At 36.9% G+C, this 130343-nt stretch overlaps 2 protein-coding genes across 3 annotated transcripts; both read right to left on the minus strand.

Moving 5' to 3' along the window:
- Nucleotides 1-927: 927 nt before the first annotated feature.
- On the minus strand, nucleotides 928-44719 carry LOC129265635 (bromodomain adjacent to zinc finger domain protein 1A-like). Its single transcript, XM_064101333.1, has 4 exons — nucleotides 44476-44719; nucleotides 26812-27252; nucleotides 25993-26156; nucleotides 928-1221 (listed from the first exon to the last, which is right to left on the minus strand). Exons 1-4 carry the CDS (start codon nucleotides 44717-44719, stop codon nucleotides 928-930), a joined length of 1143 nt encoding a protein of 380 aa, XP_063957403.1.
- A 10576-nt stretch (nucleotides 44720-55295) lies between these two features.
- Nucleotides 55296-116427, minus strand: LOC129265634 (bromodomain adjacent to zinc finger domain protein 1A-like). 2 transcript variants are annotated; one of them, XM_064101537.1, is made up of 21 exons: nucleotides 116147-116427; nucleotides 115811-115989; nucleotides 112117-112392; nucleotides 105022-105180; nucleotides 104397-104495; nucleotides 96511-96598; nucleotides 95378-95618; nucleotides 94639-94919; nucleotides 91861-91956; nucleotides 89080-89218; nucleotides 88440-88592; nucleotides 84880-84981; nucleotides 83936-84163; nucleotides 80862-81027; nucleotides 74598-75687; nucleotides 65638-65813; nucleotides 64213-64373; nucleotides 63421-63507; nucleotides 59635-59870; nucleotides 58394-58683; nucleotides 55296-55542 (listed from the first exon to the last, which is right to left on the minus strand). In XM_064101537.1, the coding sequence occupies exons 2-21, from the start codon at nucleotides 115921-115923 to the stop codon at nucleotides 55320-55322; spliced, it is 4404 nt and encodes a 1467-aa protein (XP_063957607.1). In that variant the 5' UTR covers nucleotides 115924-115989; nucleotides 116147-116427; the 3' UTR covers nucleotides 55296-55319. The 2 variants fall into 2 exon arrangements, with proteins under 2 accessions (XP_063957607.1, XP_063957608.1); XM_064101538.1 differs by having other exon boundaries at nucleotides 116142-116424.
- Nucleotides 116428-130343: the final 13916 nt, after the last annotated feature.

Consider the following 130343-nt stretch of genomic DNA (forward strand, 5'->3'; position numbering starts at 1 on the left):
GGTGCACAGAAAGAAGACTGCTTTAGATCCTATTGACTTGGTGCACAGAAAGAAGACTGCTTTAGATCCTATTGACTTGGTGCACAGAAAGAAGACTGCTTTAGATCCTATTGACTTGGTGCACAGAAAGAAGACTGCTTTAGATCCTATTGACTTGGTGCACAGAAAGAAGACTGCTTTAGATCCTATTGACTTGGTGCACCGAAAGAAGACTGCTTTAGATCTTATTGACTTGGTGCACAGAAAGAAGACTGCTTTAGATCCTATTGACTTAGTGCACAAAGCATTGTGGGGCAATGCTGGCCTATGTTTGAATGAGGCGTAAATATGACTTATTCAATGTCTCTTTAATTTTAGTATTATAACAAACTCAATAAATTTAAAAATGTAAATTATTTCTACAAACACAGGGACTCTATATCACACTAATTCAATAAATATATTCCATTTCATTACCTGTAAATCCCTTTTCAATGCATGCTAGTCATCTCATCAAAATTATTTACATCAAAGTGATTTACTTAACAAGTTAGTTTTTATTATAGTAGTTTTTTTGTAATACAATACATTCAATGTAAATTACAGAAAAAATAAAATTGTGAGAAAAGTAAATTTTATTCCATGAAATAGGAAATTATGATTTAGTATGATTATTGTTGATGATTTATTCATCTCTTATCTTAGAAAAAAAAACCTTCAAATCACTTAAAGTGATTGTGATGAAGGACAATATAAAGGAATGACATATCTTAACAAATTCACTTCACATTGTTGGCCAAAATGAAGAATATATCGATGACTCGTGCAAAAGGCAAAGCAAACTACAGGGCATTTATAAAGAATCCAACATACAAACTTTACTCTCACAATTTGATCAACACCAACAGAAAGAAAACATACTGAAAGTGAAATCCAAATTTTGATCAGTTATCGTTGCCGGGAGCGCTTTCTTGAAGTGGGCGTGTCCGTATCAGCAGTGCCACCATCTTCAAGGCTAACCTCAATGTCTAGTTCTTTGATTCGCTTCTCAAGGAAGGCAGATACTTTAAGTCCAGCCTTGTATTCTGGGCTTGATCTACGGTTGTACTGTTGACAGTTGGTAAAAATGAGTCTAGCATCGGCGATGAGCTCAGCTGCATTAGAGTACTGGTAATCATTGACCTTGGTCTGCATTGCTGAAAAGTCCATGGGACGCTTGATGATACGATAGTAATCAGGGGCCTGAGACAGAAACAAAAGTACAGAGTTATTGAAGTCATGTGACCTCACATGTAAGTAGCTCCCCTATATGTCATGCAATCCCATGGTGTGCCATTTCTCTCCTGTATATATTCAATCAGACACATATTCATACAAGCTTTTAGGAAGAAAATCATTCACAATGAATTTTGACCAAGCCCCCATGTTTCATCATTCTGCTTTTATCTAACCCAAATTGTTTGTTAAAATATGTACACAAAGAATACATGAATTTTAAATCCTATGTCTGTGTTGGTTTGAATGTACAAGTATAATAGTGCACCCAGTAGTGACATGTTTCTCTGAGCAACATTTAATATGTAGCAAACGGGCATAGTGGAGTTGTGTAAATATCGGCCTGTTTTCAATTTGAATAATAATAATGGTCTTTATTAGGCATCAAAACATTCTTGGCAGCCAATGGCTGAATTGTAAATATTTGTACAGAGTAAAAAATTCACATACAAATTCAACAGAAGAGTTTAGTGCTGCCACCAAACGGATATCCGAACGGTTTCCGCCCGCGTGGACAGATAACGGTTTTCATTTTTCGGGTTTGGGTATCCATGGACACTGATTCACCACTTTCCTGTCACAAAAACTCATTAAATTTAGTAAGACTCACCAACAAAATTTATAAGTTTTGGTCGCCAATATAATCACCAATATCAATTAATCTTCTTCGGTAATATATTACCGCCGAAAACCATCGTTTTTATATCAGTTTTGAAACATGACCTTATATAAGTTTTGGAGCATGACCGTCCGTAAATAGAGTAAAGTTCCGTTCTGACAACGATGGCGATTTTACTATGGTGTCGCTTAAGATCGTTTTTCTTTCTCGTATTATGTTTTGATGATTTCAAATCCGTAACTCATCGTATATTTTCTTACCTCGACTTTCAATGCGAGTGAAGAATGCAGATAATTTGAAACCATTTAAGCGTCAAATAAATGTTGATCGGGTTACTCGGGTGTGTCATGTTGTTTCTTGTAATCTATTCATCAAATGCAAAATGAATTCTACTTTTTCTCACAGCAACTTTGGTTACCAATGAAGATACTGGTGATTATGATAATGGCGGACTTTGTGATGAATGATAATGAGAGTGAAACTGAAATGAATGACGATGATGATGAGTGATGGCTAGTGAAAATGATTTTAAATGATTATCAAGATTTGTGAAGATGATAGCGATGAATGATGAGAATTATGAAAGAATGATAATTGTCAATTGAAAATCTCTTTCATGAATTAATATTTAATATATAAATTACGAAACACACATTTTCCTTTATTTCAGTTTAAATGGCGTATCCACTATAAATTTTGATATCATCACGTAAACGACAATACTTAAAAGGCGGTATCGTGCCAGAAAGGTTTATGATGTGCGCCCGCCGTTTATGATGTGGTCGGTTGTGAATACGTGTTTTGCAGTAAAACTTACTGGTGATGAATGTAAGTGATTGGTTACTGTTACTGTGATTAAATCTTGTCTTGAATCTTTGTTAGAAATGTGATTATGTTTCAAAAGTTGAAAAATGAGAAGCTTGGCTATAATTTGGGGAATGGGGAGAAACCCGACATGAAACTGAAAATATTCCAAGTACGATCCCATTTGAAGGTGCAGCGAGTGTAATGTGACCAAATATATATCGGACGGTTCACTCCAGACAGGACAGCACATGCGTGAGCTGAATGATGTAGGCCTGTCTGGTTTTAGATTTTTAGTAATAGAGACTTTTAGGAGCAGTGAACGTGAACGACGTAGCAGTCCTCTGATCGTTTGAGTCAACGGCGTCGTCTGCCCTTGTTCACTACAATTGCGAATACTTTAGATTTCTCTCGACTTGTACGTGTACGTAAATCCACGTGAAACAGCGCGATAACCAGCGGGTCATGACACGCTGCCCGTCACGGAAGATCTGGCGTACGATCGCCTGGCGACCCGGTCGGGTGATGCGAAAGTGCAACTTGTGCACACGTACCCTTTCACTTGCTTTGATTCCTTTTTGCTCGAGTTAGGATATATATCGATATAAATTTTGGAGGTCAGAAAGCAATTCCAAATATGATAAACATAATGCATCGTACAACTTACATTAATTTTGTGAAAAGTCACTGTAAACTGTGTTTTAAAAGGGAAAGGTGGGCTTGAATGGTCAAAATGACGTCCCTCACGTACACGTCCACTATGATTTAGGAGAACCGCAAAATAGATGTGGCGAGGTTCTCGATTCTGATAGTGGACGTGTGTGAGGACCTGAGGCATATGGAACGCCAAAAATTGACGTCATCTCGTACCAGTCCACTATGTGGACGTACATTTCTAAAAGTGCTCAATAGTAGACTCGCACTTACACTCGCCTAGGTCAAATTCATTGCATCTTATTTCATTCAATCGGAACTAAAAAATAAACACACAAATGGGGTGTTGCAAGAAACTTGCGATCAATTTCAAGTCTATTTTTGGTCCCTAAATTAATCATATGTCTTGTAGTTAATTGCAAATAAGTGATTGATTGCTAATCTGCTCCTTGAAACAAGAAGTTTAATCTGATTTGCTACAGTTAACATTGATCTATCAGTTGTAAAATTGCAACAGAATATTTGCAATTGATCGCAAATATTTTCTTGCAACACCCCCATACTCTCGCAACCATTAAATGGGATTGTAACTAGGCCCGACTTGTATAACTCAAATAATAGTCATTTACTAATAGCTTACACAGTCATACAATCTACATTTGTAGCCGTAGCCTCACGCTAACTCACATTAGTCAAATCCGATTGCAAAACAGATTCAACCCAAAATATTCAGCTTCTCGTAATTTCGTGGTTTTTAGAAATATTTTAATTAGCACACGCTGACTCTCTCCATCATCGGATAGGTTCAAAACTCAAATATAACTGAAAATCTTAAATATAACTCAAATAAGTGCAAATGGATATTATTTTTTATATTTCAGGGTAAAATTTCGGATACCCGTCTGCCGTCCGGTTTTCAGTGTCGGGTATCCGAATATTGAAATATCCGTTTCAAGTCAGGCTAATACAAAATACAGAATATATATATGTGAAATATGATTAATCAATATACACAAGAAAGGGCGGACTCCATCCAACCTTGCAAAGATCACTAGAAAAAAGGGAAACGTTTGATTGGGACGGTATGAAGTTGACTAAGCAGTTTGAAAAAACATATTAAACTGACGGAAAGAAAGAGAGACAAAGAACAAAAGCGTATCCACGGGCACAGTTGAGTGGGATTGTTGGTAATTGAATGAAATGGGGTTTAAAAAAACAGTATAAAGATACAAAAGGCACTTTGCAAAGCTGAATGGAGCATTAAACAATGACGTAAGCATGAGACTTCGTTCGAAACTTTAAACTAAACTTGAAACGTAATCAAGAAGTCCTCACAGGCTGATCCAAATGGATGGAGAAAAGAGAAACAAGGCTGAAGAATACCTAGTCTGACGGGGTGCTTGAAGTGACCACAAAATTGCTCTATAAGAGTAAACTAGAAGGATTCTTCACTGCAAACAATAAAAATTTATGCCTCTGTGATTACCATATCTAAACTATATTGCATACTTTTTCTGATACTGTGAAAACTATCAAATGAATCTAATCACATTTTCCATTTCAGGTCATTAAAGAAAGTAATTTCAATTATATTCTGCATATTCTCATTCATTGAAAATAAGCCTTTCATGGATTAAACATCATCTGTGAGCTTTAACCTTGGCATGACAAATGAATGAGATCATTTTCATTAATATTGAACTAGCCATTACCCCAAACTAAGGATCATTGTCATTTCTATATGCTTGCATACCAGGGTGCTACATAAGCACTTGCTCGATTGCCCGGGGCAAGTTTTTTTAAGTAAAGACCAAAACTACTTGCCCGAATTGGGCAAGCAAAATTCTCAAAGTAGAATTACCAAAATTAGGGTCGATATGATATATTGACCCTAATTTTGGTCATGGCAGGCAAGATAAAATCACTTTGGAAAAAGAAATGCAATAACACAGTAGATCAGGGGCCTGTTTCATAAAAGACTTGCAACTGTTGTAACTTTGCCATTATGGCATCTACCATGGTAACATGGCTCAGCAGCCAATCATAATCAAGGTTTCCATGGTAGTTGGCATAATGGCAAAGTTACAACAGTTGCAAGTCCTTTATGAAATGGGCCCCTGTTCATGTCAAAAGAGAGAAAAGGGTCAATGGTTTATAAAACCGCAAAACTTTCCTTTGGAGAGGTAAATTTCAATGATTTTTTCGGGCAAGTGAAATAGATTTTTGGGCAAGTAAATTCCAACTATTTAAAAATTTACTTGCCCGACTGGGCAAGTGCTTCTAAAAAGTTATGTAGCACCCTGCATACATAAACCAAGTTTGAAGTAATTCCTTCAAACAGTTCTTGAATTACCAAGAAAATGAGAAGATGCATGACCTTTGATTAATATTCCCCAAACCTAATCAGATCATTATGGCATTTTAGTAATCACTTCACAGATGCTTTCTTTAACACAGAGAATCTTTTGTCAAAAGTCACTTATAACAAAGCAGCCATTGTTGAAAATCGGTGAATCAAAACAACAGTGTCATCCTGAACTCTGGACAAAATACATATTTGCAATTTTTTGTCCAGTCCAATTCTTAAGATGATGTGCTGTCCTGGTCCACCAACTTTCAACAATGACCTCTAATCTGACCATTGCAATTTGGCGGGCAGATACAATAGATTCTGAATAATGCCAAAAGTGTCTGCGAAGTGGATGCTAAAATACACTATTATGATTCCAAACAAGTCCTGAAAATTTGAGAGAACTTTGTTCACAAACAGCAAATATATCAGCATATCATTTTTCAATGACAATATGGACTCTATATTGAGGTGCTGAATAGCCGTTGAGAATTCAAATGTTTTGGACGTTATCACAAAGTTCTGGTTGGCAGTACTCAAATAACTCTCATTACAGACAGGTTTCACAACCTCTGGCCAGATAATTGACATCAACAATCATGGAAATACTTACTGATTTTCTTATTTACGAAATAACTGGATACATCCCTTTAATCTACATGTATGCTATTCATCCACATGAATGGCTACACCGAAGACAATAACTCACCAAATTCCTTGCACAGCATTCATCTCCCCCCCCCCCCGAGCGGCACGTCCAGTCACTCATGCATAGAGACTCCATCATCCTCTTACGAGCACGAACACTGAGACACGTTGCCATGCAAGATGAGGGGCATGTCTTAAGCAAAAAGTATGCAAGGGAACAAGGAGACGAAAAAACAGAGGCCGCTACCTTCAGGGCTGAGGAGGGAAAACTTTTCTCCTCAGATGAAATATCATTCAAGGAAAAGACAGGAAGTGTAGGCGGAGCGCCAAAAGCGACCCTGAAAAGTCATCAAGTGGAAAAACCTTGAAAAAGGAGACAAAACGATCCGATAACTTGTTGTATTATGGGCCTTGTATCATAAGCAGCGTGTTGCACCTGCTGAACTAAACACAACAACAAACCAGCGTGAGAGGGAGTCGCGAGACACGCTGAAAGGTTCGCGAGAAAACACAAGGGTTGAACCGAATCGGGAACCCACATTGTCTTTCAAAGACCCGGACAGGACATCAGACTCTATCCTTAGAAGGCATGGGGTCTGAAGGGGAGTTTGGAAACTCCAGTGAACCAAGCGCGATCGATTGGTTCTAGACAAAAACAAAGGTGTGGGAATTGCTAGACTACACGGAAGTCCCACCGAAATGTCCGAGAGCAAACACAAGCATGAAAAGCTACGCCTCTGGCCACAGTCCATCGGAAACAAAAAGGCAATCTTGATGGAAAGAATACGCTAAGATGCCCTGGCCACCAACTCAAAGGAGGGGTTAGTCAAGCGTCAAGTACAGACTTCATGATTTACTAAAGTCACACAAGCTGGACGTTTAAGAAAAAGAGTCTTGTAAGAAGATTATGATTGGAGATATTTGACCATAAGGGACCGACACATAAAGGTCGCAAAAGCGGAACGATAGCCGCCGATGGTCAATAGTGATTCACCTTTGTCGGACATTCGGAATGTCTGACAAGGGAAAAGTCGCAATTGGAGACTGGAGCCTTGCGCAGCTCAGTAGTAGATCGCTAGACCAATCCGTAAAAACAAGTTGTAGAATAATATAAGTCCAGAATCGGGACTCACCGGCATTCGGCTACAATTATACAAGCCATATCACCAAAAACAAAAAGAATGCGAAACACATCTCAGATGCCCCCCATGCAGGGGAAGGCACCAAGAAGCTGGCCTCTTTCTCATTCGCGTGAGAACAGACCACCTGCGACTTCTGGTTGAGAGCTGTGGCAAGCCGTTCTGTTTCCAGCAGCACCGAAAAAGGGCTTGAAATGACCGAGAATCTCTGGTTGGAGAAACCACTCGAAGGGCAGTCAAAACGTGTCAAGAAAATACGACCGACCTGCTGTCTATGCGGGTTAGCACAGTCCAGCCAATCTGCTTAAGCTGGGAGAGTAGGGGGAAGTTGAGCATGATTCGCATCACAAACACATACATGTGTGGCAGAGCGAGCGGCTGGGATCAGACCCCCGACCCCATCTCCCAGTACTATGACCGCCACCGCCCGAGGGCACATCGTCCGCGGCGGGCGGGAGTGAGGTGTGAAGTGGCGTGACCCGAGCGGTGTGCAGGTCTATGACGCTAGGCTGCGTTGGATGTCCACCGGACAGGGGATCCTTAACAGCAGTGAGTCTACGCCAGAATGATGGCAACGAAGATTCCTCTGTAATGGCTTCATATGTAAGTGACTATCTAATAAGATGGCGATTAGAAATGAAATGTCATGAAGCCGGACAGTCGTAGCCAGACACGGTTCCTCAATAAGCTATGTTCCCGATGGGAACGAGCGAGGTAATGATCGGCCCTACCCTGTCAACATTAGGGTCAGCTGGACTGCTCGCCAAAATAGGTGGGCGAAGAAGTAGAACGAGGTGAGAATAAAATCACAGATCCACCAAGGCTCGGTTACTCCACTAGGCTGCCACGGCAGAGCGAACGGGAAGGCCCGATATCGGCACTGAACGTATGTGTCCCAAAAAATTTTTACATTCTAATCTGAACCTGGATGTGTTTTAAATATAGAATAAGCTGCGTATATGAATAAACATGCGCGCGCATGTTTCAGATTTAGACCTAGAATCTGGGCATTCTAAATATATGTTTCATCACAAAAATTAATAAAGCGAGCATGAAGCGCAAGCTTAAAATATTTGATATTCCAATCTGAAAATGGGTCAATTTAAGCTCTATATTTCAAGCACTTTGTTGGAAAATTGTGAGGTGGATATGGATCGTAAAGAGCTGATATTTTTCATTATTACTTTGAGTTTTGACATAGGACTGAGACATTCTACGGACATTATGTCATCATATGAAAATGATGACTATCTTCCTAACGCGAAATGAAACTTTTCTATATTCCATTCTGAAAAAAGGAAAATTTGATTATTAAATTAATATCTTATTTATTAATCTAATAAGCCTAGTGAGAGCGCAAAATCTGTCAACATTATGGCCTGAAAACTGGACATTTCAAGCACTTTTGTAATTATGAGTAGGATGTATTAGTTAATATATATTTTAATAATTAACGCGAACGCAAATCGCGAGCCGAAATTTTGATAAACTGTTATGATTTAATATTGAGATATACATAGCTCACCAATCAAAATGCGAGCATGCAGTGCTAGCTGATGTTTTGATGATCAGACCTGAATAGAGATATTTTGAGAACTTTATGGAATACACGAAAGTAATAGGTACCTGACAATTTACTTATTTCATTCACTACTCTTCCTTCAATTTTTTTTCCTCCTCTTTTCCCCTCCTTTTTTTCTTCTCTGTTTTTTTCTTCTTTTTTTGCTCCGCCAATAGGGGGGGGGCCCAAGCCCCCCCCCCCCCCCCCCGATCCGCCTATGTAGATGTGAGGGAGTTACCGCTGAAAGAGTCGGAGCCGTGATGAATTGACTGGAGTGAATCCAGAAGATCAGCAGCACCTATATATTAAAAGGAGTTACCCATGCAGGTGAGCGAACCAGAGATTTAGATGAATCACTGACGGCTCCCCAGGGTGCAGGCTGGCGGGTGTCCGTGATTGATTCGCTCTGTGCACGACACCAGATTAAAGCTGACAGAGAGCATGGGGGGAAAAGCCTGCTCTTCTCGAGGGTGTGCTAAAGCAACATAAAAAGTTGCGAAGCCCAGCCATCAACTATCGGGAGCTTGCCGACATGCTGGGACTGAGACCCGTATGTCGGTAGCACCTGCATACTAACGGGGTCACCCCTGCAGGTGAGCTGGTAGGCCACTCTCAAGGAGAGAGATGGCGGGTGTCTGCTTGAAAAAAAGAAAAAAGAATCCCTGGTCTTAGGTGTAGCCATTCATGTCGATGAATAGCATAGATTCACACCTGCCAACCTTTGATAATAAAAAATCAGTATCAAAGCTACGAGGGCGCCGAGCAGGTGTCCGGCCCGCTCCAACGGTAGGGACTCTTTGCATTTTCAGCATGTAAAAGAAGCATTTCCCTGCACTTTTAAAGCAAATTTACCCTCATTACCACATCAGAGGATGACCTACATGTAGAGTCTACCTTCATTTACCAATTAACAATTAAAAAAAGGTCTTTAAAATATCACTTTTGTGACAAAAAAACACCAAGTGTCATTCAGGTGTGATTTGTTTTCATTTGAATCTATTTAGACTTAGGAATAATTTTTCTTGTTCACCAAAAACTTTAATTTTGAGCATATTTTTGTGAGGCCCTCTATTGGTGGAAAGTGAGATTGATGCAGATCTTCATCTCCACAGATTCTCTTTTTAATTAGAAAAAATTAATTTCAAGAATTCAATTGAGTTTTGGGCTAAGGCATATTTTTCATGATGAATTTAGATTTAATTTAGCCCTACTGTATTAAAAACTGACGTGCCAAAAAAAAAAACATGAATCTATTTATCCAGCCCATTTATCAATCATGCATCAAGGGGAAATAAGCCAAACATTGACAATCTTATTCATGTTATTTCACCACACAGGGGTTACTGACTGAGGACAAGGTTATATCATAACCGACATTGGATAAGTGCTTGTTGGTATAAGAAAGCAGATTTTCAACCATGACAAATACGGAGCCGAAACTAACGACTGCATGCGCCCGACCCGCACCCACCACTGCACTCGCGGTGCGCTGGTGAGACGTGGAGGCCGAGGCGCAGCAACTTGGCGGGCGCCGGGAGTTTAGGCAAGCGAAGCAAGTACTAGATTTGGTGTTTGGCTCCGAAGGTTTAACTCGAGATCAGAAGTTGATAATCTCCTTTCTTCCTCAAAAATTTGACATTTATTCGAAAAATATAGTACAGATCAATGTTAAAATTGCGTAGGGATAGATCTAACTTAGAGTAACTGCGTCGGTGCGCGGCCGGGCGGGGGTTAGTGTGCAGCCGTTGATCATCGCATCAGCGCTGCCCAAGCAGACTCGGCAATATACCACTGAAATCACCAACACACTACACATTCACTAACTCACTCCCACACTACAAAATCATCCGGCGACATAGGCAAAACCTCAAATAAAAAGTGATATTTTGTTACCTAAATCACCATATTTCGCGTCAAAAGTATCACCATCGATGATTCTTAAAGATAAATTCCAGTTGTGGGGACGATCTCAAAATGACTTTTTACAGAATTTAATATAATGATCACCAAAGTGTCTGTTTGTATGAATAAAAAATATGTGCCAAAAGATTCTGGAAGAAATTGTGTCATTGCTGAGAAATAAGCAAAATAAGCGCGTATTCTGTCACTTCCGTCGGGTCTTTATTCCAGCAATAATAATACACTGTCCCACGTGTGCCTATCTGTGTTGGCGATCTTCAGTTATAAAATAATCATTCACAAAAACACCATTCATATAATGACATAATACCACGTTCATTGACCATAGATGACATTTGAACAGTGACTTAAGACTTGTCAACTACACCCATGTCCACATTTCATTCACTCTATCCATAAACTTTCAAAGTTATGATGGCAATTGAACAATTACCCCAACATGGCCTAAGTTTATTGACCTTAACTGACCTTTGACCTTGGTTTTGTGACCTGAAACTAACAGGGGATGTTCAGTGATACTTGATTACTCTGATATCCCAAGTTTTATGAAATAGATCCATAAACTTCAGAGTTAGGATGGTAATTCAACAAATACCCCCAACACGGCCAAAGTTCATTGACCTGAAATGACCTTTGACCATGGTCACGTGACCTGAAACTCGTACAGGATGTTCAGTGATACTCGATTACTCTTATGTCCAAGTTTTATGAACTAGATCCATAAACCTTCAGAGTTAGGATGGTAATTTAACAAAGACCCCCAACACGGCCAAAGTTCATTGACCTTAAATGACCTTTGACCATGGTCATGTGACCTGAAACTCAGGAAGGATGTTCACTAATACTTGATTAACCTTATGTCCAAGTTTCATTAACTAGATCCATAAATTTTAAAGTTATGATAGTAATTCAACAAATACCCCCAACTTGACCAAAGTTCATTGACCCTAAATGACCTTTGACCTTGGTCATGTGACCTGAAACTCGAGCAAGATGTTCACTAATACTTGATTAACCTTATGTCCAAGTTTCATGAACTAGGTCCATATACTTTCTAAGTTATGATGTCATTTCAAAAACTTAACCTTTGGTTAAGATTTTGAAAATAATTATCCCAACATAGTCTAAGTTCATTGACCCTAAATGACCTTTGACCTTAGTCATGTGACCTGAAACTCAGGCAGGATGTTCAGTAATACTTGATTAACCTTATGTCCAAGTTTCATGAACTAGGTCCATATACTTTCTAAGTTATGATGTCATTTCAAAAACTTAACCTTAGGTTAAGATTTGATGTTGACGCCGCCGCCGTCGGAAAAGCCGCGCCTATAGTCTCGCTCTGCTATGCAGGCGAGACAAAAATAATAAAAAAACATGAAGAATACGACAACACCTCAAAATGTAGCGCCCTAAGTGCGGCCGTTGCGTGTACGTACGCTCGTTATTTTCACATGCATTTGCAATGGAACTGGGCACTTAGCAGTGTTTGCGCGCCGTTTAAAGTCGCTCTCTGTGTATATAGTGTAGCTAGCGCATTTGCGTAGCCGTGCGCTCCAGTCGTTTATGCGTTAGTCGCATCTTACAGCTGTGCATGCGTTAGTCGCATCATACAGTCGTTTCAATAATTTCAACACTATATTGATTAACCCAAAAATCAGAATTTTGGTTTTAAAATTCGGAATTTGGAATGGAAGTCGAAAAATCGGTATAATTCTGCCAAAATCGGAATGGTTGGCAGGTATGTAGATTAAAGGGATGTATCCCAGTTATTGATAGTAATTGGCAGAGCTGCCAACATTGGGAAGATAGAATCCAGTAGATTTCGCGGAGGTCTGATTTTGTGAGGGAGCGGCAGAACATTGTCCCACGAATGGGAGTTATGGGTAGCAAAACACATTAAGAAACAACATTTGATAGTAACCGACAGCTGTCTAAACCATCAAAACTTTTTGAAAATAGATAAATTATGCACATTAGAGTGATTTCATGAATTGTCATTGACTTAATATATACTTCAGGCAATACAGTAAATTTTTTTCATAATTCATAAAAATGCATTCAACATGAAAATACCTTAATTGTCCAGAGGGGGAAGGGGCTGCAGTAGTGGTAAACATGGTAAATGAGCTTGCCTAGCGCTGGCCCTGCAAAGACTTATAATTATATGTGGCCTGTTTAAAGTCTCTGAGGGATTCCTGTGAAAATTGTCACACAATCCCATTCCGCTTGAAAATTATCTTTATACTTCGAAAAGTATTTTGTCATCTTGGTCTTGGATGACTCCATCTCCATGATCTCCATCGTCACTGACGATGTGATTGTAGTGTGGATGAATCGGGCAGGGCGTGCTTCGCACAGTTCAGCCAGCCAGCGCCAGACCAGGCTATATAGCTCACTCACGAAAGAGAAAGTGTTCGAATCCGATCAACCGAAGTGAAAGTACCGTAGGCGAAAAAATCTCCACTTTGCTTCTGTTCTTCAGGATTGTCAATAAAATTATTCCTGAAAGTCGGGGTGTAATAGTAATCCACTTGTTAATCCCATCGTTGATCCAGTTTCAGCTCGAATAAAGCGCACACAAGCTTACGAAAAATGCCTTGCAGTGCTCGTGGACTTCCCTTCTCGTAGCCTCCTGGCGCAGCGCGGCCGGCCAGAGACCAGGCAGGGCCGCGTCGGGGCGCATGTGCATAGAGTGCCGCTGAAGTGTTTCCATCACACACATTGCAGAACCCGGAAATAAATGGCTTGTTAGACTAAGGGAGCCCATCCATATTGTATTGGCAGCGTGCACCCCGCGAGCACACCCCCGCTGCAGTAATTAGTGAACAGGATGTATCTCCCCGCTAGACGCAGCTAGCGGCGGCGCGCTGCTCAGATTAAAGCAGATTAACAGGAATCATTAATCCTAGATTTTATCCTTGCAGCTTGCACACGGCCAACTTGCAAGCGAATACTCGTACTCAAATGATGTGCTTCTTTCTAAATCCGTTGGTGAAATGTGCGCGACCGATGCGGTGATTTTTCTTGTCCGCCCGACACGAAATGGAGGTATTGAACTATGAAATATTGAGCTTAAAAGAGTCTTAGATTTTTAGCAAAATACTTCTTGTACGTTTCGAGGTGGAAAGATTCATATTGATATGAGTTATATATTATTTCCCTTGCGTAAAAATTATCTATTTCTTCCAACAAAGTACGATCATCACTTGTTCTTAATCCGACCCGACATGAAATAGGGCATAGTATCTTCTAGCAATGTAAAATTATCGCTTGCGTGTTTGTTTGGGTCCGTTCTGGCACGAAATGAACTTATAAAAGAATGAAATATTGAGCTAAAAAGTGTCTTAAAAACTTTTAAAAATATTTCTGGTACGTTTCAATGTGGAAAGATTCGTATTCATGTAATTAAACTTGCGAAATAATTATGTATTTCTTCGAACAATGTACGATAATCGCTTGTTCTTGAATTCGACCAGACATTTAATAAAACAAAATGCATGGAATGTTAAAAGATAACACGGGTCGTAGATTATTCTAAATATACTTTTAAATAGTTTTAAGGCGGAAAGAATCTAATTACCTTTCGTAATAATCTATGGTATTTTCCAACAATGTACGATTATCGCCTGTGTGTTTTTTTTTTCCACTCTGGCACGAAATAAAGGTATAAAATAATGAAATGTTGAACTAAAAGTGTCTTAAATGATTTTGAAAATATTTCTGGTACGTTTCAAGGTGGAAAGATTCGTATTCATAAAGTTAAACTTGCAAAATAATCACGTATTTCTTTGAACAATGTACGATAATCGCTTGTTCTTGAATTCCACCAGACATTTAATAAAACAAAATATATGGAATATTGATAGATAACACGGGTCCTAGATTATTCGAAATATACTTTTAAATAGTTTTAAGGCGGAAAGAATCTAATTACCTTTCGTAGTAATCTACGGTATTTTCCAACAATGTACGATTATCGTTTGTGTGTTTGTTTCCGCTCTGGCACGAAATGAAGGTATAACACAATGAAATACATGTATTGAGCTAAAAGTGTCTTAAATGGTATAAAAAAAATTCTGGTACATTTCTAGGTGGAAAGATTCGTATTCATATGATTAAACTTGCGAAATAATTACGTTTTTTTTTTAACGATGTACGATAATCGCTTGCTCTTGAATTCGACCAGACATTTAATAAAACAAAATATATGGAATATTGACAGATAACACGGGTCCTAGATTATTCGAAAATAGTTTTAAGGCGGAAATAAAATAACTATTCTATTCTTCGAACAATGTACGATGATAACTCGTTCTTGAATCCGACCCGACATGAAATGAAGCAAAATATTTGGAATGTTAATAGATAAAACGGGTCGTAGATTTCTAAATAGTTACGAGGCGGAAAGCATCTGACTGCCTTTCGCAATAATCTATGGTATTTTTCAACAATGTACGATTATATCTTGTGTGTTTATTTCTGCTCCAACACGAAATGAAGGTATAAATGTGCGAAATATTGAGCCAAAAACTGTCTTATAAATGATCTAGAAAATACTTCTAGTACGTTTCAAGGTGGAAGGATACATATATATCTAATTAACCCTGCTTAAAAATTAAATATTTCTTCCACCAATGTACGATAATCGCTTGTTCCTGTTTTAGAATGATATAATTCACCTTGCCATTAATTTGATGGTTCAAATTACAAAATTTGTTATTTTATGCCATAATATTTTATGCAAAAGTATTCGAATAATTTCATTTCATTTTTACATAATCATTGGATTATTTGGTCACAGCAGGTGAGTATAATAGTGCTTCTTCGCAATTCATTATGACTGTTTTCATACTCGTACATGTATACACAATTAATCAATTTAATGAAAAACGCTCAAGCGCAATGAAAAGAGCAGGATCTTTCGCAGAATATTTATGTCCGCTACGCCCATGACCCTTCAATGATAATTAATCAATATAATCTACGTCGGATACTTTCTTTGAAAAGAACTCGCCGCGCATTATATGGTGAAAGCAAATGGACGCTTTGATCTTTAATAACTTAAACAGCACCTTTGTTAGGTATTTCTTAATCAGTTAATCTTAAAAGGGGATAAGAAGGAACATCCTGTGGAGTCTCTACTTTTTGCCCTCTTATAATATTTTAATGCTATTAAAAGTCATCCAACACTAAAATCTTTTGAAAAATTGGTCAACGATTTCATGTAAACGGGGGGGGGGGGGGGGGGGGGGGCGGCGAAACTTATTAGACCTATAAAATCCTGGGCACGTTGAAATCAACAAAGTATGTATAGCTCTATGGTATAATTATGTACATATATATTTTTTAGGGCGGTAATGTCAATAGGCATCCAAACAGAATACCTCGTTAGAAGGCGGGATTATTAGAACTTTGATTCTAACTTACCTTTTGTATCGGCGTGGGGATACAAAATCTATGCAAATTGTTAACATAATTAAATTTCCCCCCCCCCCCCCCCACTCTTATGCACCAGTTTATCATGCCTTTCTTTGTAACCTGTTTGACCCACCTCTCACTAATTCTCTTGCTATTCATCCCATTATCACTGTTTTGTTCCAGATCCTGTTTGATGTTGCCTGCCTCATTATCTTAATCCCTCTTGGCTTGAGGTCTTTTACTGGCCTTACTTACACTGACTTCCCTTTGTGTCTGCCTACTCCTTTTCTTTCATCCCCTTCACTAACCTGATTGGTCTTCTCTACTCACTAATGCCCCTTTTGTCTCCTTGTTTCTAGCGTTGCTGTAGCTTGTTTGTGGTCTATATTATGGTTGTTCCACTTTATATGTTTGTCATTTTGCCTCCGACGAAGATTCTGCTAGGATCGAAAGCTTAGGCCCCTTTTTGACTTTCTAATAATTAAAAGAAAGATAAACTTAAAAATCGGGGGGGGGGGGGGTATAAAACCAAGTCAATACTAATGTGGGCACTTATGGGTGTAACTCCTAGATTTACCCGGGACCACAATGCCTTGTCGCCTTTTCAGCTACTTTAAGATATATGCCTCATTATATTGCTATATAACTAAGATCAAATTTCATTTGGCCTTTGTAAATGGCGCAAGCACGAGAACACGACACGAACTGCGCTTGAATTTTTTATAAGGCAGATCTTTAACAATTTAGATAGTTTTGACAAGTAGAGAACGTTCGTAAATAATCAAATGAAATAAAGCTTCCATTTGTTGGGGGAGCCAGGGAGAGGGTGGGGGTGAGCAGGGAGGTACATGTATGGCAATTTTGTGTCCCCTACGCTTAACTGACTTTTGGAAGGACGTGTTCCCCCCCCCCCCCCCCCCGCCTACCACCACATGTTTGATGTCCAACTACCCAAAACATATAATGTCGGCTTGGTCGCTATTTATAAAATCCCGTTCTTTAAATCTTCATGATCTATTTTTCACATTTGTTTTTTTTTAACATCCTTTAATTCATTGCATTTGCTTTCTTTTCTCCGTTTTCACACTTTATTTTGCTCTCGCGATTTTTCAAATTACATTGACAAATTATAATTACCCGAAACACTTTTGAAATATAATGTTCGTCTGTCTATTGCGTGCTCATTGTTCATAGTTTCATCTTGGGGTTTATTTTTGCACCACTTGGAATAACGTCAACATGGTCAGGCTTCCTGCTTTCACTCCTGTTCAAAGAAATCTTGTAATAGTTATTTTTGCCAAGAAATGCACAAAGATCGTCCAGACAAAAAAAAAACCGAGATGCCAACGTTAGTGTTTTCATTGAAGCTCGGGCTCAATGAATTCGATCATGAGGACTAATCACTCCTTTGTGAAATGACGAAGTGCCAGTTGCTCGAACTTGTCACAATAGCTCTAATTCTATAGGGAATTAAATCTATTGTTCCTTCGCATTTTATCGTTGAGAGGATAAAAGCATTGCAGCTCTAACTTTGTTGAAAAATTAGACACAGGAGAGAAGTGACGCTTTTTGGACGAAATTGTTAGAAAAAGACGAGATGTAAAATAATCATCAACAACTGCGTATGCATCAATTAACTAGAAATGGCACGAACATGGCAATGATTCTGCATGGAGTGGAAATAGAACATATCGTCCCTTTTTCAGTCCACGTTCATTTACCGCCATGTGATGTGCATCTAGAGCAATATAAAATTCTGAACGCAAATTGTATGAATATATGCGGATCATTATTTATGTACATTACTATATTTTTAAAATCCCCTTGCCCGGCATCCGGGGTAGGAGGATGGGCGGCAGCAGGGTAATTTTGATTAGGGGGAGGAGTAACTTTTTTTAATACTTAATTTCATATCGGGTCGGATCAAGAACAAGCAATAGTTGCATCTTGTTAGAAGATGTAGATATTATAGCGTAGGGAGAATTAGATTCTTTCCGTTCCAAAACTCTTCTGAAGTATATTTTTAATAATTTAAGATCGTTATGAACTCGATATTTGTCAATCTTATACCGCCATTTTATGTCGGGTCGGATCTCTTTCCGATTCGAAACCTTTTAAAGTTGAATTAAGAAGGGGGTGAGTTTCCATAAATATAGGTTCTACATACAATATATAGTATATATAAGTTGTTCAAACACATAGCATGTCACAATAATCCTCTGCCTTCTCGATATTTTGCTTTGAAAGTCTATGAAATTAGCCACCTGTCAGAGCCCGAGAGACGAGTGTACAGAAAAGTCACTCGGAGTGTGACGTCACCGGGGGGAATTTAGTATAAGAGGTGCCTGAATGTCATACAGAAATGCTATGCAGAGAGAGAAAGATATTTTACAATTTTTTTTCAAAGCAACTCAAATCAAACAAATAGGACTGATATGTACAAATCTTTACTTTCCCTGTATAAAAAACAGTATGAATAACCACCATGAACTCTTCAATCATGATGTAAGATAGCAAACAGTGAGTTATTGAATGATATTTTCACTATTTCTCATTTATTTTATCACGATGTTCAATCAAGTGAGTAGCTGGAAAGTAATTCCGGCGGCTAGCTCAGCGCGCGCTGAACGCATAATACTAGTACACACAATACCCAGGCATTGAGTGTACTGTTATGGTCTGGTATGTCGACTTAGTTCATGGCCGTGCAGCGATCCCCTGGCGTTTTTTCTTCTTTTCTTTTGTCTTTGACTCCACTTTTATATCCTCTGGATCATTTCCACTCATAGCTCATTCCACAGAACAATCTTGAACCAAACGTATAGTATTCTCTCTCGGCCTTCTGAGTTGTTTTCTATATTTAATTACGCTAGGGGTCACCGTCACACATACAAACGCAATTCGGAAGTGAGTTGAAGACAGAAAGATATATAGTAATTAGTATACATCTCTATGGTTGAAGACAACAAGAACGGTACGGTAGCTCGACAGCTAGCTGCGCCGGAGCGGGCGGCCGGTCGGCACGTAAAGCAATTCCGCAACCAACTGTGTTTTTTTGCAAGAGCCGCGTCACACGCGGATAAATATGTCATAATAACACGTCTGCTACGGTATCGACTGGTGAGAAGATCTCGATCAAATTTCATATTATTCACCTTGAAATTATTCCTTTAGGGTCTATGGTATCATTCTGAGGGAATTCACATATTTGGAATAATAGTACGGCCACAAATATTTTAATCATTTCCTCTTTGCAAGTTCTATGGCTCGCAGATACAACTTCAACTGCAGTTATTCCATATGAAGGAGTACGTGCATAGTACACAAAACGGCACTGCCTTGATTACTACACCGGGACCGAATACCCCCCGGTGACATCACACTCAAAGAACACCCGTCTCGGTAGGCATTGCAGGAGCGAACTCAGGGAAAATGGGTAGGGATAAATCGTTCAAATTCACTATTTTGAAAAAAGAAAATGGGGGTCGAATCACCTATTAGTGTTTGGGGGGTTGTAAGGTTGCTATTAATGTAAATATCTCAATATTTGGAATCGTCTTCTTAATTCAACTTTAAGTATCATCTAGATCGAAACTCTGTATAGGTATATCTACGATTTTCTTGAAGTCGACCATCATTTTATAACGGGTCGGATCAAGAACAACAATCGTATATTGTTGGAAGATATAGATATTCATAGCACAACAAAAATCAATTATTTCCACATCGAAAGTCTTAAAATATATTTTTATAGACAGAGGATATCTTTTAACTCGATATTCCATACTGAAATACTTTCATCTCATGTCGGATTGGATCACGAATAAGAAATTTTGCGACTTTTATTCCATAAAAAATGTTTTTTCGACTTTGTCGGGAAATTAGTCATTTAATTTTTTCTGACAGAACATGGGTTCGTCCATATAGGGAAATATCAGTTATTTAAATCGTTTACACTCAAATTAAGTTTCAAATCATGCGCGATCGATCGTGAATTAATTTGAGATGTTTGTAACTCCATTTCATTTGCCTTTCCAATATTGTCAAGGAAAGTGTCATTTATGTTCTCAGAGAACATGAATTCAGTCCTAAAGATATATGAAATTTATCTTAAATTGTTTGCACCTCAAAACAATCGATAATACATCAATCGGAAATGATGGCGAAAATCAAAGAACGACAGAGATATTCCATGCATCCAACAATCTAATGGTATCGGTTCGCGAAATACGCAGTAGCACCCATTCATCATGTTCATAATAAAATATAGAGGGTGAAGAGTTTCCTCATTTGAATAACCACATGCGGCACTAAAAAAAAAGGATCGTCACATCTATCAGTTCCCATTATTTGTATAAAGGCCCTATATAGTCTATTTATTCACAAAATGTTGCTAAACTTAAAAAATAGACCTAAAATGATTCTGGGTTTATCAAATACTGCAGTATGAAAGTTACAATGAGTATCATACAGTTTCACTTTTTTTTCATAAGTAAGATGTTTTGTATGGGGATGTCATCTGTGGATCCCAAGCATTTTCTTTTTCTTCATTCAATGTTTTTTTATAAGAAAAAAATATATCGACAACTAAACCGCATATCCGGTTTTTCATTATTGTTCCTGCTCGAAATGATACAGAGCGATCAAAAGACGGCGTTTGTCTAGCTTTGAAAGTTAATGATAATGGGCGATAATGTGCATTCGACCCTTAACGCCCCCGCAATCCCTCCCCCACTCTGCGTGTGGTCTTTAGTGTCACTAGGGAATTGTTAGCGCACACAGCAAAAACTGTGGTGTTAACCGGTGTACATAGGACCACACCAGATATTTTACACCGGTGTTAAATTTGTGGTGTTAGTTTTACACCTATAGGCAGTAGAGGCGCACGGCCAATATTGGAGACTGTCTCCAATGTGAGAGATTATCTCCAATATCAGAGACTTTTGTAAAGAATTTGGGTATCCAATTTCAGAGACAGTCTCCAGTTTTGGAGACCTATTTCCTTTGTTTACATTTGCTGCAAAAGGATTACCTTGGCGGCAAATAAAAAAGTGATAAGGAGATTCATCATGAAAAATTACCCCTTTTCACCGTCTACTTTAAAAATTCACCGTCTACTTTTGTTTTGATAAGGATTTTTGTTGTCAATCACACACAAAACAAATGGGCTTCTGACCTCAGTGAGACAAAATTTTGGGTGGAAAAAATCATGCTTTTGTTGGTGTTGTTTCTTTTGTCCTTTTGCAAAGCAAGTCTCCAATGTGGGAGATTGTCTCCCCTATTGGAGAAAGTCTCCCATATTGGCCGTGCGCCTCTACTGATAGGTGTTATTACAACACCTATGGTTGTTACATTTACACTCTTTGGTGTTATGTTCAATCTCTAGGGTGTTACTTTAACACCTCAGGGTGTGGTCCTCTATTAACACCAATTGGTGTCAGTTTTAACACCACAGTTTTTACAGTGCACTATGAGAAACTGGTGGATGAAAGGCTGATATCGGATTTAATCCCGTGCCTAGAAAGACAGTATTGAACATCCTTGATACTTAAGGTGACAGGTGCCCTAATTTTTTTTTTTTTTAATGATTTTATTTTTTTGGTCTCCTTTGCTAGTTTCATGTGTGTACTTCATCATGCAACTTTTTTTATCTCAATATTCTACCTCTTTTTTTAATAAGAGGGGGGTTAAAACATATTTTCATAAAATTCTCAAACCGGAAGTAGTATTTTACACACCGGAAGTGATTAAATCTGTCCCCAAAACCTTTGATACTGCCTTAAAAAAAAATCAGAAAATCCCCAGATTTTTTTTGGCTGAAGCCCCAGATATTCCATGTAGCAAAGTGGACTACCACCCTCTGTTGGCCAAATAGGGAGAGCTACTGTATTGCACAATATGGCAGCGACTACAAGTTACATACACTATGTGACAGACATGGCGCGTTACAAATGTCCGTTATTATTAGTATTATAGCCCTTTCTTTATCGTGATATTATACAAAATTGAGGTTTTTTTAATGAAAAATGTAATAACTCGAGTTCTAATCATTGGATTTGCATAAAATTTTGTAGAATTGTGTATCTTGAAGAGTACAACAAAATAATGATAGTTTTTGTGCATGGTACCCCCACAGGTGGAGTTGTGTATAAAAGTCCTTTCTGAATTTCTCATTATCTGACTGCTTGTTTAATCCATAATTTTTACAATTCTACTCTGAATATTTCTTAAAGCCATCATAAATTCATCACAAAGAAGTCAGAGAATGAAATTAATCCATCAAAACTTAAATTACACTCAATGTTGTGAAGTTATAACCATAGAAAGTTCATATAGAGAAAAATCATGATTTTTAAAGTCATGACTTTGAATGACCATATTTTGCTTATGCATAAAGCTAATATGCCACAGTGCAAATTTTTGTGTAGATCAGCTCATAAGCTTTCCAAAAATATATAGTTTGTTGGGGTACAGGTACTTAGTAAGAATCCTATGCTTGATTATATACCCGTAGTCGTTTCCGCACGGTAATAGGGCACCTGTCACCTTAAAAGCACTGATTTTTATACCGAGACTCAAACCTCGGATACATTTGATCTACGGCAGCCGTAAAGCGAATCAAAACAGCCGTTTAATTATTACTTTTTAAATACACACCACCTATTTGCAGCTGGTTCAAAAATGTTAAACGGCTGTTTTCGACTCGCCGTACAGCCGCCGTAGAGCAAATGTGACCGAGGTATAAATAGTAGTGCTGATTAGTGGCGTACCTAGATTTTTCAAAGGGGGGGGGGGTGCAAATTCGTCCGCCCAAAAATTTGACAAGCAAAAAAAGGTCTTGAACCACAAGTAAATGACATTTCGCGCCAGAAAAAAAAAAAAGAAAAAAAAAAAAGGTCTTCACATTAGGAGAAGGGTCACTTATGGCTCGTCAGGGATCACTTTTGGCTCGTCAGGGGGGGGGGGGCAGGGATACGTCACTTGCATGTATTGTGACTCGTCAGGGGGGAAGTCTGCCCCCCCCCCCCCTTATTAGGTACGCTAATGGTGCTGATCGTTGACTTTGGCCGGCTTATTAGGTCCGGTAAGGGTCGAATATAAAAATTTAAACGTCTCAGATTAATTGAAAATCGTTCGGGACAGAAATTATTTCAAAATTGTTTTGATTTGGAAATTATATTGAAATAATTTAATTACCTTCTAGAATAAACTCTCTCCTAACCCCCCCCTAACCCTATAGTACAATTCACGTATCTTTTCAATTAAGTCAGAAATCTAAATCCTATATTGGATAATGGTCTCAACGTCTCAGATCAGCTCATGATCGATCAGAACATATTTTAAAATTGTTTTGAGGTGGAAATTATATAGAATTTATTTCAGATACCATAAACTCTTTCTCCTGAAATAAATATTATTCGCTTATCTTTCCAATAAAATCAGAAAGGGAAATACGTTGAAATAAAAGTACTCAACATCTTAGATTATAATGCACGATCGTTCGAGACGTATTTTTGAAATTGTTTTGAAGTGGAAATGATATATCATGAAATCAATTAAAACCTTCCAATGTAAACTCTTATTCTCCTGAAAGAAATACAATTCGCGTATTTTTCCAATAAATTAAGTCCCACAGAAGCAGATTGCGTTCCCAATAATTTTCAAGAATCAAGAGTGCCTACAATATCAAAAATTCAGCAAAAGTTGCCAAAAAAAAATAAATATACCCAAACAAATTATATGATGTCAGAAACAAAATCAAAATGTCAAGAACATCAAAATAAAGAAACAGCAAAACAAAAATAACATAAAAGGAAGTATATCAAATCAACATAAAAAGTAAGGCAGCATGATGTCAAACAAAATAAAAAGAAGTAGACATTTTGTTGATTTGCGATTTAGCGTGTTGAATGATTTGGCGTCATTATAATTCTCCAAAATTTAGTCTGCCGTTGCTATCAATGTTCGCACTAATTTAGTTACATTCGGGCATCATATTCATATTGTCTCATTTTATCTGGCCTCTAAAAAATATTAATCTTCCCATGGCAAAGATGAATTGGCCTACCACTCTAGTTATACGCTCTTGGCGGACATTATCCGGCGAGTTGGATGATATAGGCCTATTCATACCAAGATGTCTCAAACTATGGCCTTAATAGAGGTAAAAACTATGCATGGGCACCATTCGTGCAAATGCTCGATCATTAATATTCTTTTTAAACGAACGGTTGGTCTTGCGCTTCTTGATTTTCATGCTCAAGAATTAATTTTTGTTGTCAGTGCTAAGAAGCAATGTTGACGTTCGGATAAAACGGGATAAAATAGGCGTGTATGCAGTATCCATCTGTATCCGGCCCCAAAATCATACGTTAAAAAAAGTCAATAATTCAACTTATTTTTCAAGTGTGAATCTTCCGTGTCAATCTCAATTCGCAAGCTGCAACATTTTCGAAATCGGCAGTATTTCTATCGATGGTGAGAATTTTCAGTTCAGTTCGTTGACAACGGAAACTATCGAGAACCATCGACTTGTCGAGATCGAGAATTCTTGTCATATTCACATCGTGCGCACGTGGATGTTGATCTGTACTCGGTCGCCATGCAACACGATGTGGCCGAGCATATACTAGCTAGCTGTAGTCGTTTCTAATATAGAGCGTGCTTGCATGCATGCTTTGCTACGGACATAAAAGAGGAACGCCTTTCATTATCATGCTTTAAATAATAATAAATTGAAGTCAAACAGCACGACAAGTAGAACTAGCTAGTACAGGCACCACGACGTATATGTTTACTCTTCATTCTGGGTCTTCACTCCAGAGCGAGCCGCGGAATTGAAGGCTAGCCATGGCCGGCGCGGGGTGAGATTGCCTTTGCGAATTTTGATAGAAATGGGGAGCAGCGGCAGCGCTTGAGATATCTATGGCGCAGCTAGCGGCAGCGAGCTGCCGCTAGATACAGCGAGCTGGGGATTAAATCTATAATCAAATGGATTATAAAGTATGGCAGCGAGCGGCAGCAGGCATAGGGGGAGCTGCGAGAGCGGATGTGAGTTCTATTGTGCTTTAATTATCGCAGCTAGCTGCCGCTATTATCCCGTCTTAGAGTGTGCAGGCATACGCTCGCGGGGTGCATGCTGCCAATACAATATGGATGTTCTCCCTAATTCACCAGTTGTTCAGTAAAATTATCTTCATTTACATTGGAAATCAATGTACGATTATACAAAACTGGTAAAAGTTACTGGGTAAAATGAAAATGTGATAAGGAAGTTCCACGTGGGTGTTAGGGAGTTGAACATGCTAGACTCGTAAAACAGTCGTTTGTATGATTTTACAATATAACAGCTAAAAATCCTGATTATCCGGGAGATTTTGGCATGGGATCGGGAGAACTGGAGATTGGATTGCAATCCAGTATTCTCCCGCAGGATCCGGGAGACCTGGAAGCTCTGAATATGGCCTGATTGAATGTGTAAATCCTAGAACTACATAAAACTAGATCCAGCCTAGAGACAGTCAGCCTCAGGTTACTATGGTGTGCACATTCCATACCATTGTTGGATTGCTAATTAAAAGTAACCTTGATCTGCGGAAACCCAAATAAAAATATTTTTACTTACTGCTTTCTTGCTGACAGCATTAAGGAATGGACGTGCATCTGGATGCTTGATGAGTTCCTTTAATAATGCTTCACACTTGTTGATCTGTGTTAGATCCCCTCGACCACGTCCACTGGATGATCTGCGATTCTTAGCTGATGGCCCTGATGAATCAGAAGCTGAATCTGAAAGGATTTATTTTTTATTATTGCATAGACTAGATATTTTAGCCAAAAAAATAGCACTTTTATCATGTACAGTCCACCCACCTTTTGTTATTATCTAATAGAAAGACCACCGTACATTGATAAAAAAACATTCTGAGAGATGAGATGATACCATTCGTAGTAGTTTAATTGGCATCCACATTTCTCAAATAATTTTAGAAAAATGAATGTCCGAGTGCTGTTGCCTCATTGACTTTAGTACAAGAGTGCAAATAGATAAATTTTTCAGGTTTCATTTACTGCTAAAATAATTAAAACAAACCAAAAGTATAAGAAATTTATATCAAAGGAAGCATATCATCTCATCTCTCAAGATAAAGTAATAAATTGTTATCATTGAAGCATTGCCATATGTAATTCAGTAGATTTTATGATAGCCAGATTAGGAATTATTTAGTTTTTTTAATATGTCTTGTATAAATACTTCCTGTATACACTCTATGTGTGCTAGGAGGACAATGAAATCATGGTAAGATTGAATGAGAAAGTCAAATGTCTTGCTTGGAAAAATTGAAAAATCCTGAATTACATCACAATAATATTCCTTCTATGAGTCCTAAGGGGAGCCATCCTAGGACCACAAAATAATGAAAGACATGATCATCACACTAACCATCTGCATTCATGCTTCCATTAAGGGCTACTTTGAAAAGAGCCTTTCCAGAATTCCTTTTCTTCTGGACTTCCTCCTGCGATGACTCTGAGTCTGTAGAATCCATTCTAATACTTCGTTTCTGACCCCTCCTCTCCAAGGATGACCCCCGACCTCCCTTCTCTTGAAACTTTGACCTTCCTCTGGTTTCCAGGGATGATAAAGACTGTTGCCCTTTCTTATCTTGAGCGCTCTGCTGACCTTTCTTTCCACTAGCACCCAAGACAGGTTCAGAATCTTTCTTGGAGGCTTTGGTTGACTGGCTTGGTTCTGGTGTATTCTGTCTGGATTGACGTCCCCTACTCTGAGACCGGCTCCTAGAACCAGTCTTCTCTTCAGCCTTGGGTTGACTTTTAGGATTCTCCTTCTTGGCAGGTTTAGAGGCAAACTTCTTAGCTGGTCCTAGACAGGGGAGCAAGTATAATATCAAAACGGATTTATCATAAATATTTTGTAAAACACAAAACAATTAATATGACACTGCCTTCCAACACATTCCAAAAGTCCCTTTCCTCTTGCCTGCACAAAACATAATAAAATAGTCTTGTTAAAATATTGCAAAATATGGTGAAAGGTAGTGAAAAATGGGGGGGGGGATAAAATCATCAATATTCAGCATTCATGTTCTATCCAAAATCCTTTGTCAACAATGTTCGTTTTTATGTTGTTGTTTTCTTAATATCACCTTTATTCAAAACAAAACAAAGTTACAAACAATGAAAATAAGTCCAATTACTCTTTTTTAGGACGAAGCACAGGACTAATAAAAGAATTACAGATACACAATATATAACATATCACAATCAAATTTACATTGATGAAACGATTATACATTGGTGATTGCAGAAAAGAAAATTGAAATAGATCAAGCACACACCCTTACAACAGAAATGGAGAGAAGATAGAGGGGAGAAAGAAAGAGTGAACTTGATGAAGAGAGATAGGAGGAAAAAAAAGTGTGACGAGTGAAAAAAAAGAGAAAAACGGGAAAAAAAGGAGAAGACGAGGGAGAAGACAAAGAAGGGGGAGGAGAAAGAAGAAAAAGAGGAATAAGAAGTAAGGGAGTGCAATACAAAGTTTTGTGAATGAGATATTGCATTATTATCTAAAAGAGTCGTATCTGTCCATTGCGGCTCTGCCCTAGCATTGAAGATGACATATGACCCTACAAGAGCTAGTTTGCTTATCGTATGAATGGTGTCCTTACATACTCTACTATTTACAAAACGGAAAATCTTCTTAATCTGTTGTTTGTTTTCTTTAGTAATACACCTCGACTTCAAAACAAATCAACTGTGTTTCACAACTGGCTGCCCTAATGTCCTCATTAAGTTGTGCATATCGTTCTAGTTTCCTCACTCTAGCTTTTGGAATACTGGGCTAAAATGGTACTGTGAGCTCAGCCATTACTACTTTGGGTATATCGCTGAAAAAAAGTACCAATTCCGGCTTTTCAGTTGTCGGCATAATGTTGGGGGAATCGTTCCCCCCACCCACTCTAAAACCGGGAAGATCTGCAAATATTGTCACAGGAATCATGTTTGTTTCTATTTTTTCAATTCATTTGCAATATAATAATAATAATAATAATTATAACATTTGTAGGGCGCTTAATACAGGTGTTTCTAAGCGCTCAGTTTTCTGCCTATCAACTAAATTACCGGGGAAAAAAAAAAAAAAAAAAAAAAAAAAAGAATATATATATATAACGCAATATGCTGTTGTGTCTATAGGTAATATTTATACAAAAAGATCCCTCTCTCCTTCACCCTACATGAAAGAAAATGAGGGAAATCCCAATAATCTTAACCCTAATCTCCCAGGATATTTCGATTCATATCAATCCCGGGAGGATTACATTTTAGCCTTTCATAAAGTAATTTTGTAGTAACTGACTAAATCAGCTCCTAACATAGCATTCAGTGTAAATGTTGTTTATAGCATTCCTATCAGTTGTACTTAAGAAAAATTCCAGTATAAAAAACAATTTGTTTATGTATTTCTTTGTTTTTTTATTTCATTTTTTTGTTGTTTTTTTTTGGACAAAATTTGGCATCATTGTTTTGTTCTTAAATAGTATCAAATTAAGTGACTTGAAAATAATAGCAAAAATAATCACTCATGAATTTTAGCTGATTCTGATAGTCATGGATTAGGTTTATACCTGGGTCAAAGAGATTCGCTGAGACTTGGCCATCATTACTCGATAGGTCTTTGCAGCCTGCCATGTGCGTACAGTACCAATGGGGCACGTACACGTATGAGCACAGAACCGGAACAAAATGTAGGCCTAGGCATATCGTTGTAGGTCCTGATTAACAAGTTAATGATATTTTCAATATGATCTGGTGTTCAAGTTGACCTATTTCAAGACAGGTAACTAGGCCTAGTGTCTTATGCATCCAAGACACAATGCATCAAAAGAAAACATAATAGCAATTTTTTTCAAGTAGATTCTTAATTACTGTGATGCTGATAATTTATTTCTTCATTTTTGATAATAGTTATAATTTATTTTCCATATAAACATGGATATCGTATCGTCGATGATGTAACCATCATCACAATAACTCTTAGTCATAAAATGATTTTTTTTATTTACATTATTTGAAAATGATTTGCGCATTGGTCCAGTTAATTTATGAATGTATAAGTTTATGTAAATTTAGATTTCCAATAGCAGCAACCATTCGATCGGCTGTTGAGTGATTATTATCCTAATTTATATTTATATTTATTTTGTTAATAACTGTGCCTGTGTCGATTGAATATTAATTTTATGGCAGAGTTCCAAACACTAGAGCCAGCCTCTGTATGTATATGAACAGATAAACACGCCTTTTGCAGATTCAGTTTTGTTTGTCAATTTAATACTGAATTTTATGTCAGTTTATTAAGGGGCAGCGGAATGATTTTGAAAGTGGAGGGCATACAATCATATCGTTTTGATGTAGGCCTATTTTTTATTTTCACTTAGGGGAGGAGCCCGGTCGCACCCAATGCACTTTATTTTGATTGTGTTAAAGTGAATTTGCTTAATTGGGTGTGTATGTCATTTCACCCCACCCCCTAAAAAACAAATAAAAAAAGAACATTCTGACTTAAAAAGAAGGGAAAACAAAAGTAAACTAGAACTGAACTTGTCACTGAGACAAATTAGGTGATACGCCATCAGCGCCATACAGACGCAGATACAATGGATGATTATATATGCAGTTGACTTTTAAACTTGGACTGGTAGGTTGCTCCCAAATATGATTATTATTGAGTAGACCAATTCCAACACTATACTTTTTCAAGGTCATCAACGTCAAATTGATATTCGAAAGTGTGAAAAATAACCCTAATTAGATTAGTGAAGATGACGTCGTACGATCTTGGTTTTATTACAAGAAATGATTGTTTAGTCATGATCTATCCGCATACAAAATGTAGACGAATTTGGACCAGTAGTTGCACTCTTCATACAAAAAACGATATCTGAACTTTGACCCTCATTTTCATGGCAAAAATGGCCTCATATAATATTGAGGTTATTTCGACATATAATTGTGGGATCACGTTTTGGACGCCTACAAAATTCGGGCTCATTCAGACTAATGGTTTGTGATATAGAAAACAATGCGATACTAGTATTTGAATTTTGATACTCATTTCCATACCCAAGGCCTTATATGAACTTGATGAAATTCAGACCTTCATTTTTGAGGAGCGCGATCCCGCCAGCGCTCCTACCGCGATCCTAAAAAAATAAGGAGAACGAAAAATCACGCTCTTTAAAAAAAAAAAAAATAGCCTTCACAAAAAGTTGCTGAAATTTCACATTTTACATCTTTATATTCACGAAATAGGCATCTGTTTTCCATAATTCCTTGAAATTATTTTGGTTTACTTGGAAACTACCGAAAAAATGAAGAATATTCACCTCTTTCCCGAATCTGATTTGATTTTAAACTTGGTATACATGTATATTGTAGTCCCATATGTAGATTTTCATGGCAACACCATGGAAGTCTACATGAGGGACTACAATATTTACCGAGTGTAAATTCAAATAAGAGTCGGGAAAGAGGTGAATATTCTTCATTTTTCTGATAGTTTTCAACTAAATCAAAATAATTTCAAGGAATTATGGAAAATAGATGGCCATATCATGGATTTAAAGATGTAAAATTTGAAATTTTAGCAATTTTTTTGTACAGTATTTTTTTTTTTTTTTTTAAGCAGGAGCGCGATATTTTGTAAACGTATTGACCCAGGTCTACTTTCACCACAGATTAAGTAATAGCTACACAGCTATTGCATATACGATGTTAAGAAAAATCTACAATTTATCATACATGTATTGTATCGAATTGATTTGAGCTCCTCAAGGAGAGCGATTCTGAGGAGCTCAATTGAGCTCCTCAAAAAAAAAGGAGAGCGATTTATTGAGCTCCACAAAATTATAAACGTGAAGGACTGGAAATTATCAGATATGATTGTCTGGGTATGTTCTATATCCTTGCAAATTTTGGGCTCATTTGGATTTATGGTTTCTAAGACACAAAACAAAGGGAGATCTGAAATTTGACCATCATTTGCATACCCAAGATGGCCTTAGTATAGTACTTTAATTCATTAGCCATGTCAAGTCTGGATATGAGACTACTACAGAAGGAAGAGTTTGTCCTTTGAATGTCACACGTCAACTTTGAATTCGATTGGGGATGGTTTGTACTTTTTGAAAAAACTTTAGTTGATTTTTTAAGATAATAAACATAATTTATAAGAGACTCAGCGAAATAACAACCAATTGACGATATTTTAAACTATAATATACATTAAATATTAGCCAGACCCCCCACCACCAGGAATCGAACCCGGGGCCTCAGGGTTGGCAGGCAGATAGCTTGACCACTATACTACAAAATATCCCCATAGACTTAACACGTGAAGCTCAAAATCTGTCATGGTTCATTCACAATGCTGACTTTCAATTGAAAATTTCGGCACAATCCCGACATCTAATGAAAAAATAGAGACAACATTACCGAAAGTGCATAGTCTCAGCTACAATATATTCAAATTTGGAAAAATTAGGAGCAAGGATTATCGAGATACAGCTCAAAGAACATTGTCATATAGATTCATGTTTTGAGAAAAGTTCACCTTCCATAGACTTAACACGCAAATAGTGAAAATTTTGACACTTGGCCTTTAATCGAAAATATGACCATGAAAACGTCCTCTAAACGAAATTTGACATGAGGTATTTCAAAAGAGAATTGACTGAGCTATAACATATCAAAATTTGGGAGAGAATCGACCAACAATAAGCGAGATAACCGCAAATGAATTTGAAATTTGTGACGTCAAAATTTAAAAATACATTTTTTTTAATTAGAAGATGATATGACGTCACAATGTCCGATCAGCCCAAATGATGCATGAATTCATATCTACAACTCATAGGCTTTTCAGAATATGTAATAAAATTTGGGGGTATCCAGGCATTCTGAGGAGCTATGGTGGATTTAAGATAGGCATGATTTTGTGTATTATTCGCCATAGACGCGCGCACGGATTTCACACTTTGACGCGCACCTGTGACATAATGGAAAGTCACTTTGAGTTGCAAATTTTTGCAACTTGTTAAGAAAAGTATCAGGATTCCAAAAATGTAAGAAAAAAGAGGTTTCTGCGTTCCGTACGCGTGAGGACGCGTACGCACAGAAATTTTCAAAATGCTCAAAATTGTCTGAAATGTACTCTCGTTTGATCAAAGTTGAATATTGAGCATTTTTTAATTTAGAAGCGTGCGACGCACACGCGGTCATGAATGCAACTCGGCGGTAGATATTAACCTGAAGTTAATGCCTACCAAAAGAATTTTGAAAATGACGTTTAGTTAGGAAGATATGGTCAATTACATGACTCAAGGTGAAAAACACAAAATGGCGCCTACGTGACGTCATGCATTACTGATTATCATGAAAAGCTTGACACCGATTCTTCTGATGAATGTCATTGATCATGGAAATTTTCATGTTAATTGAATGATGAAAACTTAAAGAAAGTGCGTGAACAAAATCAGGAAGAAAGAAAGAAGAATAAAGAATAAATAATAATAAAAAAGATTCTGACAATCACAAGAGGTGATACACTGATGGCGTATCACCTTACAAGTTGGAACAATAAAAAGTCATTCTAGACAATTCATTTTTGGTGCCAAATAGGCCTAGAGATTTTGGGAATTTATTATGTTTCGATGAGATAAATTTAATAGTATGCCTACTCTGAAAACCCGAAACTTTATTATATAACACAAATTTTAACATTGATGGTATGACGGGAGGCTCACCAAGAACAAGTGTAGGATGCCCTCAATACTACTTGCTAAATAGAGCATATAATCAAAGATCAAAATAATGAATGATTTATACAAATTATAATAAATATTTCATACAAATTAAAGGAAGTTTACATATAGTATATAGAAATTTCCAAATTATATCCCAACACAATAAATATTATTTTAAAGTAAATGGGTCTTGAGAACAATTGTGGAAAAGGACGATGCATTTAAAGGAAATCATGAGAAGAGAGGCAGCTAACTTGTTGTCTTTTGAATTATTAAAGGGATGGTCCGGGCTGAACGTATCTATAGCTTAATGAATAGAGTAGGATTCACTGAGCAAAATGCCGAAAAATAACAAAGTTATTGAATTTTAAAGTTTAGCAATATTTTGTGAAAACAGTCATCATGAATATTCATTAGGAGGGCTGATGATGTCACATCCCCACATGCTCTTTTGTATTTTATTATATGAAATATATGAAATTAGGTTTATTCAAATTTTTTCCTCCAAGAAATAGAAAAATTTGATTGACAACTGATTTAGTGCATTAGATATTTATTGCTGCAACTTATTTCATTATAAGGGAGACATATTATTCACTCAAGTATGAACAGGGCTCGAAATTAGCGGTTGCCCGGGTGCCATTGGTAACCAAAACTACCGGCATGGTTGCCCGGATGGCAACCAAGAAAATTCCAGATATTTCTTTTCTCAAAGAAAATAAAATTCTCCGGATTTTGCGGCAAGCAAGAATGCTTTTCCACTCCAAAGTTTACAACTTCGGGAACAGGAAAAACATCTTTCAAGATTGCATTGTTGCAAAGTGTCAGCTCCGAAAGATCGCCCAAACCTATTAAAACACATGTTCTTGATCAAGCCATGCGCTATGCGATCCAATAGAGCCAAAACATTGCCTGCCAATGAGGTCTCAGATTGTCTGCCTGTCTGTCAAAGTTTAGCTAAGTCCTCGGTGAGAACCATAGAGCTTAAAATTTTGACATGATTAAATGAGGTGTTGCAAGTTTATGTAGAAATAATAAAGCACTTCTGTTATAAATGGTAAGTGAATGCACAAAATGTAGAGGGCGCAACAGTTTGTTCGTCAATATACACATTATTATCAGATCAAGAATGTGGAAAGGGGTCTCAGGACTAACCTTTACACTTGCGCGGTTGTTACATCTTCATTTTTTTAAAAGACAGAAAAATTGACATTTTTTCAATTTTTCTTTGATAATTACTGCTACTTCATGAACATGTGTTATCTTACTCATTAATATGCATGAGCATGATTGCCTATTCATATCAGATTCATGAATATTGATGAGCAACTTAAAATATGGCATTTTCTAAAGATTGAGGATATTTTTGAATGCCAAGTTGTAATAAGAACTTGAATCATGTGTAGGGGAGACCGGGGTTAGTTGAAACATTGTAATTTTTTTTAACATCTTTAAATAAATTTCTGCAATACTGCCCTCAATTTATTGTCATTATCAACAGCCATCCACCATATTACAGACAACACATGTGCAACAAGCCTGGTGAAGTTAGAAAGGAATTTTTTTTTGGACCTTCTGAGTAATTTTTTTCTCTTTCAGAAATGTTTTATTATCTCAGAGAAGTTTATAGATCAGGTTGGCCAGTTTGGGGGTATAATAGACACTTGTACCAAGCTACAAAATGAGGTTATTTATATGCCATGGTGAAGTCCCTTTTTTGTGCTGTAAGCTTATAAACGTCAATGGGCCTCCGGGGTTAGTTGGAACAAAATTGAAGGGGCTAGTTGGAACATGTTCCAACTTACCCCAAACATAATTATGAATAAAAACATTGGATAAGAGAAAAAATATATAAAGTATTTCACATTCTTCTGAACATGTATTGTATACCATGCTTGTTTTGTTTATCAGTTAGGTCTGAGTGTGCATTTAAGGTCTATTACATAGGCCCCTATTGCAATATTAACCTTTATCAAACTGGGGGGGGTCAATATGAGCCCCCCCTCAAGAAATGTTGTCACTACGCCGTTGTGCGAAATTTTTTGACTACACTGCTCAATGGCTTTTTACTTTCAGTCTTGCGCATCATTTGAGACCAAATTTGCAATGCCTGCACGGTTTCGAAATTACACAACATTTTGTACGTGCATGTCGGACCCAAAATTGCTCAAAAACGTGATTCCATGTACAAGGTCAATGCAAATTGTGTTCTTCAACCAAAAGTCATAAATATATGATTATTTTTTACTTTGTTGGTTCAAATAGATTTATTTTATGCTATTTATGATCGCAAAAGAGTCCCAACAAAGTTCATCGGAAAAAACAAAGGTTCGAAAAAACAAAGAAATACAAATAAAAAAACAAAAAATACATAAGAAATTATATTTTTTTCAATTTTTTGTGGATATTTGTGAAAATTGTGAAAATTTATACTCTCACCAAAAATTAGCATTCTACTAGCTTAATAAATTAGGCAAAAACATACCAAAAAAAAAAAAGCTTATTGCATAATTAATTAATGAAAAAAATATAAACAATTAATTTTTGTCTCGTAATTTTGATGCAGAAGTACATGAAATTGCTGATAGTACACTTAATTGCATGTAAAATCAAACGAACCCAAATATGCGTAATTCTACTACACAGTCTGCTTCCGTGACTGGCTGTATAATAGAAAACATAAAGTTCAACAAATCCACACTTTAAATATTTTGAACTTGAAAAAAATAAAGCAAATGAGCTACAACCATGTAATATTAGTTTTAAGTAGTTTTAGTATAATTCTTAATTGAACAGTATGCAGTGTTCCAACTTACCCCATACCATGTTCCAACTTACCCTGTATTGGGGTAAGTTGGAACGTTTGCGATGGTCTTGTTCAAGGTGGATTTTTTCAGTAACCATAATAGAGTTTAAAATTTTATGGGGTACATTTGAAGCCCTTAGATATATGCTTCAAGCTGATATATTGATTGTTTCTCGAATAAAATCTATTTGGATTTAACAGCCATTTTTGTCAAAAATGTTCCAACTAGCCCCGGTCTCCCCTACATATCGGAGTGACAATGATCTGATTATATTTGCGCATCATGAGGTCAAAGAGGTCAAAGGTCATAGAGGTCATATTGCTCTATATGGAAATATAGCAATAAGTAAAAAACCGTTTGAATGATATACTTCAAACTTGGTTCCTACATTCATATTGGATGGACAATGATCCGAGTAGACATTGGGGTTACATGGTCAAAGGTCAAAGGTCATAGCGGTCATTACTGTATGTATGGACATAAATTTCATTCTCTTGACAACTGTAGATCCGTTTGGGGAATCCGTTTAGGTCATAAACATGTATGCATGTCGGCTGACAATGATGTGATAAGAAATTGAGAAGTTGTCCTTGACAAGTGGAAATGTGTCAGAGCTTGCTAGAGACTTGACAGACATAGCATCAATTATTTACAAACTTGATTCTAACCAAGATTTGGAGTCAAGAAAATTATATGTATTCGAATTTCATACATGTATACTTTTTAAACAATGTCTGCTTATTGACAACCTAAAAATTGTCAGAGGCTTGACATAGCACCAAGTAGTGTGCAAACTGGATTATACATACATTGCAAATAGACCTCCTTCAGCTATAACATATACATTTGTACATGTGCTCACATATATTCAAATTTTATACTTCCTAAATAATGGCTACTCTTGACATCTGAATGCTTGTCAGAGATGTGACTGACATAGCAACAATTAGTGTATGCAAACTGGATTCTATGGTTTGTATTATATACCAAATTACATATCTATTCAAATTTCATAATACTCTTTAAATTCTTCGTAAAAAAAAGCTGTGCAAGCCAACATACATAGTACCTGTATTCCAATTTTCCCAGTTCATTTACTTCTTTATATCTTTTTATTAATTGTTTTTAACAACCTGAAAATTTGCCGCAGGCTTTCCAGAGTAGGGACAGTGATTTTCCGCGATCGCGGAAAACGGACGGAATTCACGGAATCGGCCTTTTGAAACGGAAAGTGGCTTTTCAAACGGAAAATCACAGAAAATTTGTTTTTTCTCAAAATGCACAAAATATCCACAGAAATTAATCCCAAATCCTCAACAAAATACGAATATCAACTGAAAAAAACACGATCTCACTCACTTTGCAACAACAATAATGACAATCAACACATCGTAACTACACTCGAGCCCCTCCATCACTCGATCTTATCTAAATTAGTTCACACTGACGTCCGCATATAAGGCAGAATACGGCCGTGTGTTGCTGCCCTCTGCGTTCGGTCATAATACAATGATCACGGTGATTGAACAAATCCAAAATGGCGGATAGGCGGAAGTCGTCGACTGCTCAAAACGATGTCCTAAAAGTCCCCAAATCAGCATAAAATCCCATGTAACCATAAAATAATGCTAATAATATAAAAGGTGAGGATGTATTAATGTTAATTATGTTTCTCTAAATAGTTTTTGAGCTCGAATCTCTTTGATTAAAATGGATTTTAAAGCGATGTTAGTACATTGGTAGATGCAAATTTTGACCAGCGCTAGCATTTTGACATCGCTATTCATTGCGTATTGTTTTTTCTATGTAAACGGAATTGTCACTTTTTCATACAAAATGTACACAAAGTCTATGGGGAAACGGAATTTCTGTTTTCAGACATGCTGAAACGGAATTTGAGATTTTCTGAAACGGAAAAGGCAATTTTTAGAAACGGAAAATTACTGTCCCTACCAGAGCAACACATTTAGTCTATGGTGCAGACGCCAAGTCCAAGTTTTCATTTACTGATTGGTTACCAAATTACATAATGTTATCATATTATGATAAATACTTTTCATAGGTTGACTATATTAAACACAGGAGTAAAATAGCTTAAAATACCTTCCTCACTAGTAGTTATTTGTCTGAAGGAAAACACAATTTGCTTCGCTCCCTCGCTCATGGATTCTGTGAAAATTTGAATGCTCCCTTTGGCATGAGCTTATCTAAATCAAGGAGTGGCTAGTTAAAAACAAAGGGTTTCTCAAGGTTTAGTATGATTTTCTGAATTTCAGTTATTACATTTAATAATAATATAGGACTATATGTAGGTCTTGTGAAACCTGCAACATTTTGAAGGGGTTTGCTATCGATGGTTCACACATTCTGTGTACAATCATCAGTTATTACCTGAACTTCATTATGGCAACCTAAAATGCCATTTGGCAACCTAAAAATTGGTATAGGTTGCCCAGCTGGCAACCAAAGAAAAAAGTTAAGTGAGAGCCCTGATGAAATAATGAAAAAATTATGATTTTATGTAATAACATAAGAAAACGGAAAGTGGGGATGTGACATCATCAGCCCACCTAATGAATATTCATGATGACTGTTCTCACAAAATATTGCTAAACTTTAAACTTCAATAACTTTATTATTTGTTATCCGATTTTGATAAAATTTTCGGCATTTTGCTCAGTAAATTCTACTCTATGTATTAAGATATAAAAATTTTCAGCCTGGACCATCCCTTTAATTGTCAACCTTCAATTAACATTGTATGTTTTTAATGTGAAATCATCAATATGTTGTTTCTGCATTGTAGGCCTTATTGTTTTGTATATATTTTGTAAATCATTTTGTATGTACACAGGTAAGCCCGAGTCAAATCAATTTTAAAATCGGTGTTCGATCGATGTCATCGAACGCCGGTGCAGATTTTGCAAAATCGGTGCATCGAAAATAAATAAAAATATGTCGGCCGGCCGATTCTTTCACACAATCAATCATCAAAATAAACAGTAATGTCCAACTTGACTTCTACTTACTTGATTTATATTGCCCCCAAAATGAAACCGATTGTGTAATTATGATGCCTATATTCACCATTAATTTGAAGTCTATTTCGATCATAGTTCGAGTCTTACTTGTCTGCTCGTGCCGAGATAATTCATGCACGATGAATTCATGAATGGAAGTCGCCATCAATCGTGCATGCGCAGTACTGTGCTTTAATCAAACCAGAAAATGGCCGGAAAATTGACGCGGTCAACGTCAATAAATCTTCAATAAATCTTACATAAGTTGCTTTCATGAACAATATTAATATAATTACCATAGAACATGATTTAATTGTAATATTTAACAATAATTTGCATATGATAATCATTAATACAAATTTAGAGCTTGATGTGAAACGTTTGTATTTCGTTTCAATTTTCAATGGCGGACATCTCATGATGATCGACTTGAGTGAGTGCACTTATCTAAAAAAATTATTATCACGTCAGGATTGATTCTCGAACATTGTCAACATGCAGAAACTCTTTTCAAGATCGTAATATCACCATTTAATAACATTTTACATGACAAAACAGAGAAAATTGCGTTTGATATTTTTTCCCATCAATTTGAAGCTAGTTTGTGCCCAACTTTGGGCTTTGATTTCATGAATGGAAAATATATTCATACGTCATCGAACGGGCATTTTGCTTCTTTTATCAGAGCTCGGAGGAGACATCCAGAGATGGAATAAAAATAAAAATAATGCCAGTATAATACTATTAATTCTTCCATATATATGAACATAACATACTTTGCTGACATCGTCAGTATTTTTAGTATGGCCATAAAATCTTATTGAATCGTAATTATTTACATCCAATAATAATTTATATAAATTTAGAGCGCGATCCGAAACATTCGATTTATTTCGATCGCATGCTCTTGAGTCTTGTGTCTAAAATAAACAAGTGGAACGCCTCTGGCAATCTTGCCTGCATTACGCGATTTAATATAGCAGCAGTGCTAACTTTGAAAACTACTATTAAATAATCATTCACAAAAACACCATTCATATAATGACATAATACCACGTTCATTGACCATAAATGACATTTGACGGTGACTTAAGACTTGTCAACTACACCCATGTCCACATTTCATTCACTCTATCCATAAACTTTCAAAGTTATGATGGCAATTCAACAATTACCCCAACATGGCCTAAGTTTATTGACCTTAACTGACCTTTGACCTTGGTTTTTTGACCTGAAACTCACAGGGGATGTTCAGTGATACTTGATTACTCTTATATCCCAAGTTGTATGAACTAGATCCATAAACTTTCAGAGTTAGGATGGTAATTCAACAAATACCCCTAACATGGCCAAAGTTCATTAACCTTTAATGACCTTTGACCATGGTCATGTGACCTGAAACTTGTACAGGATGCTCAGTGATACTTGATTACTCTTATATCCAAGTTTTATGAACTAGATCCATAAACTTTCAGAGTTAGGATGGTAATTCAACAAATACCCCCAACTTGGCCAAAGTTCATTGACCCTAAATGACCTTTGACCTTGGTCATGTGACCTGAAACTCAGGCAGGATGTTCACTAATACTTGATTAACCTTATGTCCAAGTTTCATGAACTAGGTCCATATACTTTCTAAGTTATGATGTCATTTCTAAAACTTAACCTTCGGTTAAGATTTTGAAAATAATTCTCCCAACATGGTCAAAGTTCATTGACCCTAAATGACCTTTGACCTTGGTCATGTGACCTGAAACTCAGGCAGGATGTTCAGTAATACTTGATTAACCTTACGTCCAAGTTTCATGAACTAGGTCCATAGACTTTCTAAGTTACGATGTCATTTCAAATACTTAACCTTAGGTTAAGATTTGATGTTGACGCCGCCGGCGCCGTCGGAAAAGCGGCGCCTATAGTCTCGCTCTGCTATGCAGGCGAGACAAAAATGAATAAAAAAAAGAAATAGACAAGTCATAAGCGATGTTCTGTCTCACTCACTTGTGAAAGTAACCAGAAATATCGTGATTTGCGAGTGCACGCAACAGAATTGTATCAAAAGTTAATTGTTAAATAACTGGGATAGAATAACATTTTTCATAAGTCTTGCTCCTTTAATTTTGACCTCAAAATGACCTTTGATCTTAACATGTGACCTCTGAACACAATAACATGCAGGCCTCCTAAGTAAATCTACAACCCGAGTTTGCGTGAAAAATGAATTACGGTTGTGGATTTATGTGTCATAAGAGTCTTGCACAAAAATTAAACATTGACCTTTGACCTTACCATGTGACCTCCAACTGCAGCATTACATGCAGGTCCCCAAGTACATCTACCATCTAAGTTTGGTTGAAAAGTTACTAACGATTGCGGGGTTATATGTCATGTTTGTGACAGACGGAGGGACAACAGACGACATCTGGATCCCTTAGTCTCGCCTTCACCGCTGGTGGGCGAGACAATGAATGAATGAATGAATGAAAAAATAAAACAACAAAATAACAAAAAAAAATAAAAAATAACCGTTGTTTCACAAGTTCCGCCTGTGAATGATTTATGCATGCCTTCCGAGCTCTAGTTTTATTGGATTCCTTTCTCACTTTTCACACCATAATTAGGAGCTGTTTGGTGTGATTGGCTATTATTCATAAAATAAATGTATTATTCATGTGTATCCCAATAAATAAACCTATATAGGCCTATAAACAGACATGTGTTAATGCAAAAGATTCAGGAGAATTTAATCCGGAGAAGTCATGTAAAAATGCCATATTAACAGCAGTAATATCCATGTAATCACATTGTTTATTGAGATACAAATTGTCATTCATATTATCAATTGTAATGATGTTGGATTATTTTCTTCACGATAAAGGCTGGAGACGGCATCTCTTTTTGACAGCGTAACATCGTATGAGCAAAGCGAACATCCGGTTACTTTTGAAAATCTAGACCTATCCAGCAATGGCCGACCATGCTCCGTGCAATCAGACGATAAGTACGCGTGCCTACTGCGAGTATGCACTCTAGCAAATTAGTAAATATATCTCTATGACCTGGGTTAACTTAGACCACACTTTTATGAAGTGCAAGTTGTAAACATATTCCCTTATCCTGCTGCAAAAATTCATCAAAAAATTAAATTAGTGAAATGGGAAGAATATAAAAATACAGAAGTATAATGAATTTTAATGAATTAATTGGTATATTATAATTGCCATGAATATGAAAGATTTATTCAGCCAGCATTTCATAAAAGTGTGGTTTAAAATTCAAGTTTAGACTAGGGTTAAACCGAGGTTTCATGATCAAAATACCACTCATTTTGTTTTTTACTTCATACATGAAATCACGTTTTTGAGCAATTTGAGGTCTCATATACTCTTACACGATATTACATAATTTCGTAAGTTGCGCGATACTTGAAATTAGTGCTGTAGCCGAACCGCCGAACCGAACGGTAGTTCGCCGAACATGGCACTTCCGAACCGAACAGAACCGAACCGAACACTAAGACTTGGTTCGGAAGTTCGGCAAAAAAAAAAAAAACGGCTTTCAGCTAATAAACTTATAAGTTTACACCCTTTCTAATCATTATATTTGCGCATTCTCTATTTAATCTTCTTTGCAATTGTATGTTGGAAGTATGCGCTCATTTTGCGGTTACTAGATTTTGTTTTCATTTTCATGTGGTTTTTACGGCCCTGATTAAGAAAGGAGATCCGATGAATGATGTTGCGCGAGCTTGCGCTATAATCATTTTACTGGCTTTCATCATCTCTCGCTCTGTGGCCGAATCGCCGAAGCATGGTAAAGAAAACCAAAACTGTATGAGTGTTAATTGGTTAAATCTAATTATCTAAAATATTGTTGTTTTTAGGTGGCGAACAAGATTCTTGTTTGAAAATCTTCAAAGTATTTTGAATGAACGAGCTCAATAAACTGAAAGTGAAAGATGAAGTACCATTAATATTACGAATTACGATACGATGTGATTAAGATCGTAACTCGTGTATTGTTGCGGCGGAGAATAAAGATCTGATTGAGGTGATTGACATTATTATTGAGGTGTCGGCTCGCTACTGTCTAGTTTTCATGATTTTAGGGAGAAGTAAAGAGTTTTGAAAACGAGAGATCCAGTGAAAGTGGGAAATAAAGTGAGTGACTGTTAAGGAGAGACGCAAAACAAATAATATAGAAATGAGAAGTTATCTTTTTTATTATTAACAATCAGATGAAAATAAAAATCAAACACTCATGAATGATTACGGTATAGCATATAGCAAGATCCCCTTCCCCTCGTTGACAAGTTGAATGAAGATAAAGCCATGCGGAAACATTCATCTCTTGGGGGAAAATGACCCCCAATCTTTACTTTTTTTCCCTTTCTTATCAACTTCTCAAATTAACCATAAACAATTCGATGATCACTCTACTCCCCCTGTCCCATTACAGTCGTAAAACTTTGCATCCCACTTGGTCTGTATGTTCATGGTCGAATGAAATCTGACCAATGAAATCATAGAAATCTCGGGAATTGCTCTTCAATCAGTGAGCTGAGTTTCGCGAGCAGACAAAGCACGTGGCTGTATGTACCGATGCGACATGCGATTGGTGGTTTAGTTCACCCATCGAGCCAATTAGCGAAAGGCGCATTACATAAGCACGCTTTCTTCGACACGCCCCTGGCCCTACTATGCCTACAGTTCAGTGCACTGGCGCTGGCCGCCTCGTATGTGATGCAATTGCCAATCACGTTTGGCCGGACTGTATATATAAATATTCATGAGCTCAGAGTCCCGCTACAAGGGGACTGCACATTCTGGCCTAGCCTAGCTAGCTGGTACGAGTACGAGCGTAGTTAATTTGGCAAGTGTGGTCCAGGTATGGACGACTAGGAAGAGTCGCCATTTTAGAACTGTGAGTTACCCAATAAATCTGTCATCAGATAATCAAATTCGAGATAACAGTTGATTCGTTGAGCGCTATAACTTTCATAGTTTCATGTCAACAAGATAGAGATAAAATGGTTTGATGTGACAGAGGTACACGCGAGCACATGCAGTCAATCAAGTACAAATTGTCTACCGGTACGCTACGTATACCTGAATGAACTATAGCTTTATATCAGTCTATCATTACCGAACCCCGAACCGAACCAATGTTCGGCAAATTTCTGCCGAACCTTGCCGAACCGAACCGAACCCGAACATGGCGCCTGACTTGCAGCACTACTTGAAAGTAAATCAGCAAGCGGTGCAGTCAAAAAATTTTGCGCAACAGATCTAGAAAAATGTCAAGGGGGTCATAATGCACCCCATCCCAGAAGCATTAGGGTCGATGGAAATGAATAAGAGGAAAATAATCTGCATTGTGTGTTATACATGAAATCGCATACATTGGTTGACCACCATCTATACCTAAAATTAAAAAAAAATACGATAGAAAAGCCCACCTTTGATGCCTGTTGGTACTCTAATGGCAGCTGACTTGGATCCTTTCTTGCAGCTCTCACATTCCCAATGTCCCTTTGGCACCTTGCGTACAACTGGTTTACAACACTCCATATGAAAGGCCTTAGGACAATTATCACAACATATCAGTTCACCTCCATGACCACATCGGGAGCAGACATCATCATGCTCTATCGCATCATCATCTTCGCTTTCCATTTCTTCCTCCGATTCAGCACTGCACATATTTGAATTCAAAATGCAGATTTAATGAACACCTTAACACATGTTATGAATATATATATTTCAATACGGGATTAGTTTATCGAGTGGATTACATTTTCATATAATTTGATTTATTGATAAATATGTTTTGAAAGAACTTCCATTACAATGAAGACCTAAGGGGGGGGGAGGGAGGGAGGGAGGGAGGGAGGGAGGGAGGGAGGGAGGGAGGGAGGGAGGGAGGGAGGGAGGGAGGGAGGGAGGGAGGGAGGGAGGGAGGGAGGGAGGGAGGGAGGGAGGGAGGGAGGGAGGGAGGGAGGGAGGGAGGGAGGGAGGGAGGGAGGGAGGGAGGGAGGGAGGGAGGGAGGGAGGGAGGGAGGGAGGGAGGGAGGGAGGGAGGGAGGGAGGGGGGGTATGGGTGGATGTATGATGTATGGATGGTGGGTGAATGGATGTGGATCGGTGAGTGGGTGGATGGATGGGTGGGTGGATGGTTGGGTGGGTTGGTGGTTGGATGGGTTTGTGGTTGGATGGATGGGTGAATGGGTGGGTGTGTGGGTGGGTTGGTGGTTGGATGGATGGATAGGTGGGTGGATGGATGGATAGGTGGGTGGATAGATGGATGGATGGGCGGGTAGGTGGGTGGATGTCTGGGTGGTTGGTTGGGTGGGTGGATGGATGGTTGGATGGGTGGATGGATGGATAGGTGGGTGGATAGATGGATGGAAGAGTGTTTAAATGCAATTTGCCACGAATATAAAAAGGAAAGATACATTCTCAAATATATTTTGTAAAGCTATGCTAATCAAGCATGAAGTGTTTACTGAAGCCTACAAATAAAGTTCCTTAAATATTACACTTTAACCAGTTCAATTGACATGCATGTCAATATATCACTGGTTAATCCTATGCCTGAGGATGTAGGATACTACATCTCTCATGCACATCACAAGAAAGGATGCATGTCAAATCGTGCATGTATATCTTTAATCAAAGAATTATTACTAATTAATCACAGACATGCAGTTTTATTGAGTTTTGAGACAATTTGATTAGTAATATGACCATTTCATGCACACCAACGAACGTTAAATACAGGGGCATCAAGTTGAGAACAGCATGGAAGTACTATTAGAGACTGAAAAAAGAATTGTTTTCTTTGTTTTGATTGTCACTTTCTGCAATTGACATAATGCTACATAACCTAATTTAAAAAAAAAATCAAATTTATGTGTTTTTTTTTGGGGGGGGTGGGGAGGAGTGGCATGCAATTTCACAATCTCTTTAAACAATGATAACATAAAAAGCTAATAATGCAAAATTACGATTTAAAAAGGACAATCATATTTTATAAGAAAATCACTCTTAAAATTACATTTGTATGTTCTAACTTCTACTACTGATATGAACAAAAAAATCATATATTATTAAAAGATCAACCCAAAAACATGAAAATATGTGACCAACCACCCAAAAACAAAAAATACGTCACCAACAAGAGGTGTTGTGGCTCAGTGGATATAGTCTTCGAACCACAAGGTCCAGGGTTCAAATCCCACCACAGCACTAGCGTCTTTTGGCAAGGCATTTATCTACATTTGCCACTCTCGACCCAGTAGGAAGGAATTCCTTGAATGCTCGATGCATCCGATCAGGGTAGCCGTGATAAAGCTGGGGTAATAGTATGAAGTGCTTAGAAACATTTGTATTAAGCGCTATACAGTGCGTATCAAAAAAAAGTTTACACTTTGAAAAAGCCCTGGGAATTAAAAAATATACAACATGTGGGTAATTTTTTCACATATAATCTTGGGTTTGGGTCTCATCTATCTAATGAAAGTAAAAGTTTTGACAGAATGTTACACTTGAGTGGGCACTGTCCATTTTTGTAAAGCTCGCAGAAATCTGTTTGCGCAGAAATGCTCGTTTTCACGCTGTGTCAAGGGGAAAGGGCGAAATTAAACTTACCCTGCAAAACATTTTTCATACATTTCCCTTGCACTTTTAGTCGATTGAAATAAAACGAATACATTCCAGCATTTTGTAACAATTTTGCCACCCAAATTGAAATTTCAACACTTAGTAAGCACAACCTTTACCCTTTTGTGTGCCAGCTGGATCTGAGGACATAACTGAATCTGAACAAAAGTTTATATCAGACATCTCCAGCATTTTTCGCTAAGTTTGTGTCATTAAAGTGGGTTTACATTTCATTTTTAATTTGATACTTGTTTCCTCCACACTTTTCCCAAGCTTGACAATGATTAATAAAATGAAAATGAAGCCTAAGCCATTTCATGTAAATCACAGCTCAGTGTAAAGCAAATACCGTCAAGATGGCCTTGGTGTGTGGGGGAGTGGGGTGGGGCGCAAAGTGTTTTGGGCAAGGAAACAAGTTAAAAAAGGTAAAAGATATCATCAAATCAATTTTACTAGCTAAATTCCACGTGTTCTTCATGATTAAGGTCTACTTTTATTCGCATAAGTTCTGCGCAAATCATTTTCACTAACTTTTCAAAAGTAAGTGGTGCTCACTCAAGCGGAAATATTTTTCAACAGTTATATCGTCATTTACTAAAATGGATCTGCACCAATGTTAAAATGTGGAAAAATCTTCAGGATATTACAAATATATAATTTTACAGAATTTTTTTTTTTGATACGCACTGTATAAATGCACTATACAGTGCGTATAAAAAAAACGGGACAGTTTTGAAGTCTATAAAAAATTTGTTTCAAATTATGATATCTATATTTTGATGTTAGTAGATGCTCTGAAATCTTATGTTTGAAATGAAATTTAAAAAAATAAATTTTGTTCATGATTGAGAGAACACGGGACGTTTTTGTCGGGGGTTCAAAAAGAGGCTTGCGCCAGAATATGAGTAATATGATGATCAGACTTCTTGCTTATCAGCAGACTTCCTCTTAACCTTTTCATTATCTGTACCATAATTTTCGAATTATGCTGTCAAACTTAATTTACAAATTTATTTATTTACTTTAATTATTTTTTTTTCAAATAAACCTCTGTTACCTTTGAATTTTCCCTCATAAGTAAGAAAAGAAGACTTTTTGTCAACTCGAGCAAGAAGATTTGCATTATTAATTGGGAAAACTTGTAATCATTCAAATCCTTTTATTACTAGTATCTGAAACAAATTATGTTATGGTACCTTTAAAAGACATGAATCCATTTTTCAAGGGGTGATTGATTCCTTGTCCAAGTTTAATTATATGCTTGACAGGACAAAAAGGAAGGGGTTCATGTCTTTCAATGGCAATGGTGTATTGAGTCAATTTTGAAGGAGCTAGATATGGCAGATCGGGAAAAATGTATTAAAAAGTTGTGAGCGAGCGAAGCAAGCACGCAAAAACCCCCACTTTTTTAATACAATATAACATTTTGTGATAGATTTCAACATAATATTCAGAAAATAATATCATATGTTACTTTCTATCTTTCCTTTTATTTACTTTCCACTTTTTTTCTTGATCATGATTTTTTTTTATTGAGGGGGGGGGCATCCCCTAGCCCCTGCCCATTGTTCGAAAGGCACCATAACCTTTGTAGCACACAATGAAAGGATTTGAAAAAAAAATACAAGCTCTCCCATACTTCGGTTGAAAAAAGTTGTTTTTGTTTAAAAAAGGAATATTCAAAGCTAAAAGAGAAGATATTAAAAAGAAACAACAACAAAACAATTTAAGCAAATAAATAGATTTGAAAATGAATTTTGACCGCATAATTTGAAGATTGTTGCAAAGATAATGAAAAGGTTAAGAGGAAGTCTGCTGATTAACAAGAAGTCCGACCATCATATTTATCATTTTATGCCATTTTGGCGCAAGCCTCGTTTTTAACCCCAGAAAAAAACATTCCGTGTTCGCTCAAGCATGAACGAAACTATTTTTTTAATGGCATTTGAAAGATAAGACTTAAGGTGACAGGTGCCCTAAAAAAAATTTTTTTTAATGATTTTAATTTTTTTGTCTCCTTTGCTAGTTTCATGTGTGTACTTCATCATGCAACTTGTTTTATCTCAATATTCTACCTCTTTTTTTAAATAAGAGGGGGGTTAAAACATATTTTTTCATAAAATTCTCAAACCGGAAGTAGTATTTTACACACCGGAAGTGATTAAATCTGTCCCCAAAACCTTTGATACTGCCTTTAAAAAAATCAGAAAATCCCCAGATTTTTTTGGCTGAAGCCCCAGATATTCCATGTAGCAAAGTGGACTACCACCCTCTGTTGGCCAAATAGGGAGAGCTACTGTATTGCACAATATGGCAGCGACTTCAAGTTACATACACTATGTGACAGACATGGCGCGTTACAAATGTCCGTTATTATTAGTATTATAGCCCTTTCTTTATCGTGATATTATACAAAATTTCAGTTTTTTAAATGAAAAATGTAATAACTTGAGTTCTAATCATTGGATTTGCATGAAATTTTGTAGAATTGTGTATCTTGAAGAGTACAACAAAATAATGATAGTTTTTGTGCATGGTACCCCCACAGGTGGAGTTGTGTATAAAAGTCCTTTCTGAATTTCTCATTATCTGACTGCTTGTTTAATCCATAATTTTTACAATTCTACTATGAATATTTCTTAAAGCCATCATAAATTCATCACAAAGAAGTCAGAGAATTAAATTAATCCATCAAAACTTAAATTACACTCTATGCTGTGAAGTTATAACCATAGAAAGTTCATATAGAGAAAAATCATGATTTTTAAAGTCATGACTTTGAATGACCATATTTTGCTTATGCCTAAAGCTAATATGCCACAGTGCAAATTTTTGTGTAGATCAGCTCATAAGCTTTCCAAAAATATATAGTTTGTTGGGGTACAGGTACTAAGTAAGAATCCTATGCTTGATTATATACCCGTAGTCGTTTCCGCACGGTAATAGGGCACCTGTCACCTTAAGAGCAACTGTTAACACCAAAATATAGACATCATAATTTGAAACAAAAATTTTATAGACTTTTCAAATCTGTCCCGTTTTTTTTGTACGCACTGTACATGTATAAATTGATCAACAATTACCCTCACAAGTACTTGATCGAATGCAGAAGAAATTCAGAACAAATGAGAAAACAATTTTTGAAGTTCTTGAAGTTCGGGGATCACTCAAGCATGGCATGTGAACACTGCACGATCTCAATGAACTATCAAGTGTGCAAAAAAACAGTGTCAAAGGAACTCTTGTTTTTCTTTCACCTATTACAACTTCTAACAGAAGAGGAATTACTATTTCAGATAAGCTGGGGGGATTGTATTTTGAAGATATTTTGATATTTACAGAGAACCTTTCCCAGCAGCTTATATGTTAGTTTGGAGGTGGCTGGTCACATATTAAGAAGCTTTGAAATCATTTAATTCTTCAAGTTGCAGTCATGTCATACAGATTTGTATTGATCCACTTTGAATATATGTGATTATGCAGATTAAACAATTTTTCAAACTCAGTATTAAAGCAGGCTATAACGGAACAAGTGCTGGACAAATAGTTTAATATCAAGAGATCTTTAAGAATAATTGTTCTGAGCCATATTAAGTGCATGTAGCAACTTCATTTTTATGTTAAAATATAAAAACCATAAAGTTAGGACGAGAACATGTTAATGAATCAGAATGAACAACTAATCATCAAGGTTATGACATACAATCATTATACATTGATTCAAAGATTAAAGGTCAGTTTCCACAACACACTTTGTCTAAGAAGAAACAAATTATCTACAAGTGGAATGCCTCTGGCATTACTCTGCATTACGCTATTCAATATAGCAGCAGTGCTGACTTTGAAAATAGCTAATTGAATAATTATTCACAAAAGAAAACATTAATATGATAATAAAATACTATGTCTATTGTCTCAATATGAACTTTGACCTTGATCATGTGACTTGTGCAAAATCAATCATTCATGCTTGATTATCCTTATAATGTTTATTTCATGAATTAGATTGATAAACTTTCAAAGTTATGATGCCAATTCAACAAAGCCAAAGTTCATTGACCTTACATGACCTTTGATCTCGGTCATGTGACCTAAATGCGGACGGATATTCAGGGATACATGATTGCTCATATGTCCAAGTTTCATGAACTAGATCCATAAACTTTTCAAGGTATGATGACAAATTCAATACCAAAGTTCATTGACCTTAAATGACATTTGACCTGGTTCATGAGACCTAAGACTTGTGCAAGATGAGCAATGATACTGTCCACATTTCATTAACTATATCCATAAACTTTCAAAGTTATGATGGCAATTCAAAAATTACCTACAACATGGCCAAAGTTCATTGACCTGACTTAAATGGCCTTCGACCTTGGTCATGTGACCTGAAACTCGTACATAAGGTTGCAATATTCCCAGGAATTTTTCCTGGAATTTTTCCTGGTGGAAACTTTTCGTGGGAAAAAACGGGAATTTATTGGAAATTTTGAGAATTTTCTGCAATTTTCTGAAATTTTCAAGAAATGTTGGGAATTTTCAAAAAGAAGCAAGTTTCTTATATTTTTATACAAGAATTGAAAGGAGTACCCTGACAGATATTGCTTGATTGTGCTTTGTCAGCAAATTTCAAGCCAAATATTATGCTAAGACAGTGAAAGCAAGGCAGAATTTCATGTAAAAGTTTATTTACTGTATCAGTGGCTGAATGCGATGGCAGTACATGTACACTGCACATGCTTTTAAAAGGGATATACATTGTTCATGGAATGCCTATTGGATATTCGGATCTTTTTGCAGATGATGAGAATCACTATTAATAATAATAATAACATTATTGTTGTTATCAGCATTACTATTATTATTTTATTATCATTATTTTATTTCTCATTTAATTCTGTATAGCAGAAGTGAGAACTTGGTGCTATTACAGATTGCTGGTTCAAGCTTCAGGCATGAGAATGACTTTCTTGAAAAATATCTGAAAGGAAATTAAACCTATTGACGGGGTTCCAGGGTTTTAGCATTTAAAGGGGGTATAGGAAGCCATTCTGGAGTACCAATTTGATAGAAAAAGGAACCCTTTGTGGAGTACCAATTTGACAGAAAAAGGAAATAAAATTTTTATAAACTATACAATGCAATTTGTACTTTATGAACGCTGTTTGTGTATAGACCTATACACCACACCTATAGTAAAGTAAACCATATGCTGCTGACATTGAGAGACAATTATGGAACACAAGCATGTACAATGCAGTAGACTATTCTGGAAGCTACAGACGTATTTACCCAATCATCTGTTCTTAGCTCCCTGGTTCTAGTTCAGCTTCACCGGGATTGTACAGCTTACGAAATCAATCCCCGGCAAAATGTTGATCAGAAGTGCCTTCCAAAATTATATGGTCACACCACGACCAGTTCCATCTATTTTTGACGGATTTATCTATCTCTTTCAGGTCCGCTTCTCCCCCATCGCGATCAACAAACTTCGGTGTGGATGCCGCCATTTTGATACTAGAGACTGAATTAAAGCCACCGCACGATTTTCGCTCGCATCGTTCATGTCAGTGGTGTGACCGAAGTAGTGCACGGTGCAGTCTCGCGCTCTGTGCGTGTTGCTGCTTGAGCTAGCGTAGCTAGCAACGGATCGATCAGTGCATCCCCCGCCGGCGCGGCCCGGTAAGGATTGAGCCTCGCGGTGACTCGCTACCCCCAGACCCTACCCCCCAAATATTATATCGAACTCGGCGACCACAGATTTTGATGGAAAAAAATTGGAATTCCGATAAAAATCGGACAATTCTCATGCCTGAAGCTTAAAGTGTATTTAAGTTTAATTAACCCTGTTAGAAATAAATATTTTGTTCATCATTTTCAAAATACTAGATCAAATGAAAGAAAACTAATATGAGATTGTCATTTAATATCACAAAAGATATGAAATTAAAAACAAGTTTCTCAATCTCAATCAAGGTCAAAGGTCATTTGAGGTCAACAAACTGAGTGTTTGTTTTTTTTATCCCTGGGTGAAAAATTATTCATCTTGATTGTTTTCAAATTCAGCTATTGTAATGTTATTTCTTTTCCCCCCCCCTTTTTTTGGGGGGTGGAGGGGGCATCTCTCCAATATGACCAAAGTTCATTGACCATAAATTACCTTTGACCTTGGTAATGTGTCCTGAAACTCGCACAAGATGTTCAGTGATACTTGATATGTCCAAGTTTTATGAGCTTGATCCATAAACATTAAAAGTTACAATGGAAATTCAACAAACACCCCCAACATGCCCAAAGTTCATTGACCCTAAATGACCTTTGACCTTGGTCATGTGACCTAAAATTTTCCCAGGATGTTCAGTGATGCTTGATTACCCTTATGTTTATTTCATGAATTAGATCCATAAACTTTCAAAGTTATGATGCCAATTCAACAAATACCTCCAGCAGAGCCAAAGTTCATTGACCTTACATGACCTTTGATCTCAGTCATGTGACTTGAATGCGGACAGATATTCAGGGATACATGATTGCTCTTATGTGTAAGCTTTATTAACTGGGTCCATATACTTTCTTTTATGATGACATTTCAAAAATTTAACCTTAGGTTAAGATTTCAATGATTCACCCAACAAGGTCTAAGATCATTGACTATAAATGACCTTTGACCTTGGTCATGTGACCTAAAAAAAGGCAGGATGCTCAGTAATACTTGATTACCCTTATGTCCAAGTTTCATCCACTAAGTCAACATAACTTTCTAAGTTATGTTATTATTTTTAACCTTAGGTTAAGATTTGATGTTGACGCCGCCGCCGTCAAAAAAGCGGTGCTTACAATCTCGCCTCTGCTATGCAGGCAAACCAAAAATCAATAAACAATGCCACCTTTTTCTTAATCTGTTCTATACCACAATGCAACTAAGTGCACTTTACATGAGCACACGTGTCTTGCAAAGAATAAGAATATTGAAAAACAGATGGAATGCTTCTGGCAGTCTCGCCTGCAGTACAGGATTCGATATAGCAGCAGTGGTGAAAACAAGAAGCCATTTTTTAACATTCACATATCTCTTGCAAATTGTTAGCATTACTGTAAAAGACACTTTATGCAAGAACACAAAACATACATGACACAGTTAGGGTCCTCAACATAAATAGCTTTGCTTTACAGACATTGAAAAAGAATAGAATCAGAAGAGGAATTGACCTAAACTAAAAATATTCATTAGCTCTCTCACACATGCCACTGATACGATATAACAGGACCCTGAGAAACAAACATACACTCAAAACAAATGGAAAGATTACCAAAATTCATGCCCCTCTTGTCTTGTTGAGAATAAGATGGTGTTTTGAAAAGCACTCACATCTGTCAGATATGACATTCCTAGCACTTAGCTATCATTTTTCTGGATATTGCATTCCTAATGAGATGGTACTTCTCTTATCCAAGACATATTCTCATTACCTTGAAGCATTGGATTGATATTTTTTCAATGTAACTTGCATTTCCCTATAGACACCCCCTCCTCTCTCAAAAGTGTCACGACTCCTTTCTGAACCCCATCCTTATCCCCCCCCCCCCCCCCATGGTGGGAGCCAGGTCGGGCTGGAACTCAGAGCCTGGCGAGTTGGAGTGATCTTCTCCAGGCCAAGCAGGTCCCGGTTCAGAGCCAAAAAAGCAAAGATTGGATGCTGTAAATGTCGTAGAATTTTTTTTCAACAGCTAGATAATGTGAACCTTTTACCTTCATGTATTAGATTCATTCCCAAATTTCTAACTTGATCAATCTTGAACCTGGATTTCAGCCACATTGAGCATCTGAATAGCTGTATTTTGGCTTTGATCTTGCCGTCGTTTGAATTCTTAGAGTTCGCTAAATGAACATAGAATGCAGCAAAATGTTCGTCGAGTTTGCATTTGCCGTATGTAACTGCTATCAACTTCAGCCCATATCAAAACAAGTATAGCAGCAAACAGCGGAATGAGACTCTTCAGTATGAGAATTTGAACAATGATTTCAAGATCATAGCCAAAATGAAGCTGTTACTGATGCTTGATATGGTTACAATTCAGATTAAGAATCAATGCTTTAGAAAAAATTTGGAAAAAACTTGAGATGAAATTAGTTTGCTAATATTGTAGGGTGCGAAAGGGCATAAGCATGCACAAGGGTTCTTTCAATTATTATTCATCCCCCTTTTTTACAAGGTTTTCTTCTTCTTTTCTTTTCTTTATTGCGCCATGAGCTTCATTTTATGATTGATACAGGCGCATTACAAATGTTCACATTATTATTATCACTCTCGGCGCTGCTCCATCTGCAGTGTTGTGATGTGGCTCTAAGTTCCAGTACCCAGAAATTAATTTTGCTAAATCTTCTAGTCCAGAATCAAGATGGGTATTCCTTCCAGGCCCCAACGTTACCCTCCCCCCACAAAAAAAAGTTGAATAATTGATACAGGTTTCACAAGACATGATTACATTCCAAATAACACATGTAAAGGGATTAAAAGAGGAGTTGCTCTTTAATTTGAGGAAACAGGATGGATGGATGGGCGGGAAAAGACACATGCCAGGCTTTTAGTTTTGGGATGCACTTGGACAAAAGTTCTGAAAGGACATAAGATGGGATTTACCAATTGGTAGCTCTATCCTGGACACATAGTGGACAGTACCACTGATCTTGGTTAAGTTTTATTAAGGGAGGATCAAGACATTCGCAGTGGTAGACTATGGGGCAGTCATGGCAGAGAATGAGCTGGCCGGCATGTCCGCACGACCTACACAGCTCATTGTGGTCAAGGTTGATACCATGGAGTCGCCTACGGGCCACACGGTTCATGGCCTCCAGTTTCCTTTTACACACAATGAGGAAAAATTACATGGCAAAGCAAGAAAGATTCAGACCACACTACCATCAATATTTCAAATGTAATTTGCTTATTACACCTGAGAAAGAGTTAAATGACTATTCTATTACTAAAAAAATGGAAAGCAACTTTAATTTAAAAAAAAAAAAGAGCTCTGTATATCTATAAGAATTGAAGTAGCTGGCTCCATCTAACCCTAATAGACCCGGGTTATTTTTACCCAAATCCCCCCCCCCCCCCAAGATCTCAGCCGCCGATCACACGAGCACCAAGAAAACTTGTGCAGTGGTAGAGTACAATGTAATCTTCAATGATGTATGGTTAATCTGAAATAAGATTTTTGTATAGCAATCGATCATGCTAATGTAGGCATAAAATAAAGAATTTATTCTATTTAATGAAATACGGCCCTAAAACTGCTAATTTTCTATTCAGACACTTTGCAGGATGCTGATCAAAAGTACTAAATAACAAGTGGAACGCCTCTGGCAGTTTCGCCTGCATTACGCAATTCAATATAGCAGCAGTGCTGACTTTGAAAAACAGCTAATGAATAATTATTCACAGAAGAAAACACTAATATGATAATAAAATATTATGTCCATTGACCCAAACTGACCTTTGACCATGATCGTGTGACCTAAGACATGTGCAAAACGATCATTCATACTTGATTACCCTTATGTTGTTGTTCCTAAGTTATAATGCCAATTCAACACATACTCCCAACACGGCCAGAGTTCATTGACCATTAAATTACCTTTGATCTTGGCCATGTTCCTGAAACACACACAGGGTATTTGGGGATACATTGCTGCTCTTATATCCAAGTTTCATGAACTAAATCCATAGACTTTTAAAGTTATGATGACAATCTCACAAATACCCCTAACATTTCCAAAGTTTGCTGACCCTAAATGACCTTTGACCTTGATCATGTGACCTGAATCTAGCACAGGATGTTCAAGGATACTTGATTGCTCTTATGTCCAAGTTTCATGTACTAGATCCATAAACTTTAAAAGTTATGACAATTCCTCAAATAACCCCAACATGGCCAAAGTTTGTTGAAAATAAAAGACCTTTGACCTTAATCATGTGACGTGAAACTCGCGCATGATATTCAGGAATACACGGTTGTTCTTATGTCCAAGTTTCATGAACTAGATCCATAAACTTTAAAAGTTATGACAATTCCTCAAATAACCCCAACATGGCCAAAGTTTGTTGACCCTAAAAGACCTTTGACCTTAATCATGTGACATGAAACTCAGGCAGGATATTCAGTGATACACTATTATGTCGATGTTTTATGAACTAGGTCCATATACTTTTGAAGTTATGACACCATTTCAAAAACTTAACCTTCGTTAAGATTTCGATATTGATTCCCCCAACATGGTCTAAGTTCATTGACCCTAAATGACCTTTGACCTTGGTCATGTGACCTGAAACTCAGGCAGGATGTTCAGTAATACTTTATTACCCTTAAGTCCAAGTTTCATGAACTAGGTCCACATACTTTCTAGTTATGATGACATTTAAAAAACTTAACCAAGGTTAAGATTTCAATGTTGACGACGCCGCCGTCGCAGTAGGAAAAATGGCGCCTATAGTCTCGCTCTGCTATGCAGGCCAGACAAAAATTTAGTATCGCAATTTTTTAATGAATTTATTGGGGTTTTCTTATTCTTATACATTTCTTTGTTTATCGGCTTTCTGTTTTTTGTTTCTTCAACAAACATTGTCAGAGACACTATTTCCGCCCTAAATGATGTGAAAACAATTTTTAGTCAGTAAAGTCAAAGTAATAATACATTTAAGTAGATTTGGCTACATAGAGACTTTGCATCAGATTTGTACATGAAATCACATTTCTGAAATAAGATGAATTTGGTCTCAAATGTCATGAATTTGGTCTCAAAAGTTGTGTTGAGACGTGAAACGACGTGGCACCAGCTTTTTGCCTTACAGATTTATCACAAAAAATATTGAGGGGGCAGATTCCACCCCCCCAGTCTTTTAGGGTTAGAAGAATAGTAAAAATTATACATGCATAAGCAAAGAAGCAAGATCATCCTTCCCTTAATAACAATGGATAGATTAGCATTCACATTTTTTTTTCTAGAATTGCCTTATGAACCCAGCCAGAAGCAATTAAAACAAAACGTAAAATTAAAGAGATAATTTTTCTTTAATCATGATTCCTCACACACATATAGTCTGTAATAGACAAATAGTCTATTACTGTCTTTTACAGTCTATGAACACCAAAATCATTAAATAGGCAAAATATATTACTTTTGTTCCATGTCCAGCAAGAAAATGAACTATTTTGAGTAACCATATTACTTGTTTCTTTGAAATGTGATAGATCTATATGAAAACTAAAAATGAAATTGAAACTCTCCTGGAGCTTATTATCTTTTACCAAAACAAAATGATGGACAAAATACTTGTACACTGCAATAACTGAGTTGATGAGAGAGAATAGAATTAGAAGTATTATAGGAACATCACACAACTCTCAAAAATCAGTAGATTAACACATACATGTATGATAGGAAAAAAAAACATATACAAGTGTCAAAAAGATAAAAGCAATACTATATATAATGGACTCTTTAAGAACATTTCATGTTTGTGATATATTTGAAATCTTACAAATATAAAATCTTAAAATGCCTTTTTGCCCTTGTTTATGGCATTACAAATTAAATCCTATTTATGCATTCAATTCTTGTGCAGCTTTTAATCTCTTAATGTTTACTCATTCGTCTGCCAGAATATTTTGTGTGAATAATAAGTTGATTAAATAAAGTTTGAGATACGTTACCTGTCATTATCTTCATCATCATCTTCCTCCTCTTCCTCTTCCTCTTCCTCTTCTTCTTCTTCTTCAACATCGACTTCCATTTCTTCATCTTCTTCTTCCTCCTCCTCTTCCTCCTCATCTTCACTTTCCTTTTCTTCCTCTGAGCTTTCTTCACTCTCTTCTTCCTCCTCCTCCTCCTCACTGGATGATTCTTCTACGACTTGTTTCTTCTTTGCTCTCTGTTTGTGAGGGCTTCTCTTGATTTGCTTGGGGGCACAGTCTTTGCAGAACCAATCACCCTGTGGCACTTTCTAAAACAACAAAGAACATTGGCATCTTTAATTATAACACTCAGTTGAGTGAAGTTAATCCACTCAAGTCTGCAGATAGTGATTAACAATGAAAATAAAAGCTTTTATGAAAGTTTACAATGCACTAAACTGCAGTACGTTAGCAACATGGACAAAACCAGACTTGGCAAAAAATAAATTGGGACAGAATTTACTAACAGACAATGGGATGATGTTAAATATTATCAGCATTCCATTGATGAGTGGATACCATGCATGACCATGGAGTTTCGAAAAGCACCTAAACAAGTATTTTCCATGTTCTGAAAATGCACCCCTTAACAAGTATTGGAGTATGAAACCCTACCCTTAACAAGTATTAGAAACAAAATGGTACCATTGATAAGCATTCCGTACCTTTGACCCCCTAAACAAGTATAGTAATAGTTCATAATAGCCCCAGCATTAGTAGCAATCTTTTTTTTTCTAGTATGTGTATGCACATTTGAATTAAAATTACATCAGAGAAGCAAACAAACAAACAATTAATAAGTTTGCAATTAACATTTTATTTGACTTGATTCCATGAAGATGGGATGAAATATCAAGTTAATCACTTCCAGAAATTTCATGATGATCTTTCATGAATACTTGTATGTAAAAAATCAAATACATTCATAATTAACATCACTTCATGATAGTCAGATCAGACATAGATAGTCTGATCAGACATATCTTTTTAAACTTTAAAACAATCTATTCTCCTAGATCTGTGCATGTACAAAAAATTAATGTATAGAAAATAAAGTTATTTATTAGGTTAACTGTTGAGCAGACTTGTACTTGCACATAAGGACTAATGAACCTTGAGATCTAAATGGACGGTCAGTGATTGGTATTATACATCGATGTATGTAGAAAGAATGAGTGAACAAAATTGCTTGAGACAAAGAGCAATTAGCAAGGGCTTACCTTGAGGGGAGGTTTGAGGCAGAACATGTGATGACCTCTATTACAGCTATCACATAGCAACATAGCTTCAGGGTTACCACCACGACGGCACATCCTGCAACGAGCCTTCAGGATTGACTTGTTCCATGTGACTGAACGTTCAAGGGTGGAGAGATGAAGGAAGATCTGAGACAGGCTGGTGCAGGCCATCAAAGATTCTTCCCAACACTCACGGCATGTCTTCTTGGGTTTCTTCTCTATAAGACAGATAGTTGTAAAATAATTATGTAATACTCCCTAGGATATGGATAATGTATACATTGCTTGCAGGCAAGCCAGATTAGGGCAAAAATGCCTGGAAGGCCCCCCCCCCCCCCTTTTGACTGTTCATACAATATGTATGCTATGTGAAAAGCTTTCAAAGCGATGCTTGTGACCTTTTTCATTAGTCTCATGCACCTTTTGAGACCAAAATTTGTGATGCCCAGGTACGCTTGTCTGGAAGATACAAATAATGTTGATGCTTTCCACAACAGAAATACCAATACAGTTAAGTCACAAATTGTTGTTTAAAATGTCTGTTATAAAATTTTGATTTGATATGATTTGACTTGATTTGATTTATATGTAAGTCACTCGTAGCTCATTTCATTCTCAGATGCAGTACTTCAAATAACAGAAGTTTTGTATCTGCATACATTTATATATAAAAAGAACTCTGTAAAACAATGACTTAATTAGCAATTTATATCCGCTGTATCAAAAACATACTACATGTATTTCCCCTCCCCCCTTTTTTTGTAATGCACATAAAGCTTTGCTTCATTTTTTTATCCTTTGAGTGAAAAGCAATCAAACTCGTATTGTTTGTACCTTGTCTTATGTATCAAAAATATTTCTAGAACATGGGAATGAAATAATCTCTTGTTTAATTTTTTTTAAGTCACAATAACTGTACACCCTAAATTATATATGTTATAATATTGCTCTCCAAATAGCAATAGGTCAAAAACATATGTAAAAGTAAAAAATAAAAGATTAAAAGAAATTGAAAAAAAAAAAAAAACTCTGAACTAATATAGGCCTGAATTCACAAGGCTTGTTCAGACTTTCTGTATAACTGTGCCTCATTCAGCCGGTACACTGAGAAAGGTTTGATAATACACGTGTACATGTACATGCCAGCTCTTGGCAAAGGACACTAAATCATACATTTAGTGCCCTTTGCCAAAAGTGAGCCTTTATATTGTACATTTCTCGGTGTATATGTTGAAGTGTCAGTCCTTGGCTTGAAAATCAAAAATGTGTCTCTTTGGAGAATGTGAGTTACTGAGTCATGGTTCCAAGATGGTTCCTAAACTTGGATTGAACCAGTCCGTAGGACCTAAATACCCACTCTACACCAGAGCATGCAGACACAGCAGAAAACAGCTATCTTAACCCTAAAATGGCCGGGGGGGGGTTGAATCAACCCCCCCCTCAACATTTTCTGCGATCATTCCGCCACGCGAAATTTTTTGACCGCGCCACTCGCAGAGTTTATACTTTTAAGTCTCGCGCATCTTTTGAGACCAAATTTACGACGCCCAGGTACGCGGTTCCGAAATTACGCAACATTTTGTAAGTGCATGTCAGACCAAAAATTGCTCCAAAACGTGATTTTGTGTACAAAGTCAATGCAAATTGAGTTTTCTCATCTTATTCATAAAGATATCATTATTTCTACTTTAAACAGCTGAAAGCAATTGATTTTAGCATAATTATGCTTCAAAAAGATTGTGCAATAAATCTGGTGAAAAAAACAACGAAAAAAAAAAGGTTGAAAAACAAAGAAATACATAAGAAATTCATAAAAGAATAAAATACATAAGAAATTGATTTCCAAACCAAAGTTTTTTTCAATTGCCATTGTTAAGAATGCTACAAAGAATATTTTTACCAAAAATTAGCATTCTAGGAGCTTTATTTAGTGAATTAGAGCAAAAAGTATGATTTATGCATAAATTAGCATAATTAATTCATATAAAATAAAATCTCATTATTTTGGAAAATTTTACCATACAGCCTTGTAGATTACATCGCACACTACCAGCGTGCAAATTTTTGCGGCGCTCGCGCGATCGGCGGCCGAGATCTCAGGGGGGGGTTGAATCAACCCCCCCCCCCCCCCCCCCCCCCCCCCCCCCCCCGGCCACAGAACAGCCAAAAAAGCCCGGCCTAGATAGGGTTAAACCTAAAAGAGCCGGATTATTTGGACCCATCTCACAGCTGGGGAGGGGCGGATTCCACCTCGGCCTTTGATCGCGTTATGCCGTGAAAATTTGAACAGTGGAAGTGTGCGATATAATCTACAAGGCTGTACGGTTAATTTTTTTTAAATAAGATTTTTCGTTTAATGAAATAATTATGCTAATTTATTCATGAAATAAAACATTTGCTCTAATCATCTATCATACTGCCTCAAAACTGCTAATTTTTTATTCACTCTATGTAGGATCCTGATCAAATGTACCTCAAAAAAAATTTGGTATCGTAATTTTTTTCTTATGTATTTTATTGTTTTTTTTATTTCTTATGTATTTCTTTGTTTTTTTACTTTTTGTTTATATTGTTTTTTCGATGGAAGTTGTTTCAATCTTAATTCTGATCATAAGACAAAATTAATCAAGTTTAATCAGTAAAAGTAGAAATAATGATACATTTATGAATTTTGGCTAAATACACAATTTGCATTGGATCTGTACATAAATTCACGTTTTTGAGCAGTTTTGGGTATGACATGCACTTACATAATGTTGCATAATTTTGTAACCGTGTACCCGGGCATCGCAATTTGGTCTCAAAAGTTGCGTGAGATTTGAAAGCTATTATAAGTCAGCAAGCGGGGCGGTTGAAAATTTCGCGCAGCGGATTTATTGTGAAAAATGTAGAGGGGGGGCGGATTCCACCCCCCCACACCCCCCCCCCCCCCCGGGCCTTTTAGGGTTAATTAATAATAGTTAATTATATTTTGACTGGATTTAATTATGGAATAAATAGTTAAGAATACTTTTAGAAGTGAAATGTATGATTTTAGAATAGATGACATTTTAAGGGTTATATTTTTAGTGTTTTCACTTTGTTTTTAAGTAACAAAAATGGTTTTAAAAAATAAAAATTAAAAAACTGATATAATTTTTTAATGTGATTTAAATCAAATAAATGAGACTTTGTATTTAAAAAAAAAAAAAAATTGGCAACCCTGTCACGAACAGAAAGAAGTACATATTCTAGACATTCACACCAAACCAATTTGTGAACTACTTGCTAAATTGGATCAATCAATACATTAGAGTTGTGGCTACATGTTTATAATTTGTTGTGGGGTTTATAGTTTAAGTTTTAATAGGAAAAGAAGAGCAGTATCTGTATAAAAGCTGAGGGTACTTGCAAGGACAACAGATGGAACAGAAGCCTTGGGAATCATGAGTCATCAAAGTATGGATTCATCAAAGAGCGATACTCGTCAGTTCATTATCATCAAAAACAATTTATTGGATTTGTAATCCCACTCCATTTTTTAAAGTAGTTGTGAGTCATTATGAAATGGGCCAAAAGGCTGTAGAAGCCATGATTAGAGCCAAAATATTCTTCAGTTTATAAATCATATAGGCCATACTGATTAAAAATCATTCCTTTCCAGTATAGGTTCTACAAACAGCAAGTGAATGCTGGCATTTATAATGGAACCTCATTCAATGTCAGCTTGCCTTTCAGTCCAAAGGCATGCAATTTCCCTGTATAAGAGATTTCAACCTTATATCTAACCTTCTTTATCATCTTCTTCCTCCTTCTCTTTCTCTTCATCTTGCTTTTTCCTTGTTCTTGTCATTGGTTTGTTTTCTTCTGGATTTCCTGGGGGAAAAAAATACATATTATCAAAGTAAGCTATTTTTGTGTTGTGAGGTACCACTGCCACTTAGCCAAACTGTACTAACAAAGCTACATCCCTTTTGGAATAAAATCTTAAGATCCTAGCACATAACACAAAAGTTTATGACTAACTTTAGATAATTTACACCCCTCTGCCAACATTATATCTAAAGAACAAAAGACTTTAACCACACATCGATAAATATAAGTAAAATAGATGCATCATGGATACTTTATTTTTGCCAAGAAGAGTTGGACTCAGACATCAAATGATTACACATACTCCATCTCTTGCATTCATCCTTACAAGAGTTTTCTGTATTAAGGGTAGAAAGGGGAATTACTAATGTATGGACTAGAGTTCAGGAAGTGCTTTATTACAAGATAAATGATCAAAAGATTTTGTTAAAAGGTTTACTTAAATACGGTATATGCTGCTTAGTGTTAAGGAGCATGCTAACGGCCTACATCATGCCGAGAAATCAGGGCATATTCTTCTAAATAATTTTGTTTGATTTACACATCTATGGAGAGCTGGCAGGGAACCATTATTCACCATCAAACAAACTTATGATAAACAAACCAGGGGGCTCTTATTGATTACAAAGGAAAGTGTGCATGTTATTACAACATCATTGGTTTTCCTTCATGATTCAGACCAATTGATTCAGACATATCAATGCTTACCAAGAGGTGCTTTGAGGTATTTATCATCGGCACCTTGAGATACCTGAAGCAGAGCACACGCTAGATCTCTAACTACATTATCGGCAAGATCAGGTGTATTACATCGTGTAGACGCAGGTGAACCTGTAGAACCGCTATCACCTTTCTTCAAAGCAGACAGCCTACAAAGGAGTAAAAAACATAATAATCTGTTCATAAACTTACAACAGCCGAGACTGACATTGGGATTTTCAAGCACCAATCACATGCAAGTTCCAAACAAGGCAGTGATATTGTGTCACACTCACTTGTGAAAATAACTAGAAATTTCACGATCTCCTTTGCTATACAACAGAGTTATATCCAAACCTCATTTCTAAATATCTGGTATAGAATGTAATTAAAAATAAATTTTCAGAAGGGCTATTTCATGAAATGCTACTCCCTTCAAACTTCCCCTGCACCCACTCCACCCCTTTTTTTTTTGTGGGTGCAGTGTAAGCTAAAGGTTTGAGAAGATGTAGTGTCATGAGCTTATTATTTAGAATTAAAAATTAAGAGAACAGTTTAAAAAAAAATGGAAGTGAGTAAAATAGAAAAGGAAAATTCAACATTTTGAAAATGACTACAACATGAATTCAAATGACCTTTGACCATGAGACATGAACTCCAACCGCACCATAACATGCAGGTCCCCTTGGTACATACAACCCAAGTTTAGTTGGAAAGTGAGTGATGGTTGCGAAGTCTTGCAGGTAAACTTTAACGTTTGACCTGAAATGACCTTTGAGTTGACCTTACCATGCGACCCACAAAGGCATCATTACATGAATGTACCCCAACTGCATGTATCACCCAAGATTGGTTGCCATTGAAACAGAGTTATGTGTCATAAGAGAGTCATGCAAGTAAGCTTTGACACATGACCTCAAATGACCTTTGACCTTACCATGTGACCTCAACTGCTCCATAACATACAGCCCCCCTAAGTACATCTACAACCCAAGGTTGGTTGAAAAGTGACTTACATGTTGCAAAGTTAGATCTGTCATAATATTTGTGACGAACAGACGAAAGACGACAGATGAAAGTAGTACACTTGGATCCTATAGTCTCGCCTACAGATTTCATGAATTAATTGCATTTAATTTAGGATATACTTTGAAAAAGGACTGACTATGAATGTGCACTTTTGTTAAAGTGCAAATAATTCATGTTTATAGCACTAAGGTTTGAGACCAAAGCTTATTGAAATTAATTTGAGTAAACTTCAAGGCCATATTTTTAAGTTTGGTGGTCCACAAAAACTATTGCAATTCAATACCTTATGACAATGTATACATTCACTATTCAAACTTTCTTAAAGTATGTGCTAAATTCTACACATGTAATATAGGAAACCTGCATGGTTTCAGAAGCACTTTGATGAATTCAGGTTTAACTCACCTATCCTTTGACTTTGGTTTCTCCTCTGGGAGAGGTAGATCAGACAAAGACATGTTTAGGAAGTCACCATCATCTAACATAGAACGTGCCCAGACAGGTCCCCAAGAAATCTCTTTACACTGACGATCGTACGATCCCTGCTCAATCGCTGCTACCCAAGCTGAACGGTCAGTCACCTTAAAACAACACATCATAAAGAAAAGGAAGGGTTTGGAAGCACCTGGAAACATTTATCATAATGAAAATCTATCCAACTATTCACATTACTGTGCAAAAACATGCTCATAGTATAAAAGTGCCTATAAAAATATCTAATCCACATTTAGGATTATATTCATATCATTGAAGATTATTATTCAAATTTTTCAAAATATAAAAACAAATCTTCAACTTTTCATCAAAACCTTACTAGTACCTCTGACATCACAGAAGACTCAACTACAATGGACATTGAAGTAAAAATTCAATTTTCCTAAATTTTGGAGTCGGGTTGAGATGAAACTTTGAGTTTGAGTGATTCCTTAGCTGAGACTCAGCATTCACAGTAAGCCTACAAGAGTGGGCAATTACAAATATTCCATATTTTGCGTGCTCTGATTTTTCAGTTTACCAGGTTTCTCTCTTCCAGATTATCCCACTGACGTTGTGTGTAAATTCCCCAGTGGGCAATATTCAAAAATCCAGTTGGAACCAGTTTGTGATACAACAAATAATGTGCATCACAGCTCTATGCAGCAAATGATGCATGCATTTTTAGTATATCAAACCGAAGCACAATATCTGTGAGTGTTAAGTGTATGGGCGCACCATACATGATGCAAGCCTGCCCGATAAGTCGGTTACAGTTTATATCAAAATTACTTAGCCAGGATTACTCCATCATGTTCATGAACAACATGAAATCATAAGTAATGGCAAGTAAACAGGCATGTACATGTAAATTGTTCCAAATAATAGCCTCAATTTACACATCATACAGCTGGAGGTAATAACAGTATTGATTGGCTCCTCTTTCATAGTCAAAAACCAAATACATTGTCCTTAAAAACTAGCACATCAATGATGTGGAGCTCATCCGGCATCTCGCAACGAAATTTAACACAATTTAATTTCAGCCCAGTTGACACTGTAGTGAATTACATTGGTGACATTAATTGAGAATATAGAATTGAAATTGATGAAGAAATGACATAGAAGCATTTTTTGTGATCTATGAATAAATTTCATATAAATTAAGCATAAATAATTTTCTAGTCAAAATTTCTAAACTCTGTGTAGAACCTTGGTGAACCTCATTAAGCTCTCAGATGAAACAAAAATAATCAACAAATAAATAAGTATTTTTTGTGAGTTTTGAAAATGGGTCATTCCATCTGGATTCAGCCAGTGGTTGCACCCGACCCTCTCAGTTTTTGTCGTAAATTGGTAAACATAAAATTCCCCATGGCCAAGCACAAAACAAAAAAATTAGTCCAATCGGTCCGTCGGTTCTCGTGCTACGGCCCGCCCTTTTCTCCTTGTTTTGACAAAAATGGGCGTGACCTTCAACTTTCAATGGCCATTGTGTCGTAACGTGTTGACCAATTTTCACGAAACTGGTACCATTCAAAAGGAAATTCAGAGAGAAATCCAAAACATGCATCAAATAATGTATTGGAGCGATTTATAAGGTCCATGACCTTTGGACCTTTGACCTTTACTTTGACCTTGAGTTTGACCCCCGGACAAATAATTGTTTAACTTGATTTTCGTGTATGTTAATTATTAGTATGATATTGACAAAATATGTTTAAACCAATGATGATATTTTATTTCTTCACCTTTTAAAACTCTTCCAAAGATACCAATTATCTGATCTGAAATTTCACTCTAGTCCCACATACTGATATTCATGTTAGTAAAGTGTTTACCAGTCCCATGATATATGATTTCATCAAATCTTAAGTTACAGTATGCAAACAGATGAAAAGAAATTAAGCTTATCAGTTGATAAATGAAACATTAAACATTTATGTTTATGAATACATGTAGGTACCTGTTAAGGCATTTTGATATTGCACATTATATAATAACTCAAAAACTGCTGGGAACTGCATTATCCTGCTTTCTAGTCAGCTGTACTCCCCCAAAGTGAAAACACCCTCGAGATCCTTGAAGCATCAGCATTGGATACATTCTTTATAATGATGATGCTAGAGATGGATGATCAATTGGACAGATAATATTGTATCTGCTTCCCAGCAGGTATCCTTTTAACTGCGTCCCCATTGAAAAAAAGACAGTATCTACATTTTGCACAAGTTGAGATATAAAGCATTTTGTGTTTTTCCAAAGCTGCTAAAAACTATTTTATTTCTTAGTATTCTTTATCATAAAATTGTTGAGTATATGCCTATTTTAGGCTCCCAAAACAAATATATATATATATATATTTTTTTATAGATATTGAAGAAATGTACAGTAGATAGGCCTACTCAGGGAAAGTCAAAGCGAATGCTTGGTTTCTCCTTGGAAAAACGCAGTACGTATCTACAGATGGACCAGAATTCCATTCAGTTTTATTATCACTTGCTTCATTACCATGAAATAATGTGTCATTGTGTATTTTAAGGGGAAAATAATACCTTACATACACAGAGGGAGCCCTGATAAAAATGAGTCAGACACTGCGTTTTTCCATTGGGGTGCAGTGTAAAGATGGATAAATGTACCTGTTGGATAGTTAGAAACAATATTATCTCTCCAATCGATCACCCATCTCTAACATCATCATAATCAAGAATGTATGATGCTTCAAGGATCTGAAGGATGTATTCACTTTGGGGGAGTACAGCTTACTAGAAAGCAGGATATTGCAGTTCCCAGCAGTTTTCTAATGAGATATTATATGTTGCCCAACATCAAAATGCCTTAACAGATACCTATTCATGAGCATAAATGTTTAATATTTCATTTGTTAACTGATAAGCTTAATTTCTTTTCATCTGTTTGCATACTGTAACTTAAGATTGGAAGAAATCATGTATCATGGGACTGGTAAACACTTTACTAACATGAATATCAGTATGTGGGACTAGAGTGAAATTTCAGATCAGATAATTTGTATCTTTGGAAGAGTTTTAAAAGGTGAAGAAATAAAATATCATCATTGGTTTTAACATATTTTGTCAATATCATACTAATAATTAATATACACGAAAATCAAGTCAAAAAATTATTTTTTCGGGGGTCAAACTCAAGGTCCAAAGGTCATGGACCTTATAAATCGCCCCAATACATTATTTGATGCATGTTTTGGATTCCTCTCTGAATTTCCTTTTGAATGGTACCATTTTCGTGAAAATTGGTCAACACATTACAACGCAATGGCCATTGAAAGTTGAAGGTCATGCCCATTTTTGTCAAAACAAGGAGAAAAGGGCGGGCCGTAGCGTGAGAACCGACGGACAGATTGTATTAATTTTTTTGTTTTGTGCTTGGGCCATGGGGAATTTTACATGTACCAAATTACAACGAATTCTGAGAGGGTTGGGTGCAAAATTGAATTGGCATGGAATGACCCAAATATATGAATAAATTAGCATATTTAATGAGTTTCAAAATTCTGTGTTGTAATTTTGTATCTCCACCTCGAGCTATCATATAGAGCAACAAAATTGAAATTGATCAATAAATGAAGAAGAAAAAAAGTTTTTTGTGATTTATGAATAAACTGTGCATAAATTAGCATAAATAATTTTCTAGACAAAATTTCAAAATTTTTTGTACAAGTTTGGTGAACCTCATGCAGCTCTACCAGATGGAAGAAAACAAATAAAGAAGAGGCATTTTCTGTGATTTATTAATAAATTTTGCATAAATTAGCATAAATAATTTTCTACTGAAAATTTCAAGATTCTGTGTAAAAGTTTGTTGAACCTCATGAAGTTCTACCAGATGGAAGAAAAGAAAAACCAAAATCGGTCAACAATTAAAGAAGAAGCATTTTATGTGAATTTTTAAAAAGACGCATAAATTGGCATATTTAATAAGTTTCAAAATTCTGTGTAGAATTTTTGAATCATCCGCCTAATTAGAGTGCACCATCACACAATATGCAGTGCTTGTCCTGCTACTTATATCCATATTTATATTTATTCATGATTATATTTTTTGTACAATCTTATTCATATTTTTTGTTCAAGTGTATCTCGTTATGTTTATTCCAGCCTGCCCTCTTCCCTCTATCTGAGTTTCGACGTCCTTTTTTAGTTACGGAAAAGCAACTCTTAATGCTGCCAATTGCTTACCCTCAAATTACTTTACTTCCCACGCGCCATGATATCTTAGTGATAACATCCCCATCTATTGCGAATGGACTTCCTTTTACTTCAATCCATTTTGTCATGGATATCTTTCAATTTACAACTATTAAATCTGACAAATTTTTCTTAAACATCCATGTGTAGTACCTCAACTAATGTACCGCATACGCATACTAATCAGTCCTTTAGTCAGTCGCTCGACAACAGCTCTCTTAACTTCGAAACACCTGAACTTCTTTTTGATTTTGATGCAGATGACACTCCTTTCGACTCCTTTTCATCAAACCATGTAACAGAGAACAATTTTTTCTCAACTCTGGAATCTGTTTCCGGCAATGATATTCTCCTTTTACATTTTAACATCAGAAGTCTCCACAAAAACTTTGATCGTTTGGATTTTTTCACAAAGCAGCTTAAGTTCAATCGTTCTATCTTGGGAATTAGTGAAACATGGCTAAAAGATGCGCCATCCTCTTATTTTTCTATGAATGGTTTTAACTTTGTTTCTTCTAGTCGCATTGGAAAAAGAGGTGGTGGAGTGGGAATTTATGTCCCGGTTGATTTTAACTTTGAAGTCATCGGAGAGTTGACACAAATATCAGATGTATTAGAAACCATCTTCATCGAAATTAAATTTAAAAATAAGGGTAATATGATAGTCGGTGTAGTATATAGACCTCCACACTCTAATCCTAGAGAATTCATTGAATCTATACACCATATATTATCATCCTGTTCTCTTACTAACAAATCCTGTGCAATTATGGGAGATTTTAATCTAAATCTCCTTCAGTATCATGATAACTCAGACTGTCAAGACTTCCTTGACTTGCTGCTTGCTTATTCATTTGTCCCAACTATTACTAAACCTACTAGAATGACCGAATCCTCAGCCACCCTAATTGATAATATTTTTGTTAATAAAACGAATAATGTAAAATCGGGGATTATAGTCAGTGACATTTCGGACCACTTCCCTGTTTATAATTTAACATCATATCCTATCTCATCCTGTCAGTCTGCATCAACAAATAATATTAAGACTCGCAACTTTTCGGAGGATAACGTTAACAATTTTATTAGGGCACTTGCTGTTGCTGATTGGAACTCTGTATATGCTACAGACAATGCTGATACGTCTTTTGATAATTTTATGGATATCTTCATGCAAAACCTCAATTCTTCTATTCCATTCCGTAGAAGCCGTGTTTCTAACTACAAAAAAACTCCTAAGCTTCCTTGGATTACCAAATCGCTACTTATATCTATAAACAAAAAAAATAACCTCTTTTATAAATACAAAACTACTCCAAACAACACAACCAAATCCAAGTATACTAGATACCGTAATATTCTAACAACTTCATTGCGACTAGCTAAAAAGAACTATTACTCCTCACAATTCGATGCTCACAAAGGCGACTTAAAAAAGACGTGGCAAGTTATAAATGATGTCTTGAAAACAAAAGTAGTCTCAACTCCTATCTCGAGAATTCTAGTCAACGAAAACGAAGTACAGGATTCTCTTGCAATTGCTGAGGAATTCAACAACTACTTCGTCAATATCGGTCCAAATTTGGCGCGAAATGTTTCTGAACCTAATTGTAATTTCAAACAGTTTTTGAAAACGCCAAACCCTCAATCGCTGTTTCTAGATCCAATTTTAGAGCATGAAGTATTAGACATAGTGAACAATCTGACAGTAAACAAAAGTGCTGGGTTTGATAGTATATCCAACTCTTTGCTAAAAAAAACAATTACAGAAATTTTATCCCCCCTAACATTTATTTTTAATTTATCATTATCTAATGGAACTGTGCCGAAAAAAATGAAAACTGCAAAAGTTATACCAATTTTTAAGAAGGGCAGTAAAGAAGATCTCGGTAATTATCGTCCTATATCACTTTTAACAGCACTCTCCAAGATTTTGGAAAAATTGATTTATTCACGCACAGCGAAGTTTCTTGCAAAGTATAAAATCTTATCTGATACCCAATTTGGTTTTCGACAAAAATACTCTACAACTCATGCCCTTCTTCTATTTTTGGATAAAGTTAGCCGTGCAATTGACAAATCATTTCATACCGTTGGAATTTTCCTGGACTTCTCCAAGGCCTTTGATACCATCAACCATGATATATTATTATACAAACTGAGCAATTATGGTATACGAGGAAAGGCCTTGGAGTGGTTCAGGAGTTACCTAACGGACCGCAACCAATTTGTAAGTATTAATGGTCAGGATTCCTACCCCAGACAAATATCCTGTGGCGTTCCACAGGGGTCGCTGCTGGGTCCTTTGCTCTTTATTCTTTATATAAACGACTTCCAATTTAGTTCCGAAATCATGTCATTCATCCTCTTTGCGGATGATTCCAACATATTCTACTCCCATCACAACCCCCAAACTCTCCTCGATACCGTCAATGAAGAGTTAAAAATGGTTCAAAGTTGGATAAATGCCAATAAATTATCTCTAAATGTTAATAAAACTCATTACATGCTCTTCAGCAATTCGCTCTCAACCCTTCCTGGTAACTTATTTATACATGATACTCCTCTAGACCTAGTCGAGTCAACAAAATTCCTTGGCATACATATAGATTCTAATTTATCGTGGAAGACTCATGTGAACTACTTATGTAAATTATTGTCTCGAAACTCAGGAGTTTTAAATAAACTTAAACATGAATTTCCCCACCACATTCTACTATCACTATACTTCACCCTCATATCATCCTACCTCAACTATGGTATTTTAGCCTGGGGCAACGGGGCAAGATTCCTGCTTGATAGGATTTTATTACTCCAGAAACGTGCAATTAGAAATATTAACAATGTTGGTTACCTATCTCATACATATCCATTATTTTTAAAAGATAAACTCCTTCGTATTTTTGATCTTTATACCTATAACTTAGGAATCTTTATGTATCAGTTAAATGCCAATGATATTCCTTCTGTTATTACCTCTCTCTTTTTTAAAAATAGCAGTGTCCATGGATATCCTACTCGACAAAGTAATCTTTTTCATCTTCCTCGTGTAAGAACGTCATTTGCTAAAAGGAATATCACTTTTACAGGTCCAAAATATTGGAATGCCCTCCATAGTGAACTATTACATTCACCCTCAATATATGTCTTCAGACGTAAGCTGAAACACCATCTTCTCAAGGACTACACTTAGTACGAACACAGTTGTGTATCGTTTTATTAGTTATAGCCTCATTCCATTCGCTCTAATGGCTTATATTGAATTATTTTTTTCTTTTCTCTCATTGCTCTTTATTATTGTTGCGCGTGGGTTGTCTTAATCTTTGGAAGCTGTCCCTTCCCTTTCCGCTCATTGCTTCCTGATGCCATAGATTTTTTTTTTTTCCACCCTTAGCAATAATTACTTCCATTCCCCTACAGGCTCCAATTCAATTTGTTGCTTTTTACACTTGTTTCTTCCTACTCATCATTTATGTATTTGTGTATCCCTCGTTTTCGTTTACTTTTTCGTTTTCCCTTTTATTTATTCCTCTATTTTTCTTGTCGTATTGATATTTTCACAGGACTCTCACTGCATATTCTTTGGAGCCTTTAAACAACAAGCTTTGCTTTTACCTTTGGTTCCCCATATCCACACCTCTCATTTTCTTTCTTGTCATTATATTACAACCGTTTACAAGAATACATTATAGTACTTCTTTTCCCTTATATATTAAGTATAATTTCTTATTTAACGATATTTATTTATGCTTACCTATGATAATTTGTATTGTATAATATTGTCTGTATTGTATAATATTGTTTATACTGAGTTGTTGATTTTGTTGAAAATGTGAGATGTTGTTGATATGAAATAAATAAACCTTGAACCCTTGAAACCTTGAACCCTAATGCTATCATGTAAAGCAAACAGAATTGAAATCAGACTTGAAATGACGAAGAAGAAGCATTTTGAAATTCAGTCAACAAATAAAGAGGCATTTTCTGTGATTTATGAATTTTGCATAAATTAGCATAAATAATTTTCTACTCCAAATTTAAAAATTCTGTGTAGAAGTTTGGTGAACCTCATGAAGCTCTATCAGATGGAAGAAAAATATCAAAATCGGTCGACAAATAAAGAAGAAGCATATTATGTGAATTTTTAAAAATATGCATAAATTAATTTTGCATAAATTAGCATAAAGATTGTTCTAGTCAAAATTTCAAAATTCTGTGTAGAAGTTTGGTGAACCTCATAAAGCTATACGAGTAGAAGCAAAAAAGTCAAAATCGGTCAATAAATAAAGAAGAAGTTCAAGCATTTTTTGTGAATTTTGAAAAATGCGCATAAATTAGCATATTTAATTGAGTTTCAAAATTCTGTGTAGAAGTTTTGAATCTCCCACCTAGTGCTATCATATAAAGCAAACAGAATTAAAATCGGACTTGAAATGGCGAAGAATAAGCATTTTGAAATTGTGGACAGACGACAGACGACGGACACCACGCCATGGCATAAGCTCATCTGGCCCTTCGGGCTGGATGAGCTGAAAAACACATTGCCCTTGTCTAAACACTCTGGCCAGTATGAATCTGCTGTGGGTAATATATTTGCTGTACAATGAGATGAAACCTTTAACCTTTATCTTAGATACTCTGAACAAGAAAATAAAATCATACCTTGACAAAGCCTAAAGCACCCTGCCATAAACGATCTTCAATATCCAGAATCTGTTCCCTGAGCATAAGTTCAAGTTTCTCATCACCATCAGCACTATTTGATAAAAGACCTTTCTTGCCACTAGTCATCTTCACCTCCACTTGCTTCTTTACTGCTGGTTGGGAATCCACATCTGTTTCATCTGATGGATGTTTAGTGAGGAAGTCTGTTGGGACTGCATTCAGGGAGCCAATTATTGAAGCCTTCTCCTGTTGGAGACTGTCTCTGAGAGCTGCTTCCCTGAGACCTCGTGTGTTCAGAGCTTCTAAGAGCGAATCAATCTGACTCGCTTCATTGTAGAAAGCCCAATGGCACTTTGAAACAGGGTGACCAGTGGGCGCTTCAACACTGAGCATTTCTACATTATTGACCTCCATAGGGGTCTCTTTCTCACCAGCTGTCAGGTCCTTAGGAGTTTCTGAAGGCACATCTCCATTTGTAACTGCTCCATTGGCTATCACATTACTGTCCACATTTTCTTTGTTACTGCTATTAGAGGTATTGTGCTCAGTTGTTGACTGGATATCTTCGCGAGCACCAAAATGTTCAACTTTGGTTGTTTGCTTTGCATACATGTCCTCCTCCATCCTCTTCAGAATATCTTCATCAATGTTTCGATCACACTCCACAAATAATCCTGGCAATGAATTGAACTTCCAGTACCTACGGAAAAATCTGTCCTCCCCGATTGGATTCACATTGTACTTCATAATGGCTTCACTAATCTCCCTTGTCAATTGCGCTTCCTGCTTTAAGAACTCTGCTTTCTTTTCAGCACTATCCTCTGCAATCTCTTTCCTCTTCTTCTCAATCTCTGCAAGGGACATCCCTGGTGTAGGAAGGTCCGATGTCTCTATTGAATCACCAGGGGAATTCTCTTTTGCCCTTGATTGAGGTCTACTTCCTGGTTGTTCTGGAGTGCTAACATGAAGAGTACTTGAACCCTGAGCTTCTCCATTCTCTATAACACCTTCCTGTGATAGCTTAGCAAGCCTATCCTTCTCAACCTGTACTTTCTCATTCAACCTTTCCTCCATCCTCAATCTCCATCTGTTAAAAAAGCAGAAAATAAGATAAGGAAATGAAGTGCCTTTAACAGTTGCATAGCATTATGTCAACTGTCGGAGTACTACATTTGAGGCTTAAAAAAACGATTCAGCCCCCCCCCCCAATGCCAGCGGGGTCGGCCGTATCGTTTAACAACACGGTCGTGTGTTGCTGCCCTCTACGTTTGAAGATGTAACAGCACGATCTCCCAGTCTTGAAATTCAAAATGGCGGATAGACCGAAATCATTGACTGCTCAAAACGATGTCCAAAAAAACCCCAAATTATCGATAAAATTTCATTCAACCGTAAAATAATGCTAATAGTGTGAAAGGTGAGGATGTAGTCATGTTAAATGTGTTTGTCAAAATATTTTGTATACCCGCATAGATCCAATTAGAGCGGATTCTTCTGCGTTGTTGGTACAGTAGCAGATACAAATTTTGACCAGTGCAAGTGTTGTGATATTGCTACTGAATGGGTAAACGGAATTGTCAGTTTTTTATGTACACAAAGTCTATGGGGAAACAGAATTTCCGTTTTCTGACATGCTGAAACAAAATTTAAGATTTTCTGAAACGGAAAAGGCAATTTTTTTAAACGGAAAATTACTGTCCCTAGAGTTGTGTGTCATAAGAGTCTTGCATGTAAACTTTAAAGTTGACCTGAAAATGACCTTTGACCTTACAATGTGACCTGCGACTAAAACATAACATGCAGGTCTCCTACGTACATCTACAACCCAAGTTTGGGTGAAAAGTAACTTACGGTTGCGGAGTTATGTGTCATATGACAGTCTTGCACGTAAACTTTAACGTAGACCTGAAAATGACCTTTGACCTTACCATGTGACCTCTGACTGCAGCGTAACATGCAGGTCCCCTAAGTACATCAACAACCCAAGTTTGGATGAAAAGTGACTTTCAATTGCGGAGTTGTCTGTCATAAGAGAGTCTTGCCTTTAAACTTTAACGTTGACCTGAAAATGACCTTTGAACTTACCATGTGACCTTCGACTGCATCATAACATGCAGGTCCCCTAAGTACATCTACCCTCCAAGTTTGATTGAAAAGTAATTTATGGTTGCAGAGTTATGTGTCATAAGAGAGACTTGCATGTAACCTTTAACGTTGACCTGAAAATGACATTTGACCTTAACATGTGACATCTGACTGCAGCATAATATGCAGGTGCCCTAAGTACATCTACCATCCAAGTTTGGTTGAAAAGTTACTTGCGGTTACCTCTGGTGGGCGAGACAAAAACAAGTTTGCTCTAATTGAATAAATAAAGCCCCTAAATGCTCATTTTTGGTTCACAGACTCTTTGAAGGTCAAGTCCACTCCAGGAAAATGTTGATTTGATTAAATAGAGAAAAATCAAACTAGAATAACGCTGAAAATTTCATCAAAATCGGATATAAAATAAAAAAGTTATGGCATTTTAAAGTTTCCCTTATTTTTCACAAAACAGTGATATTCACAACTCAGTGACATGCAAATGAGTCAATCGATGATGTCCATCACTCACTATTTCTTTTGTTTTATATTGTTTAAATTATACAATATTTCATTTTTTACAAATTTGACAATAAGAACCAACTTGACTGAACCATATAGTATTAAACAATGCTAATTCCACCTCTACAGGGAGGAATTAATTGTCATTTCACGTGATAATGAGGAGAAAATTAGAATATTTCATTTAATAAAATACAAAAGAAATAGTGAGTAGATGACGTCATCAGTCTCCCATTTGCATACCAACCAGTATGTGCATATAGCTGTTTTGTGAAATTAAGCAAAACTTTAAAATGCCATAACTTTCTTATTTTACATGCGATTTTGATGAAATTTTCAGTGTTATGCTTGTTGGATTTTTCTCTTTTTACTCAAATCAACTTTTTGTTTGGTTGGACTTGTCCTTTAAAAAATCTGATCAATTTAAATTTTCAAAAATTTCACATTTATTTTCTTATGTATTTTATTGTTTACTAAATTTCTTGTGCATTTTTTTGTTTTTTACTTTCTATTTTTTATTGTTTTTTCAAGGACTTTATTTTGACCATAAACAAGATGAAATTGATTGTAATCAATAAAAGGAAAAATAATTAGACATATATGAATTGTGGCTAAAAACAATATTGCATTGGATTTGCACACAAATTCACGTTTATGAGCAATTTTGGGTCTGCATGCACGAAATGGTAGCAATTCTGGTCTTAAAAGTTGCGCGAAACTTGAAAGTAAAATGTCAGCAAGCGAAGTGGTCAAAAAAAATTGCGGATTTATTGCAAAAACTGTCAAGGGGGGCTGAATCAGCCCCCTCCCCTGTCTTATAAGGGTTAAATTCACAAAATAAAAATAACAATAACTTACAACCAACAAGGTGATATCCATAAAGAGATTGTAGAACAAATTTTCATCTTTCCACAATCAATTTTGTTTTTACCTTGTGAGATTTCACCTATTCGTTCAGCAGGCTTCTTCAGACTAGCGCTGACTCGCCGTAGATGGGGTAGTATCAGCAGTGTGGCAGTCCATGAGAATGGGAATATACAGAAAAGAAATTGTTGCAGCATCGTTACCATCTTGTGTTCAGCCTACGTTATAAACAGGAGGTAATTCTGGTCAGCCTACGAGTGAAGAATCCGATACGCACCAAATGCGTAGAAGAAATCATAGAGAAAGCAAGGAAAACCCTTCTTTGGATCTGTGTTATCAACAACCAAATCAAGGAGTTGTCCAGCTATTGTAGGAAAATTCAAGAGGATCTTTCCACTTGATATCTGAAGAGATTTATAGGAAAACAGTTCATTTGTCGACCGCTCACAAGAATATGAATTTATTCGCTCCAAAGAGAGACAGAAGTCTAAACTTCAGCGTTTGATTGATCGACATCATCGTCAAAATAAGGAGGATATTGATCTGACTGGATCACAACTCAAGAAATGGGTCATCAATGTGTCTTAACACAAACTCTTCAGCAGCAACATCTATACTTGCCAAGGGCTTGAATTTCGCGGCTGTCCCTAAGATCCCTGTCGAGGAGTTTATTGTTGCAACAGAGCGGGAGAGTAAGGGAGTTAATAATCAACAAGCCAGCCTCTTACGGAATGTTGTAGGCATTCTGAAAAATTACAAACCCCCTCAGTCGAACATTAACGAGAGGCAAGCTTTGAAGGATTTGACCAACAACAAGGACATCATTATACTACCTGCCGATAAGCGGAGAGCCACTGTACTTTTGGGCACGGAGGACTACAAATCGAAGGTTAGTGCATTACTCAGTGATAAAAAAACATGAAAAACTTTCATCGGACGCAACTTCCAAGTACAAAAGGATATTGGTGTCTATTCTGAAATTGTTGCTGGACGAGGAGAAGATTTCAGAGGCAATATGAATATCTCCATCCCACGGAGGAAAATATTCCCTGCTTGTATTGCACTCCCAAGACGCATAAGGAAGGATATCCTCTTCGTCCTGTTGTGGATTGCATTGGATCAATTTGCTATAACACCTCCAGAGCTCTTGTGGACATTTAAGCCCCGTTAGTGAGTAAGTCAGACCATCATGACCAAAATTATAAGGAGTTTGCAGAGGAAATCACTAATGTGACTTTGGATAAGGACAAACTATTTGTCTCTTCGATGAGTTTGTTCACTAACACTCTTATCGATCAGTCTTTGAATACTTAGGAGACAGTCTTTCTAATGACAACACACTGAAAGGACGGACTAAGTTGTCTGTTGACAATATTGTTGAGCTCTTAGGATTTGTCCTCACTACTACATTCTTCAAATTCGATGGAGGCATATATCGTCAGTTTGAAGCAGCTATGGGCAGTCCAGTCTCTCCTATTGTGGCCAACCTATTTATGGAGAACTTGGAAAACAACATTCTTTCTACTGCACCTTCTGCCATCAAACCTAGATTTTGAAGACGATATGTTGATGACGTTCTGGCCATTGTGAAAGAAGGGTGTGTGGATCAAGTCAAGGACCAACAGGAAGCATCAGATTCACACATGAATTGGAGGAGAGAACTCGATCCCTTTTCTGGACACCAGAATAACGATAAGAGAAGATGGAAGTGTGAATGAAGTTTTTGGTGTTCAGGAAGAAAGCACATACCAGCCAATATCTGCACTTCACTTCCCATCAACCCCTCCATCAGAAACTTGGCGTCTACCGCACTCTTCTTGACAGGGCAAATAGCTTCATCTCAGAACCAGATGATGTTAAGACTGAAGAAGACTTCATCAAAAATAGTCTGAAGAAATGTGCCTATCCAGACTCGTCTTTTCAGAAGACAGAACGGATGAAGCCAGTTGCCGGGACACAAAATAAGCCAGATCGTAGTGGAAATGCCAGGAAGAAAACGACGGTCACTATTCTTTATATTAAGGGTACATCTGAAACCATACAAAGGACCTTCCACAGGTGAAATATATCCACCACTATGCGTCCTCTCGCTAAACTCAGGACATTCTTAATCTATCCAAAGGACAAAGATCAGCTGAGGACTCAACAGGGGTAGTGTACCAAATTCCTTGCCAAGATTGCAACGACGTGTATATCAGAGAAACTTCAAGGAAGTTTGGAGTAAGGAAGTCTGAAATCAAACAAGCAGAGACTCTGAGCAAAACCCACTTCACAAGATCAAGGAAGAAGGAGGCCGAGTCAACCGTTTCAAAGTCAGCTTTCAGTGACCACGTAGCCGAAAGGGACCACACTATAAACTGGAATAAGAGCTAATTCCTAGCTAGAGATGACAATAAATAAACAAGATGGATCAGGGAGGCCATTCACACCAGGCACATTCCATAAACCGAGACGCTGGACAATATAAACTTTCTTCTACGTATATTCCCATTCTCATGGACTGCCGCGCTGCCGAAACTACCCCATCTATGGCGAGTCAGCGCTAGTCTGAAGAAGTCTGCAGAATGACTATGCGAAAGCTCACAAGGTAAAAACAAAATTGATTGTGGAAAGATGAAAATGTGTTCTAACCAACATGGTGAGTTTGATAATTCTAATCTAAATAATGTAAGGAAACAATTTGACATCGATCTCCAAATTGCACTGATCTATTAAAATGGATCATGAATATTTTTAATACTACCGTTTAGGACACTATATTGACAATTAGGTGAGATAAAACTATCTACTCACTTTGCAGTGACTTCTTCCTTTTCCCGACGTTGTTCTTGCCGATGAAGATCTCGAAGTTCCCTGCGAGTCGTATTCCACGTATCATAGCTGTCCTCAATGACTTCACGCATAGTCACATACGTCAGTAGCTGATTGGTCAGAGCTGTTAGAACCTTCAATTTACCTTCTGCATCAGGAGAAGACACGTATGGAATTCATAATTATTTAATCTATGTCAGACAGAATTTTCAGATTTCTCAATGTTATCCCAACTTAAAAATGAAATCATTAAAACTGTATGATATTTGTGATGGAAGTTATATTTTTAGGAAAGATTTTTTTTCATTTGTTTCCACTTAATCAAATTTATATTTCTACAGTCTGACCTCTCCTTTTCTGACAAGTTGGGACCAGCACCAATTCGGATAAAGGATTTATCCGGATCTGGGAGACCCTAATAGAAGCAGCTGCGCCTCCCCAATGGTAGCAACACATAATCTACTGTAGTGCGTGTACGCATACAGTATTCACTGCAGTATCAGCGTAAATTATAGCCGTTTTTTTTTACGGAAATGAAATCGATTGGTAGCCAAAACTCTTGGATGATTTACCTGCTGAAATGATTGAGGAGTACATCGCGTATACAGAGATGCCAACCTAAATGGATGGTTGTCAGGAACAAATGGGAGTTTCTCAGGAACATCCCGCGAAGTAGCATCGTTTATACGCTCAACCACCCAATCGCCATTGACATTGTGCATGCATGAACCGCGGCTTGCACTCCGCACTTCGCTGTGTATTCAGCAGCAGCGGGCGGAGGCGCTTGCAATAGAAATCTCAGTAGAGAAACTCCCGTTGGTTTACCGTTGGCCACACACGCTGCATGCACGATACATGTATACACAATACACGCATATACATGCACAATACACAATACACGCATATATACACATGCACAGCAAAGCAATACACAATACACATGTATTGTAGTTTTTTTTTCCGTAACCTTTTTATTGTTGCCGTAACACCGTAATTGGAGGAATAAAATCGGAACAAATACGGCGAATCCGTAACGGTTGGCATCTCTGCGCATACCTCGAAAGAAAGAGAATGACCCGATGAAACTAAGTTTGAAAATTAGATCAACGCGGCGGGCATCGCAGCTTCACAAAGTCAGCCACTGTTAGACTGTAGGCTCAAACATAATAGATGGAAATATTTCCCCACGTACTAGATTGAAAAAAAAATCCCAGCAAGTGTGCGTCCGGATAATACAGAGATCCGCATAAGGGGAGGCCGGACACGAGAGTTCAGACTGTACTTCAAAATTTGAAGAAAGGATCAAGGCTACATTTGATGTGCTCTTAAAAAAGAATCCTCATTTAACTTTTTAACATTTTCTGATACAGTTGCTTAATCAAATTAGGTCAAGTAGTAACAGCATTCTTTTTTTACATCACGGTGAGTATGATGTATGTCAATTATGCAATTAACATTTGCTTTGCACGAATGTGTAGGCGAGATGGGTGCTGTTGTCCACAGATGTTGTTTGTTCAACATGAACAGACGTGTCGTTGAAGCGGGCAAACTTATTTTGGTTCCAGAGATCATTTTGGTTAGCCCTGCTGAACTGTCTAGGAGATAAGGACTTCAACCCATTGAAGGGTATACATGATGCATGCATGAGGACTAGAGTGGCCTGTAGCAGTGACTGGTAGTGAGTGTATAAGCCTAGACCAGTGTGGCTGTTTACTAGTAGCAGTGACTGGTAGTGAGTGTATAAGCCTAGACCAGAGTGGCTGTTTACTAGTAGCAGTGACTGGTTGTGTGTGTATAAACCTAGACCAGAGTGGCTGTTAAACCAGTAGCAGTGACTGGTAGTGTGTGTATAAACCTAGACCAGAGTGGCTGTTTACTAGTAGCAGTGACTGGTAGTGTGTGTATAAGCCTAGACCAGAGTGGCTGTTAACTAGTAGCAGTGACTGGTAGTGTGTGTATAAGCCTAGACCAGAGTGGCTGTTTACTAGTAGCAGTGATGTATAAGCCTAGACCAGAGTGGCTGTTTACCAGTAGCAGTGACTGGTAGTGAGTGTATAAACCTATACCAGAGTGGCTCTTTACTAGTAGTAGTGACTGGTAGTGAGTGTATAAACCTAGACCAGAGTGGCTGTTTACTAGAAGCAGTGACTGGTGGTGAGTGTATAAACGTAGACCAGAGTGGCTGTTTACCAGTAGCAGTGACTGGTAGTGAGTGTATAAACCTAGACCAGAGTGGCTGTTTACCAGTAGCAGTGACTGGTAGTGAGTGTATAAACCTAGACCAGAGTGGCTGTTTGCCAGAAGCAGTGACTGGTAGTGAGTCTATAATCCTAGAGTTAAAGGCTGTGGAGTTTGCAGACTGGATGATGTAGCTTGTTTAGCGGTTGTTTGACCTTAGATGGTTTTGTATCTGTTTATGTATGTTCCACCACTGACAGTTGAGGTGATGACACAATAAACTTCATTGACATTATATCTGCTGTCTGTGTTCGTCAAAGATCTCCAGTCCCTTATACGGTCCAACCCCAACCCATAAAATTTGCATTTCCAGCATTTTGTTGTGAAAAAAAAAAAGCCATTCAATCAAAAGAAATAGCCCCAAAAGTCCAGCAATCACCCCGAAGTGAATAAGAAAAATAGCCCTTGAAAAACATATAAGCTTTCCTTCCCTGCTAAGACAAATCCTGGTGTTTCATTTTATTCATATAAGGAAGTTATGTGGAGGTATTAAATAAGAAATGATTTATGGTATTTAAGAGAAATTCAGATTGTGGGAAAAGTAAACATTTGTTTGTAGTCCCACAAATTGATACATGTGTGCGATGCATGTGATTCTCAGTAGCTTATCATTTTGGAAATTTTGGTAATTCCAAAACATCACAACATACATTGATTCACAGGCACAACACTGTAAACATTTCCAAATCTGTGACTAACAATTTGATACTACAGCCAGAACTTCAAGTCATGTAATGCCATGCTGATGAAGAAAACATTAATTTATATACATGTAATTGCAGATTTAAAGAACAATCTTTCCTGATTGGTTTACCGACCTGAACTGAGATCATAAATGTTTCCTTTAGTGAGGGTCTTGAGGATTGCGGACTCCTGCATACGGAACTCCAAACCAGCATCATCATGAAACGTATAGCCACCTCTCTGCTGGTAACGCCATTTAGAATCCTCATATCCTGTAGTGTTTGCTCCAGATGATAGGAAGTGAAGCCGTACAATCTCTGTCAGAGTTGGAGGATCTATAGAGAGCTTCCTCAGCTCCGTACCTGACAACAAGAACAGTGGTAATAAGATTCAGCCAGCATATCCATACTTTTGTAACTGCTATACAAGTTGTAGCAATAAAATTATTGTATGAATTCAAAACAATTTATGTAAGAAAAAACAAAGAAATGAAATGGAAATATCACCATTACCATCCTGTCTTTTCTTTTGTCCATAGCAGTAAATGAAATAAGTAGCAAACGTTTTGACAACTTGATGTGTTTTACAATGATTTTTACAAATATAGGTGTTGTTGCATATTTCAATCATGCAAAAATATCTGTAAGAAATTATTGATACTCATGCATATTTCATTTTACCATATATATTGTTTTGTAGTTGTTGTTGAGGGGTTGATCGATATTCTAGAATCTCTCTGAATTCAATATTAGGCAGCTTTAGATTTGCAACACAACTTCTGTGACACGCATATTTGAGACATTGTTGTGCACTTACGAATAACACTACATCCCTACCTTGCCTATGCTCATAACTGCATTTTTTGCAAAACAAGATTACAGAAGTTGCATTGTAAACTTAAATCTCCTTCACAGCAGAGAATAGAGGGAGATAGAGAATTATTCAGAACTCAGTCAAGCCATGCAACAACTATCAGTTTGACATTATTTTTATGTGCAGTGCTCAATCCACTCCTTCAAGTTGACTAAACCCACTTCAACAACAACAGTTTTGACAATGCATTGAATTGCCCTCTCACCTTGATGAACTACTGGCCATGCAAGAGCTGCTGTAGCTGCTTTACTCATAGCTCCATAGGTCGGGTCAGGATCTTCTTCTAACTTAGCTTCACATATATTCACTGTAAATAATAGTATGTTGAATATAATAAGTTTGTTTGGTGTTAGAGGTGATGCATTCAGGTGGTTCAAATCATATGTATCATTTCATTCACAGATTGTGTGCATAAACGGTTGTAAATCCCAAAATCATGCTTTCGGAGGCGACATAAAATCTGAATGTCGCCCCGAAATTATTGACGAGTGATAACAACTCAACGGCTTACTAGCGCCATATGCTCGAGCTCCGCTTACCATTTAAAAATCATCCAAAATCCACACTCAAAATCATGAATAAGCCTTGAAAATAGCAAGCAGCGCAGTTTCAAATTCCGAAGTTGTGTCTTTTTTTCTGTACCACGTATTTCCATACACATGGTAACAGGTATGGGAAAAAAAAAATCAATGCAACGGTCGGAAAACAGTTGCATGTATAGGGGTCCATTATGACTACCACCATGTGCAATTTTGAATGCACATGTTTCCCCTACAGATATCACAATTCTGTGATAAAATAATTCGAATTACACAGGAAATAAATCCCAGAGTCTAGTAACCTAGCATTGTCATTCGGCTTTGCTTTTCAAAACGGCCTATTAACATCCAAAATAAGTTACCCGGTATCTTATTTATTAATTATAACTAAAAAATCATTTGTTTTCTTTTTTTAGGTGATGAGGTAAATATCAGAAAATAAATCATCAAAAAGAACTCCATCTATTTTACAAGGCCGGCGGCAGGCTCACGCACGAACGCATTGGCGCATGTACTAGCTAGCCAGTCTGAGCTCTGTCTCTCTGCCAGAGCTCTGGGGTACAATTCGCTCAGTAAAGGCCTCAATGATGGTGATTTTCTGTTTCAGACAGAGTTTACATTTCAGGTATATTATTCAAAACTGCCAATAAAGTTTGATGATTTCTTCATTGTCATGTATATTTAAGTTCTTAATGAATACATTCTCACCGAATTTAGACTCCCCCATAGAGAAATGCAATTTTCATGGAGATATGCGTTTTCAAAGAACTTCAGGAAAAGTTAGGGTATGTGGGCCTTTATTACATGTACATGGCCGAGTACAGGGTATTGTACTGGAATAGACGGAGTAGAAATTAGATATTAAAGGTCAAGTCCACCTCAGAAAAATGTTGATTTGAATCAATAGAGAAAAATCAGACGAGCACAATGCTGAAAATTTCATCAAAATCGGGTGTAAAATAAGAAAGTTATGACATTTCAAAGTTTCGCTTATTTTTAACAAAATAGTTATATGAAAGAGCCAGTTACATCCAAATGAGAGAGTCGATGATGTCACTCACTCACTATTTCTTTTGTTTTTTATTGTTTGAATTATACAATATTTCAATTTTTACGAATTTGATGATTAGGACCTCCTTGCCTGAAGCACAAAATGTTAATATAATGGAATTCCACGTGTTCAGGGAGGAATGAAACTTCATTTCACATGACAATGACGAGAAAATCAAAATATTTCATATTTCATATAATAAATACAAAAGAAATAGTGAGTGATGTCATCAGTTCCCTCATTTGCATACCGACCGAGATGTGCATATAACTGTTTTGTGAAATGAAGCGAAACTTTAAAATGTCATAACTTTCTTAGTTTACATCCGATTTTGATGAAATTTTCAGTGTTATGCTTGTTGAATTTTTCTCTTTTTATTCAAATCAAGTTTTTGTTGGGGTGGACTTGTCCTTTAAATTCATTTATATCCAAGTCCAACTCAGTCACACACACACGCACAGTGCCACACACACCCACATCTAAGATTCTAAGCATGAAAAATAACTTTAAAAATCATACAATATTAAACAAAAAGTAATAATTCATTAATAAGTGAACAGGTATTCCTCAAAATACAAAAAGTAGCATTTAAAAAGAGCTCACGAAATGCAAAAATTAGCCCCCGAAATTTGACAAAAAAATTAAAATGGAGCCCCCGAAAAAAAAAAAGATGTCAGTGACTTTTAAACAAAGTCAAAATCTCACTCAGACAGGTTTTATAACACACAATCTAATTACAATACATTGTAAAACAATTATAAATATTGCATATTCGATTGTTTCCTTCCTTTGGTTGTTGATTGTAACTTAGTACATATATTTCCTCCATCCGTTTTGTTAATTGGACAAAAAGCTCCCCTTGTATGTTGAAGAAGAGCTTTTTGCAGTGCTCCTTTACCGCTCTCCTTAAAAGTTCTAGGAGAGCTTTTTATTGCTCCCCTCATAATTATAAAACTGAGTCCCTGTGTTATGATTGTAGAAATTTCAGTGAATGATCCATTCACAACCAGTTAGTGATAGCCAAACATCCATGATGTGATCACTGTTATAAATGTTATCACATTTAATGCTGTAATGTCCCTCTCATGGAACAAAAGATAATGCACAAAAAAAACGGTGCCAGTGTCACCTGGTTCTGCGCCTCAAGTGACTTGTGTAACACATGTGTCACATGTTTCTCAAATCATACCTCGAATTACCAGAGTAAATTGCACACTGGACGGAAGCAACATCACGATAGTGCTTCTAACCAATGTCTGTATTCACCCCTTCTCCCTTACTAAGAGATTCATATCAGGGTTGTTGTGCCACAGCCAGGGTTTAGTATGCAGCACTTATGAGCATTGTATTAAGCACTATACAAAAAATGTTGCATATTGTTATCAATATTATTATCATCATCATTATCATCATCATCACCATTCACCACCACCATCACCATTATCATCATCATCACCATCATCCTTACCATTATCATCATCATAATCATCATCTTCATGGTGATGGTAGTGGTGGTAATGGTCAGGGTTGGGCTCATTTACAAGGTAATTGATCAATAACGTAATTAATTACATATTTTTGAGTAATAAAATTGTAATTATATTTGACATTTTGAAAGGGAAATTGTAATTGAAAAAATTGTAATTGACTTCAATTACTTTTAATCAAATTCAATTACTTTACAATAAACTTACTAAATTTTCTGATTTAATTTCATGACCTTTTTCATGTCAACTGCTTCTGCATCAAAGCGTGTAATAGGCAAAATCCGTGCTCTTTTATTTTAATAGTTTATTAAAACATAAACCTTCATCTTGTCAGTTTCTCTGTAATTTGCATGTAGAATTATGTTGAAATAGGTGGTGCTAGTACATACAGATATATAGAATACAAATTTGATTTCATTTATGACTTTTAAAAAGTAATTGAAATTGTAATTGACAAAGTAATTGGTAATTGCAATTGAAAAATGTAACGTAATTGAAAAGTAATTGTAAATGAACATTTCTTCCATTACATAATTGTAATTGTAATTGTAATTGAAGAAAGTAATTGAGCCCAACCCTGGTAATGGTAATGATTTATTAAAAATTAATTCGCAGCCAAAGGCTGAATTGCAGAATCTTTTAAAAAACAAGTACATCATCATCATCATCAATATTATTACATGCTTACACTTAGGTACTTCCATCCCTTGCTCTTCTAAATCAGTCTTCCATTCCTCCTCGTCTTCTTCTTGAACTCTGAAGAGAGCTTTCAATAAGAACCTTGTTATTTCAAACATGGCACCGTCTACTTTGTTCGTTGTTATTGCTTCTGCAAAAAGCTCTAAATATTGAAAAATAAATACAAAGTCAGGACATTTTACTCTTTGATATCTGGTGAATTTGAAGTATATTTCTGAATCAAGAACAATTTATACATTAGGATTTTGACCTCTATTAAGGAATGATGCATGGCCAGCTGGTATAGGACTTGTTCAGTATATGATAGCGGTTCATGGTGAATCCTGTTTGATTATAAGGGAATCATATAACTGGGTTTTGTGTCCTTTGCTTGCCATGTCCATGTTAGTTAGGAGACTGGAAATATTGGTTCAGCCATTTTTACCCTTTTTTTTAATCCTCATTATTGAGCTTGGGGAGGAAAATGCATCATAGTATCCTAGTTTTGCATTTAACATGCAGCTCACTCTCTAAAATCAAGTTCTTGAGGTCTCAACAAAATTGTACTTGGCATTTAAGTTTACAAGGTCAAAAGTCAAAATTGGTCAATAGAAATAATTTTAAGAGAAATGTTTTAGATGAGGCATTACCTAATGAGACACCATCAGGGAAGTCTTCTTTGAGTCCTAACTCTTCTTCATATGCATGTAAGAATTCAAGTAGTAGTATACAGTCACCAAATAACTCCTGAGGAATCTTTCCTGATAGAGGAACAGGCTCTGGCAGATCCTGTACATTAGAGAACGACAAAAATATAGAGTTTATTGGAAAGGAGTGCCATTATTGGAATTAATCAGGGGTGATATTCACTCATGAAAAAAAATAGACATACTTAAGTGAGGGGCAAAGCGACTAAGGGGGTGTCTCCCCCCCTCCCACAGTAGGACTTTTTGCATTTCGGGACTTTAAATTTCACAATTTTGTGCATATCTGGAGGGGAAATTTGGGCTTAAAACCGTTAAATTTCAATTTGTTAGTTATAATACACAAACTTTGGTTAGTTTTAACCACATGTATTGTGTATGTACAAAATAAGTACACTACATGTATCAATGAGAAATTTTACCTGATACCTCTACTTTCACCTTAACCTGCTCATTATAGCTTCCTTATCACAGGTTCAACAGAGATTCACAGTATCCAATTCAGCAAATAATAATCAAACTAGAAATTTGACGTGTCCAAAGGACACAGATGCCCCTGCTTAACGCGATAAGAAATTCACTCAATATGATTGAACTTAATATTGTGCAGAAACCAATATGCATACATATAATGAACAAATTTAGACCTTTGAACCAACTCGCATATATAATGAGCTGTGACCTTTGACCTGCGGACTCCGAATTCGAACTTATCCTGTATTTTGGGGTCATCTACCTACACAAAAAATGTAAGATCCATTAAATATTTTTAGAGTTATTGTGCGGAAACCAACTCGCATATATAATGAGCTGTGACCTTTGACCTGATTTAAATCGGAGGAATATCACCCCTGATGAATAGAGAAAGTACACTGACCAAACGTTTTTTCCAACAAATTTCAATTTAGTTCACATAATATTCCAATGATCCCATTTCCCTTTTTATCATTTTGAATGTCTTTATCAAACAGATGAAATGTGTATACATTGTAGTGCAGAAGCACTATTAAAAGTTAATAAAGTTTTTCACATTAATTTGGTCTAAGGATGGCATGACATACTTGTACACTATTAGGCATTAGCATACATGTAGTAGTCAAGATAGTGGTTACAGGTAGAGTGTTATTTAAGTCTATACAACCAGGGAATTCCATAGGAATTATTTGTACACTACACATTAACAACACTATAAAGGGAGAAGATGAACTATGCTGGAAATTAAAAAAAAAAAAAACCTGGCTATCATGAAATCTAACAAACTGTATATCATATAAAGAGAAAACTATAGCATTTGTTTATGGTACCATTAAGTTGCACATTATGATCAATTATGCATGAATGATTAATGATTTATATCATGCATATTTCAGACCTTTCTGTGATCTCCGAAGTATTACTCTCAATGCTCTAATGATAATGAAATTATTCATTTTATTTATTTAGATAAGGTGATATGCTTCATCTGATGTGGCATTGTTAGTCTTTCAATCAGTATTACACATTTCAAAAACAATTTTAGATGAATGTCTGATTGCTGTTGCCTCATCGACTTTTGTACAGGGGGGGTAATTGGATTGATTTTAAAATTGGTGTTTGATTGATGTCATCGAGTGCCAATGCAGATTTTGTAAAATCGGTGCATCGATTAAAAAAACATGAATGAGTGTGAAGGAAAGAAACATGGCTGATTCTTTTGGTACAGATCAAACTGTGAAATGATGAATTTTCAGATCTAAAGGTACAAAAAAAGTGAAATTTAAGCCACTCTTTTCCACACTTTGTAACTGTTTTTACCAGGACATATTTATGTACAAAGGACACATCAGCATAGAGACTTTGAGGAGCATAGTTATGCACATGATTTGCACTAGTTTTGCATCTTTGAAATGCTGTGGAAGTGTTTCGTACATCTTCCAATCGCGAATTTAACAACCCTCGAAAATGTTGGGACCCCCGCAATTCGCGAAAATTTCTGTACGCGAAAATAATAGCTTATACAGTATTATATTTTTTTCTAAGGATGTACAATGGGTTACCAAATAGTGTGAGATTTTAGTGTGATTTTTATAAACATTTAATTGTGACCAATGTTCTTGCAAAAAAAATTCTTTAAGTCCAGTCTTTTTCTCTCATTCATTGTAGGTATGAATATTATTCTGTTATCGTCTCCCTCATTATTTGTCTTCCTAATTTGGTTGCGGTATGCCGGAGCTAGTTAGCAGTAAACTGTACGCTAGCCACTATAGTATGCTTGTGATCATGAGCGAAGAAATAAGAAATAAGTCCTGATCATTGAAGCATTGCAATTACATTAAGTGATCAATGAAACGTCTCTTTCTTGTAATATATTTGACTGTGTTGTTATATTCTGTTGTTCCTATCGCATTGTGACAGTTCATGATAAATTTGCGATGTCCGTGCAGGCATGCCTGGAAGTACACAACACTGTCAATGTCAATGTTAATGTGATTCCCATACAAATTGTGTTTCTAGTAAATTTTGTAGAGTACATTGTGGGATGACACAGGTGCCTTTTAATGCCCCTCTCATAGACCGTGTATTCGCCAAATAACTCCCCTGCCTTCCTATGCAATTTCAAAGAAGCATGAGCTTTATAAGGACAACTCTCTTCCTCATCTCTCTCTCTCTGCATAATCTCTACATACACACAAGTTTTCGATAATCAAACTGTATCGGGTCAAAAAAGTAAAAGAATGGCAGATTTACCTTCTGGTCATCACACTCTAAGTCTTCTCTTGGTTTCATATACTCCTTCATTTGAATGTAATATGCTCTTTGGCGTTCTCTCTCCTCCTCCCTTTCCTGTATTAAAAATATCAACATTTTCATTATCTTAAAGACAATATATGCAAATGTAACAAAAATGTGTAATACATTTAGACACCTTGTCAACAGTCTGTAACAGCTGGAGTCCTGTTATAAAGGAACTCTGTTTCTTTTCCACATACTTTCCACTGGAAAAGATGCAGCTGGTCTCAATGGCCCTCTCATAAACCACAGGTGCCCTATTGACTGGTCTCAATGCCCCTCTTATAGAGCACGGGTGCCCTATTGACTGGTCTCAATGCCCCTCTCATAGACCAAGGGTGCCCTATTGACTGGTCTAAATGCCCCTCTTATAGACCACGGGTGCCCTATTGACTGGTCTCAATGCCCCTCTCATAGACCACAGGTGCCCTATTGACTGGTCTCAATGCCCCTCTCATAGACCACAGGTGCCCTATTGACTGGTCTCGATGCCCCTCTCATAGACCACAGGTGCCCTATTGACTGGTCTCAATGCCCCTCTCATAGACCACAGGTGCCCTATTGACTGGTCTCAATGCCCCTCTCATAGACCACAGGTGGCCTATTGACTGGTCTCAATGCCCCTCTTATAGACCACGGGTGCCCTATTGACTGGTCTCAATGCCCCTCTTATAGACCAAGGGTGCCCTATTGACTGGTCTCAATGCCCCTCTCATAGACCAAGGGTGCCCTATTGACTGGTCTAAATGCCCCTCTTATAGACCACGGGTGCCCTATTGACTGGTCTCAATGCCCCTCTCATAGACCACAGGTGCCCTATTGACTGGTCTCAATGCCCCTCTCATAGACCACAGGTGCCCTATTGACTGGTCTCGATGCCCCTCTCATAGACCACAGGTGCCCTATTGACTGGTCTCAATGCCCCTCTCATAGACCACAGGTGCCCTATTGACTGGTCTCAATGCCCCTCTCATAGACCACAGGTGGCCTATTGACTGGTCTCAATGCCCCTCTTATAGAGCACGGGTGCCCTATTGACTGGTCTCAATGCCCCTCTTATAGACCAAGGGTGCCCTATTGACTGGTCTCAATGCCCCTCTCATAGACCACAGGTGCCCTATTGACTGGTCTCAATGCCCCTCTCATAGACCACAGGTGCCCTATTGACTGGTCTCGATGCCCCTCTCATAGACCACAGGTGCCCTATTGACTGGTCTCAATGCCCCTCTCATAGACCACGGGTGCCCTATTGACTGGTCTCAATGCCCCTCTCATAGACCACAGGTGCCCTATTGACTGGTCTCAATGCCCCTCTCATAGACCACGGGTGCCCTATTGACTGGTCTTGATGCCCCTCTCATAGACCACAGGTGCCCTATTGACTGGTCTCAATGCCCCTCTCATAAACCACAGGTGCCCTATTGACTGGTCTCAATGCCCCTCTCATAGACCACAGGTGCCCTATTGACTGGTCTCGATGCCCCTCTCATAGACCACAGGTGCCCTATTGACTGGTCTCAATGCCCCTCTCATAGACCACGGGTGCCCTATTGACTGGTCTCAATGCCCCTCTCATAGACCACAGGTGCCCTATTGACTGGTCTCAATGCCCCTCTCATAGACCACGGGTGCCCTATTGACTGGTCTTGATGCCCCTCTCATAGACCACAGGTGCCCTATTGACTGGTCTCAATGCCCCTCTCATAGACCACAGGTGCCCTATTGACTGGTCTCGATGCCCCTCTCATAGACCACAGGTGCCCTATTGACTGGTCTCAATGCCCCTCTCATAGACCACGGGTGCCCTATTGACTGGTCTCAATGCCCCTCTCATAGACCACAGGTGCCCTATTGACTGGTCTCAATGCCCCTCTCATAGACCACAGGTGCCCTATTGACTGGTCTTGATGCCCCTCTCATAGACCACGGGTGCCCTATTGACTGGTCTCAATGCCCCTCTCATAGACCACAGGTGCCCTATTGACTGGTCTCAATGCCCCTCTCATAGACCACAGGTGCCCTATTGACTGGTCTCAATGCCCCTCTCATAGAGCACGGGTGCCCTATTGACTGGTCTCAATGCCCCTCTTATAGACCACAGGTGCCCTATTGACTGGTCTAAATGCCCCTCTTATAGACCACGGGTGCCCTATTGACTGGTCTCAATGCCCCTCTCATAAACCACAGGTGCCCTATTGACTGGTCTCAATGCCCCTCTCATAGACCACAGGTGCCCTATTGACTGGTCTCGATGCCCCTCTCATAGACCACAGGTGCCCTATTGACTGGTCTCAATGCCCCTCTCATAGACCACAGGTGCCCTATTGACTGGTCTCAATGCCCCTCTCATAGACCACAGGTGGCCTATTCACTGGTCTCAACGCCCCTCTTAAATACCTTGGATGACCTGCTGACTAACCTTGATGTCTCTTTGGCCTAGATATTTTTTTTACCTTTTTTATTTAGTTTCCATTTATCCTGTGATATATAAATGTTCCCTCTAAAAAAGTGGCCTCTAAAGTATTTGAATTTAGGGCCTTATTTAATTCAATGTGTGTCTACACCAATTATGGGCATGTCTATCAAAAGTAGGCAAATATACAATTTGAGGTCTTCATAGCACAGTCACTGTGAAAACGATGATACACTGAGACTAGATGGTTTATTTCAAAGCTAGGATCCTTTTTCAAAATGGGATAGGGCTCGTTGCTTACAAAGTAGTCCACTATACCATACCTTTCTCCTTCGCTCCTTGCTTTCTTCAATATCCTTCTTCATTTGCTCTCTCCTCGCTATTCTCTCCTTTTCTCGCTGAACTTTCTGTTCTTCTTTGAGTCTGGCAAGTTCTTCCCATCTCTTGGCCTTCTCTAATGCTCTTTCTTCAGCCAGCTTCTGCTTCAGCTCAAGCTTCTCAGCAATTTTTTGAGCCTTCATCTTCTCTCTCATTTCTGCCCGTTCTTCCTTTGTTAGCTTCAGCTGGGCTACTTGGTTCTCTTTGTTGGCACCCTTGTTCTTTTCTAGAAGAGTCAAATACAAAGAAACATTGAATGATACATTATTCAATACATGGATCAAATTGTCCATGTACATCCATGAGTGAAGAACACCATATAAACTGATATTTAGATCCCAATTGGCCTACAATGCCATTACGTCACCCATAAACTCAGCAAACTTATATTAAGTCTTGATGGAGGACAAACTCTTGCTGTACAATGTCAATGTCTCAGGGATCCTTACATGCCTCTTAGCCTCAACAGTTTTGTTCACTGCATAAAATTGTTAAATTGTAAGCCCTAAAAGTTTGACAATGACAATGCGCAACCATAAAAGAGCTCAAAACCTAAGTCTAAAAATAAAAATTGTTAAAGGAGATCAGTGTATCGTGTCAATGTGTTAGAGAATAGGTTGTATATTGTAAAGCTGAAATATCTCTCTTTTACTGTTCAATCAAAAAAAAATTAAATTTGTTTACTTTTCTTGCCCATCTTTGCCTCTGCCTTTTTCTTCACTTCCATGAGTGGGATGTCATCATCGTCATCCTCGTCATCTTCCTCCTCCTCTGTTTCATCATCGGCAGATGACCCTGGATCTGATTCAACCATGACCTTATGCACATTCCTCTTCGCAGGAGTGGACGAAAAGTTGGGCAAGGGACCAGCAAAAAAGTCCCCAAAGGATTTCTTATCCAGCTGAAACTTGTCAACATATTGGGGCTGAAAAAATAAATGAAATTATATTTAGGTAATAGTATTGTGATTTGCATGCAAATGCATATATTTTCTTAATTCTGAGATCCCTGCAGAATAGTATAACAAAATTGGGGGAGGTCTTGGGGCAAATTTGGGTCCCCAGAAAAGTCCCCAAGAGATCATTGAAAAAATAAAAAGAGCCACAAAATTTCCTACAAGTTCTAAAGTATTTTGTAAAAGAATGCAACAAACTTTTGGCTATCGGTAGTGAGCTCAAAGAGTAACTCCAGCAAAAATGTTATATTTTCCGATACAAAATGATATTATTGCTATCTTTTCCATCAATCTTTGATTTTATGTAACTTATTTAATATTTCACTCATATTTATGACCTCTCCCTTCAACCTAAAACAACTAAAGAGTTTACCAAAGCTTTTCTAAAACTGATTCTTTAGTTTATATCTTGAAACATTATCAGCCAAAGTGGGATTCAAAAATGTACTCATTTGATATAGGATTGAGATTGATATAAGTTTTTTCCCAAACATTTTGAAGAACGTATTTGCAATAATTTCACAAGGGAAATTAGAAATTAAAGAACCTTTTTTTTAATGAATTTTCCCACTCTACAGTTCCTAACAATCCTGGGGGGCGGTTGTTTCCTGAAGCTGTTCATAAAGCTAAGCAAGACAATATGAAAGTAAGGAATATGGCAAGCCAGATCATTAGCTTACCAGTAATCATTTTTAATTACCATTGCTTGAGTAGAACTGCTCTCACATTGAAAGTGCAAAGTATAGTGATTTCCACATGTTTTTAAGAGACTAATGTTAGATCTCAATTTGGCACTTCATAATCCAGTCATTCATACCATGTGTAACTCTATGAACAACTTGATCAAACACTCTCCTATTACCTTAACACTCCAGATGAAGTCAATCACCTTACAGTGGTGTTTCAAGTAAAGTTTATTCTTGTCCTTTGTGAAGAGCCCTCTCTTGCGACTAGATGATGAAAATAGAGGGAAATGTTAATAGAAACCTGTTTAGTTATATTGTACATTGATTTCAAGCCTTTCCAAACCCATTCAGGGTGAGAGGACATTTATGTTCAGCCAAATAACTTAAGATGAAAAAACCTAGGAATCCCATAACATAAACCCTTTGTAACATATCTAATATGATAAAAAAAAATTGCATCAATATTTCTGAATCCATGTAAAACTAAACATTTAAATTTGATTTTTTTTTTTCATCTTGGAAATACATAGCAGGGTGCTACATAACTTTTTCGAAGCACTTGCCCAGTCAGGCAAGTAAATTTTCAAACAGCTGGAAAATACTTGCCCGAATATAGATTTCACTTGCCCGAAAAAATCATTCAAAACAAAGTTTTATTGCTTTAAAATAAGTTATAGGCTTACTGTTTTACATACCATACCATTGACGGCTTTAATATATTTTTCAACATGACTACTGATGTACATGTACCTTGTATTTCTTTTTTTTAATGATTTTTATCTTGTACATCATGACAAAATATATGGTCAATATGCCCCTTAATCTATTTCCTAATCTCATATATTTTCCATATATTTTGGAGGGGACTAGGACACACAATAAAAAAAGGGGAATTCACTGAAAATAACCAGAGAAAAAATAAATAAATTAAGAGAGGGGGAGAGAATGAAAGAAAAAAATAAGAAGAAAGACAGGAGGAAGAAATAAAGGAAGAAAGAAAAAAAGAAGAAAGAAAGAGAGAGAATGGCTGCGGGGAAGAGAAAAGAAAGAAAGAAAGAAAGGAAGGAAGAAAGAAGGGAAAGAGGGAAGGAAAGAAAAAAAACTGAGAGAAAAAACTGAGGGGAAGTGAAAGAAAGGAACAAATAAAGAATGAAAAAGAAATAAAAAAGGTAAAAGGAAAGAAAGGAAGAAAAAAAGAAAAGGTAAAGGATGGATGGAAGGAAAAGGGAAAGAAAAAAAACAAGAGAAAGGAACTTGAGAAAGAAAAGGTAAAAGGATAGATGGAAGGAAGGAAAAAAAGAAAAGAAAGATATAACGAAAGACAGAAAGAAATGAAGGAAGGAATGAAGGAAAGAGATGAAGCAAGGCAGAAAGAAAAATAAGGAAGAAAAGAAAGGATAGATGGAAAAAAAAAAGATCAAAAGACAGAAATAAAGAAAATCAGAAAGAAACTGAAAGAAAGAAAGAAAGGAAGGAAGGAAGAAGAAAGAAAGAATGAAAGACAAAAAGAAAGGAAGGAATGAAGGAAAGAAATAAAGAAGTGTATTCATTCCATTGTAAACCCTCTTTGTTATATCTTAAATGAATCTTTATCACAAGGAATAGTGCCAGATAAGCTTAAGACTGCTTTAGTTGTTCCCATCTTTAAAAGGGGTGATCGACATGACATTGTAAACTACCGTCCAATTGCTTTATTACCATTCTTTTCCAAGTTATTAGAAAAGTTAGTATATACCAGGTTGTACAAATTTCTAACAGTTAATCATGTTTTAATACCACAACAATTTGGATTTAGGAAGAACTTTTCTACTGACCTTGGTGTCCTAAATTTATTTAACATAATTTCAAAAGAAATAGATGATGGTAATTTTTGCCTTGGTGTCTTTATGGATCTGTCTAAGGCTTTTGACACCATTGATCACCACATATTGTTAAAAAAATTAGAATATTATGGAGTTCGAGGAATTCCCCTTCAGTGGTTTCTTAATTATTTATTTAAAGTTGAATTAAGAAGGGGGTGAGTTTCCATAAATATAGGTTCTACATACAATATATAGTATATATAAGTTGTTCAAACAGATAGCATGTCACAAAAATCCTCTGCCTTCTCGATATTTTGCTTTGAAAGTCTATGAAATTAGCCACCTGTCAGAGCCCGAGAGACGAGTGTACAGAAAAGTCACTCGGAGTGTGACGTCACCGGGGGGAATTTAGTATAAGAGGTGCCTGAATGTCATACAGAAATGCTATGCAGAGAGAGAAAGATATTTTACAATTTTTTTTCAAAGCAACTCAAATCAAACAAATATGACTGATATGTACAAATCTTTACTTTCCCTGTATAAAAAACAGTATGAATAACCACCATGAACTCTTCAATCATGATGTAAGATAGCAAACAGTGAGTTATTGAATGATATTTTCATTATTTCTCATTTATTTTATCACGATGTTCAATCAAGTGAGTAGCTGGAAAGTAATTCCGGCGGCGAGCTCAGCGCGCGCTGAACGCATAATACTAGTACACACAACACCCAGCTAGCTAGGCATTGAGTGTACTGTTATGGTCTGGTATGTCGACTTAGTTCATGGCCGTGCAGCGATCCCCTGGCGTTTTTTCTTCTTTTCTTTTGTCTTTGACTCCACTTTTATATCCTCTGGATCATTTCCACTCATAGCTCATTCCACAGAACAATCTTGAACCAAACGTATAGTATTCTTTCTCGGCCTTCTGAGTTGTTTTCTATATTTAATTACGCTAGGGGTCACCGTCACACATACAAACGCAATTCGCAAGTGAGTTGAAGACAGAAAGATATATATAGTAATTAGTATACATCTCTATGGTTGAAGACAACAAGAACGGTACGGTCGCTCGACAGCTAGCTGCGCCGGAGCGGGCGGCCGGTCGGCACAAAGCAATTCCGCAACCAACTGTGTTTTTTTGCAAGAGCCGCGTCACACGCGGATAAATATGTCATAATAACACGTCTGCTACGTTATCGACTGGTGAGAAGATCTCGATCAAATTTCATATTATTCACCTTGAAATTATTCCTTTAGGGTCTATGGTATCATTCTGAGGGAATTCACATATTTGGAATAATAGTACGGCCACAAATATTTTAATCATTTCCTCTTTGCAAGTTCTATGGCTCGCAGATACAACTTCAACTGCAGTTATTCCATATGAAGGAGTACGTGCATAGTACACAAAACGGCACTGCTTTACCCCCGGTGACGTCACACTCAAAGAACACCCGTCTCGGTAGGCATTGCAGGAGCGAACTCAGGGAAAATGGGTAGGGATAAATCGTTCAAATTCACTATTTTGAAAAAAGAAAATGGGGGGTCGAATCACCTATTAGTGTTTGGGGGGTTGTAAGGTTGCTATTAATGTAAATATCTCAATATTTGGAATCGTCTTCTTAGTTCAACTTTAATAGAAACCAACATGTGGTGATTGATGGTGTCAAATCTCAACACAGAGACATATCTTGTGGAATTCCTCAGGGCTCTGTGTTGGGCCCCCTCCTGTTTCTTGTTTACATTAATGATATAATTAATAGCTCCCCAATTCTAAACTTTTCATTGTTTGCTGATGACACAACAGTCACATTATCTCATAAAAAAAATTAATAATCTTGTCTCATCAGCAAATCAATGAATTAAGAAAATTAAATGATTGGTTTGTTTGCAACAAACTGTTTTTTAATTTAGACAAAACAAAGTATATCATTTTTCGAACTCGAGGCAGGAGGGACCCACCTCATTCTCTAAATATTTTTCTTGGTGTACATAATATAAAACAAGTAAAACATTTTCAATTTTTAGGAGTAATTTTTAATGAACACCTCTCTTGGAAACCACACCTCAATTCAATCTGTACCAAAGTTTCAAGATCTATTGTAGTTATTTCTAAAATAAGACATTTTGTTCCCCATTCAATTTTAATTACTCTTTATAACAGTATCATACTTCCTCACTTAAATTACTGTAACATTGTATGGGGTCATACATTCAAAACACACTTGGATAAATTGACAATTTTACAAAAGAAAGCAATAAGACTTATCTCAAATGCTCCTTTTAATAGTCATACAAAGCCTTTGCTTTTACAATCAAATTTATTAACTTTAAAAGATCTGATATCATTAAATTCACTAGTTTTTATGTACAAGCTTAATGCCAGAATCTTACCACCTCTCTTCAGTGACATTTTTGTTTCAAATTCTCAAATCCATTCTTACAATACTCGTCACAGCAAATGCCTACGCCCTCCACACATTCGAACATCCATTGCTTTTAATTCATTTAAGACTTACTTCCCCAAACTATGGAATGAAATTCCAAATGATATAAAAAATAGTTCTACTTTATCAAGATTTAGATCTTTATGCAGGAAAATGTTATTTTCCGTTTATTGATCGAATGCATGTGATCTCACATCTTACATTAGTGCTTCCCCCCCCCCCCCCCTTTACCTCATTCATTCATTTTTTTTTTTTTTTTTTTTTTTTTGCTGCAGGAGTGTTTCTTTTCATTTTGATCTAGGATTTTTACTCTTTAATTTTGTCATTTGTAATGTATTAATGTATCGTGGTGACCCCTTTTATAAGCATCGCTTCTCCGGGGTCTCCGAACCATCTATTTGTTTTGTTTTTTTCTGATACTTTGTTAATACTGTATATTGTACTGTTTTTATCCTTTTGATGGTTGAATAAATAATTGAATTGAATAATTGAATTGGGATGAAGAAAGTAAGGAAGAAAAAAAGAAAGGAAGAAAAGGTAAAGAATGGATGGACGGAAGAAAGACAGTAAGAAAGAATGAAAGGAAGGGGAAAAAGAAGGAAGGATTAAAGAAAGAGGTAAACAAAGGTTGGATGGAAGGAAGAAAGAAAAAAAGATAGACAGCTATAGTAACAGAAAAAATGAACGAAAGAAGGAAGGAAATTTAATGAAATAAAGAGAGATTCAAAAGAAGGAAAGATTGAAAAGAAAAGGAAAGATAGGCAGAAAGAAAGAAAACAGTACTTAGGAAGAAAGCTCAGACTATCCAGTCATAAATAAAGAAGAAAATTTATCATTTTCCTTGGCTAAAAAAAAATAATTACGAAAGAAACCACGTTTATCAACATACACATAAATGCATGTGGGACTGTCAAACAATGTATTTCAGTGTGTGCGATACTAGACGATCATTAGAAACCCGATCTTTTTGAAGCATAACAGAAGTTAAATCTTTTCCTTTTACTGCTTACAAATGATAGAGCTACCCCAATTTTTAGGAAATGTGGACATAACAAGAGTTTTCATTGGTAAGAAATGTGAAGTTTGACAGTTCTGTGGGAGATTTCTTCCAGAGCAAACTTCGTTCGTGCAGCACCGTAGAAACCATGGGCTGCGTGGACTAGGCACTAGCTAGCTAGGTATGCTAGACTGCCATTGATTCTGTGTGTGTGTGTATGTGTCTGAGCTGTGTGTTTATAGCAGAAAATGGCGCAAATTTTGCAATTCGAATCATGACTTATAAACTTTTTTGAAAGAAATTAATGATATGGCTTTTTTTTTCTCTTTTTCTTTTCTATATTTTTGATGGTGAAATATGGGGAATCTTTCTAAAATATAATTTCTATATGAGAATTTTGCTTGCCCGATTCGGGCAATTAGTTTTTGTCTTTGCTTCAAAACACTTGCCCGACTCTTAACTTTTACTTGCCCCGGGCAATCGGGCAAGCGCTTATGTCGCACCCTGCATAGTAACCAATTCAGTCTCTGGACTGCGAGAATGGAAATAGTCAATAAATCGTTCAATCAGTCAATCAATATATTAAAATAGTCACTCAAGACCTTTCAATGGCAAGCAATAGAAAGATCAAAATCACTGTTTCTCAATGCATTTATAACCTCAAAGCCTATTCCTTTTACATGTCAAATACATAATATTCACAGAGAAAAATGCAACAAAACAAAGAATACATAACTCCAGAGATGCCAACCCTACAGAATGGTTGTCAGTTACATTTACCACATTTATCAGTAACAAATGAGGTGTTTTCAGTAACACGTACATGTACCGACGCAGCAAATTTTGAGCAAAAATGGGCAAAAATACAAACGCACAAAAAAACCTCAAACATAACTCCATTATAAGTGGGACACCTCTGACCTGCATTGTGCATTCTGTGATTCAATATAGCAGCAGTAATGACTAAAAAAATAAAAATAAATTTTAAACAAGTGGAGTGCCTCTGGCAGTCTCACCTGCATCGCGCGATATAATAGAGCAGCAGTGCCGACTTTGAAAACTACATGTACTATTGACATTGACAATAAATGACCATTTGACCTTGATCATGCGACCTAAGACTTGTCAGTGAGCACTTTTAGAACGTACGTCCACATAGACGACTGATACGAGATGACGTCATTTTTTGGCCTGCCATATGCCTCAGGTCCTCACACACGTCCACTATCAGAATCGAGAACCTGGCCACATCCATTTTGCAGTTCTCCTAAATCCTAGTCGACGTGCACGTGAATGACGTCATTTTAACCGTTCAAGCCCAGGATGAAGATCAACCTTTCCCTTTTAAAACACAGTTTTCAGTGACTTTTCACAAAATTAATGTAAGTTGTACGATGCATTATGTTTATCATATTTGAAATTGCTTTCTGATCTCCAAAATATATATCGATATATATCCTATCTCGCGTAAAAAGGAATCAAAGCAAGTGAAAGGGCAAGTGTGCACAAGTTGCACCTTCGCATCACCCGACCGGGTCGCCAGGCGATGGTACGCCAGATCTTCCGGGTCGGGCAGCGTGTCATGACCCGCTGGTTATCGCGCTGTTTCACGTGGACGTACATACACGTACAAGTCGAGTGAAATCTAAAGTATTCACATCTGTAGTGAACAAGGGCAGACGACGACTTTGATTCAAACCTCAGAGGACTGCTACGTCGTTCTCGTTCACTGCTCCTAAAACTCTCTAGTGATACTTGATTATCTACAAACTTTGAAAGCAATGACAGCTATCTAATAATTAACTCCAAAATGGCCAAAGTTCAATGACCTTAAATGACCTTTGACTTTGGTCGTGTGACCTGAAACTCACAAAGGATGTTCAGTGATACTTGATTACTCTTATGTCCAAGTTTCATGAATCAGATCCATAAACTTTCGAAGTTATGATGGCAATTTAACAGATATTCCCAACATGACAAAAGTTCATTGACCTTTGACCTTGGTCATGTGACCTGAAATTTGCACAGGATGTTCAGTGATACTTGATTACTCTTATGTCCAAGATTCATGAATTAGATCCATTAACTTTCAAAGTTATGATGGTAATTCAACAGATACCCCCAACATGGCCAAAGTTCATTGACCTTAAATGACATTTGACCTTGATCATGTGACCTGACACTCGCACAGGATGTTCAGTGATACTTGATTACTCTTACGTTTAATTTTCATGCATCAGATCCATAAAATTTCTTCAACAGATACCCCAACTTGGCCAAAGTTCATTGACCCTAAATGACCTTTGACCTTGGTCATGTGACTTGAAACTCAGGCAGGTTGTTCAGTAATACCTGATTAACCTTATGTCAAATTTTCATGAACTAGATCCATATATTTTCTAAGTTATGCTGTCATTTCAAAAACTTAACCTTCTGTTAAGATTTGGTGTTGACGCCGCCGCTGTCTGAAAAGCGGAGCCTGTAGTCTCATTCTACTTATGAAGGCGAGACAAAAACTGGGGGGTCTTTCACAAAGACTTTGGTATGACTTAAAGTCATACTCAAACTTCAGTGGTATGTGATATACTGTATAATGCAACATTGCACTGGTCAGATCATGCGCATTTGACATGCACTACCGCAGATCCTTCAATCAGATTAAATAACTTGCGCACATTGGTATTTAAGCATGACTCCAAGTCACACTTAACTCATCAAGAAACATCCCCTGATCAAATAAGGCTTTAAAATAAAATTGTCCTGAAAAGCTTACTAAAGCAGGCAAGAAATCATAGTACTGTATGGTATTCACCTGACGTTGGCATGAGGAGCAATATATGTCCCAGAACCCTGAAGAGAAGTCACTTCATATCTGTATGTGGCTGGCTTTAGCATCTGTGGTTTCAACGTCCTTTTGTATAAAGACAAAAACACATCATTCAGCAATGTTACCTTGTAAGAACAAATACATGTTAAGTCCACTTCAGTCATTTGCATATTCTGTTACAACAGTCAGTATAAAGCCAGAGGGAATTTGCAGATAGAATTGCAATCAACTACAACTAAAATTGCAGACCTGTCTTTCAAATAATCAGAAACATACATTTGCAGCGAGTTTTATATTTGTTTGGGTTTGAAGGTTTTTTTTTTTAATTGGGTTTAGTTGCATTCAAACACAATATCTTCTGTGATAGGCCCCAAGATGTGACTAAGTTGGAAATGGCATGGTACTTGAGTCAAACTAAACAGAGGCCAGAATAGCAACAAAGTGTAATACAATGGTGATATCACTGTGCTTCTAAGAGCTTATTCTTCGAATAATCCCTTTTCTTCTTTTTTTTCCTTTTTCTTTTTTTTTTCCAGGGGAAAGCTGATAGGCATAAAATCAGCCCGGCCTCAAATGCTAACAAAAGTTTTGTTCATTTATGACAACATACCTTTTGGGAGTCTTTTGTTCTCCATGAGAAGTGTTGAGCTTTTCTTCCTTTCCATCATCCTTGATAAAGATGACTTCATCATCACTGCTCTCTGATGACACACTGACATCATCCATGTATTCGGGAGGTACGATCACTCGGTTAACCCGACAGGTTTCTCTGTACAGATTATAAACAGAAAGAATAATATATTTACTTAGACACCATTCTCATTATTCTTTATCAAACTAGTTTACTGGAAACTGGTTCAGGAAACCAGTTTGGAAGATCGTTTTGCTAGCATTCCCATTTGATCAGCCGAAAGTGGTTTTCAAAACCACTTCACATGTGGGGGTGACATGTTTCGCGCGAAGTTTGAAATCGCAGCGTAGACATTCTACACGCAGTGTGTGGAGTAGCAGGCTCAAAGTGTGTAAAGATCCTCTCCCGAAGAACGGTTGTGTCCTCACTTACACTAAAGCCAGTCTAACGAGGCAAAGCGATCTTGAAAACTACATCGCGAGGTGGTTTTCCGAACTGGATTGAAAGATCGCTTCCAAGACCGCTTCAATTGTTCTCACTACACATTAAACTAAACTAGTAAGTTTCCCGTAAACTAATTTTAGGGCAGTAATGAGAACGGGGTCTTTCAAACCATAAAGTACTTTAGTGGCAGTAGTGCAGTTCAGATAGTAAGATGTCATCATTCATGAGTCCTTTAAAGATTTAACTCACTACAAAATCTGGAATATCTCTCTTAATGGTTGTAAGTTGATGGAGGTAATCACTGTGTGAAGCAATAAAATGTTGAAAATAAGTGTTTTAGAATAAAATTATTCAGTTTCAACCATATTTCAATCAATAATAAGACATGTGACTTATAAAGCCCCCAAATCCACTCTGTAAGGTGCTCAAGGTGCATGAAGAAATTAGGAAATGAATAGAAAGGTTTACTTTCAACAACATTTTTTAAGGTCTCAACAGAGATACTTGTACAATTTTTGATGTCTTCAGGAAGTCTATTCCATAGTATGGGGCACACATGAGCAAAAGATCCCCCCCTCCCTAAGTTTTTTAAACTTTTGGAACAAGTGAACAAGGTGTACAAGAGAGAAACCTGGTTAGTATACGGAAAGGAAGATTGTATTGGAGCACTGATCCATGTATGCAATGAAAGGCAAAGCAACAAAATCTGAAAAGTTATGCAATCCTTCATAGAGAGCCAAATTCAGAATAGGAGCAATAATTATTAGAGTATTTTGTTTGACAGAGTAAAGGGGTAAATTGAACAGGAGAACATTGCAAAAATCAAGACAGAAGGAAATCAGGCAATTATTATTTTCTCAGTTGCAGACTTTGACAAGTATTTCAGAATAAAACTGACATTGCATAGTTGGTACCTAACTTATTTACAGAAATTGAGGTTTGAGGAGACTTAGTCATATGATTAAAAAATAACTCAGATATTACAGCAAGTTTGAGACAAGTTGATTGCTATTGTGTGTCCAGAAAATGAAAAGCAATTGACATTAATTTTGTTGAGCTGCACTTTCGAGTCAAGCATAAGAAATTCACATTTATCTAACTTCAGTTTAAAACTTTGCTGAGCACATGTATTCCCCGAACCCACCGCGTCATCCGTCATTGCAATATATAAAGCTCACACAGAAATTTGACAAATAAATACAATTGTCATGGCGACAATGACCCTGCCCACATTTTGCCTGTGGGTACCAACTTTCATGACAATAATATGACGTAGCAACTTTGATGACAATAATATGACATAGCAGCGTGACTCTGCAGAACCTAAAGTATTGTCCAGTATCACCTGTTGGGAATACAATTATAGAGTAATCTGGATATATTTTGTAAACCTAACCCTAAGACCCCCCACCAAAAATGATAGACATCTTCGCTTCACCTTCTAATATTGCTTCTGTGTGCTAACTGTTATGACAAACTGGAAAAAAGCAGAAGTTATGTCAGGTTTTACCAAATTTTCCACAAAAATATGATTACCATGGCAACCAAGTCTCCACCCACTCCAAAATCATTAGGCGGCTTTGCTTTACCATAATGGACCTTCATGACAAATTTGAAGATAATTGGAGAAGAATGCAGCCAGTAGAGCACTCACAAGGAAATCTCTGCTATTTCCTCAAAATCTCTTGTTACCATGGCAATGATGTCTCCGCCCACACCAAAATCAATAGACGGCCTTGCTTAATGGACCTTCGTGCCACATTTGAAGATGATCGGAGAAGTAATGCAGCTGGTAGAGGGCGATTCCACACTAGAACTTCAAAAATATCATAAATTTCAACATGCTTTCAATAAGTCATAAGTAGTGTAAAATTTTACTACGATACCCAAATTTTATGAAAGTCATGAGTTTTAACCAAAAGTGAAGTCAGATATAGTTTTTTTGGGGGGAAACAATGGAATTTTCAATTTTCAATAATTTTGCTAGTTAAATAGTCAAGTACAAACACTGCCTGAAACGATTATTGGCAAAGCACGAGAAGATTGAAAATATTGCGGGTCAATGGAATAATGTATCATTGATGGTTCCAAATAATATCTACAACATTTTCATGATCCATTATGGGGGCAGCCCTGATTTATCCGAACCTATTTTCGGCAATGTCCCGTACGACACATGAAAATGCAAAAGTTTTTCCTATAATTTTATTTTTGATGATGCAATTTCACAATATCAGTTTCTCTATCTTTGACCCATGGGTGATCGATTTATCCCATAAGGATCTAATTACTGCCCTTCATTTTTCAATAATTGTCCTATTAAAGGACAAGTCCACCCCAACAAAAACTTGATTTGAATAAAAAGAGAAAAATTCAACAAGCATAACACTGAAAATGTCATCAAAATCGGATGTAAAATAAGAAAGTTATGACATTTTAAAGTTTCGCTTTATTTAACAAAACAGTTATGTGCACATCTCGGTCGGTATGCAAATGAGGGAACTGATGACATCACTCACTCACTATTTCTTTTGTATTTTATTATATGAAATATTTTGATTTTCTCGTCATTGTCATGTGAAATGAAGTTTCATTCCTCCCTGAACATGTGGAATTCCATTATTTTAACATTTTGTGCTTCAGGCAAGGAGGTCCTAATCATCAAATTCGTAAAAATTGAAATATTGTATAATTCAAACAATAAAAAACAAAAGATATAGTGAGTGAGTGACATCATCGACTCTCTCATTTGTATGTAACTGGCTCGTTCATATAACTATTTTGTTAAAAATAAGAGAAACTTTGAAATGTCATAACTTTCTTATTTTACATCCGATTTCGATGAAATTTTCAGCATTGTGCTTGTCTGATTTTTCTCTATTGATTCAAATCAACATTTTTCTGAGGTGGACTTGACCTTTAAAAATTGTCCCGTGCGACACACAATATATACTGCATTTAATTGCAGGATTTGGATTCAGAAACTATAAATAGTAGGCCTATTTTAATTTAAGTAATTGATTTGACATAAAGTGAACTGAAAAAGTCATTTTTTTATCTCCATAGAACATGAAATAGGTGATTCTAACCATTTTAATTGACTTCATGTAGGCGTATTCTTCGTGAATCCCTTCAGCTAAACTGGTGATTTTCACAGGTCAGAGCAGGTTAATTTCTTTGTCATTGAACATGAAAAGAAAACCTTTATAATTGATTCACCCTAGCCTGGAAGATGACTTCCTCTTGCATGCCAATGTGAAATTATTATAAGATGTAAAAAAAAAAATGTACCTATCAATCATATATTTGGACTTCCCTTGATGATCACAATTTTTTTTATATACAGTATTGAAACTCCTTACTTTTTCAAGTTGTAAAAAAAAAATCTGGAAAATAAGACAAACCATGTTGTTCAAAAAAAAATCTGGAAAATAAGACAAACCATATGGTTTCATGAAATGCAGAAAGGTTTGAAAAAGTAGAATCGCATTTCTTTAGAAAAAAAAACATTTTGTGGAATTACAAGTGACAGTTGTGACATATATCATGTATATATACATTTTAGCCCCATAATTTACACAAACAGTTTCATTTATTCATTGTTTAAATAGTGTATTGGAAGTCATCAATTAATTAACTAATGCATGTATATAACTTCACACAAAACCTCAAGTTTTTCAGCTCGTAAAAATGCTGTGAACCATTGTACATTTCCCATCAGGAAAAAAAATGATAATATATTGCTCCCGATTGTATATATATATTGAGGTTACTTAATTATACAGTGCGTCCCAGAAAAAAACGAAACCGAGATTTAGCGATGATTTATCATAACTTAATCACAAATACAATAGACAAATGACCTACCAATGTAAAGCTTAGAATCTCCTCTTTCATCTGATATTACTTAAATTATTCCTCATTCACGCATGAGCGAGCAAAAACAATTTGAAGAAAGGATACCAAAAACTCATTTGGCGGGGGGGTATCTGAATTTCAAAAAGAAAATCAGATGTCTTAAAAGTTCAATATCTGTTCTTTAATTTGATACCTCAATTACAGAAAATGGTCAAGAAATAACAAAGTTCTGGTTATTTGAAATAAGGCTTGAATTTCCATCATTTCATAAAATAAACTGTTTTCACCAGTTTCCCACAGAAGCTATCGCACGGTTAACAAAAGACTTAATGCATGGCTGATCGTCAACAAAACGGAGTGTCGAGTGAGTTTGAACGCTAGCCTGTAAAACCTCTTCATTTTATGAAATTATTGAAATTCAAGCCTCATTTCAAAGAACCAGAACTTTGTTATTTCTTGACCATTTTCTGTAATTGAGGTATCAAATTAAAGAGCAGATATTGAACTTTTTTTAAATGTGGTTTTCCTTTTGAAAGCCAGATACAACCTGCCAAATGACTTTTTGGTATCCCCTCTTCAAATTGTTTTTGCTCACTCATGCGTGAAGGAGAAATAATCTAAGTAATATCAGATGAAAGAGGAGATTCTAAGCTTTACATTGGTAGGTCATTTGTCTATTTTATTTGTGATTAAGTTATGATAAATCATCGCTAAATCTCGGTTTCGTTTTTTCTGGGACGCACTGTATTGTCCTGAATGACTACTTATTAAAAGGCTTTTCATTAAAAGGAAGAATTTAGGGGCAATGCTCCCCTTCTGATTGATAAAAAGTTCCCTGTTTTATTCAGGCTGTCCAGTACAACACGCAAGTGTCTGTTCAACACACAAGTGTCCCGTACGACACACAAGTGTCCCGTACGACACACATGTGTCCCGTACGACACACAAGTGTCCCGTACGACACATTATTTTGTTTATGATATATTGACAGAAATATTCAGCCAAAAGCGGTTTCTAACATAATGAATGTCTTTAGTTTGATAGGATTATCATTATCATCAGCCAAATGAAGTGATCGAAGAAGTCAAAGAGACATAAAGTAAGAAAGTTTGGCTTCAATTTAGAGATGTCCCGTACGACACATTTTGAGTGTCCCGTACGCCACAATGTTCTCGAAAATTGTAATTTGCTTTATTTATTCATGAATGTTTATTTTGCTTTCTTTCATAGATGTGTTTGTTCTTGGGTAATTGAATATCAATTTGAGTTCAGTTTCTATGAAAATTATCTGTCCAACTCACAGACTTTAGAGTACAAACTTGAGGTTTCTAAAAAAGCCACTTTTTCTGCGTCCGTCAACACATTACTAATTTAAATCTGTATTATACAGGATGTGGATTCAATTCATGTTAAGTCTTGGTTTTCCTAACACTCTGGTAGTACTTGATGATCACCTTTAGTTACTGGAATATTTTTTGTTTTTCTTGTAAAAAACTGTCAAATGTTCTCTAAATGTCCCGTACGACACGTATGGAATCACCCTAGAGCGCTCACAGGGACATCGCTGCTATTTCTACATAAACTCTTGTTACCATGGCAACGATGTCTCCGCCCACACCAAAATCAATAAGTGGCTTTGCTTAACCAGAATGGACCTTCATGCCACATTTGAAGATGATCGGAGAAGAAATGCAGCTAGTGGAGCGCTCACAAGGACATCTCTGCTATTTCCACAAAAACTCGTTACCATGGCAACGATGTCTTCGCCCACACCAAAATCGATATAGGCGGCTTCACTATACCATACTCAACCTTCATGCCAAATTTGAAGATGATCGGAGAAGAAATGCAGCTGATAGAGCGCTTGCAAGGAAATCTCTGCGGCGGACGCAGCGGCGGCGCAACGAGGCCAGAGTTCGGAGGATACAATAATATTCAGGGATGTAGGCTAAGTGGTTAGCTACAATGTAATAACCCTGAAATTACCAATGATGTGAGGGAGAGAAGCGACCAAGTCTGACCGAGCCTAGCGAGGGTAGGGGAGGTGCCCCCACCACCTCCCAACAGTCTTGAGTTATTTCAATCTTTCAGGTGCATATTCTGAAGTTCAGTTAGGCCATGGTCTAATCGATTTGGTGCATACATGTACATCAGTACATGTACTCTATAGAGTATTTTGATATACAGCATTATGAAGAGAGAAATTTATATCAATATTACTGATGGATTAAAAAAAAAAATACTAAGAGAAAATCAATTAAAGAAATCAGCCACTCTGCATGTAGTATTGTTGATTAAAACAACAAAACAGTAGGAGAACAATATAAGTTAGGGTTCTGGAAAATCATTAATGAGTTTGAAAATTCATCTAAAATCCTTGAGGCACCTGTGCATCAATATTTTTATAAAGAATGCAACAGAAGAAAAAAAACAGCAAATTTTTTTCGGTCCAAACAAATATCAGCCAAATGCAATAAGGGATGAAATGTAAAAAAAATGCTAGAACCCTCTCAAAAACAACTTATCCCTCATTATACTTGGCAAATATTGGGGGACCTTAACAAATTTGCTGATTTTCTTTTTTATTTATTGATTTTTGAAGAGCATAATGAATTTTACATGTAGGTGAGCGGTGCATGATCAAGCCTCAAAAATAAAGCCTTGAATAATATCTCAATGAATAAAATATCATGAAAATTTTTTTACTTTTGAAAAATCCGGAATTCTGTTAAAAGCCAGAAGACTTATATCGCAGAAAATTAAAACCCATACCTGGTATCTAAGTGGACAACATCCACTATCTCTCCAACAAAGAAACGGTCCTTCACAAAGGCAAAGATGTCTTCACACATGTCAGATAATCTCCCTCGCTGGGTCATCCGAGCAAGGAGGAGCACCGGTGTCTCCAGATAAACAGGAAAGCTGGAGAGGAACTTGAGGGCTTTCTCTTCACTCTCCAGTGCCTCCTGATAAGTCAGACCTGGGCGTCCTGTAAGACTGCAGCTCCATACCAGACTGTTACAAAGAATGGTTCTCTTGAAGAAATCACTACATATATGGAAAGAGAGTAGAGACAAATCTTTAAACGTGGGAGGAGCTAAAAGTGAGTATTACAGAGTTCAGCTTAAATAAAATTCACTCGTGTTGCACTCAAAGCAACAAGCACTGTTCAAAGGAGATGTAAGCTGCAGGGGAGTACACCACTGAGATTACACTGACACTTGACCACATGACTCAAGTCAAACTTACATGTAACTTTTCGTGAACAAGCCCCTCCAGAACATGATCAAGTTTCAATCTTCAAAATTTATTGATCAAAACACAAATTGGATCATTCTCAATTCGACAAACGAATCATGATCATGAATTAAATAAACCTCATCCTTTCAATACCCATTATTAAATACTAGCCCAAACATGAAGAACCATCAACCATTCTCACTATTGGTCTTTCCCTAACATTTTATTTTTGTTGCTTTCTTGTCACTGCCTGACTCCTTCTGACTCCACCTGTCCACCACAGTTCTAAGCAAAACTGTCCACACCCCCTCATTTACCCCAACAAAATTCATATCCATATACTTTCTAAGTTAAGATATTTCAAAAACTTTAGGTTAAGATTTGATGTTGATGCCGCCGCCGTCGGAAAACGGTGCCTATAGTCTCGCTCTGCTACGCAGGAAAGACAAAAAATTAACAGTAGGAAAAAAGCTAATTCTTAATAGAAATATAAACAAGTGCATAAACTCAGACCAAAGACTATACTCAGTAATCCTTAAATTGGCAAGAATCCAACCTTAGATATAAAAAAGTATAGAGTGAAGTGGAGGCATATCATTTCTACAAAGCCTTTCTAAACGAACAATTTTGCTGTCAACTCCTTGCGGTCTAGAGGTAGATTAAACTTGTACATGTACATACTAGAAATACATGTATGGCATGGGTACAAATCCTGTTCTTGTAATGACTGGTGGCTATTATTTTTCAGTTATGATAAATTGATAATACTGTTTTATTCTATTGATATTGGTCCTGCCAATACTTAATTTCAACAATATAACAAGAAACTTGACTAGATATTCACTTAGTCTGGCCAAGAAGATTCTATGACTGGAGTTGCAACAGGCAACAAATTTATTCAAGCAGCTGTTCATTTCTAAGGAAGCACAAAAGAAAGAACGGCAATAAGGACCTTTTGATGTCCGCCTTCGAAGCCGCCATTTTCAGTGAAGAAATCCAAGGGGTGAAATTTTACGAATATCCATTTGTATCAATTTTCCATCTTTCATATTAATAAACAAACTGAAATTTGAATGCATGACAAAACATCAATAACCAAGCACTAATACAATGAGATATTTTCCCAGATTATATCAATTAACCTTTAATTAGTAAAAAAAAAAAGAATTTGACCTTTACTGAAACCAGATTTTAACACTTTTCCGATCGTTTGCGGCGAATGAAAATTTGAAAAAATGAAAAAATGTGGTCGGTGAAATATTGTTGTTCATTACTGTATAAATGCCAGATGAGTGCCCGCACATGCCCAGTCGAGCAAATTTGAGTCATATTTCAGGACATATTGCATAGTTTATTTCCGCATGCCTCCGAATTATGTACTACACATATAACCAGAACAAGATGCGGCGAAAAAGTAATTATCATCACAAAAGCATACTACCCCTTTATGTATGACCTATAGCTGCAGAGTCATGCGGGAATCATTTGTCTACACAATTGCAAGAGATGTTGAGCAAAGTGCATGCCTGACATACTTTCTGCTGGCGGTTTTTAACCTTGTTCAAAGAGATTTTATTTGCTGTTACTCCATCTCATTTGAAACCTCCTTGGTCTGGCAGAGTGGCAGACTAAATTGCAGCTGCCTGCTGGGCATATTTGTCCTGACCAACCAAAAATTGTTGAATACGTTAAATCAAAATTATGGAAACAAAACAAGTCAAAAGTTTATAAGAGAAAACTTATCTACACTCAGTTCAGACTGCTCATGATGGATACATGTAATTGGTCCATACAAAGTTCGAGCAAAACAGTAATGCAATTACCCAGCCCAAATGTATACATCACCTACTAAATCATGTGTAGTCTAGGCCAGGCCTAGGCTAAGGCTAAGCCCTAAAAGTAGTTCTTATCCATGAATACTCTTTTCAATAGCCTTGATTTTAAAAAAGTAAAATCTACACTAATTATAGTATACTAAAAGTTAAAATTAAAGTTCACAATTGGCATGATTGGTTAACAGTAACACACCAAACATGCCAAAGCAGGGTGCTCATTATGCACGTTTTAAGTAAAACCTGCAAAAAATCTTTACAATTACACAAGTTCAAGATTGATTGAATGAAGGACTCAAGGAGGCAAGAGAACCCACAATTTAGTAGAAGAATCAAGTACTGAAGTAGATCTAGATTCTAGATCTAACGTCAATCGTTTGATCTACATGTAGATCTATCCTACTATAGATAGTATAGTACTAAAGTTAGTTTTGCCTCTGCAAATGCATTGCAAGCTAACAACAGTCAACAGTAACAATAACATGGACACATTGATTGACTACACTGCACTGTGCGTGTGCATATATGCATGAACATGTAAAGAAACCAAACACTGAAACAGTATGGCAGTGAGTCCAAACTTCGCGCGTGTCCATACTTCGCGGACGGTCATTATCTCAAAAACTAGCCAATATCCTTAAAATCTGACTTCATCAACGTGAAAAGCGACCTAAAATTACCCTTTTGTGTAAGTTACTTTAAGATGAGTTCAGTATTCATGAAAATATTGGCAAAAGATCGGCAAATTTGTCACCGTTGGCGCCCGTTTTGAAGAATTCTGATATTCTCAACAAGCATCACGATATCACCATTTCGCAAGCAGAAATCATCAAAAATGTGAGTTAAATTTGGTACTAACCTATTCTATAGCATTTTGCCATCAATCTGATATAAATATTTCACTTTTTGAGCTTGAGTTTTTGTTTAAATGTCCACAAAAACTTTGGTCCGCGAAGTTAGGTCACACTTTTTCTGAACGCTTTTCCAGCACAGCGCGCATTCGCCGATCGGAATAGAATTTTGAGATCGCGATACCGGCGAATCCCTTTGACCTTCTTTATATTTTCGTCCATGATTTTATAGTTTACGATCTTGCCGTCAATGTGGTAACTATTTCTTGAATTGGTTTTGTATAAATTACGAATATTTTGTGAAAAGATTTAAGCCCGATGAATATTTTTGAAAAGTGCGCGAAGTTTGGACACCCCATCATACACATCGCATCAGGACTTAGTTTTACTTTTACTAGTTTTAGTCTACAAAATTAACATTAATTTTATTTAGAGGACGGTCAGGTGTCTTACTTTAAGTTTAAGTTTAATAAAGTTTAAATTTAGCAGACTGATGTTGATCTATCATCAGTATCATACTATAGTCATAATATTATTACTTACTCATAATCTCTGAAGATTTCATTTGTAAGTCGACACAGGAAAACTTCCTCTGTTGGTTTCAGATCTTTTGGTAATTTCACAGGTCGAAATTCTCGACGACGAAGCAATGGCATTTTGCTTTAGACCTGGCGTGAACATCCAAACCACAGACAGTATACCGCCTTACCGGTACTCACGATCTGTACGAGAGAGAGCACACGATCAGAATGAATTGAACAATGGCAAGCCGACTATTTCGCAACACGAAGCCGGAATTCACGAAAACAACTTGCAAGAATCATCTTGATAACACTCACAAAATTGTAAAAATAACAAACAATGTCTAATTTACCTTACCATATGCACTGTTCAACTGGAGTACGGTATGCGCTCTCGAGTATAAAAAACGGAATAATAGAAGTTTCCCAGTCAGTACTTCAAGTACTCCAGCGAAAAGTCTGGGAAATAGCTCTTCAAATGATCGAGGGCGCGCTTCGTCGACGATTCGACTACTACTGCACTGGCATGATATGGGTCATGGATAAATGGCGCTCGATCTGTTCATGCAGCGCGCGCTATCTCGAGCAGCGTTAGCGAATTTGCACCTCAATACGATCATGGAGCTATGTATTATCTGTACCGGTATAATGCAGTGGATGGAGCAGAAACTAACATGGCCCTCTCGAGGGCCTACGAGCTCCCGATGCAACCAGTGGCGTAACTACGTGCCACTCCCACCCCCCCCCCCCCTTTTACTGGTAAAAAATAAGGGGAGAGAGAATCAAAATGGGAAAATTTAGAATTTGATTAATCGTAATTTGCTTTGATATGGGCCTATACGCATAGGCGGATCCGGGGGAGGGCCGAGGGGCCCGGCCGGGCCCCCCCCCCTATTGGTGGAGCCCTGTGGTGGAGCAAAAAAAAGAAAAAAGGGGGAAAGAAAGAAAAAAGAAAAAGAAGAGAAAAGAGAGGAGAAAAAAGACGGGGAAACATAAGAGGAGGAAGACGAGTGAATAAAATGAGATGAGGGGAAGACTTAAAAAATTATCAAAAAAATATTTCATGTCACTATATAAAATTTTCGCTCGCGCTTCGCGTTCGCATTGCCTTTTAGGTGATTTACATATCTTGCTCAATATGGAGCTTCAAATATCAAATTTTGAAGTCAATATACAAAACATATTTCATCTCGGAAATCGAACTTTCATTATTTTGTTTGATTTACAAATTGATTTTTTAAAGTGCTCTGTAAAAATTTATGTTTTATGGTCTGAATATTTTATGGTCTGAACATTTTATGCTCGCGCTGCGCGCTCGCAAAACTTGATTTGTAAGATACCTATTATTTTCCTGTATTCCATAAAGTTCTCAAAATATCCCTATTCAGGTCAAATTGTCAAAGTGTATCAGCTAAAGCTGCACGCTCGCATTTTGATTGGTTAGTTATGTTTATCTAAATTTTAATTCTAAACAAACTACTTAAAATCCCCATTTCATGACAGTTCATCAAAAATTTCCGCTCGCATTTATTGTTGAAAAGATATTAACTCATGCATCTTATTCATAATTACTAAAATACTTTAAATGTTCAGTTTTCAGGCCATGATATCAGCAGATTTTGCGCTCTCATTAGGCTTATTAAATTAATGAATAAGATATCAATTCAATAATCTAATTGTCCCTTTTTCAGAATGTAATATCGACAAGTTAAATTTCGCTTAGGAAGAGAAATAGGAAGATAATGTCCTTATAGAATGTCCCGGTCCTATTTCAGAATTCAAAGTAATAATAATGAAACATATCAGCTCTTTTTTCTAACTGTGATCCATTTCCACCTCGCAACAGAGCTTAAATCGACACTTTTTCCGATCGGAATATCAAATATTTCAAGCCCGCGCTTCGCGCTCGCTTTATTGATTTTCATGATAAAAAAGTTATTTAGAATACCCAAACTCCGATACGCATCTTGTTCTCTATATAAATCATTATCCAGTTTCAGATCACAAATTATCAAAAAATTTATTATTAATGTAGGAAAATTTCCACTTACACATCCTTTCCATGATTTACAAAACCTGAATAGAGTGTCCCATTTTTAGGTGTAAATCTCAGATTTTTTCCGCTCGCGCTTCAAGCTCGCATCAATTATTTAGTTACTTATCCTTTTCATGATTACAAAAAATGCTTAGAATTTCCATTCTTCAGGTAGAAATGTCAAAATTTGAAGCTCGCGCTTCGCGCTCGTATTGTTTGATAGTTGAAATATAAAACGTCTTCATGGCTAACAAACAGCCGTTAACAGATCCTTTTTTTATCAGATCAAAACGTATATTTAAAAAAAAATTCTACTCGCGCTTTGCGCTTGCATTATTAATAAAGATTTCCAATTACTCATCCTTTTCATGATTTATAGAGTGTCCCATTTTTAGGTGTAAATCTCGATTTCTCCGCTCGCGCTTTGCGCTCGCATCAATTATTTAGTTACTTATCCTTTTCATGATTACAAAAAGTGCTTAGAATTTCCATTCTTCAGGTAGAAATTTCAAAATTTTCAGCTCGCGCTTCGCGCTCGCATTGTTTAATAATTGGAATATGTAACGTCTTCATGGCTAACAAGCAGCCGTTACTAGATCCGTTTCTGATCATATCAAAACGTATATAAAAATTTCTGCTCGCGCTTCGCGCTCACAGTAAGATTTAGTTGGATACACATCTCGTTTAGAATCACAAACATTGCCCACAATGTTTAAATTTTAGGACAAAATACATGAAATAAAAAAGCTCGCGCTTCGCGCTCGCACTTTTTCAATAAACGAGTAAAGGGAGAAAAAAAAGGGAAAAGGAAAAAAAAGAAAAGAAAACTGAAAAAGGGAAAGGTGAAAAGAAAACTATTAAATAAAAACATTTTTTTTAAGGAAAACGGAAGGACAGCGGCAAAAGGAAGGAAAGGAGAACAGGTCCCGGAAGGAACAGGTGGGAAAGAACAAACCATCCCGAAATACTAATGCATTAGCATGATCATATGAAAAAAGATGACGAAAATGGCAAACAAAAGTGGAAAATGAAGGTAGAATGGAATGGTATGAGCCAAAAACTAAATTGGAAAATGAAGAAAAGAGACCGTCAAGAAAAAAAAAGAGAACTTAATAACACGATTGGGCTGCCGAGGATTGAAAATAAAGAACGGGAAGAAAGATGGACGGCATATAACATTGTGTATGGAGTCTATCATAGCTCAATTTTATGCAATAATGGTCGCAATTGGTCGCAATCACCAGGCGCGGATCCAAGGGGGCCGAGCTGGCCCCGCCAGCCCCAGCCCCCCCCCCCCCCCCGGCCCAGCTATAGCAAGCTGACGTGAGCCAATGTCGACCAATATCGACCAATATCTGCCAATGTCCGTGGCCGAGTGGTCTAAGGCAGGGGCGTCGATCCATTTTTCAGATTGGGGGGGGGCAAAATCATGAATCAACGTTCCAAAGGCGCTCAATCACACAACCCACCCACACAGGCCTATATATAAATAAATATGTATGTTAGCATGTATGTATATATATATATATGTAAATGTATATATATATATATAAAATTGTGATGAGCAAGGACCTAAACATTGCGTGGGTGCTTCAGTGAGTAATATATTGGCGAAGAAGCTAAAAATACAATGAAGCTAGAGACGTAGCCTGGATTTCTTCAACTTTTATTATTGATTTTAATAGCTATTGGATAATCCTAATTAAACATTACCGATGTAAAACATTTTCTTTTAAGATATACCTATATTTAGTAAATTAATCAAAATATATGCATGGTAATTGTAAAGCCATTATGTATTTTACATCTTCAGATACCTGAAGAAGGCCCAACTAAATGGCCGAAAGCTTGTACTAATAAAAGTTGAAGAAATCCAGGCTACGTCTCTAGCTTCAATGCTTTTTGAGCTTCTTCGCCAATATATATATATATGTATATACACTGTTGGTCATAAAGGTAGAATATTTTCTTTCACCAAATTTTCACAGCGTAATTATTACAACATGATTCGAATATGGCATTTATGGTGCATGATAACCACTTTACTTTATTATTCTGCCTTTTACACACGTTTGACAGTGATATTTTTCAAGTTTATGTCCTAAGCGATGGATGTCATGATCATAGAACAACAATGACGACAATATACAGTAAATTAAAGGATCATGAGATATTTAATTTCAATCTCTCTCAGTTTTCCAGATGACTTCTTTTTTGTGATGTCATGGACAAATTTGCATCAAACTTGAGTCATTGTTCTTACTCAGTCACTAGTATCGGGTATGTCCACCCCTGGCACGAACCCGCACGAACCAGCGCATGCAGACGTCGTGGCATGCTGTCCACTAGCTTGTTGATGACATCAACAGGCATAGCGTCCCATTCTTCCCTCAGAGCATCTGCCAACTCCTGCAGATTTTGGGGAATGACCTCTCTGTCGTTGATGGCTCGGCCTAGGGCATCCCATGCATGCTCTATGGGGTTCATATCCGATGAACAAGCTGGCCATGGCTAGTGTCCCTGTATAGAACACTAGCCATGGCAACTGTACGACGCCCTCTGCCTCCAGGAATTCCCTTACTGCAGCGGCCCTGTGTGGTCGATTAGCGTTAATTGTCATCCTGCAGTCGGAAATTGTGCCCATACACTCGTCTTGCATATGGAAGACAATGGAACTCCAAGATATATCCCTGTAGGCGGCGGCGTTGACGTTTCCGTCCGGAACGTACCACCAGTGGCGTTTTCCCTCCATATCGATGCCGGCCCATATCATCACTGAGCCGCCTCCGCCTTGAGTCATCTCGTGGATACATTCATCGCAAAGGTTTTCCCCGGCTAATCGACGAACTCGTTGTCTCCCATCCTTTCGGTCAAGGATGAACCGGCTCTCGTCCGTAAAGACCACATGTTGCCAATGTTCTGGATGAAGCCTTCTGTGCTCTCCCTAGCCCAAAGAAGACGAGCTACTCTGTGGAGAACAGACAGGCGTGGATATTTGGTCAACCGTCGTGCTCGGTAACCATGTTGGAGCAATCTGCGATTAACGGTTGACCGGGAAACGTTGATCCCATGATATCTCCTCCACAAGCGACGAAGACGGCTCGTGGGCAATTTCCGGTTTCTGCGGCTGAAATTCAACAGTTGGCGATCATCTCTTCTTGTGGTCAATCTGGGACGTCCTGGAGATTTCCGTGGCCGCACATTCCCCGCCTCACGTTGACGTTTCAGGGTCTTAGAGACTGCACTCTGTGATATATCCCTAGGACTTCTGCGATATCAGTCTGCTTGTTGCCCTCCTGTCGCAGTGCTACCACTCTCTCGCGTGTTGCTGTTGCCGTTGGACCAGGCATAGTCCAGGGAACGTCTCTACGGATTTTTATTTCAAACGCGGTACAAGGCCGGAACTCGAAAAAATGCAACCTTCTTATATACAGTGCTAAATCAGGGAAAGGGACAGAATACCATATGCATAGGCTTTTATAGTCTACAACAAAAGAATTTATTACGTAATCCAAATTTCTCATGTTATGTCACCTGTGTAATGGGGAAACATTATGTAATCACTCAATTACCATTTTGTCTACGCGTAGCCTTTCAAATACCAACAAAACTGTCGATTTTTATTCAAAAATATTTTATTCCACCTTTATGACCAACAGTGTATATGACTCATGAGAAAGAGACACATATCCCACCAACAAATTATAATGCGAGCGCGAAGTGCGAGCTGAAATTTTTTAGTATACTGACCTGCAAACAGGAAAAAGGCACCTGTTAGGACTGTTTGTAGTAACTCATGAGGAGGATACATATCTCACAACACAGATAATGCTAGGGCCGAGAGCGAGCTGAAATTTCTTTATACTCTGACCTGAAAGCTTGATATTCTAAGCATTTTTGGTACCAATGATTAAGATGGGTATCTAAAAGAATAATAAATGCGAGCGCGAAGCGCGTGAGCTGAAAATTTTGATATTTCGATCTAAACAAAATTGACAGCTTAATGGACTTTTTAATAAAGAACAGGATATATATCCAACAAAAGATTGTTGCTAATCGAAGCGGGAGTTCTTTTGAGGTTTAGACCTGAAAACGGGACATTCTATTCATCTTTTATTCATGAAAAGTATGGGGGGGTTGCTAAAGAAATGATGCGAGCGCGAGCTGAAAATTTTTACATTCCACTCTGAAAAACGGACATTTTGAGCACGCCTTAAATAAAGAACGAGTTGTGTATCTCAATCTCGCTTGTAACATTACAATCATATTTTATATTTGCACATCCGGAACTATGGGGGGGGGGCAAAACGATATGTTTGACCCCTTATATTTTCATTGGTGGGGCGATCGCCCCCCACCCCTAGATCGACGCCTCTGCTCTAAGGCGCCTGGCTATACATGGAAAGTCCAGGGTTTGATCCCCGGCCGCGGCACCTATGCCCGTGAGCAAGGCATTTAATCTACAATATCCCAAAATTGATATCCAACATACATCGCGCCAACGTCACAATGTTGACAATAAGGAAAGGTTGGCAAAGTGCCGAAAAATAGTTGGGCAAACGTTGTAACTTCGACTTTTTTGTGATGTCGCAAAAGTAGTCTTGGACCAACATTAACAATAATAATTATCGTCAGCCGTGAAACGTTGGCAAATAGTCAAAAAATAACGTTGGGCCAATCATAATTATTTAGACATAATGATGATATCGCGAAATTGATATCCGATCAACAGCACGCCAATATCATTTTGGAAAGGTCGGAAACGTGTCAAAATATAAATGTTGAGCCGACTTTAAAATCTCGACCTTTTTTTATGTCGCAAAAATAGTGCTGGGCAAACATTAATACGTCAACAATATCGTGCAATCTCGAAATGTTGGCATTTAATTGGTCAAAAATATAACGTTGGGCAAATGTAAATTTTAACCTGATTATGATATCGCAAAACTTGTTATCCGTCCAACGTCATGCCAATATCACAATGTTGACAATAGGGAAGGTTGGCAACGTGTCAAAATATAAATAATGGGTCAAAGTCAAAATCTCGATTTTTTTTTTTTAATGATGTCGCAAAAGTAGAGTTGGACCAATATCAATAAAATGTTGGGCCAATATAAATATTTGACCTGCTAATGATATTGCGAAATTGATATCCGTCCAACGTCACGCCAACATTCCAATGTTGACAATGGGGAAAGATCGGGAAAAATAATGTCTAAATATAAATGTTGGGCCAAGGTTAAAATCTCGACTTCTGTATGATGTCGAAAAAGTAGTGTTGGACCAACAGAGATAGAATGTCAACTATGTCGTCAATCGCGAATGTTGGCAATTGGTCAAATATATAACGTTGGGCGTCACGCCAGCATCACAATGTTGACAATTAGGGAAAGGTTGGAAAAGTATCAAAATATGAAATAATGTTGGGCAAACTTTGTAACTTTGACATGTTCGACTTCTTATGATGTCGCATAAGGTATAGTGTTGGGCCAACATCAGTACAAAGTCAACAATTTCGTCAGTTGCGAAATGTTGGCAAATTGTCAAAACACATGCAATGTTGGGCCACAGTTAAGTAAGTATTTTGACCTAATTATGATTTCACAAGATTGATGTCCGTCCAACATCTCGCCAACATCACAATTTTGACAATAGGGAAAGGTCTGGAAAGTGTCAAAATGTAAATGTTGTGCCAACGTTAAAATCTCGATTTTTTTTTATAATGTTGCAAAAGGAAAGTTGGACCAACATCAATACAATGTCAACAATTTCTTAATCGCGAAATGTTGGCAATAGGTCAAAAATATAACATTGGACCAAATGGAAAAAAGAATTGACCTCATTATGATATCACAAATTAATAACCACCCAACGCCACACTAAAATCACAGTGTTGACAAATAGGGAGGTTGGGAAAGTGTCAAAATATAAATGTTGGGCAAACGTTGTAACTTTTACTTCTTCACTATGTCGCAGAAGTAATGATGGGCGAACATCAATACAACGTCAACATTTTCGTCAGTCGCGAAATGTTTAATGGTCAATATTTTGGTCTAATAATTTTTGCTTGCTTTTGTAAAATTACCATATTAACTGGTCTTTATTCATTTCATTTCAAAGTAATACATTTTCATAATTAATTGACATTTGCCTCCATTTCTCGAGAGAATTACAGGTTTTCTAGAATTGACATTCTCTTCTATTTCAAAACGTTATTTTAACAGGTAAACCAAAAAATTAATTAGTCTTTTAATTGTTTTTTTCTCTTGGATTCATTTTCAACAAACTTTTGGAAATGGTAAAAAACACAATGTTGGGCCAAAGTATTTTTTTACCTGGGGTGGTATTCTGAGATCCATTTTATCTCAGATAAAATAAAATATTTTAAAGATAAAATGACCTCAGAATACCGCCCCTGATTATGATATCGCCAAAATTGATATACACATCACAGTGTTGAAGTTTGGGAAAGGTCGGCTAAGTGTCAGAGTATCCGCAGAGTATAAATGTTGGTATCACAAAACTATAATGTTGGGCCAACATCAATACAACCTTATAAATATCGTAATTTGCGAAATGTTGGCAAAATAACGTTGGGTCAATGCAATTACTTAGACCTCAGTGATTATGATATGGCAAACTTGATAGGCCGGCTATTCGACGAACATCACAATATAGTCCAGGATAGGCCCCATAGAAACTTGACCAAACCTTGTTTTTTTATATATACAATATTTTTTGATGGTTTCTTGACAATTCGAGGATGCTGATTACGAATCTGGATGATGCCACTCGTGTAACCTTGAGCATTTTCCGCAAATTGGCCGCCAAAATATGCAAATTACCCATGAAAATCATAAAATTGTCCGCACATTGGCTATGAAATACATGAAATCGTGTGGCAGGAGTGAAATACTCTCTCAAAAAATGATTTTTGAAACAATATTTATTTTCCTGATATTCAAAATGGCCGCCAAAGGCCATTGTATACTCTATTATGTACAATATGAATAGGAAAACCAATTTTCACAAAAATGAGCACTAAACTGCAAAAAATCGCGATGTATGACCGAAGTAATATATGCAAATCATCATTACTAACGAGATATATCATTTATTATGTCATATATGGGAACATTGCTGTATTTTGATATCTAAAATAGCCCACTGGCCCAAACAGTATTATGTACAATGGCAATTGGCCGGGGCCCAAAAAATGACAATTAAGAGTGAGCACTAAAATGTATATTATTAAGATAAAGAGTGGAATACTGACTAAAAACATAATTGTTAATATGCCATTTATGTGATAAATGCTGCATTTTTAAATTTCAAAATGGCCGCCATAGGCCCTATATTTATCATGTACAATGCGAATGGAGAAACTAATTTTCACACGAGTAAGAAACGTAAAATGCATGTAATTGTGATCTACGAGTAAAATATTGTCTGACAACATGTTTTATAGCAAGACATATCATTTCTTTTGTCATGCATGAGATAAATGCTGTATTATGAAATTCAAAATGGCCCCTATAGGCACTAACAGTATTATCTACAATGTGAATGGGGACATATAATTTTGGCAAAAAAAAGCTGCTGAAAACTGCTGATCTAATAAAGAGAGCCAATGGAGTAAATTAGAAAGTCAAAAAGGGGCCTAAGCTTTCGATCCTAGCAGAATCTTCGTCGGAGGCAAAATGACAAACATATAAAGTGGAACAACCATAATATAGACCACAAACAAGCTACAGCAACACTAGAAACAAGGAGACAAAAGGGGCATTAGTGAGTAGAGAAGACCAATCAGGTTAGTGAAGGGGGTGAAAGAAAAGGAGTAGGCAGACACAAAGGGAAGTTAGTGTAAGTAAGGCCAGTAAAAGACCTCAAGCTAAGAGGGATTAAGATAATGAGGCAGGCAACATCAAACAGGATCTGGAACAAAACAGTGATAATGGGATGAATAACAAGAGAATTAGTGAGAGGTGGGTCAAACAGGTTACAAAGAAAGGCATAATAAACTGGTGCATAAGAGTGGGGGAAAAAAAGGGAAAAGAATGGGGAACAACTGATAATGTGCAGAAGACATATAAGTATATATGATAAAGCATTAAACAAACTAAGAGAAGAAGGTAAGTGTAAATATGTATCTATAAGTGATATGTATATAAATATATCCAAAAAAGAAATGTATATGAAAAAATATAAATACACATATGGTGTAAGTGATATTGTAATCCGCTAGGTGTGACGGGAAAAAAAACATAAGACTATGTGATTTCTCAATCATTCCAAATAATTTGTTTTAATCAAATATTTTTTTTTTAATGGATCATTCACTGTATAAATCAAGCTTTCTGATCATGTTTATATTGTTGAAAATTATTAATATTATTAAAGGTTTACATGATTGATATTCAAGTTTTTAAATTTTAGAAGTTTGGCTAAGTTGTTTGCCATTTTCTTTTGCAAAATTGACCACATATTTTTTTGGAGAAAAAAACATTTATTGTTATTGCCATTGCCCCACATTTCAGCATTTATAGTATGCTTGTTATGTAAATCATTTTTTTTTTAATGTGAACATCAACCTTTTTATCATTTTGCCATACATTGTGCTGTAGTTTAAAATCGTTGTTATAACTTTGTTTTTAGCCTTTTTTTCATTAAAATGCAAGTTTAAAAACTTCATGTTAATTCTACTATTGTTTTCCTTCCTGTTTCAACTCATCGTGGTGTAAACATTTACCATTCTGTTGTGTAAAAAATGACACGTTGGGATGTGGTAAGAAAAACTGGGTAAATTCTTTACCTCTTTCGGGGTAAAATTATAACACATATGTGGGCTGAATTGTTACACATCTGGTAGTGGTTAAACTTTGCACAGCATGGGGTAAAAAAGGGAACATGGTCGTTTCGGGGTAAAATGTTACCCTACCCCGCGGTGTTAACATTTTACACATTAGATGAATTGAATTGAATTGAATTTATTAGAACTTCACTGGCAATTGCCAGTATTTTGTTCATAACAAGAAGTACAAAATGATACAAGACAAATATACAATGCAAGGAATATAAGCAAATAAACAAAAACAAAATAAAATAGTATTTCGTCAAAAAGAAAAATGTGTAAGATTTGTAAGAAAAGATGTGTAAAATATTACACAAGTGTCGGGTAAAATCTAACCACTCAAGGTTTGTAATTTTTTACACCACAGACGACCATGTTCCCTTTCAACACATTTTGGTGTTATTTTTTAACACCAGTGGGGTAACTTTTTCTAAGAGTGGTTAAAAATCGGCGCCAGTCAAGAATAATCGGCGCCTCCTGGTTCTAAATCGGCGCCAGTCAATTATGAATTGCCGCTGCCTGAATCTTACGTGACGTCGGTAAAAATAATCATCACTACTTGTTCTAAATCGGCGCCGGTCAAGAATAATCAGCGTGCCCCATGGTTCCAATAAATAGGCACCGGTAGAATAAAGAAGAAGGGCCTATTGCCAACCAAATCTAGATCGGCGCCGGTCAAGAATGATCAGCGGCACCTAGCTGGTTATACATTTTATTGTTGAATGGTCATAACAAAGCTTATCGCATGCCCTTACAGAGTGGACTGGGGCGGGGCAGTTGCCCACAGAATGACAGATGTCATGAAATCTTTAATTTATTTAAAAAAATCCCAGAATCATACAAAAGCGTAGTGCAAATCCTTTAATTTTGATCTTATTTTCCAATGCTTTAATAAAAAGAAGGTCAGTTACTTTTCTTCTTTACACATTCCACATTGTGGAATGTTTAAGACAGCTTCTATATAGTGTTTTATGAAGATGATTCGATATTTTAGCCCAAAACTTTGCTAAAACCCGTTGCTAGTACCGGGAGTGTATAATTATGCAACCAGTCGTATATTGAGATTGAGCTACAATACTCGTTCTTTATTTAAAATCGTGCTTAAATTATCCGCTTCTCAGATTGGAATATAAAAATTTTCAGCTCGCGCTTCGCGCTCGCATCATTTCTGTAGCAAAACCCCATACTTTTCATGATTAAATAGGTGAATATAATGTCCCATTTTCGGGACTAAACGTCAAAAGAACTCCCGCTTCGATTTGCAATAATCTTTTGCTGGATATAATCTTGTTCTTTATTACAAACGTCCATTAAACTGTCATTTTTTTCAGATCGAAATATCAAAATTTTAAGCTCGCGCTTCGCGCTCGCATCTATTGTTTTTTTTAGATACCCATCTTAATCATTGGTACCAAAAATGCATAGAATATCAAGCTTTCTGGTCAGAATATAAAGAAATTTCAGCTCGCCCTCGGCACTCGCATTATCTGCATGTATAGTGAGATATGTATCCTCCTCATGAGTTACTACAAACAGTCCTAAACAGGCACCTTTTTCCTGTTTTCAGGTCAGTATACTAAAAAATTTCAGCTCGCGCTTCGCGCTCGCATTAATTTGTTGGTGAGATATGTGTTTCTATCTCATGAGTCATATAAATATATATATATATATATGCATATGTGTGTGTGTGTGTTTGTGTGAGTTTGTTTGTTTTGTGTGATATCGAGCGCCTTTGGAAAGTTGATTCATGATTTTGCCCCCCTAATCTTAAAAAAAGGATCGACGCCCCTGTGTATATATATATATATACATATAGTAAAAAAAAACTTGTATCTCTATTAATATACAAAAGTATTGGCCTCATCGCAATAAAAGGGTTAATACACGAGATTTTGAAATCGCACATAACATACATAATTTTGTGTTACTTTTTGCTTGTTTCTTTCTTTAATAAGTTTTTCAATCTCTCTCTATATATGTTTTAGAAAGATTATATGTTTAAATTGATGTATATTTTCTGTTATAATGAGATATGAAGTGGACTTCAGGGAATGGTCGTACGCAGCAAGGGGGAAGCACATTCGCGATCTGCTGTTGTGAAAAACTTTTTTTTTTCCTTAACATTTCATGAAAACTATGAAAAATGTGCAAATGTGAGATGTGCACCAAATTTTCGAGTCTTGCCCCCCCCCCCGGAAATATTATCTGCGTGTGGTCATGCAAAATGGCATGACTGGAAATCCTACATTTTGAAAAGAGCATTTGACAGGGTCAGACTTTACCCCTTTTTCAACATTTTCTTTTATGGCGCCGGTGAAGTGCAAAAATATGTGCGCCGCTCGGTAGTGCGCCCCCCCCCCCCCCTTTCGCCAAAAGCTGGATCCGCCTATGTTACACAATTGCCTATTTCGAGCACGGGAAATTACAAACTTAGCAATTTTTTTAGAAAATGCTTATCAATCAATTACATTTTGTTGATTTAAGAGAGTATACTCCTGCGATCGGCGATTGAAATAGCAATTCAGAGCCGCGCGTTGAACATTCACATGCATTTTCTGCGCACTGACGTTTATTTGTGCTTGACGTTATGTAGATCAGAGTGGTCTATCAAGATCTAGATCTAGAGGCTAGAATAGACCTAAACTAAATTTATTTAGATCTAGGACTTTACGGACTAGACCTATTAAACCAAGGCTGCCAAACCCATTGGTCTAACGTAAGTAGATCTAAACGTGTAAGTTAAAAATTAACCAGTTATAATTAAGTTAACCATTTATAGTCGGCCGCAGGCATTAAACAGGTCCAGATTCATTGAAATAAAGGGGATAAAGTTAATGCCCTAGCCTAGGCTATATAGCAACAGCCTAGGTATAGCATAACATTTTGTCTTGTCATTAATGGCAATTTGATAAGTGTTTAAGAATTGGATCTAGATATAGATCTAAGCGTATATATAAGGCTAGTCCTTTGCCAGGACTGTTCTACTTTTCAGTTGATCAATAACACAATCCTCGACCTCTACGCCCGAAATGAAAACAGCCACACGATTTCCTACCCTCATGGTGAGGGGCGTGAAAGAGGGGATAGCGCGATCACTGGAGAATAAAGCAAGGGGAGAGAAATAACAAGTACACCGACGTCTAGAATCTAGACTAATATAAGGCCTCAGCTAGGCCTACAGGGTAACGGGTAGTTCATCCTAACATCGTTTACCACATAATATCACCCATAGCAACCATCACACCCAGATGTCACTCTGACAAAATAACAAAATATACACTATTTTGGGATATAGCCTGCCGAGCTACTAGCACGTAGATACGGCATTTATTTCACATAAATTATCAACACTTTCATTTTTCAAAGTATGAAAACAACTTCTAACAAATTCTGTCTGAGAATCATACATATATAATGTTTTTATACCTCTTAACATTAATCGTGTGAAGTCATAACTAATTAAACTGTTATGCCCTAACCCTAATTTTGCCCGGGTTTAAAAAAACAGAGATAAAACTGAATCAGCACTAAACTCTGAAAAAACCCTATGGCCACCGCAACTTTGATGTAACAACGTCTCCTACCAATTATCATTTTTTAATTCACTCTATAAAAAGAACTCCATATTAAAAAACGTGCTAGTGTGCGGTTCTTGGAAAGCTAGAAAAG

The sequence above is a fragment of the Lytechinus pictus genome, chromosome 7, assembly GCF_037042905.1.
Source record: "Lytechinus pictus isolate F3 Inbred chromosome 7, Lp3.0, whole genome shotgun sequence".
NCBI lineage: Eukaryota > Metazoa > Echinodermata > Echinoidea > Temnopleuroida > Toxopneustidae > Lytechinus > Lytechinus pictus.

Bases quoted from the DNA above. Each gene is read 5' to 3' on its own strand.
- LOC129265634 (XM_064101537.1), bottom strand. From the start codon at position 115,923: ATGCCATTGCTTCGTCGTCGAGAATTTCGACCTGTGAAATTACCAAAA. The intron at 63,508-64,212 runs GTAAGCATTGAT...TTTTTCCCCCAG, and splicing joins ATACCTCAAAGCACCTCTTG to GAAATCCAGAAGAAAACAAA. The intron at 59,871-63,420 runs GTTAGATATAAG...TCTGTCTTATAG, and splicing joins GGAAGAAGATGATAAAGAAG to AGAAGAAACCCAAGAAGACA.
- LOC129265635 (XM_064101333.1), bottom strand. From the start codon at position 44,719: ATGTGCAGTGCTGAATCGGAGGAAGAAATGGAAAGCGAAGATGATGAT. The intron at 27,253-44,475 runs GTGGGCTTTTCT...TCCCCTGTCTAG, and splicing joins AGTACCAACAGGCATCAAAG to GACCAGCTAAGAAGTTTGCC. The intron at 1,222-25,992 runs GTAAGTAAAAAT...TTTCTGTCTCAG, and splicing joins ATGCTGTCAGCAAGAAAGCA to GCCCCTGATTACTATCGTAT.